General features: G+C 39.2%; 4 protein-coding genes across 5 annotated transcripts; 1 reads left to right on the forward strand and 3 right to left on the reverse strand.

The window, feature by feature from the left end:
• Window positions 1-19,720: 19,720 nt before the first annotated feature.
• LOC122659216 lies at window positions 19,721-20,389 on the reverse strand. Its single transcript, XM_043854353.1, has one exon. The coding sequence runs from the start codon at window positions 20,387-20,389 to the stop codon at window positions 19,721-19,723; it is 669 nt and encodes a 222-aa protein (XP_043710288.1).
• A 3,262-nt stretch (window positions 20,390-23,651) lies between these two features.
• LOC122660252 (ADP-ribosylation factor 1) lies at window positions 23,652-85,401 on the reverse strand. 2 transcript variants are annotated; one of them, XM_043855471.1, is made up of 10 exons: window positions 85,391-85,401; window positions 75,550-75,744; window positions 75,395-75,433; window positions 75,221-75,283; window positions 57,242-57,260; window positions 38,234-38,345; window positions 37,377-37,424; window positions 36,999-37,129; window positions 35,717-35,870; window positions 23,652-23,663 (listed from the first exon to the last, which is right to left on the reverse strand). In XM_043855471.1, the coding sequence occupies exons 2-9, from the start codon at window positions 75,650-75,652 to the stop codon at window positions 35,837-35,839; spliced, it is 549 nt and encodes a 182-aa protein (XP_043711406.1). In that variant the 5' UTR covers window positions 75,653-75,744; window positions 85,391-85,401; the 3' UTR covers window positions 23,652-23,663; window positions 35,717-35,836. The 2 variants fall into 2 exon arrangements, with proteins under 2 accessions (XP_043711406.1, XP_043711405.1); XM_043855470.1 differs by lacking the exon at window positions 85,391-85,401 and adding an exon at window positions 75,899-76,077 and having other exon boundaries at window positions 75,550-75,747.
• LOC122659218 lies at window positions 84,821-85,432 on the forward strand. The gene has a single exon (XM_043854354.1). The coding sequence runs from the start codon at window positions 84,821-84,823 to the stop codon at window positions 85,430-85,432; it is 612 nt and encodes a 203-aa protein (XP_043710289.1).
• Window positions 85,433-120,509: 35,077 nt separating this feature from the next.
• Window positions 120,510-125,618, reverse strand: LOC122658597 (D-3-phosphoglycerate dehydrogenase 1, chloroplastic-like). Its single transcript, XM_043853622.1, has 5 exons — window positions 124,942-125,618; window positions 121,976-122,352; window positions 121,560-121,670; window positions 121,347-121,442; window positions 120,510-121,181 (listed from the first exon to the last, which is right to left on the reverse strand). Exons 1-5 carry the CDS (start codon window positions 125,555-125,557, stop codon window positions 120,510-120,512), a joined length of 1,872 nt encoding a protein of 623 aa, XP_043709557.1. The 5' UTR covers window positions 125,558-125,618.
• Window positions 125,619-144,179: the final 18,561 nt, after the last annotated feature.

Consider the following 144,179-nt stretch of genomic DNA (forward strand, 5'->3'; position numbering starts at 1 on the left):
TGGAGTGGAAAGGTCGGAAAGTTTTTGACTTTATACCATATATCATATTATTCATGTAACTTTTTTTCACTCTTATTGTTAAGCATATACAAGATTGACATAAAATGATAAGATGAATTTTCATTAAAAAAAAAAGAAGCGTTTTTACAATTATAATCCCAAAATCTTTATTATCTACCATTATCTTTCCAAAAACTTTCAAACAACTGGCTGATGCATATTAACTACTAATTGACCCCATCGTTACATTTCTGTAATGGTAGGGGTTTGTTGTGATAGTGTACCGCTATCACGAATTTTTTAGGATCAAAATGTCCTTTTGAGGTGGTAATTATAATAAATAAATAAAAAAAACGCATCACCGTCCTTCTCCTCCTCCTCTCCTTCTCCTTCTTCTTCTTCCTCCTCTACAACCCCAAAGGTGAAATATCCATTTTACCCCTTAGTTGTAACCATCACCTGCTTAGGCTCCGGTGGCCGTTACCAGCGGCATCTCCCTATATCCCTTTCCTTCTCCGTCTCCGACACCCCTCCCCCTCATCTGCTCAGACTCTCCCTCTCCCTTCCGGCCTGAAAACGTTGGCTGCTCAGTTCTCCAGCTTCACACGAGAACTCTGTTGTTGCTGCTGTTGGGACTCTTCGGCTTCTGCCATTGGAGTCGGGGGCTTAGTTAGCACTCTTCTGTCTATACACTGCAGATTGTGAAGAATATGTGTTTTTTTGAAGATCAATTTCTAGATTATGAAGCCTGCAGACCTTTTTTTGTGTGGTAATAAGCCTGCAGACCTTAAGTTCACAACAATTCTCATTTCCAAAGTAGAGAACATATTGTGACCGCCATAGCTCGTTATCATTTGCTGCTAAATTCCATGACCTTTATCAGAGGAAATAAGATATAAATAAATTAAGAATAAAATGAGAACAAATGTCTGAAAATATTCTAAAATGTTTTATGGGAAATCTACAGAAATTACTTTTTTATTAGCCACCTGATGCTTCTCATATTTTAAGGGTTATTTTGCCTATATCCAAGGTAGACTCGATCCAATTCTCAAAGGTTTTTAATGGTCTGATTTTTCTGCAGTCTAATTTTCAGAAAATCGGTTCTAGTTTCTGGTAATCAGAATCCGTTCGATGAATGAAAGTGGTGCTTCGGCACTTGCCCCCGACGCTGTCCCAGTCGGCACTTATGGGGCAAATTGATGCCCACTTCGCTGGTCGCTACAAGTAGGTTTTATTTTCGTCCCTGGAAGAACAGGTTAGGGCCTTAGGGACGACGCTGACGATGCCAACGCCCGCCTCTTCCTCTGTTTCATCAGGGACATGAACCCTAGGGTGGTCACCGTCGCAGAAAGGGAGGTGACGGTGAAAATCTTGCCTTGGTTAAAAACTGAAAGGAAAGATTTTAATGTTGCGATTGGGAATCAGCAATGATTTGAAGATGAAGAGAATAGTTTGTAATTTTGCAGAGGAAGAAGAACAAGGAGTAGAAGGAGGAGGAGAAGGACGGTGATGGTTTTTTTTTTTTTTTTTTTTTTTAACAATTACCACCCCAAAAGGGCATTTTGGTCCTAGAAAATTTATGACAACGGCACACTGTCATGACTAACCCCCACCGTTACGGAAATGTAATGGTGGGGGTCAGTTAGTGGTTAGTATGCATTAGAGGGGGGTAATAGTTGTTTGAAAGTTTTTTGAGGGGAGTAATAATAGATAGTAAAGATTTTGGGGTGGTAATTATAAAAAACCCAAAAAAAAAAAAAAATGATAAGATGAATGGAAAGTTGTGTGTATTATCCATTGATATGAGGGTTGAATTTATACAAGATGATTACAAGGGATCAATCATCCCATATTAGTGCCTAATTACATCCTAAGATATTGCTTGATGTAACAGAAAGAATAAATTAGAATCAATTAGCTTAGTCAGCATATATACAAGATTTATGAAAACTTATATGGTAAGACTCTCCCTCAAGTTGGAGCGTGGAGGTCACAAACGCCCAACTTGGAACTGAGATGTCGAAATGGTTCATGGCCGAGGGACTTGGTGAAGAGATCAGCTAATTGGTCGGAGCTACCAATCTTGGTTGGCTGTTATAAGAACCCTTGTTGAAGTTTTTCACGAACAACATGACAGTCGATCTCGATGTGCTTGGTTCGTTAGTGAAAAACAGGATTGGATGTAATGTGAAGAGCTGCCTGATTATCACAAAATAATGGCATTGGCAAAGGGGTGACAATTCCTAAGTCTTTCAGCAAATAGGAGATCCAGACTAGATCGCATGTGGTGACAGCCATGGCCCTGTACTTGGCCTCGGCAGAGGAGCGTGATACGGTGGTCTGCTTCTTGGTCTTCCAGGAGATGGGACTCGAACCAAGAAGAATACGATAACCGGTCATGGAGCGCCTCGTAACGGACATTTGGCCCAGTCAGCGTCACAATAGCCTCGTAGCTGTAACGAGGAGGTAGCAGAATAAAAAATACCCTTTCCTGGGGTTGCCTTGAAGTACCGTAATAATCTATGAGCCTCATCCAGATGAGGCTGACGAGGTTGGTGCATGAATTGACTTAAAATGTTGACTGTGTGAGTGATGTCAGGGCGGGTAACTGTAAGGTATATCAAGCGCCCAACAAGTCATCGATAAATCAACGGATCAGACAATAAATCACCCGATGTGTCAGTGAGACGTAGATTTTGCTCCATAGGAGTCTCTGCAGGGCATGCTTCAGTAAGCCCTGCATCGGCTAGCATGTCCAAGACATATTTACGCTGAGAGATGCAAATGCCCTTGGCAGAGCGGGCGACTTCAATCCCCAAAAAATATTTCAAGGGCCCAAGGTCTTTGATATGAAAATTGTGAAACATAAACTGCTTGACCTCAGTGATCATGGTTGAATTTGACCCGGTGAGAATAATGTCGTTCACATAGAGCACCACATATATAGAACCATGGGGTCGATAAAGAACAAATAAGGAATGGTCCCCCTGTGATTGTTGGAATCCATATTCAAGAAGCTTACTTGAAAACTTGGAAAACCACTGGCGAGAAGCCTGCTTGAACCCATATAAGGATTTCTGAAGCTTGCACACAATATTCTCCCCCTTGCGTCGATAACCCGGAGGAGGTGTCATGTAAACAACCTCATCTAAATCCCCATGGAGGAACGCATTGTGAACATCCATTTGATGGAGAAACCAACCTTTGATAGCAGCCAGAGAAATTAGAGTATAAACAGTAACAAGCTTTGCCACCGGGGCGAAAGTATTATGATAATCAATGCCCTCCACCTAGTTGTAACCTTTGGCAACAAGACGGGCTTTATACCGTTCGATTGTACCATCAGAATGCCTCTTGATATTGAACACCCACTTCGAACCAATGAGTTTCTTGTGAGGTGGTAAGGGGACAAGTGTCCAAGTTTCATTCTCTGTCAAGGCCTTAATCTCAGCCTGCATTGCATCTCGCCATTGTGGGAACTTCATTGCCTCAGCAAAGGTTGCGAGTTCAGTAGTGCTAGCCAAAGAGGTTAGAAAAGCAACATGGTTGGAAGAAAAATGAGAGTATTGTAAATAATTTTGAAGAGGGTGGAGTGTACCTTGGACCAATGCTGAAGAAGGAAATTGGGAAGGGGTTAACGCACAGTGGTAATCCTTTAAACAAGTGGGAAGCGTCCTAGTATGCTATGGGCGAGAGGAGGTGACAGACGGGGCTGGGTTTGGCCTAGTTGGGGCAAGTGGAGGATCGGCAGCAGGGGGGCCATAGGACCCGAAAACATATCATCATCATTATCGGAAACGGGAATGGGTTGCACAGGGGTGGGAAAGGCATCAGATATAGATTGAAATGGGAAAATGTTCTCATGAAATGTAACATCACGAGACACAAGGGACTTCCCAGTGGTTAAATCATGAACCCGATACCCTTTCTATGCATAGGGGTAGCCAAGGAAAACGCAAGGAGATGCCCGTTTATCGCACTTGTGATGAATGGTTGTGTTTCGAGCAAAGCAAAGACACCCAAAAACACAAAGGTGTGTAAAGGAGGGTGTTTTTCCAAATAATAACTCATATGGGGTTTTACCATTAAGGACTTTAGGGGGCAGGCGGTTGATTCAGTGAGAACCCAATCCCCCCAAAATTGTAAGGGTAAATTGGCCTGAAAGCGTAATGCCCGGGCAACAGTCAAGAGATGTCGGTGGTTACGTTCCACCACACCATTTTGTTGGGGAGGTGGAAACACAACTGGACTGATGAACCACCCCCAGCTGCTGCAAGAAATGGAGGGTAGGATGGTTAAAAAATTCAGTTCCTTGGTTAGACCGAGTAATCTTAATGGGTACCCCAAATTGAGTCTTTATCATGGAAAAAAAATTCTGAATTAAATTGGGAACTTCATCCTTGGTTTGCATGAGAAATAACCAGGTGCTTCTAGAAAAATCATCTACGATGGTCAAAAAATAACGGGCACCCGACAAGGTGGGTGTGCGGTATGGTCCCCAAACATCGAGATGAATCATATCAAAACAAGCAAGTAGATATAGAACTAGTAGGAAATGGTAAACGGGTCTATTTTGCCAATGGACAAACAGTACATTAACCATCTTTATGAAATGAAGTACTAGAGTCAAAATGTTTTAAAGAGGAAATAACCGAAGAACCCGGGTGACCAAGGCGGCAATACCATAGATCAAAAGGCGAACGAGCAGCAGCGACAACAGACAGATGAAGAAGATCTAGGAAATAAAGATCACCACAACATTTACCCATCGCAATAATCCTCTTCGAGCGTAGGTCCTGAAAAAGACACGAAGAATTAGAAAAGATAATGGCACAGGAAATATGAGAAGTGAGCTTAGGAATAGATAACAAATTAAAACGAAATGTAGGAACATAAAGCACATGTTTAAGAGTCAAAGAAGGACTTAAAACAATATCGCCTATGTGGGTAACGGGGGTTTGGGTGCCATTAGGTAAAGTTATAGGTAATGCATGAGATGGGGTAGAAATATTGGAAAAGAGAGATAAATCGCAAGAAATATGATCAGTCGCCCCGGAATCAAGAATCCAAGGGGGGGGAACCGAATGAAGAGGCCAAGCAAAACTTACCCGCTAGAGAGGCAAGAGGATGAGGTTTACCAACATTAATCAAAGCCAATAACTGAGTGACCTGATCAACAGACAAGTTTGGCGCAGTTGGTGTAGATGTAAATGAAATCGCGGCAGAGAGAGGGGCAGCAGGACATGGAATGCTACCACGTGTGGAGGTGGAGTGCAGGTTTTGGCCATCCGGATACCTGTGCTTTTTGAAGCAGCAACTATTAGAGTGCCCATCTTTGCCGCAAAAGGTGCAGTGATAAAATGGCTTAGATCGCTGAGTGGTTCCCTTGGAAGAGCCGGCGGCAAGGGCGACAAATTCGGTCAGTGGGGCAGGAGTAGAGTGAAGAGAGCGTTGGCGCATCTCCTGCAACAGCAAGGAATAAGCCTTTACAACCAATGGAAGAGGGTCCATCAAAAGAATCTGGCTACGAACAGCCGAGTAAGAATCATTGAGGCCTTGTAAGAAATCCATAAGAGAGTCGGATTCAAACAAGCCATGAAGTGTGGTGGCGGTGCCGCAAGTACATGATAGGAGGATACGATAAGACGAAAGCTCATCGCAGAGGCCCTTGAGTTTGGTGTAGTAGGCTAAGATGGAATCATGATCTTGGCGCAATGTGGAGATAGAGCGTCAAATCTCAAAAATCCGAGGTGCATTCTTTTGAGAGAAGCGAGCTTGAAAATCGAGCCAAGCATCACGGGCAGTATCGAACCAAAGGATACTGCGTGCAATAGTCGGAATCGTGGAGTGAACGATCCAAGAACGAAGCATGCTATTCCAGCGAATCCAAGAAGAGAGATCAGCCAAAGTTGGGTCCGGTTTGGGCAAGGAGCCATCAAGAAATTGGAGTTTGTTCTTGGCTTCAAGAGCCATGATCATGGCGAGATTCCAAGTGGGAAAGTTATCACCATCAATCAGCGGGGTGACAAGTGGCGTGCCCGGCTGATCGAAACTATGGAGGAAATAAGGAGAGGTGGGTGAAATAGTGGGGGCAATGGTGGCGGCAGGGAGGGGAGTGGTGGTGCCGGCCATTGGGGAAGAGAAGCAAGGGTCCTAGAATCGTGGCTAGGCTGATACCATGTTAAGCATATACAAGATTGACATAGAATGATAAGATGAATGGAAAGTTGTGTGTATTATCCATTGATATGAGGGTTGAATTTATACAAAATGATTACAAGGGATCAATCATCCCATATTAGTGCCTAATTACATCATAAGATATTGCTTGATGTAATGGAAGGAATAAATTAGAATCAATTAGCCTAGTCAGCATATATACAAGATTTATGAAAACTCATATGGTAAGACCTATCCTCTGCTATAATCCATTTGTTTATCAAAAAAGAATAGGACAAAAAAAAGAGATGGAAAAAAAGGAAAGTTTTCCCCAAAATATCAGAATGTGTGTTCATTTGGATAAGTTGCGTGGGAGAATGGAGACACTAACATGCCTGAATAAGGGGGAGTGTTGTGATTTTGTGGCAGTTGAATTTTGTCACCCCACCGTCCCCAAAAGTCAAACCCTTTTAGTTAGAACTGCGTCGGGAAAATTTTTTTTTTGGTAAGGAACTATGTCGGGAAATGAGGGTTAAGTGTTTTGCTAACTAGAGGAGATGAGTAAGTTTGGATTGCCAAGCCATTGGAACCTTTTTCCTCATAACGTCGTAGCTTGCCAGCTCCTCCTCGTTCCCAACTGCACCTTCAACACTCACCCACCACAATAGTAACACCACTAGTAGGGGTGTTAATGGGCCAGGTTGGGGCGGGCTTATCCTAAACCCTAGCCCAACCCTTGGAGCCTTAACCTAAAACCAAGCCCAGCCCGGCCCTACCAAGGCCAAGCATACCCTTAACCCAACCTGATCTTGGTCGGGTTTTCCAAAGTCCGGACCGGCCCTGATTGGCCCTAATTAATTGACCCTGAATATCTTGGCCCATTGAGTTGTGGAACTAACAAAACCCAATCACAACACACATTTTAAAAGAAGACGGTTTTCACAAAGAGTCTTTTTCCATATTTGAACCCATGACCACTTGGTCAAAATGAAGCAACCTTGACCATTGAACCAAGGCCTTCTCTCTATATATATTTTATAAATATATACAAGGTCGGGCTGGCCCTACCAAAGTCGAAGCCTCAACCCAAGCCAACCCCGACTCAGCCCTACCTGGGCAAGGAAAACATTAAACCCAACCTAGCCCTATATTAAACACTGGGGTAGCTTGCCCTTGCCTTTGATTATCAAGGGTTGAAGTAGGTACTATAGGGCCTGGACTATGGTTGCAGTTAAAATTCGAGTATTGAGTAAATGTTGAGGTCAACGTGACCATTACTCTGTGTACGTAGGCAACTTGTTGAAGCATGTATATCTCTGTGTTGTGGATGCCTATTATTTGTGTATGCATGTTGGATATTGGAGTGCTTTGCTGGAGGATGGGTGTACACATTTGGTAGAGCCTTTAATAGTCAGACTGAGGTGTGTACATGACTGTGTGTGATTTTATTTGCTATCAGTGAATGAGATTGTGTGTTTGAATGAGGGACTTTCAGAAGTTGACATAGTAGCTCTTGGTAGCAGCTCTTGGCAGCAGGGGTTGTAATTGTGGTTGTGTGCCTGTGAGTTTGAGGAGTCAGTTTAGTGGTTGTGTTGAGTGTTGGGGACATCAACATGTGAATTGGGAGGTGAACCTATTGAGGGAAAAAATTTTTAAGTACACTGATTCACCCCCTTTCAGTGTCCACCACGGAACAACAAAAAGGGGCTCAACACAATAAGTACTCATAATTGAAAATATTAAAATGCATGCTAAAACAATTTACTTTAATTTTTTTTGCTAAAGAATCATTTATTAAAAACCAACCAAGAAAAGGGAAAATACAAAAACAAAAGACGAAAACCCCTCAACAGCAAACACCTAATCTTTTCCCACATTCGGCAAAGCCATCAGCGGAAGAAGAAAAGGGCGCCTCAAAGACATAAAATCACGAATATACAAGATGAAATCTTGATCTACCCTGGGCATCCACAACAAGGGCATCCTGAACCGAGGCCAGGAAAGAAACAATTTACTTTAATGAATGCAAGTTAAAGTAAGCTAAAATACTTGATGAGAACTGAAACAAAATAAAACTTACTATTTATGGATGAGAACTGAAACAAAATAAAACTTACTATTTACACCAATGTGAACTTTCTTAATGATCTACATTATGCCAAAAATGATGAGAAAAGTAAAGATGTATACATACTACAAAATTAACAAAATAAAGGAAAATACGAAAAATGCAAGGTGTCCCACGGCTCCGATGGAGACAAACGATTAACTTGCCTCACTCATGTCGGACAAAATAATGGTTGTGAAATGGAATTAGATCACTTGAACTTCAGGTAGAGTAACAACATCTCTAGGGATTTTGTGAGCCAATTAATGCTCGTTACTCGGCCAAAATGATCGCACTACACGGACCTAATGAGGATTATCGGAATGGATAGGGGCAAAAAAGTTGGGTGGTTATGGGGTTGTTGGACCAGCTCCTCACAACAGTTCCTAACAAAATGTTTGGTCTTTCCACACTGGAAGCAATCCCTCTCTCCACATGGACCTTAATGAAATTTCTTACACCTAGGGCATGGTCCAGGTGCTCTAGGTTCTGTGCAACCTCTTTGTTGCCATGATGGCACTGCTGCCCTAGTGTTGGGTTGGATCCTCTTCCTCGAGTCATGCCCACCGAAGTGCAGCTCCACTCAAGTGTCCCCCTAGATAATGAGTGCATGCCTCACAACCTTAGCATACGTCATGTACTCCTCGGCCATCATGAATCTTTGGATATTCGAGTGCAGCCCTCCCTCAAACAGTCTTATCCTTTTCTCTTCCATATCAGCCAAATACGGTGCATATCTAGACAACGCCACAAATTGGCGTTCATACTCGTTCATGTTGTATTAATTGCATTTGATGTATGTGTCAATCAAATCCAATTTAATATGATTAAATTAATTAATTAATACATTTTCATATTCATGTGCTTGTTATGAGTATTTAGGTAATGTGCAATTACCCACTTTTACCGTTATTAGTTCATAACTATGGATAGATTTGGGCACTCTATTCTAAGGTTGTCACATTGTATATTTCCATAATGGAGATTAGTATGGAAATATAAATATGGATACTTAATTGTGTTGAATATTGATCAATTGGAATTATCGATTTGGTTTACCACCATTGTATTTGCAAAGAAAATTTCTGGTAGTTACTTTTTTCCATACTTAAGAGGCACTTATTGTTGCATTTAGATTTCTTGCAATTGTGGTAATCCAATGATTGATGTCTACCAATAGGACTGACTAAACATCGAACGCTCATTGTATGATTTATATGCATGAATGAAGATGTTCCTCAATAAGGTTTCACACCCCAATAGGGTAAACATCCAAGTATGTGAGTTATTGGATAATGATAGATTGGAATCTGAGGCGTTGGTAATATTAGATATTAGGTTGATCATTTGTCCTAATACTCATGGTTAATTATGCATTGCACTTACAATTTTGGCAGGACTTTTTGTTTCCATACGTACTTGTGTTGGTGCATTGTGGATGTTGGTAGTGTGGGGGAGAAAGTGTAATGAAAGTTTCTACCATAGGGGTTTACAAGTTATACAGCCTATGAAATTCATCAGAAAATAGGACTTGTCAGCCAAAATTCAATTCTAAATTATTAGAATTATAGAATTGTTACATGAATCAAACAACAAAATTCATCCATCATATAGCAAGTATTTAAAAAACATCCACAAATAGTTAACAAATACATTACCACCCCAACAAAATAAAAACAAAAGAAGGAGATTGATCGATGATGATACACCATCATTATTGATTATCAGCAAAGAAAGCCAACCAGTAGTTCAGTCTAAAGGACCTTCTTCTTTGATTCTCCCAAAACAATAGTGGAATATGTCATTTTAAAAAATGAATTAAACATGGTAACCTTCCCCAATAGAACATTAGTGATAGATGAGTTTCTTGAGGAGCACTAACATTAGTGTAATGGAATATGTCATTCTAGACAGTACCGGAGTATCCCCTCAAACACTTTGTTGCTTTCTAAATAAAGGAATCAATATAGGTGTGTATCTAGCAAACACAAAAGAGGGCCAAAGGAAAAGATAGTCAAAATCCAACAACTCATCAAAGTCTACCACGATGAAACATTCATTTTAGAATATTTCAGATCAGCAAATCCAGCATAATGTGAGCTATAAATTGAACTTTAAACAATTTTCCGATTAAATCTTTAGAAACAAAGTGAATGTTAGGCATTCTAACCATCTCATTGGCTTAGACGTAAGAGCAAGAGCTAAATTTTTCTTCCCCTAGATCAATAATTAAGAGATGAAGAAATAAGTCAAATAACATTAAACTTAGACTAATTCAATCACCAAAATTGTAGAACCCAACATTTAAATCTAGAAGCTCAAATCCTTGTAGTCCCACAGCACCAAAACCATGTAAAACAAGTTTCTCATAAAAATTCTAACATCCATTCCTCAAATCTCAAGGGATCAAATCAAAGCAAAGAAAAGAAATAATTTAAAACAAGAGAAATTAGATCACAAAAATAAAAAAATAAAAAAATCCTGAAATTGAGAAGGGGTAAATTTGGAGTTGAGCTACCTTCGATTGTTCCATTTTTAGTAAATGTTACTTGACCATGTAAGAAAAGAAAGAGCAGAGCAACGTCTGGAGGTGGAGTTCACCAGACAAGTTCTACATACCTAGGATCCACAAGCAACAAGAACAACGATGGTCAACAGAAAAGTTTAGAGGAGTTCCTTTGAATGTGGGCGTTCCTTCCCTACGATCGAGTGGTGATGGAGGAGTTCACAAGAGAGAGTCGCGAGCAAAGTTCACAAGAGGAGATGAAAGTTTCTTAGGTCAAGAGCCTTGAGAGTCACAAGCAAAGTTTGTGAATATCCTACGTTTCGTCATCTGTGTACCTCAATTTGTCTATCTGGTTTTTTTACACAACTTTTTTTATGTTTCTCAAAAATTTTCACATCTGGTTTGTTAAAAAAAAAAAAAACATAAAAACAAACCGGGTGACACATACAATATTTGTTTCATTTTTATTCCATAAAACATTGAAAACTTTTTTTTAACGTTTCCTTACATAGCCCATGGGGTGAAATGATCGCCCCGCCCCTATTAATGCTCGTGTGTGCGCTCTCATTGGCCCGTGAGTTGGTATAGGGGCCTCGCTCCTAGATAGAAAACCTCCGCCCATAAAAGTATGGCAATAGTATTCTTCCATCGTGAATGAAGGAAAAATACACCCACTCTGCCCTGCCCCCTACCGTATGAAGTCGATCATACCCTCCCAATTGTCTTGATACCCATCTTAAAACACTTAAATCCATCGGCAAGGGATTCTCCCTTCACCGTGGATGTAGGAAAACTGCCTCCTAAACGTATTGATGGAATGTATGCAAGGTTTAGAGCCAAGGCTACAAATTTTTTACTAAAATACCACTGAATTGGATATGTAGTAGTGAGAACTTAGTAAGAATGGCTCTCATTCTATATCAAAAATGATAAATAATACACACATTGCAATTTTAAAATCTCTTACCTCTTTTTTTTTGCCTCGCCCATCGATAATTTCTTCTTTAAAGCAGCAAATATCTTTGTCAGTGGAATGGGGGCTTGGTGGTTATTTTGGCTATACATCCTAGTTGTTTTAGAATTAATCGGAGGGAGTTTTGGCTGGAATTGGCCAATCTTAATGTTGCTTCAGTGCCTTGGCCTGTGACTGGGGACTTTAATGCTACCCTTTTGTCTGATGAGAAGAGGGGTCCTGGGGCCTTTTCATTGGGCTTGGCGATGGAGTTTGGTGCTTGGGTGGACTCTTGTGGCCTCATTTCAGTCCCCTCCAATGGGAAAAAGTTTACGTGGTCAAACAATAGGTCCAGGGGGTCATGTGGAGGCAGTTCTTGATCTAAGTTTTGGCAACTCAAAGTGGCTTGAGACTTTTCAGTCGTGTAGCCAACGGGTGTTGCCACGGGTGGTGTCAGATCACTCTCCCTTATTTATTGCTTCTGAGTCCTTGGGTACGCCGAAAAATGCCCCTTTTCGGCTCCATAATTTTTGGATGGAGAAATCAAAGTTTGTTGATGTGGTGCAGCAATCCTGGGCTCAACCGGTGGTTGGGACACCCCTCTTTATTTTGAGCCAAAATATCAAGAGGCTGAAATCAATGTTGAGATCTTGGTCCCATGTGGCTTTTCCTAATTTTATTTAGCAGTGAAGGAAGCTAAAACTGTTTTAGAAGATGTGCAAGAAGCCATGGAAATTGTTGGGGTCAATGAGTACTTGTTTGGGATGGAGGCGGACGCAAGATATGTTAGCTTTGTGGGACAGTAGAAAATTATGGCGTGAGAAGTCCATGATAAAATGGCTAAAAGAGGGAGATCGCAACGCTAAGTTTTTTCATCTTTCTACGATGTTAAGGAGAGAAAAAAATCAGATTCGATGCCTTAAAAAAAGTGATGGTGATATGGTTTCTGATCCGGCTGGTGTGGCTGATTATGTTTGTGAATTTTTCGAAGCTTTCCACAAGTCGGTCCCTCTTGAGGATCACTTGGATATTTTGGATGTGATCTCATATGTTTTTGGTGAGGAGGACAGGGAGAAATTGGACTCAATTTAGGGCTTGGAGGAGGTGAAGAAGGCAATGTGGGATAGATCTTGATCTTGATAGCTTGCCTAGTCCTGATGGGTTTCATGGGAATTTTTTTAGGCGGTGTTGTGGGTTGTGATGTGGGGAGGGCTGTTGCAAATTTTTTTAAGGAGGGTATTATACCTAAAGGTATTAATAATTGCTTTATTTATCTTATTCCAAAGGTGAGGGGTGCAGTCATCTTGGACAAAATTCACCCTATCTATATGGGGAATTTTGTTTGCAAAATTATCTCAAAATTTTTGGCAAACAAGCTGGGGGAATTCTTGCCTCGCTTAATCTCTAAGGAGCAAGGGGGATTTCAGAGAGGGAAGGTCATCTTTTCTAATATTTGTTTGGCTTCAGAGTTGAGCAACCTTATGCATAAGGCTGAGGGGTAGTGGTATTGGCCTTAAGCTAAACGTGCTGAAGGCATATGACTCTCTCTCGTGGGATTTCCTCTTCAAGGTTCTAAGCAGATTCAGATTTAGTGAATGTTGGATTTTATGGCTGCGGCAGTTGCTATCTTCTGCTAGGATCTCTGTGCTTGTCAATCAGGGTCCAGTGGGTTTCTTTGGTGTGGAAAGGGGGCTGCGCCAAGGCGATCCACTCTCCTCTTTGCTCTTCACCATTGCAAAGGAAGTTCTATGTAGGGGGCTTAAAAGGATGGTGCTTGAGAACAAGATTCTTCCTTTGAGGGGTCCTCGGGGTGTTCCTACCCCCGGGCACCTGCTTTTTGCTGATGATTTGTTCATTTTTATTAGTGGTTCTCTCAGGTATGTCAAGGAGCTGAACTTTTTCTTAGAGAAATACCAACGCTTCTCGAGGCAAAAAATTAATCTGGAGAAAAGTAAGTTGTCCTATGGTGCGATCATCCCTTCTAGAAGACGGCGGATCTCTGATTTGCAAAATATCCCTTTGTGTCGACTCCCTACAAAATTCTTGGTTGCGGAAATTTATAAAGGGAGGGTTACAGGGAGAGACTGCTGCCTTTAGTCGATAATTTAAGCTTCGTCTATCGAGATGGAAAGGAAACTCTTATCTTTCGCTGGAAAGATTTGAGCTTGTGCGTTCGGTTTTGTTGAGCATTCCGGTTTATAATTTCTCAGTTTATTGGTGGTCTTCTTCTTTGGTGTCGATGATGGAGAGATGGATCTGGAACTTTATCTGTTTGGGCAACATTGAGTCTAGGAGGGTGTTGTCGGTTAAGTGGGACTCGGTGTGTAAGCCCAGATCTGAAGGCAGTTTGAGCATTCGTCGGCTCCAGTATTTGAATATGGCGATGCTTTGTAAATTAGCTTGGTCTGTTAAGCATGAGGATTCTTTGGTTAGAAATTTCTTACGAGCAAGATTCTTTAATGCAGATGGATCTCTTAAGAACCATCTTTTGTCCTCTTCGATTTTGCCCAACATCAGAAAAGTCTGGAATATTGTTAAGCAGAATGAAAGGTGGGTCATTGGCAATGGTGTAGACACCACATTTTGACACTTTGGAAGTGTGTCTTGGCAATGATGGTCAAGGACGTAACTTGTGTGGTGATTGGATGGCAAAAATTACCCAATTACCCCTACCCCACTTTTTGTAGCCAAACTGTCCCAAATAGAGCCTAAACCCCTAACATAGCCATATTTAACCATTTTAAGTCCACATTTGAAGTTTCAGCCAAATCCAACACCTTTGTGAAAATGACCGTTTTGCCCCTGGCGTGGTTCTCGGTATCTGGACCACCCGATTTAGTCCGAAACACTTTGGATGACCTCATTTGGTCATATTAAGCTTTCACGTAAAGTTTCGGCCAAATCAAATAACTTTTATGAAAATGATCGTTTTGCCCCTGACATGGTTCTTGGTGTTCGAGCCACCCGATGTGACCTGAAACCATTTGGATAATTTTATTTGGTCATATTGTGCTTACACTTAAAATTTCATGTAATTCCGATATCATTTGGACCTTGATCGGCGTGAAACACCATTTAAGTGCTTTTCTCGGTATCCATGCCACATTTTAGAAATATTTGGCTATATGAGCCATACGGATGGAAAGTACGTGTTGCAATCTTCGCGTTGATAGGTGATGCGTCAAAATCGGCCATCCAGATCAAAAGATATTGATGTTTGAATGTGGACCCTTAAAATGGAATCTTTGTTTTTATGAAAAAATATAAAAAAAAAGAGGGAAAAATCCTGGTCAATCCGAGTTGACTCGAATCAACTTGGGCCAACCAGAACCGACCCAAAAACCAGCCACCACCCCCACATGGGCATGGGCCCATGCGCACATGGGTGTGCCAAGGTCAGGCCTGCACCGGCCTACGCCCAACCGCCCTGCAGGCCTAGCCCAAACGCACAAGTCGCGCCTGCTGTGCGCACAATTCGTGCGTGTCAGCCTGCCTTTGTTCCCTGCCATCAATGCCCCAAGGTTCATTTAGTCTTTTCATTGAACATATTTTTTACTATAAATAGGAGGTCATTTGGAGGGTTTAGGGAAGGAGAAAAATTAGTGAAAAATTACCTTCACGCAGTCCTTGATCTCCTCTTTCAACCCCCTCTTTCAATCCATGGGTTTCTCATCTATAGATTATGCTTAATTATTCATATAAAATTCCATAAATACCTCTTGTTCACCACTCTTGAATTTTAGAGCAACCACACTTGGAGCGGCTTTTGGAGGTTTCCGGCAACTATTTGGGGTCAAACAAGGTTACTCAAGCTGAGCCCAGGCACTTCCACGCCTCAAGGGTATTTTCCCATATTTTTTACTTATCTTTAGGTATTTGTTTTGATTTTCTTTACAACAAAGGTCGTTTTTCAGTTATAAAAAGGTTAAAAACAATTCAAGAGTGATAAAATTCTGAAATTTTCAGGGATGATGTTTACCACTATTTTTTATATTCATTAATTTTCTCAAGATCCAAATCATTGTTTTTGTGACATTCTTGCCCCTGTGAAGGATTTCGGATTATGTAAATTCTGAACATGTGGGTGGGTATTTGGAAAAAATTATTATGACCATGTTAAAGATCATGTTTTGATTAGTGGGAATGGGCTCTGGTTTGATCCAATTCGGATCTGTGATGGGGATTTTGTATTTTTCTTTGTTTTCCCTTCTTTTTAGCATTTCAAAAAATATTAAAAATAGTATTGTTAAGATGATGCTCATAAACAGATTTGAATTGCCGTGAATGGCTTGAGTGTATGTATTGATCTATTACAATATATAGGGAAATATTACATGGAATAATAAAGGAATAAAAGATATACAGGCTGAAATCTCTCCTACAGGCTGAAATCTCTCCTACAGATATACAAGCTAATTGCTTTCTACAATAGCTTCATCTTCCATATTGGGATGAAGATATAAATGGTAAGACTCCCCCTCAAGGTGGGGCGTGAAGGTTACAAACGCCCAGCTTGGAACAGAGGTGTTGGAATTGTTCACGACCCAGTGCCTTAGTGAATAAATTTGCAATCTGTGCTGAGCTGGCTCTCTTTCTGGGTTGCAGTAATCCCTGTTGGAGCTTTTCACGAACCACATGACAATCAATTTCTATGTGCTTAGTGCGTTCATGAAAAATGGGATTGGAAGCTATGTGGAGGGCTGCCTGGTTATCACAGTATAATGGTGTAGGTGTATTGGTGGAGACACCTAGATCACGTAGAAGGGACGAAATCCATGTTATTTCACAAGTGGCAACCGCCATGGCCCGGTATTCAGCCTCGGCTGATGATCGAGACTCCGTCGTCTGTTTCTTTGTTTTCCACGAAATCGGGCTGGACCCCAAAAATATGCAGTAACTGGTCATGGATTGCCGAGTCATAGGACATGTCACCCAATCCGAGTCACAGTAAGCCCGTTAGTGAAGAGGTCCATTGGAGGGTAAAAAAATGCCTTAGCTTGGGCTAGCTTTAAGATATCTCAATAACTTGTGAGCAGCATCCAAGTGAGGCTGGCGAGGTTGGTGCATGTACTGACTGAGAATGTTGACTGTGTAGACAATGTCGGGCCTAGTGACAATCAGATAAATTAATCGCCCAACCAGGCGGCGATAGACAGATGGGTCTGGCAATAAATCCCCATGAGAGTCAGTCAAGCGTAGATTCTGCTCCATGGGTATATCGGTGGGGCGAGTGCCAGTGAGTCCACTATCAGCCAATATATCAAGCACGTACTTGCGCTGGGATAAGCAAATACCAAATGAAGATCGTGCTACTTTGATGCCCAAAAAATACTTCAATGTACCAAGGTCCTTGATGCAAAATCGTTGACTGAGGAAGGTCTTTACATCAGCTATCAAGGTAGCATTAGAGCCTATAATAACAATGTCGTGAACATATAAAACAATGAAGGCAGAAGTATTGTGACGCCGTATGGTAAATAATGAATAATCCGCCTGAGATTGTGAAAATCCAAATTCTAGGAGAGCAGTGGAAAATTTGGAGAACCATTGGCGTGAAGCCTGCTTGAGGCCGTATAGGGATTTATGAAGCTTGCAACAAGATTCTCCCCCTTACGGCGATATCCAGGTGGGGGCATCATGTAAACATCCTCATCGAGGTCCTCGTGCAAAAAAGCGTTATGAACATCCAACTGATGTAGTAGCCAGCCTTTTGCGGAAGCAAGACTGAGCAAAGTACGCACAGTGACAAGCTTTGCAACAGGGGCAAATGTGTCATGATAATCCAGCCCCTCAATCTAGGTGTAACCTTTGGCGACCAAGCGAGCCTTCTAACGCTCAATGGAGCCATCCAAGTGGCGCTTGATTTTAAAAACCCACTTTAAACCAATTGGTTTCTTGCCAGTAGGTATAGGAACAAGGGACCAAGTGTTATTGTCAGATAGGGCCGATATCTCGGCCTTCATTGCTTCACGCCAGTGTGGATGCCTCATTGCCTCAGTGAAAGTATGTGGTTCTATGATGTCAGACAAGGAAGATAGAAATGCAATATGGGGTGAAGAAAAATGGTTATATTGTAAAAAATTGTGTAGGGAATGGGGGTTACTTGAGAACACAGCCGAAGAAGAGCCTTGCGGGCGAGTAAAATTAAATTGGTAATTCTTGAAGCGGACAGGGGGTTGGCGGGTACGTTGGGAACGGGATGAAATAGGGACGGTGGGAAGTGGAGAAGGCAGGGTTCCTCAATCGGGGCGGGAATCTCGACCAGTGGAGGGGAAGGGGGGGTGTCATCAGGCTCAGGAATAGGGAGGGGTAATACGGATGAAGATGGAGAAACAGGATTGGTCTGAAATGGAAAAACGGTTTCATGGAAAATTACATCTCGGGAAACATAGACCTTGGCAGAGGCTAAATCATAAATTCCAAAACCCTTTTGTCCAAATGGGTAACCCAAAAACATTCCTGGGGCAGCCCGTTGATCAAACTTGTGTTGGGCGGAGCTATTGCGAGCAAAGCAAAGGCAACCAAAACCCCTTAGGTGAGATAGAGAAGGTTTAGTGCAAAATAAAATCTCAAAAGGTGTTTTTCCATGAAGCACAGGTGTGGGCAAACGGTTAATTAAATAGGCGGTCGTTAAAACACAATCACCCCAAAAACTAAGTGGTAGATGGGCTTGAAATTGCAAGGCACGGGCGATATTAAGCAGGTGATGGTGTTTACGTTCTACCACCCCATTTTGTTGAGGGGTGGAAACGTAACTAGTCTAGTGTATAACCCCCCTGGTGGCTAGAAAATTGTTGGTTGGGGTGTTAACAAATTCAGACCCATTATTTGTGCGTAATATCTTGATAGTTTTTCCAAATTGGGCATTAACCATAGCAAAAAAGGATTGTATGAGAGAATTAACCTCAAACTTAGACTGCATTAAGTAAAGCCAAGTTCCCCGAGAAAAATCATCCACAATGGTCAGAAAGAAGCAAGCACCAGATAAAGAGGGGGTGCGATATGGACCCCAAACATCAAGATGTAACATTTCAAAACAAGCTGTAGTGGTAATAGAACTATTATAAAAAGGTAATCTAGTTTGTTTAGCCATTGGACAAATATGACATAAACATTGTTTAAAATAAATTCCAGAGTCCAAAGTCTTTAAAGAAGAAACAAGGGAATAACCAGGGTGACCCAGGCAACAGTGCCATAGATCGAAATTCGAATCAGCAGCAGCAGCGAGTGGGGAAGTAACCCAGTCCAGGAAATATAGATCACCATGGCGTCTACCCGTCGCAAAAATCATCTTCGAGCGTGGGTCCTGAAAGGTACACAGATCATGAGAAAAATTGACATGACATTTAGTGGCTAGAGTTAGTTTAGGGATGGATAATAAATTAAATCTAAAAGAGGGAACATAGAGAACAGTATGTAAAATAAGAGAGGGTGTAAGCGAAACAGAACCAATATGTGTAACAGGGGATTGGGTACCATCTGGTAATGTAATAGGAATAGGATGAGAATGAGGCATAATGTGGGAAAATAAACTAGAATCTGAGGCAATGTGGTCCGTCGCCCCAGAATCCAAGATCCATGGATTGGAGCCTAAGGACGTTTGGAAGCAACAGTTACCTGCGAGATTGGCCAGAGGATGAGTGTTACCAGTGGGCACCAATGTCAATAAATGTTGTATCTGGGCAGCGGTCAAAGTGGGAGCCTGCGTGGCAGTCGAATCAGCAGTGGAAGCAACGGCAGAAGCCATGGGCCGAGACTGGGACTGCCCACGACCACCAGAACGCCTAGGCTGCCGAGGGGTCCAACCATCTGGGTAACCATGCTTTTTAAAGCATTGAGACTCGGAATGGCCATCCATGTCACAATAGGAGCAGTGATAATGGGGCTTGGGGCATTGAACAGAAGACGCCGAGGGATCCTTGGAAGGGGCAGCCATGGCAGCATGATCGAGAGTTGCAGGGGGAAGCGCATGAATGGAGCGCTGCTACTCCTCCTACAATAAGAGAGAGTACACCTTCGGAACTGACGGCAATGGATCCATAAGTAGAATCTGGCTGCGTACAGCCGCATAGGAGTCGTTCAAACCTTGCAAAAAATCCATCAAGTAGTCCATCTCTGATATCGCAAGGAGTTCAGTAACTGAGCCACAAGTGCAGGCGGGAAGGGATCGATATGAAGACAACTCATCACGATGCCCTTTCAGCGTGGTATAATATGCAGAGATGGAGTCCATTCCTTGGCTAAGAGTGGATATAGCACGACATATTTCAAAAATGCGTGGCGCATTTTTTTGAGAGAACCGAGTGTGGAGATCGAGCCATGCATCCCTGGCTGAATCAAACCAAAGAATGTTGTGTGCAATGGTGGGAATCGTTGAGTGCACGATCCAAGAACGGACCATGCTATTGCATCGGATCCAATGAGGTAGGTCCGGAGAAGTTGCAGCAAGTCGCAGCAGAGAGCCATCAATAAAAGAGATCTTGTTCTTGGCCTCAAGGGCCATGGTCATTGCCCTGTGCCAAGTGAGAAAATTGTTTCCATCAAGAGGAGGTGTAACCAAAGAGGCATTCGGCTGATCCGATGAGTGTAAAAAATATGGAGATGTCACCGGTAGAGCAGCCGAAGGAGCAATAGCAGCGGCGGCAGTGATGGTGTCTCCCATTGTAGCAAGAGAGAAGAAGAAAAAAGAAAATGGAGGATCACCCTACTGATACCATGTTAAGATGATGCTCATAAACAGATTTGAATTGCCGTGAATGGCTTGAATGTATGTATTGATCTATTACAATATATAGGGAAATATTACATGGAATAATAAAGGAATAAAAGATATACAGGCTGAAATCTCTCCTACAGGTATACAAGCTAATTGCTTTCTATAATATCTTCATCTTCCATATTAGGATGAAGATATAAATGGTAAGAAGTATAAATGCATAAAAATTCACAAAAAATTATGGGATGCATATTTCATCATGCTTGATTTTATGGAATCATTATCCACTGTCATGCATGTTTGATCGTTTTTATGTGTGTTCCCCACCCCAATTAGGGATATAAATGTCATTTTTCTAATTATAATGAAAAATCCTGGAAAAATAAGGAAAAAAAATGTTTTTTATGCATAACATGATGTTTTAGAATGTTTTAGGATGTTTTCATATGCACACGTGACCATCATGCTTGATAAATATGCATAAAAAGTCATTCTCGCCCTCCAGGGGTGTTTTTGTAATTTACCAAATGCGGGCCCAGACTATTATTTTGGAAATATCATTTGGTGTGTTTTGTCATTTTAGGATGTTTAACATCACTTTCGATGCCTACAATGATTCTAAGTGTCTTTTTGACACTTTTACCATTTTGCCCTTAGGGGCATTTTGGTCATTTTGTGACCAAACCTTGTTTAGGACCCCGGAAAGGCTCCTGCTACTTTCGCCACATGTTTTAACATTAATAAACATGTTTTAAGCATAAGTCAACATTTTCATGAATTATCATGCATTTTCTATATATTTGCCATAACAGGGGCATTTTGGTAATTTTTACCACCTCACATTTCCTTAGCATTTCATGTGCTCTTGATGATCCAAATGCATGATGTTAATGTTATTAATCATGTTATGCTTATTTACAGCATTTAAATATGATTTCATGCCTTTGTACATATTTTGGCCCTTTAATGGCATTTCGTAATTTTGGCTATTTTGGCCTATGAACTGTTTTGCTTATCAATGATTGTCCTTCTCCATGATATAATTAAGCTTGGTGTTCTTTTTTACAATCAACCATGTTTTTGACCATAGAGTTAGGCTTTCTAATTTAGGTAAAATCCATTAATTAGCTTAACTAGGATGCATAATGTACATAATCATCTAGCCTAGTGATAGTAAATAGGATTAAAACATTAATCTTAATTAGCCTAATTAGGTTCTTAAATTTCAATCAAGTTAATCAAAAATCTTCAAAAAAATTAGTTTAATTAGGTGCATAATATGTATAACACAACAGTACACAACAGAGTTTGGTCTAGGAAGACCGGCCGTCAGCCGAGCGGTTGCTGGGTGCCTAACACCTTCCCAGCTCGTAACTTGACACTTACCCAGAGATCTGGGGCAGACCATCCATTGAGTCATTGGAGTTAATTTAGTGCCCCTTCTGCGAAGGAGGAGCACCATTCATGGGTCCTAGACCCTAAATCTAGATGGCGACTCCCATTTTCCCATTTTCCTTCTTTCCCCCTAGTGCATACGCCAGCGACCCTCGGTCCGCTGCACCTACAAATGGCAAGTCTGTTAATTTTTGGAAAGAGTGTTGGTTGGGCAGTGAGTCGATAGCGGCAACTTCTAGTCTTGGGCCCGATTGTTTTATGGAGATATCCTCAAAAGTTATAGACTTCATCTTTGGGTTCTCCTGGTCTCTCCCGCAGGTCCATTCAGAGTTCTTTGGAAAAATCTTTGCCTCAATTAGGGATATTTCCTTGCCCTCCCCTCCTAGCCCGGACTTATGCTTTTGGGGCATTACCCCCTTGGGGGTTTTTTCTGTGGGTTCAACTTGGGAAGTCATTCGATAGCGAATTCCCAAAGTTCCTTGGAGTAATGTGGTTTGGAACAAGTCTCTTCTTCCGAGGCATTCTTGTTTTGCTTGGCGTCTTTTGCATGGTAAAACTCCGACGGAGATTGCTCTCTCCCTTAAAGGGTTGCATTTGGTGTCTCAGTGTGACTTTTTCAAAAATCATGTGGAATCGGATTCGCGTATTTTCTTGGAGTGTTCGTTTGCTCAATCCCTGTGGCAAAAATTCTTGGACCTGTTTAGTGTTCTTTGGCCAGGCATGTCATCTTTTGAAGATCTGTTCGTGGTGGAAAAGAAAATCCAAAGTGGTTCCCATGCAGGAGGCTTGGTTGTCAGGCTTGGTGCTAATTCCTTACACCATTTGGGCTGAGTGGAATTGTAGAAAATTTTAAGGGAAGGCTAGGAATTTGGAAGCTAATTTTGCTGGTATTCTCGCCTCTCTCTGGGAAATCTTGGGGTCCTTCTCCTACCCAGTCTCTTCAAATCATGATCTGATTTGTGCCAGACGGTTGGATATTCCCATTCTTCCTAAGCCGGTGCAGGTGGTAAGAGAGGTTCGGTGGCTTTGTCTTCCTCAAGGTTGGGTTAAGCTCAATGCCAATGGGTGCTCCTTAGAGAACCCTGGAAGGGCTGGAGCAGTTGGAGCTCTTAGGAACAATAGGGCTGTCTTGGTGTCGGCTTTTAGCTTTTTCCTTAGCACAAAGTCTAATTACGTGTCAGAATTCTTGGCTAGTTTTCATGGTTTATTGAGAGCCAAGGAGATGGGTGTGACTCGTTTATGGATTGAATGTGATTTGATGGCGATTATTGGAGCGTTCTATTCTGACTCAATTCTCTAGTTTGTCAGGCAATTTTGGATTGGTCTGCATCCCTTTCTTTAATCCATTTCTTGGAAGATCTCTCACTATTTTCGGGAAGCCAAACCTATGACAGAGTTTCGTGCAAAATCAGTGGCGAAATGTGGTGCTTCTTCCCCTTGGATTTTGGTTTTCCCTCCTTTTGTCTGGCAATTTTTGTCTGAGGATGCGATGGGTAGGCCTAGATTCAGGTTTGACTAATGTTTAGTTTGTTTTCTTTTTAGTGTCTTAATAGGCCTTTGTCCCTTTTCCTGGTGTTCTTGTATTCGTTTAGGGATGCCTGGATGTTAAATTCCTATATTCTTTTTTATTCTAATCTTATATTGCTGATCTTTAGAAGAAAAAAAAAAAAAAGAGAAAGAACATACAAAAAAGCCCCAAGAAGGCACAGAAAAGAAAGAGAACCAGTGCCCCCACCTTTGGCATTGCCATCAGCAAGGGAGTCTGGCCTCCATTTACAACTCAACTAAACCGAAACCTTGCTTTCCCAACTGCATCCCAATGAAGCTCTTCTTGAATCACCCTAGGCATGGTTGGATCAATTTCAGATGACCCCCATTTTGTTGTCTCTTTTGCCAAATAGTCCGCAATTGGATTTGCTTCTCTAAAACAATGTGTAAACTTCCACACAATATTTGACAAGTACGACTATATAAACAACCAATCATGTCGGACCATCCATGGGCATCTCTACTTTTGAACAAATATCACCACTGCAGCCGAATCACATTCAACCCAAAGCTTCTGGATCCCAAAGTAAGAAACTCCACTGTAAAATTTGTTGTCACTCTCATATAACTCAAAAAAGAAGAAACCACCATACCTTTGTGATCCCAAAATATCCCACTAGCACTAGCACAACCTGGGTTCCCAATGGAGCACCCATCAATATTCAAATTTACCCACTTCGCCTCTGGTTCACACAAAAAAACTTTCAAAATTCTTGAAAATTTTGGAGGAATTATATTAATTCCAATTCTTCTCGTAGCCACAAGATCAGTCGTGGACTTTAACCGACTTCCCAGTTCTTGAAGCAACCCCAAAACGCGGCTGAAAACTATCCACCAGTTTAAGAAACTTTCTATGGATATCGGCGGCTGCCAATAAATCCCAAACAACCCAAAAAATCTGCTCCAAATACTCTTTGCAAAATCACACTCAAAAAACAGATGAGTAAAGGAGTTAGCCTGTGTTTGGCAAAGGTCACATCTCGACACCAAAGTTACACCTTTGGAAGTGACTACCTCATCCATTGGTAATTTGTGATGAAAAAACCTCCAGCCAAAAATAGAGTGCCTAGGAAGAAGACCTGACTTCCAAACCGCCTTTAGCCAAGGGATCTTTGGGTTTTATAATCGAATCTCTTTCTAGGCCGATTTAACAGAGAACCTGCCTGAAGGCTCTAATTTCCAAACACACCAGTCACGAAGGGGGATCAAAGGAATTCTAATCCGCATAGCTTCCTTAAATACACCTTTCAAAAAACTGGAATTAACCGATAGGAACTTCCACTCCCTATTAGAAATAAAAACTGCCACCTTCAGAGACAGACTTCAAAAGAAACCCGACTCCAACCTCGAAGCTTCTACAATTGAATTCCCTCCTAACCATCTGTCAGTCCAAAAATTAATAGATTTCCCATCACCCACACCCCATTTTTCCTGTAAAGAAAGAAAGTTCCACACTTTCCTAACGCCTGGCAAAATAGAGGAAGCTCTATACCTTCGTCCCAATTGCCCATTGGCAAGTAGCAACCTTGCCATGATAAATTTTGCACCCATAAAAACACCATGTTTAATATTCCAAGCTAGCTTACATAATAACGCCCGATTCACCTCACGAAGCCGACGAATACCCAGCCTACCCTCAGATAGAAGCTTAGAAACATCACACCACTTCACCACCACAGCTTTGGTTGAATTCACATAACCGGTCCAAATAAAAGTTTCTATCCATCATTCTAACATGGAGTTTAAAGAGGAAGGCCACCAATACACCGAAAAGTTATGTACAGGCATACCCAAAATAACGAACTTCACCAGTTCCACCCTACCAGCCATAGATAACAACTTACCTTTCCACCCCGCCAATTTTTTTTGCTAAAGGTCAGCAAGGAATATATTAAAAGGGAAAAAGATACAAATGTTTAACATCCAGTCATACCCAGACGAATACAAAAACACCAAAATAGGGAGACCACCATACCAAAAGAAAAAAGAACCCCAACAAGAGGGACTGCTCACTAACCAATCCTATACCGAGGGCAGCCTAAAGCATCACCAAGCAAAGATGAATTTATTGAGGGAGGAAAATCAACAAACAAAGAAACAGAGACCCCAGATTTCACAGCTGATTTTGCAAGAAAATCCGCCACAGGGTTTGTCTCCCTAAAATAGTGAGAAACCTTCCATCTAATAGATTGAAGATAAGATTGGAGACCCATCCAAACCTGTCTAACGAACCAAGGGATGACACCTGAATTGAAAGCACCAACCACTACCATAGAGTCACACTCAATCCATAACTTCCTCACACCCATCTCCTTAGCCCTCAGAAGACCGTGCATAACCGCCTAAAATTTCACCACAAAATTATTCTTGATACCAAGGAAGACACTGTATGCCGAAAGGGGAACCGCCATCTCATCTCAAAAAATACCACCCCCACATGTCCGACCCGGATTCCCTAAGGAACAGCCATCAACATTAAGTTTCACCCACCCCGTAGGAGGTCTACACCACCACACCTCCCTAATCACCTGAGCAGGCTTTGGAACCCTAGAGATATTAAGTCTCCTAGCACAAACCAAGTCCTGAGTCGAAAACACCTTTACAGAAGAAGAACTAGTAAGATCCTTAAGAGAAAGAAGAGCATTCCCTAATACCACACCCACCATCCTAGTCTGCCCTTCAAATTTTCTATAATTGTGCTCCTTCCAAATACAAAAAGGAATTAGAACCACACCCAATTCCCACACACACGACAAAGGCACAAACTTGGATTTTCTCTTCCACCAAGACACCAACTCTTCCAACGACACCATATCCAGCCAAGTAAGCCCAAAAAATATACAAAAATCTCTGCCACAAATCACAAGAGAAACCATATTTAAAAATTAAATGGGTTGTAGACTCCACATCACCATGGTAAAGGTCACAACAAGGCACCATCTGTATCCCTCTACTCATCAGAGCGCTTTTCAGTGGAATTTTATTATGCATTAGTCTCCAAACAAAACAAGAGTGCCTCGGCAAAAGCATCTTATTCCATATAATTCCATGCCATGAAACCTTTGGGCTTTTCTTCCTAATTTCCTCCCAAGCTAAACGAGAAGAGAACACCCCCGAAGGGGTAAGGCCCCAAAGACAAAAATCCAAGCAAGGCTGGGTCGGGAGCAAAGTATTTCTAATAAAAGAAAAAATATCCCTGAGAAAATGTGAGTTTATCTGAGGGAGAGCCCAAGTCCACAATAAAATCCGCCACCTTCAAATTTTTGTCTTCAAAGTGCTCCATCCCAAGCCCCGAAGCTGCTGCAATTGACTCACTACCCAACCAATAGTCCTTCCAAGAATTCACTAACGACCCATCACCAATAACCCAGTGCTCACATGCCAAACCTTTTTAAGGCCCGGCCAAATTGAAGAGGAGAGGTACTAATTTTTCAAAGAGCCATCACCATTAATGAATCTCGCCCTGAGAAAGTTACCAACCAATGAGTCTGCATGCATTACAGACCAAGCTAACTTCCCAAGAAGAGCCAAGTTCACATCGTGAAGTCGTTTCAAGCCCAAACCGCCTTCAGCTTTAGGACTGCACAAAGCATCCCATTTAATAGTCACCACCTTCCTTGATTCAATATCCCCAGACCATATAAAGTTGCACATCCATCACTCCATTAGACTCACCAGGGAAGCAGACCACGAATAAATCAAAAAATTATGAACCGAGAGATTGAAAATAACTGACCTCACCAGCTCCACCCTTCCAGCAAAGGAGAGAAGCTTTCCTTTCCACCCTGAAAGCCAATTCTTGAACTTGTAAACCAACGGCAACATCCTTTCCTTAGTTACCCTTCCCTTAAAAATCTCCACACCAAGGTACTTGGTAGGAAGATTACAGAGAGGGATATTAAGCAAATCTGAAATTCTTCGTCTTCTAGAGAGGATAATGGAGCCACAAAACAGTTTGCCTTTGTCCAAATTTATTTTTTGGTCGAAAAAACACTGGTATTTTTCCAAAAAAAATCTTCAAAGCCCGAACATACCTGAAAGCACCATTAATGAAAATGAAAATTTCATCAACAAAAAGAAGGTTCCCAGGAATAGAAACTCCCCTCGGACCCCTCAAAGGAAGAATCTGTTGCTCCGCCACAATCCTTTCCAGCCCTCTACATAAAACTTCCTCCACAATAATAAAGAGCATCGAAGATAGAGGGTGCCCTTGACGCTGCCCCCTTTCCACCCCATAGAATCCCATCAAACCCCCGTTCACCAGAACGGATATACAAGTAGAAGAGAACATGTGACGAAGCCACAAAATCCATTTCTCACTAAAGCCAAATCTACCCAACACCAAAAACAAGAAATCCCAAGAAAGTGAGTCATAAGCCTTCTGAACATCAAGCTTTAACCCAATACCACCCCCTCACCACCTTATGCATCAAATTACTCAATTCCGAGGCCAAACTGATATTAGAAAAAATTACCTTGCCCTTCTGAAACGCCACTTGTTTCTCAGAGATCAACCGGGGTAAGAAATCACAGAGCCTATTAACCATGATTTTAGATATTATTTTGCAAACAAAATTACCCATGCACAGAGAGCAAAATTTATCAAGTGAGATTCCATCAACCTTGGGAATCAAAGCTAGAAAGCAACTGTTAGTTCGTTTCGGAATAATTCCTTCCCTAAAAAAATTTGAACCACCCTACACACATCCACAGCGACCACTTCTCAACACCGCCTAAAAAAAGCACCTTGGAACCCATCAGGGCCAGAAGAGCTGATAGGATGCAGATCCCAAACCGCCTTCTTAATCTCTTCCTCACCTGGAATATCATCCATCTTAGCATTAACATCATCAGCAAGCACTTTCGAAATAACATCAAGGATATGCAAATGCTCCTCGAGAGGGACAACCTTATGGAAATTATGGAAGTAATCACTGATATAATCTGCCACCTCCTTCTGATCTGAGACCAAAATACCATCCCCATTTTTGATACACCTAATCTGATTTTTTTCTCTTCGAAACATGACAGAGAGGTGAAAAATTGAGTTACAAACCCCCTTCCACCCCGCCAATCTTCTTTTTATTTTATCGACCAAAGGTAGCAGCGGCTCCTTTGTAACTCTTCCACAGAAAATATTGACTCCCAAATATTTGGTTGGAAAGCAACACACCGAAATCCCTAAGATATCTGTTAGACACTGCCTTCGGGAAGTAGAAACATTACCCCACAAACATTTTACTTTTTTCCAAACTCATGTGTTGTTCAAAAAAAACTTAATACGTTGACAAATACCTCTAGGACCTTGAAGTTGCATGATCTTCCTTTCTAGGACTAGGTTTTTAATTCCCCTGCACAAAACTTCTTCCGCCAGGATAAAAAGCATGGGAGAAATAGGATCCCCTTGTTGTAAACCCCTCTCCACACAAAAAAAACCCACCGGACCACCATTAACAAGAACAGAAATACGAGAAGTTACCAGCAGCTGATGAATCCAAAGAATCCATCGATCACTGAAACTGAACTTCCTCATCACCACAAACAAAAAATCCCATAAGAGTGTGTTATACACCTTCTGGATGTCAATCTTAAGACCTACACCGCCCCCCTCACTGATTTATGCATTAAGAGTGTTAACTCCGACGCCAAACTGATATTTTCAAAAATCACCTTGTCTTTCTGAAAAGCTCCTTGTTCTTCAAATATTAACCGAGGAAGAATTCCAGCAAGTCTAATCACCAATAACTTAGAGAGAAGTTTGATAATAAAATTCTCCATGCAAGTTGGCCTAAACTTGTCAAGAGAAGCCGCACCCTCCGATGTAGGAATCGGGGTAATGAAATTATTGTTCATCCCTTTCATCAAAATGCCCGTGATAAAAAAATACTGACCGCAACCACCAAGTTTTTCTCCACAATCAGCCAACAAGACCGAAAAAAATAGCCAAGGAATCCATCTGGTCTAGGTGAGCTATCCGGATTCAGATCCCAAATCGCTGCCTTAATGTCTTCCCACGTAGGAATAGAATCCAAACTCCTTCTATCATCATCACCTACAAAAAGATTTTAGGGATAATTGAGGAAATGAACCCAACGAGAATCGAATACACAAAAAATTCTAAATGTAAAATAATCCAATTAAATTTTTTTCTTCTTTTTCCTCTGACTCTATTAATTTAGAGAATGTAACATTTTTGTTGATAGAATGAAAAAAAAAAAACTTGGAATAAAATGGTTTCTACATCATCAGTAATCACAACACATAAGTTGATTAATTCGTTATTGCTTCACTATTACCCATTTTAAGAGTTAGGATCTCATCATCACCTTGAATTTCCTTCGGTTTTCTTTACATTTTGCATCCGTGCATCCTGGGGTATAGAACTTGTGTAGCTCATATCTTGTCTTATTCTTCTCTTTATTTTTGTATACTAACTTTTGTTTTGTAGCCAAGTGCTTCAAGTATCTGTCTCTTGATCCTTTCCTTTATTTTATGCTTTATTCCTTTACTACACTTTGGTCTGATTAGCATGTTGTAATTAGCTTTGGCCAAGTAATAGAAAGACCGGTTTTTATCAAGTGGACTAGGATGCCTAACACCTTCCATAGACTATAATATGACTCATACCCAAACCAATGGTCCTACTAATCCTCATTTGACATTCATGGAGTCAATTTTGTTTTAAATAGGTTCTAATCCCTAATATAGGTGGTGATTCTGATTTGATTCCCTCTCTTTCCCCCAAAAGAGGTGAGATGGAAGACACATGGCATTTCCTACTATGTCAGCCTGATACGAACCCGATGATTGGTCAGATCAGTTTGATTGGAGTACTGTCAACAGTTTTATTTGTGGATTCTAGACCATAATCTAAGTGGTGACTCTGTGTCATTGAGACCATACCCTTTGCGGTTTACAACTCTCAAACTCTTGCTCTTCGCTTGAGTTGAGGGCTTATTCTGATATTGGCTAGGTAAGTGATCCACTAATCGGTGTTTCACAATGGGCTACTGCTTCTTTCTTGGCGATATTCCTTGTCTCTTGGTGTAAAAAGAAACAAAGTGTTGTTCCTCGTTATAATACCGAGGCCAAGTATTGTGCTTTTTTAATGATGCAAGTTCTGAACTTATCTGGCTTCGTTGCAAACTTCTGCGGGATACAGTTGTCACCTTCTCAGCTTCAATCCTTATATTCTGTGATAACAAGAGTGTTACTCAAATTCCTAACAATGATGTGTTTTATGAACGCATTAAGTATATTTAAGATCAATTATTATTTTGTTCATCGTTTGCTTCATTAAAGTCTCACTCTTTCCTTTGTTCCATCAGTACATCAACCTGCAAATTTTTTACTAAAGTGGATTCTTCCGGACACTTTTATTCGTTTGTGTCTAAACTCAAGTCAATTTTCTCCAATCCACCTTGGGTTTGAAGGGATTTTAAAGTATTTTCTCGGTAACATTCTGTCTCCTTGTATTGTCTTTATAAGCAGCTGTAATATTTTGTTTTCTCACTCAGATGACAACTTTATGTATATATTTACATCTCTATAATGGAATCACAGAGTCGGAATTTTACAAAAACTAACACGTTGAACCATTCATATCCAATTTCACTGATGATCATGTGCCATGTGAACCCCGAACATGGACAAACATCTCTTACGTACGGCAATTGTATAAGCTATAACAATAGTTGCCAGGACCCACCAAAAATAAATAAACATTTTAATTATGTATATTGAATGAATTTGTAAGAACTCCTTCAAAGTACTGATAAATATTTACAAAAAAAATAATAATAATAATAATAATAATCTAACTATAATTCAATCCAAAGGGGAAAAAAATCTTGTAGACAGCTAGGTGGAATGATGGTCCCACCACCACCACGACGAACGATTCCATGTGCAGAAGGATTGTGTTGATGTCCTGACAAGGAGAAGAAGAAGAAGATCAAGAGAGTTCACCATGCATTAACGTTGCCATGAACTGAGAATAGCTAACTGAACTGAAGATTAATTATGCAAATCACAGGCTTTAAGGTATGTTCATATATATAGATAGTGTTGTAAGTATGTAAGTACGTAGAAGAGATTAATTAAAGAAAGCCACAACATACTTACCTTCATGTTTTATCTACAGCGTACGTGTAAAATAAAGAACAGATTGAATGGAATTGCTTGACGTGTTTCATTATCATATGTGATATACATACAGATTTACATTTGTAAAGTCCTATAGAGAGTAGAATCCCATATTCTATGGGGAAGAATCCTAATAGAAATACAAGTAAGATAAGAATGAAAGGAGATAGAGATGGAGAAGATCTGGGAGACTTGGTACACGGTTGGAGTCCTCCCAGTGAATCCGCTAAGAGTACGTGCATGGAGTTTTAGATGGACGTAATACTAAATCTATTGAAGTGGATATAACGTGGCCCCAAGTTGTGTCATATTGGGTTGATCTAGAGTTTGAGACTTCGAATTAACCAGGAGGTCCCAAAGCGTATAATTTCGTACTCGATCTTAAACTCTAATTGCCATAAATTCTTAGGAAAATTACATGATTAGCTATTTTTGGATTTTTATTTACAAAACTGTCCACCTTATGTTTGAGTTAACAAAAATAGACAAAAACAAATTTAGTTTTACAAAACAAAACAAAACAGTGATTCTCCTTCCTTCCTCGGCAATTTCCTTTTGAAAAAATCTCTTTTTTTCCCTCTGATACTTAGGGTAGCAGAGAATGGCGGTGGCTGGGACAAGGGTAGGATTGCAGGGAATGGAGGATGCCTGGGTGAGAAGGCAATGACAGGGGTTAAAATGTCTAAAAAGTAAATGTGGGAGGGAGAGACACTATTTTGTCATGTTTTGTAAACTTTAACTTGATTTTGTCTATTTTTGTTAACTTAAACATAGGGTGGACAGTTTTATAAATAAAAATCCAAAAATAGCTAATCATGTAATTTTTCCTAAATTTTTTACCCTTTTAACAAATTTACAATTTAAATCTTGGGTGACTGGTTACAAATTGCAACACGGATGTCTAGCGACGTTATTCTCTCCCCCCTCATTGCGAGCTGTTGATATACTATCAAGATTAATCTCCACGGTTTAATGAGAGTGTACCTATGTACTCATTACCTGCTGTCATGGTGATAGCCGGTTTATTGAAATTGGTAACGCATTGAACCTTGTGTCGTCCAAGGGGTGTAAGCCTTAAGTTTGGCCCTATAGGCCTGAGCCCGCCCTGGCTCGCTTTAAGCCCGAACAGGGCCTGGGTTAGATTTTTCAACCTGAGGACAAGTTAGGGTTGAAATTTTTAGGCCCTGGGTCAAGGTCGGGCTGGGCTAGGGTGGAGGCCTCAGGCTAAGCCCAGCCCGGCCCGACCCTGTGTTAGGTTAGCTTAGCTTTACAATTCATTGTTTACATTTTGCAATTTTTGTTTAGTATCGAATTATCTATTGATTTACCAAAAAAATAAAAAAATAAACTAATTATCTATTGAATGAAAATATTTACAATTTTAAGATTGAGCTAAGTATTTTAACTCGAAGAAAAGTCTAATAGTCAATTGAGAATGAAACAAAACCAATACCCAATCACGTGTCTCATTTTTTTTTAATGCATAGGACAACGGAAATGGAGAAAAAGAGCAGGACAAGTCAGGGCCAACCAGGCCCTAGCAAAAATCAATGTTAATCAGGGTCAACCTGGCCAGCCCAACCCAATCAAGGTCAATCAGGGCTGGGCTGGACTGAGCCCGGCAGGGTTGGGCTTGGGCTAAGATATCTCAGCCAGATCTAGGGCCGGGTTGGGCTTGGGTTGTGCTAAGAGGACTCAAGGTTGGGCTAGGGTTTTAAAAAACCCGGCCCAACCCAACCCTATTTCACCCCTAGTCGTCTGTGGTTAGGTATAGCCTCATTGCCACGTACGTGTCTGGTCTTTATTATAAAACCAAACGAAAAATAAGTAGGCCATATATGGGGGGGGGGAATCCTCTCCAATTCCCTGAGGTGCAGTGCGGTGTAGTTCGTGGTTGAGAGCTTGATACATGGAAAGCGCTACATCCAACAATGACGAGCTCAAGAAGAAACAAAAAACTTGATCAATCGAGCTCAGACCATTGGATGTCGTGCCTATCAGGTGTCGAGCTCTCTGCTCCAAACTGTACCTTTAAGGAATTGGAGAGGATTTAAATCGATATATATGACATTAGAATCTAACATGTGGACATTACAAAATTTTGCAATGTATATTTATCCAATAATGCTTCAAATTTGGTGAATTGACTCAGCATGTTGACTCAATAATGTCTTCAAATTTGGATTTCTAAGAATATATGGACCGAGTGATGAACAAGAAAATGATCATCTCATCTACTTAATGTCTAAAGGTATTGATGGAATATATGCAGGGTTTAGAGCCAAAGGTTACAAATTTCAGACTAAAATACCACTGGTATTGATGGAATATATGCAGGGTTTATTGCAATTTTAAAATCTCTTACCTCTATTAATTTAGAGAATATAAATTTTTTTTGTTAGAAATGAAAAAAAAAAATCGGAATAAAAAGATTTCTGCATCATTAGTCATCATAGCACATAAGCTGATTCGTTTTTACTTCACTATTACCCATTTTAAGAGTTAGGATCTCATCATCACCTTGAATTTCCTTAGGTTTTCTTTACATGTTGCATCCATGCATCCTGGGGTATAGATCGAACTTGTGTAGCACATATCTTGTGTTATTCTTCTCTACATTTTTTGAATACTAACTTTTATTTTGTAGCCAAGCGCTTCAGGTATGTGTCTCTTGATACTATGTTTTATTTACTGTGCCTATTCCTTTACCCCATTTTGGTTTGATTAGTATGTTGTAATTATCTTTGGCCAAGCAATAGAAAGGATGTTTTTATCAGGTGGACTGGGGTGGCTAACACCTTTCTCAGACTATAATATAACTCGTAGCCAGACCAATTGCCCGACTAATCCTCATTTGACATTCATGGAGTCAATTTTGTTTTATTTAGGTCCTAAACCCTAGTATAGGTGGTGACCTTGATTTGATTCCCTCTCTCTCCCCCAAAAGAGGTGAGATGGAAGACACATGGCATCCCCTACCATGTCAGCCTGATATGAATCCGAGGATTGGTCACATCAGTTCGGTTGGAGTCAACAATTTTATTTGTGGATCCCAGACCATAATCTAAGTGGTGACATTGTATCATTGAAACCACCCTTTTTTATCTACAACTCACTAGCTCTTCGCTTGAGTTGAGGGCCTATTCAGATATTGACTCTTTCTTGGCGATTCTCTTGCCTCTTGATGTAATAAAAAAACAAAGTATTGTTGCTCATTATAATACCGAAGCCAAGTATCATGTTTTTAATGATGCAACTTCTGAACTTATCTGGCTTCGCTGACTTCTTCAGGATACGGTTGTCACCTTCTCAACTCCAATCCTAATATACTATGGTAACAAGAGTATTACTCAAATTGCTCACAATGAGATGTGTTTTACGAATGCATTAAGTATATTGAGACCACTTCTTATTTTGTTCATCATTTGCTTTGTGGAAGTCTCATTCTTCCCTTTGTTCCATTAGTTGATCAACCTGCAAATTTATTTACTAAAACGGATCCTTCCGGCCGCTTTTATTCGTTGCTGTCTAAACTCAAGTCGGTTTTCCCCAATCCACCTTGGGTTTGAAGGGATTTTAAGGTATTTTCTCTATTATATCCGGTCTCCTTGTAGCATCTGTATAGCTGTAATATTTTGTTTCCTTGTCCAGATATTGCCTTAATTAGATAACAACCTTATGTATATATTTACATCTCTATAATGGAATCACAGATACACAATTTTACAAAAATACTAACACCTTGAATTATATAACTCCAAATAATTAATTGGGAACAATAAGCAGATCCAATTTCCGGATTTCGTATCGAAAGTTGAGTGATGTTGCAATTCTAACCATTTGGATTGGCCATTTATAAAGTTTCTAAGACCAAAATCAATCACATGATCCTAAACATTGGATCTTCTCTCTAACTACTAAAGTTTGGACAACATTTTGACCAAGATTTACCTACCTATTGATCATGGAATATAGTGTGAAGCCTTTGGGCTGAAACTAACCAATTGAGTCTAGGGTTATGTGTAAATAAAAATAAAAGCAACATCTTAGGCCACACAGCATATATATTTATCATGCAAGTATCGTAATGATAATACAAAATTTTACATTAAACAAATCCTTCGATGTTCAACAGGAGACCTCACTTTCCTAAGAGCTTGTCTGAATCATTCTCATCCCAAAAACAAGATCCCAATCCTCAAAACTTCCTGTCACAATTCATATCAAATCAATGATACTTTTTATCTTCTCTATATTGTGTTTCACTGGAAAGCAAAAATTTACCCTGATTATTTTCCTATTAAGTTAGCCACCTCCAGACTTGAGGGTATTGCTCAGCCTGCATGCAAGATCAATAGCTTCAGATTAGGTTTCCAGACCAGACAGAAACATTAATATCAATATGTATTCTCATCATAATTCTATTATTTTTATTATCATCACCGCCACAAGTGTTGCTCATTTTGTTGGCGGAGGTAAGTTACGCTGGAAAACACAGATTCTAAAGTCACAAGAGAACTACCCGTTCAAAGAGGTATTGTGTGTAACTGAACATGTTAAATGACACATTGTTGAAAAAAGTAGGGAAACTGTAAATATGTCACGGACGAGAATCTGTGAAATTGAAGATTCAATTGTAAAAAGCAATTGCAATAGAAGATTAGTGCAGCATCTTCTTTAGGGTGTGCATTCTGTTGGTTAAGATCTCATAACCTACATAGAAGCTTCTAGTAAAAATTCTAAGCCAAAATAGCTTTATGACTACTGTGAGTGTTGAGAGAGAGAGAATAAGATTTCTCCCAAGAATTTGTCCACTGGTTTAAGATTTTCATTTCCATGCAGGTAAACAACATCACACGTGCATATAAACAAATAGTAGATATAGACTCTTGGTATTGTCATAATAGCTCAAATTAAGACAATGCCAAAAACTAATCCTAATAAAAGTGTCACTGTACTGGATTAGCCAATTGAAATAAAACAAAAAGAATATGCATTATGCAATGACCTACATAGCTTAAACAAGAGGAGCTAGGCAGGATTATACACCTTGAATGCCAATTTGACAATGCATAAAATCTATGAGAACAATATCTAGTTTCTGGAAATTTCTAGAGCACCAACATCATTTCCATAGAATAGGAACTAACCAATTATGCAAGTAAAGTCACAATGAATTTTGAATTTCAAGCAAAGCCAATTAAAATATTAAAAAATAATTAATGCTTTGTACTCTACGCTTCTAATTTTTTTCCCCAATAAAATTCTTGGTTATCTAAAATAAAAAGATAAAAGGAATTAATGGAATTATCGTATTTATGTAGTTCTATTGACAAGCAAGACCGCAAAGGAGATCGAATGCAGGTTCCGTACTGTAAGATGCACAGATCTACAAGAAATCTAAAACTGGTGGACATTTATTAGCCAGCACCACTGCATGCAAGGAGTAAGAGTTAACTTAAGTTACCAGTCCAAGCCCTCAAAGATGCCTTCACCCTTGATGGCAGAAGTTTTAAATATAGCCCATTGACGGTTTTTAATCTTGTGCAACTCCAAGGCCTCTGTCACTGCAGCATCATCTAGTGCACCAGGGAGATCCTATGAAAAAGCACAAGTAGAAGTTAGGAAGATCAGAGAAACCAAAACTCAATACTATACCAATTGTGCAACAAATTTCTTCAGAAGACAGCAGCGACAAGAAGCTAAAACCCATGGGCCCTGGCCAAGCACGTTAATGAAATTTTACTAAATTTCTCATTCTTTATGGTAATTGTATTATTAGCTGAGATGTTATATAAGTTCCTGTCGTATGGATAATAGAGAAGAAAAAGAGCATTGACAATACCTGCTTGTTGGCAAAAATGAGGACAAGTGCACCTTTTAACTCTTCTTCCTGTCAAAAGATTCAACAGTGTATATTAAAAATCAAGAGATAAAAATTAGAGCTAAAAATATGAATAAATTTCTAGCAACATCGGAACACCTGCATTAGCTTGTTCTGTAAACCGGAAAATCAATAATGTTCAGCCAAATGGGACAATCAGGGCACTGATATTTGGTTGAAAAAAACAGAATATCCTCGGAGATTTGTCACAGTTAAAAGGCCATTATTGTTGAAGAGAAAAACAAAAGAGAGCTTGGAACCATCTTAACTTCTTACAGCAAGCAATATCATGAGACCAACATCCACCACAGCAACATCTTCACTCATGCCACTTTTTTCACAGTTTAAACAACTCATGCTATTAAATACAGAAAGTACTCTTGATTCCATAAGCCCAAATCAATTTCATCATGTTCAGTCATAAATTGTTTGAAATAGAATTAATTTGTTTAAACATTGTATTATTGAAACAAACCTTCTTACGTACTTCTAATTAATATGTATAAAAAAATTGGGTGTGTGCTGGAAGGGCTACTCAGCTGTCAAGACTTCTCTGAAACAACACTCTAGAGTTTTTCCTGCCACTGATTAGCAGGTCATTTTAAAAAACCTATAACCTTTGAGTATAACTGGTGGACACAGATCTGATATTCTGCATTAATCTGAAATCTGTTTTCCACCTATCTTTGGGCCTATGATCAGAATGGAACCCGATATTCTCCAACAGAGAACTTTAGACCCCATCCTGCATCAGTGTACCACAAATTGGTCAGGGAAAATATTTCAATTCTTAAACCACAAAATGACCATGTGAATACCTCCAAAATCGCATGAAATTCATCTTTGGCTATTACAAGCCTATCAGTGTCACTGGAATCGACAACATAAATAATGGCTTGGGTATTTGGGAAATAGCATCTCCAATATGGCCTGCACATGCAAAATAAAAATTTTATAAATTTAAACCAATCAGTTGATGCATTTCTTCTAGAACTCATTTTTTAAGAAACAACATAAATAGCTAGCAGAATGGCGGTGGGGAGCATAAAATGAAAACACAAATAATTTGAGTTAACAGTTCACACAAAAGGTGTAACTAATCACAACGTCTGCAACTCCAAATGACAAAAAATTAGGAAGTGACAGCACCAGAGATAGAAATGAAAATAGCAAGACATCTCACATATAAGTTATCTTAACTAAATTGGCAATTTGGATGTAGGTCAATTTGTATTGGATATCATTTTAAGCCAAATTATCAAGCAAGTGCACATAGAAACCATGCCTAGAGTGTAGTGTAGGCAACCATTTAGTTATACCTTGTCTAGGCTGGAATCATCTAGACACCCTCAGGGTGCCTAGTCAACTAGGCCAGACCTAGGCCTGATGTATGACTCTGGGCAGAAAAAACCCTAAACTGCCAGCGGTTAGCCCATAATACGTAAAACAACAAACCAACCAACAATTCCAACTGATTTCTGCAACTTTGTGAAACAAAATCCATATGCATAAAGCACACGAGCAAGCAATAATCTTCTCTTACAAAGAACCACATAACATCCAAGTACCCTGAAATTATATGGGCAGATACTAGACCTGATAATACAAGTTCGTAAATTTTTGATAGATCAATCAATTAGGTTAATGGAACCATAGTTGTCAAAGCATTGCCTAGGTGGGCTTTTTTTTGGGACCTAGATGTTCCACCGCCTTATTGTATTGAATGCCTTGGTATTTTTTTAATTTTTATATAAGATTAACTGCCTTTTCTAATGTTTTGATTGGGTTTGTGTAAAAAAAAAACAGAGCATCCCAGTGCACGGGGCTCCCGCTACTGCAGGGTCTGGGAGGCACAAATGTACGTAGCTTTACCCCCTGCTCGCAGGAGAGGCTGTTTCCAAGTTTCGAACCTGCAACCAACAGGTTGCAATAATGCAACTTAACCATTGTGCCAAGGCTTGAACCTACAACCAACATGTTTTGATTGGGTTTGTGTAGAATGTTTATATACAATGTGATGCATGGGATCATGCCTTTATAAGTCGGAAGTTGAGAAGTGTATGGAAACAAGGAGAAATATGGAAGTAGAAGGTTGAAGAAAGAGGAGAAGAAGAAGAGAAGATGGTGCAATATTGTGTATTGGAGTATTGCCTCCGACACACCTATATTACATCAATAATAATATGAAAGGAATTACATACACCTCCCTAGCCATGAGCCATTGCCTAAATTCTGCCTCTGCAGTAGATCTAGCTACAACAGACTGTTTTTTGCTTCTCCATGTGACCAAATTATCACCCATATATGTGCAATAGCCAAATGTAGACCTTCTGTCTAAGATTAATCAAGCCCAATTGGCATCTGTAAAAACTTCGACTCTCAAGTGATTGTGCCTAGTATACAATAGTCCTTTCCCTGGAGAGGACTTCAAGTATTTGAAAATGCGATATACAGCATCCAAGTGCCCACTCTTGGGAGTATGCATAAACTGACTCATCACTCCCACAACATAAAAAATATATGGGTGAGTCATAGACAGATGGATGAGCATCCCCACTAGCCTTTGGTACTTCCCTGCATCAACAAGAGAGGGACCACAATCTTCTCCTAGTTTATGATTCTGCTCAATAGGAGAACTTGCTTGTTTGCAGCCCAACATCCCTATCTCTTTCAACAAATCAAGAGTAAACTTCCTTTGACATATGTTGATTCCTCTTTTGGACCTTGACACTTCAATTCCTAAGAAATACTACAAGGGACCAAAATATTTAATCTCAAATTGTCGAGCCAAGTAGGTCTTCAATCTAGCTACAGGGATGATAGAGATCATTACAGAGATCGTCGGGACAGACCTAGATATGCCCATGAACCTTCTCGGGAACACAGAGATCACCGCCGAGGCTACAGAGACAGAGATAGAGAAGACCGGGACAGAGACAAAGTTCGGCAGCCTACTTTTGAGGAGTATATGAGGTCCTACTTCACTGGAGACCAGGGTACTAATCGGCGCCATACAAGCAACCAAAAGGTGAAGCTTGAGCTAAAAGAATTCGATGGTAACTCTAACCCCCCAAGTATTTTATGATTGGCTTGCTGCAATAGAAGATTATTTCAACTGGTATGAATTATCTGAAGAAGGGAAAATGAAGTTAGTCCGTGCTAAACTTATCGGACCTGCACGTGAGTGGTGGAGAACTATTGAAAGAGAGATGGACTTTAATGGGACTGCACCCCGCACTTGGGAAGACATGAAATATGACCTGAGCAAGCAATACTTACCAAGGCACTTCAGGTCTCAGTTGCAGGATAAATTCAACTCCCTCCGCCAAGGAACCATGACTGTAACTGAGTACATGAGGCAATTCGATGCTCTTTCTTCTCGCACTGGCATTAAGGAGGAGGGCATCCAAATGCTTTCCAGGTTCAGATTGGGTCTGTCAAGTGAGATCATCAGGACAATTGGGGTAGTTGACGTTGCAGACGTTCGAGATTGTTTTGAGAAGGCCTTGAAAGTAGAGGAGTTATTAGCTTCAAGTAAACAGCCGGGGTCTACCTCCAAGCCGGCCTACATCAACAATAGCACCTCAAAACAAGGTTCCTCCATAGGCAACATCTCTCGCCCTACTGTTCCCCCACGTGTGGATGATAAGGGCAAAGCTCCTATGGGCCGAAATGACCCCTTTACTTGTTATTACTGTCAAGACAAGGGACACATTGCTAGGGACTGCCCGCACAAGAAGAAGCCTCTCAACGTGCTAAAAAAGAAGAAGTTCAAGGTGAAGATGAAGACCAAGGCGACATTCATATTCATGCACTCCCTCCTGATGATGATGAACATTATTTTGATGATGAAGATTTACAAGGTGTTCATGTAGTACGTTAATAGGCTGCTGCCCAGCCAGAATTCAAGCCTTCTTCATCCGTCAAAGAGCTGCTGTCCGCATACAAGCTTGAACCATCCATTGAAGATAAGCTGAAGAAACTTGATCCTGATTTGGAAGACCATTCGGTGATCTCCAGCCATTCATCGGAGATGAATGATTTCAAGACGGGGAGAGTTGATGCAGCTCCAAGAAGGAAGAAGAAGAAGAAGAGGCCCTGAACTTAGGGTTTGAGTAGGGAGCCTTAGATTAGGGTTATTATTTTCAATACTTAGTTTATTTTCTTGTTTTTAGATTGAACCGGTTTAGAATTGGTTGCATCCAATTGGTTCAATGGGTCTAATTTAAGTGAAGTGTTCCTATTGGTTAATAGGTTCTTATATCCTATTGGCTAATATGTAATCTACTTTAAATTAGTTGTTTTTAAGTTAGATTCTTTTATTTTAAGTTAGTAAGGGTAGTTAGGACATTTTACTGTTTTAAATTAGTAGTTTGATTGCAATTAGATCCCTTCCACGATTTTAAGTGAAGAGGAAGTTAGATTGTATAAGGACTTGGCCTTTAGCCTTTATTTATAAAAGGAGAAATCGTGGGAGGCTCCCCCACAGAATTTTCAATTTAAAAAAAGACAGATATCGTGGCTGCTTGCTGTTGTTCCTTGCTCCCTTGTGAGTGTATGCATCCTTGTGGATTTCAAGGTGGAAGGGTGGGTGGATTCCTGCGACTCTTTACGCCGTGACGGCTTTACACCGTGATGGCTGGGAGGATCTCTCTTCGAAGGTGGTTTCATCCTTCAAACATTCAAGCTACTATCGGTGGATTCCAGTGGGAGTTTGAATTTTAATTTTCTGTTTTTATCTTTCATAAACCTAGGAGGATCTCAGTTCTGCCCAGATCTGTTTACCCATCAGAAATCATCCAAACTTTGACCACAGCCTCCCCTCACCATTGTCTATACTCGATCCTGACTGCTGCCCCATCCCTAGTTAAAACCCTAATTTCTGTAAAAACTCCATTAACCATTAAACCCTAAAAATTACAGATTCCACACTTTTAACCATCAAAACCCTCCCATATTTGGATCGAACCTCCCTCTCACAGTCCCCTAAACTCGATCCCAAGCCCAGCCCTATCCATCCATCTAAACCCTAGCTTTAGTGATTTCCCTAATTTCTAAAAACCCGAAACCCTAACCCTAATTCTGCAGGAATTCTAAACTGATCCAAATCTCAATATTTTTATACCAAAATAACCCCTTAGACCTGCTTATCATTACCCTATATTACTTTCATCCATAACCCTAGCCTAACCCTAGATTTGCCCAAAACAGCCCCAAATCTGCCCCAAACAGCAGACTTGATCAGAACCTGATTTCACCTGGCTCCTAGTAGGGTTATCTCCTATTCTAGGACTACATTAACTATTTACCCATCAGAAATCATCCAAACTTTGACCACAGCCTCCCCTCACCATTGTCTATACTCAATCCTGACTGCTGCCCCATCCCTAGTTAAAACCCTAATTTCTGTAAAAACTCCATTAACCATTAAACCCTAAAAATTACAGATTCCACACTTCTAACCATCAAAACCCTCCCATATTTGGATCGAACCTCCCTCTCACAGTCCCCTAAACTCGATCCCAAGCCCAGCCCTATCCATCCATCTAAACCCTAGCTTTAGTGATTTCCCTAATTTCTAAAAACCCAAAACCCTAACCCTAATTCTGCAAGAATTCTAAACTGATCCAAATCTCAATATTTTATACCAAAATAACCCCCTAGACCTGCTTATCATTACCTTATATTACTTTCATCTATAATCCTAGCCTAAACCCTAGATTTGCCCAAAACAGCCTCAAATCTGCCCCAAACAGCAGACTTGCTCAGAATCTGATTTCACCTGGCTCCTAGTAGGATTACCTCCTATTCTAGGACTACAATACTGAATTTACAAACTGAGCCAGTTTACCATGAAGTTTCCAACAAAACGTTGGATGTGACCAAGCTTGCCGCAATGATGGCAAGTTCTCACTACTCCCGAAGCCTCTAAAGTAGTCTAAGTACCAGACACTGGGCCCTTACCAGCCCCACGACCACAGCCAGCACCACCATTCCCAACACTACCCCCATGGTTAGGGGTGAAAGACGCCAATGCAGAATTTTCCACAGGTGTGGTATCATGTGTATTCTCACGCGAGGCACATAGAACACGAGAAAAAGTCTCTGAAAGGGTGGCCATTTTATCGCCTCCAAGAATCTGAGAGCGGACAGCATCAAACTCTTTACCCAGGCCACCCAAAAATCCCATGACTGCAAGTTGTTTACGCTGATTTTGCATCTGCTGTACATCAGAAGTAATAGGAAGTAAGGAATTCAGTTCCTCATACATCCTCTTGAAGTCTCCAAAATACGGAGTCAGAGAACGACCCTTACGGTCAACATGATAGAAGTCGTGAGAAAGCTCATAAATCTGAGAGATATTGTTCTGTCCAGAATATCAAATAATCTCACAATTCTTTTACAGTATCGATATGGATCACCATATCAATAATATGGTGATCCATGCAGTTTAAAATCTGTCCTAAAATTCGGGCATCCACCACTATCCATGTAGCATTAGAATCATCCTTGGTCTGTGTCAAGTGCTTCTCATGTCCTCGACCAGTCAAAACCAGTCCAACAATTTTCTTCCACTGTTGAAAATTGTTGGCACCTTCCAACTTCTTTTCCACTAACTTGTTGGAAGAGATTTCAGTAACAACAGATTTATTATCACCCTTTGATCCAAATAAACAGTCCAAATACGATGCAGAATGTATCATGAAATTGACCAAAGACTGATATAGAATCTGATGTAGAATCTATCCAGAAAACTCAGAAAATTGATCCAGAAAACTGTCCCAAGAAAATACGATGCAGATTATGTCAAGAAATTTGATGCAGATCTGCCCAAAAAATAAATCCATAAAGTTGTCCCAAAAGCACAGGTTTTGTCCAGAAAAATCGATCCAGAATCTGCCCAGAAAATCGATCCAAATATTGATCAATATCACTATCTCAAACCCTTAGCAACACATACCTGAATTGAGATAGAAGCCGCAACTTTCTACTCCATAAATCAATCACCAAACAACAGAGAGCCCTAGTTCTTAAATTCGAAGCATGAACTAGGCTCTAAAAATCTCCAAAATACAGCATAGGGTGTTGTACCCCTTCAAACAAAGAACGAAAGAAGTTTCAAATCACCAACCAGCAATGAACCAATCGATATTCGTTGAAACCATGAGAAAGAGGAGAACAAGATACTAAGGAATATGTAGCAGCCCTAAGGATCTTGCTCTGATACCATGTAAATCTGTAAAAGAAGAAGAAATAGAAGAAGGAAGGAGGGAGGAAGAAGAAGATGTGCTGCAACTCTTGGGAGTCACAACCGTAAGGTTGGGACTGCCCATCGATTTCAATATATAATAGGGCAAACCCCAAAAAACACAAAACAATAAAAAAATCATAAATACCCGCATAGAGAAATTGTGATTAGTAAATCACGATTCCCCCTCCCCTCTTTACATCGTGACTTCTAACAGGAAACAAACTGGGCAATAGGATTAGTACAATATTTCTTACCTTTTCTAACAGCTTAGGAAGGTCTACATCAGAAGGAAGAGAAGGGATATCACCTGACTGAGGAAGATGGAGCTCAGGATGTGGATCCAAAGAGGACTCTTAGCATGTCTTCTTTCCCTAATCCTTCAAACATTCACCTCTTTTGTGCACAACGAACACTTTTTCATTGTTAGCATTAACACCTGAATGAGTATCAATATGAACAACAGCCCCTTCTTTGTGTTTCCCAATATCAAATAGAAATGGAGAAGTAGGCAAAGGTGGGAGGAAAGGGAAATCAACAGCTTCTTCAAGAGGGTGTTGATGAGAAGTAAAGAAAGGTATAGATTCAAAGAAGGGGACATCTTTGGAGAGAAGTTGCCGTCGGGAAAGGGAAGAGGGATGGTAGCACTTATAACCATTGGTAGACAAGGAATATCCAAGGAAAATGCATTTTAGTGTCTTGGGTTCAAGCTTAGTCCTAGCAGATTTATTGACGTGGACATAGCACACACACCCAAAGACCTTGGGAAGAAGAGAAAAAGCAGAAGTTTAGGTAGACAATGCTTCCAAAGGGATTTGGAACCAAGAAGTTTAGTGGGCATGTGGTTGATTAAAAAGGAAACAGTGAGAAAAGCTTCGGACCAAAAGGTCTTAGGAACATGCATGCCAAATAAAAGACTCCTAGTGACCTCCATAAATGGCAATTTTTCCTCTCAGCTACCCCATTTTGTTGGGGTGTGTCAATCCAAGATACCTGATGCATAATGCCATTATTAGTGAAAAAGTTGTGGAGGCCACCATACATGTACTCCCCTCCTTTATCAGAACAAACGATTTTGATTTTAGTTTCAAACTGAGTAAGAACCATTTGATAGTACTTTTTAAAGGCAACATAGACATCACTTTTATGCTTCATCAAGAAGGTCCAAGTGGACCGAGAATAATCATGAACCAATGAAACAAAATAACGATAACCAAATAAAGATGTAGTGGAGGAAGGTCCTCAAACATCAGTATGCACAATATGAAAAGGAATTGTGGATCTATTGCCATTGTAAGAATAAGAAGAACAACAATGTTTAGCAAATAGACATGGTTCACACTGAAATACATGAAAAGGAAGAATAGAAGAAAACAAATGTGGCAATTATTGTCCCATGACACTAAAGGGTGACCCAAACGTTGATGCCACAACATCACAAAGTCAACGGTACTATTGTCACTACGCCTATCACATACGTAGGACTGAGGAGTAGGTAGAGGTGATGATGCTAGATCCAAGAAGGTAAAGTCTCTTCCTGTTCACTGCCAATAATCTTCTTTGTCACCAAATCTTGAAAAACACAATAAGAAGAAAAGAAGGTGACACAACAATTCAAGGATTTTGTTAGATGACTTACAGATAGAAGGTTAGTGAAAAAGTTAGGGACATGAAGAATAGAGTCAAGAGAAATAGAAAAAGGACTTGAACAGTACCCTTACCAGAAATAGAAGAACGGGATCCATCAGTAATTCTAACATTATCCCTACCATAACAAATGCTGTAGGAATCATAACACTGAGACATACATACCAGTCATATGGTCTGTGGCACCAGAGTCAATGACCCAAGAGGGTGCAGATGTAGAAGCCTGTAAGGCTGAGGCCGAAGAAGTTGACTCTGCAGGAGTAGTAGTAGAGCTGTCCAGATATGACAAAACCCTGCAAAATGCTACAATATCATCCTGAGTGAGGCATCTGGTATCTGTCTATAGTCCATATGGAGATCCCATAGGTGCAACCTCAGTCATCGAGGTTCGTGCTTTGGCTCCCCCTTCCCTGCTGCCTTGCATACCAGGGGGGCAACCACAAAGTATCCAACATCTCTCTCTTATGTATCTAGATTTCCCACAGTGGTTACAGCTAAACCTATCCCTTTAATTTCCTTAGGGTGGAACCTGGACTCTTCCACCAATAGCTGACATAATGTAGGAATACATGAAAAATGGGGATGATACCAAAAGTCAAATGGGAAGTATATTCTCAACCCAAAAAAAAAATTCAAACACTGGTGAACATAGTCAACAACCAAACAAGCAAACAACTCAAAGAAATTCAACACCACGACATTCCTGTAGGTGTAGTTTCATCACACAACCACTAGAGAAGCTCAAACAACTTTCCTCACTAACACCAAGCAGCCCCACTTCAAAAAGAATATCGAAATCAAATGGGGAAATCACACTCAATCCAAATACACAATCCAATACAAGGGAAAAATTCCAGCCAAGGAAACAAGATCCAAATTGATGAATCCCCAACTTAAAGAAACCCTTGGGAAGGGTAGCATCAACTCGAGAGTCGAGACCACTACTGTCCAGCCTTCTATGGCTGCTGTCCAGCCTCCTACAGTTGCTGTCCAGCCTTCTATGGCTACTACTCAACCACCTATGGCTGCTGCCCAGCCCCCAATGACTATTGCCCCTTCACCCGAAGAGAATCCTTTATAAGGGGAGACCATGGAAACAAATGTTGGTGATGTTCCTATTCAGGGGGAGTTGACTCCAGTACAGAGAACCATTAGTAAATTTCAGAAGAGAATTGACAACTCCAACGTTATCACCTATAAAAAGAGATGTTCCAGCAAAGGGCAGCTTCAATCCACTGTAGCACCAATACCTATCCAGTTGCCGACTCAGGATCCAAACTCTTCTTCTTCTGGTAAGCCTTCTTCCTCCAACCTACCTATTGTTCATCGCAAATGTACTAGGACTTGCACTCTGCATCCCATATCTCATTTCGTTTCTTATAGTTCTCTTTCTCCTTCTTTTCGTGCATTTATATCTTCACTTTCTTCTGTTTTCATTCCTAAAATTGGCAGGAAGCATCTACAGATGGAAAGTGGAAGGCAGCAATGTTGGAAAAAATGAGAGCATTGAGAATAAATAATACGGGATCTTGTGGCTCTTCCTCCAGGGAAAAAACCAACGGGATGTAAATGGGTGTTTGTGGTCAAACAGAAGGCGAATGGAACAGTGGATCGATACAAGGCACGTTTGGTTGCAAAGGGCTTTACTCAGACATATGGAGTTGACTACCAGGAGACCTTCGCACTAGTAGCAAAACTCAATACTATAAGAGTATTATTATCTTGTGTTGTGAATCTTGGATGGGATCTTCAACAGTTGGATGTGAAGAATGCCCTCCTCCATAGAGAACTAGACGAAGAGGTATATATGGACATTCCACCAGGCTTCTCTGATGGTACTACCAGGGGCAAGGTTTGTAAATTGAAGAGGGCTCTTTATGGGTTGAAGCAGTCACCTAGAGCTTGGTTCGGTAGATTTCACACGGCTATGGTTTCTGTGGGATACAAACAAAGCAATGATGATCATACTTTGTTCATCAAACGAGTTGGTGATAAGGTAACTATCCTCATAGTCTATGTTGATGATATTGTAGTGATCGACAATGATGGTGATGAGATCAACAAATTGCAGCTCTTCCTAAGTCGTGAGTTTGAAATAAAGGATCTGGGAACTCTCAAACATTTTCTAGGAATAGAGGTTGCTCAATCTTCAAAGGGCATCTTTCTTTCTCAAAAAAAATATATCCTAGATCTAGTGTCTGAAACTGGAATGTTAGGGTGTCATCCTTCAGATACTCCCATGGAAGCTACCACTAGACTTAGGGAGAAAGAAGGTGAACCTGTTGACAAAGGTCGTTATCAGTGATTAGTAGGTAAGTTGATCTACCTCTCCAATACACGACCAGACATAGCCATTGACATGAGTTTGGTAAGCCAATTTATGCATGATCCTTATTCCTCTCACATGGATGCAGTTCTTCGCATCTTGCGATACTTGAAGTCTGCTCTAGGAAAAGGGATACTTTTATCTCCTAATGATCATCTAAAAGTTGAAGCTTATTGTGATGCTGATTAGGCTAGCTCTACTGACAGAAAATCCATTTCTAGATATTGTTCATTTGTGGGTGGCAACCTTGTCACATGGCGTAGCAAGAAGCAAAATATTGTGGCAAGGTCCAGTGCTGAAGCTGAATTTCATGCCATAGTACAAGGAATCTGTGACTTTTGTGGCTTAGAGGATTGTTGCAGGATATTGGTGTTGCTGTCCACCTTCCCATGATGATATATTGTGATAATAAAGCGGCCATTAGCATCACTCATAATCCTGTCCAGCATGATCGTACTAAGAATGTGGAGGTTAACCAATATTTCATCAAGGAGAAGCTCGAAGCCGGACTCATCTGTGTTCCATTTGTGAAGTCTGCTGATCAGTTAACCGATGTGTTCACGAAGGGAATAAGTGGTAAAGTGTTTCATCCTATTTTAGTCAAGTTGGGCATGCATGACATATGTGCACCAACTTGAGGGGGAGTGTTGGATTGTATGGGCCAGAATACCGTGGGGGTATTCTGGACTTTTTCTCTTTCATTATTTATGTTTTATGTTCTATGTTGTTATGTACTGCCTATGTCGGTTGTGTTAGGGGCAGTTTTGTCCTTGTAATCTATACTTCATTATTATAAATTAACGATTGGGGTCAGTCTTGATCATTCAAGCATTATGCTTAAATTTGTTTTGTTAACAGTACCATTGAAGAAGTTCAAATGCACCAACCCCTCACTACTAATTTGGAACAACTCAAGGCCCAGAAAGCTGAATTTTATGTTGCTCAGTATTTAGCTGCCTTGCATCCTGACTATTAATCTATGAAGAGTCATCTTCCTACCGGAGAAAAGGTACCCTTTCTTAATGAAACCTTTTCTCAATTGCAATGTATGTCCACTTCTCTCAAGGGTTACTACATCTCCGAAGGAAAATTCTGCTTTTACTAATACTCGAGGAAGTGGTTCCTCTACTGGTAGGGGATGAGGTCCCTCCAGAGGCCGTGGTTGAGGTAATGGTGGTCCAGGTACCAGTGGTCTAAGTATGTTGACAAATCTAATAGACATTTCTGTTTCTGCAACAAACCTAATCATACTGTTGATACGTGTTGGGCCATAAACCAGATTGGGCTAATGAGTTAGCTAACACTGTTGCTACTAAAAATACAACTGAATATGCCTTTGCTGATGACACTACTTCTGCATCAGGAGCTTCTTCTACTATTTCCATGTCTCGAGATGATTACACCCAAATTCTCAAGCGCCTTCAACAGCTTGAAACTTCCACTTCATCCTCTACTACCACTTTGGCCCATACAGGTACTGCTTTTCTTTCCACTACTTCTTTCACCCCATGGATTATTGACTTTGGTGCTTCCACTCATATGACTGGTAGATCAGAATTATTTCTTCTTTATCTTCTCTTAATTCAGCTTCTCCTGTGATACTTGCTAATGGTTCCTCCACTAATGTCACTGGTCATAAAATTGTATCTCTCACTTCCACCATAACATTATCTTTTGTCTTACATGTTCCCCAATTACCATTAAACCTCATTTCTGTTAGTAAACTTACCAAAATGCTGAATTGTTCTGTTACATTTTGTCCCTCGTATTTTGTGTTTCAGGACCTTTAGACAGAGAAGACGATTGGTAGAGGGCTTGAGCAAGCTGGACTTTACTACCTAGATAGCACTGGACCTTCTACTGTTGTTGCTACTACTACTAGTGAACCACCCCCTTTTCTTTGATATGTTAGTCTAGGTCATTTGTCTCTACCTAAACTCACATACATGGTTCCAATTTGCAAAGCTGTCAATCTTCTTCAATGTGAAGCCTGTGAGTTAGGAAAACATCACCAATCTTCATTTCCCGCTCGTAGTGAACTTAGGAGTTCATCTTTATTTTCATTAGTCCATTCTGATATTTGGGATCCTTGCATGGTTCAAGAACTAGGCAAGATCTCACTTAAAACTCGGTTTTTTCATTTACCGAGTCGAGATGGGAGGCGAAATACAAAAGTACATTAACTCGGTCGAGATCTCGGTACGAGCTTTCGGTTCGATCGAGATTTGGACCAAACCATTGTTTAAAAGGGGCAGATCTCGACCGAGACACTCAAGATCTCGTCAGAAACTTGCCTGGGAAAGGGGTTGGTGAGCTGATTTTTTAGCTTTTGCCACCTTGTTTCGACGGAAAACTTGACGGAGACGTCAATTAGCATCCAACTTGCAACATTTGTTACAAATCATCTCAAATTTGAAGAAATTTTGAAGACCATGGTTGAAAGTTTCGGAAGCATGAGTATAGATGCTACTAGTGAGCGTCAGTCGTGGCATGCATCTCAGCCTCAGTATGACTATGATTATAGCCAGAAGCACACCGGTTCCGAATATAGTGGTATGGGCAGCCGCAGTCAGTATACTATGGCCATGACTTCGACACTCGGAGCACTGGGTCATGGTTTGTTGACGACATATTCACAGTCCCAACCCAGTTATACATGCCTGATGGCAATAACAGTGGATCGATCCCATTATTCCCATCGCAACCGCCTCTTCTATACCCTAGGATAGGTACCTTCGAATAGCTGATGACAACACTTATATGACTTTTGGGGTAGACTACACACATTTCTTCAGCAGCACTATGACATGGTAATCCTATGTGGCACAGTCTGAGCCTTACTAGCTTCGAAAACATGGCTTGGAAGGATAGAGGTATACCATATATGTTAAGATTGATGTAAAATACCCTACTTTATATTTCTAATGTTTATTTAAGTTGTTTTACATTAATTGAATGCCTTGATTGCTTTCTATTACTAAATTATGTGTAGAATAGGGTATTTTAGTATGTTGTCGCCTACCAACCTAGGGTCCGAAGTGGAACTCCTATTTGGACTTTGTTTTTGCAAAATCTAATAGTCTCATTATATATAAATGGCCTAAAATAGGCTGAGTACCAAGTTTCACACCTAAACTAGGTCAAAAACCCACCAAAACCAGCCTTCGAGTTCAAAAAAAATGCACCAACTCGCCAAGATCTCGACCCAACTCAGTTTTTTGGTTTGGGCAAAACAAATACTGAAACCGAGTTCTTGAACCATGGGTCCTTGTCGATTTAAAAAAAATTTCTTATTTTGTTACTTTTATGGACGATCACTCCCATATGACTTGGCTATATTTGTTAATGGATCGGTCCAAATTCTTGTCAATTTTTAAATATTTTTATAATCAAATAAAGACCCAATTCAATACTTCTATTAAAGTCTTTCGCTCTGACAATGCTCTTGAATATATGCAACGTGAAATTAATATTTTTTGTTTGGATCATGGCATTCTTCATCAAATGAGTTGTTCATACATCCTGCAACAAAACGGGGTGGTTGTACGTAAAAATCGTTATTTACTAGATATTGCTTGTTCTCTTATGTTTCATATATTTGTTCCAAAGATCTTTTGGGGTGATGCTATTCTTACGGCATGTTACCTTATTAATAGGATGCCTTCTATTTTATCCAATCAGTCACCCTTCTCTATTTTGTTTCCTAATAAACTTTATTTTCTCTTTCTCTTAAAGTTTTTGGCTGTGTTTGTTTTGTCCAAGTTCTCCATCCTCATATTGATAAGTTGTCTCCCCGAGCTATTAAGTGCATGTTCTTAGGCTATTCACGGACTCAAAAGGGATATAAGTGTTACGATCCTATCCCTTATTGGCAATATGTTAGCGCCAAGCAAAAATCTTTTTATTCCCCCATTACTCCTGCTCCTGATATAGCTATTGATGATCGCATTAATCCTCCTGATCCACCTCTTCCTTTGGTTGTACGTGTTCCTCCAGTGCCTCCCCTATAGGTTTACACACGGCATTTGAAGCCAGTATCGTCCACTACAGAGATGGTCCCATCGTATTTCTATTGGGGATTCTCATACTGACTTACCAATTGCTATCTGGAAAGGTACTCGTTCTTGTATTCAAAAATCTCTGGCTTTTTATCCTATTGAAAATTATGTGTCTATTTCTCAACTTCAATCTCCTTTACATACTGTTGCTTTTTCTTTGTCTACTAACTCTATTCCTAAAACTTATAATGAGGTGTTAACCCACACTGGGTGGAAACGCGCAGTGGACACTGAAATGGACGCCCTATTATCTCGTCAGACTTGGTCTCTAGTAGATTGACCTCCTGGTAAAGATTTGGTATGGTATCGATGGGTGTACACAATAAAGTACAATCTGGATGGTTCCATTGAGTGTCTCAAAGCTCGCCTGGTTGCTAAGGGCTATAATCAAACATATGGTGTTGATTAATTTGGGACCTTCTCCCCGATGGCTCGACTCAATTCTATTTGGATCCTTATATCTCTTGTCGTTAATCTTGATTGGCCTCTTTATCAGTTGAACATCAAAAATGCCTCTCTATGGTGATCTTGATGAGGAGGTATATATGGCGCAACCTCTTGCGTATGTTGCTCAGGGGGAGAATCTACTCAAGTTTGCAAGCTACAGAAAGCTATATATGCGTTGAAACAATCACCTCGGGCTTGGTTTGACAAGTTCAGTTCGATGGCTATCAGTTGTGGTTTTTTCCAATGCTATTCAGATTATTCTGTTTTTGTTCATCATCATGGGACGAAGGTGGTCATTCTAATAGTTTATATTGATGATATTATAATCTCTAGAAGTGATGTTTCCGGAATTGCAAAAGTCAAAGAGTTATTTACGTAAGCATTTTCAGATGAAGGACTTGGGCAATCTCAGGTAGTTCCTTGGTATTGAAGTTCTTCGTCATAAGAAAGGAATTAGTCTTTCTCAACGGAAGTATGTGCTAGATTTGTTATCCGATACTAGCATGCTTGCCTCTAAACTAGTGGACACTCCTATAGATCCACATCAGAAATTTGCTACTATGACAGATGAGATTTTGATGGCGTTCACCGTTATATAGGACTTGTTGGAAAATTAAATTATTTGACAGTCACTTGACCGGATATTTCCTTTGCAGTTGGACTTTTTAGTCAATTTATGCAAGCACCGAAAAAGGTTCATTGGGAAGTTGTGTGTTGAATTCTAAGATATCTTAATGGAACTCTTGGAAAGAGCTGGTTTATCGCCCTCATCAAAATATTGATCTGGTAGGATATTCTAATGCTAACTGGGCCGGTGTAGATGGTGATAGAAGATCTACTATTATAGTTCAAAATCTCGCCGAAATTGTGGATGTTTCGACCAGGCCAAAAAGAGATGCTATGTCGAAATGAAAAAATGCAATATTTCGGAAATTTGGGAAATTTCGGTCTAAAAAATGCACCGTTTTGTCGAAATTTTGGTTATTTCGGTCATTTCTGCCTTTTAAACCCAAAAATGGCCATGCAAAACTCATAGAAACAATACAATATTTTGGCGAAATTTCAGTATCTAGGAAATTTCGGTCTGGCCAAAATGGCCTTCCAAAACAATATTTAATATTATGTCTACTACAGGTATTTGCACCTTTGTTGGCGGTAATCTAGTTACTTGGCATAGTAAGAACTAGACTATTGTAGCTAGATCTAGTGTTGAGGCAGAGTATCGGGATATGGCTCACACTACTGTTGAATTAATATGGTTGCGATCTCTCCTTCAAGAGATGGGGTTTCCTGTTCCTCATCCAATGAAAATGTATTGTGACAATCAAGAGGCCATCTACATAGCTAGTAATCATGTGTTTCATGAGCGGACTAAGCATATAGAAATTGATTGTCATTTCGTGTGGGATGCTGTCATGAAGAAGCTGATTGTTACTCCGTTTGTTAATTCTACTAATCAGCTTGGTGATATGTTTTCTAAGCCCCTGTTTGGATCTGTTTTTTGAAGAAATTGTGTCAAGCTGAGCATGGGTGATTTGTATGCTCCATAGGAGAAGTTGTGAGGAAGGACACGCATACTCTAGGTCTTGTACAAAGTATGACCTCGGATAGAGCCAGTTGGAGGGCAAGGATCAATGTAGCAGACCCCATTTAGCTGAGATTCTCTTGACGTGCTGGGCTCTACCTCTTTCCTCTCATTTTGTTTTTTTACTTTCATTTTTCAACTTTCAGCTTTCATCTGCCTCTTTCCTTTTATTCTGTTTTTTTACTTTCATTTTTCACCTTTCAGCTTTCATTTTTCTTTTTATTTTCCATCTTCCGTTGGTCACTTTCCATTTCTCATCTCATTCTCCATCCCTCTTTTTTCATCTCTTCATTCCCTTTTTTTTGTTTAAACCTCAGTCTTCCCTACTTTGTTTTGTTTGGATCCATGTAGCCGACCCCATTAAGTTGGGATAAGGCTGAGTTTGTTGTTGATAGAGAAAGAATTCAAGAGTTGGGAAAGGTGTTTTTTTTTTTTTTTTTTTTTTTTTTTTTGGGGGGGGGGGGGCACCCCTTTGATCTTCAGGTTCCCTAAGCTATTCTTAGTGACTAGTATCTAGAAATAAGAATCAATCATCAGCTGCACTGCATCTTCATTTCATCAAAGAGTTTCATGGGACTTTGACAGGAATTGTGAGACTATGGATTATAAGTATTCAAATTTCTTCTTGAGCTCCCTTAAGATGTTTAGATTTGAAACAGAAAGTACGTCAAAAATATCTGGTCTCTCGAATATGTTGACATTTCCTCATCAAACGTTCTGTTCATTTTCTTCAGTTTCCCACAAAGCCCTTGGAAATCCCTGGCCCACTTGAAAATTCAAGCTTTTAGGTGAGAATACCTCACAAGAAGGTAAGCGCTTGTGATATATTCCCAGAAGGCAAATAAATTGCTTCATTCTTCATCTTGTATGCCCCTTTTGCAAGGGGACAGGGGAATCAGTTAACCACACATGTCCATGTAATCTGAGTTTGCAAAAAAGGTATGGCACTACTTTTCCGAGTCACTTTCACTAGTGGAGGCTCTAGGTAGAGGGTAGTACATATGTGGAGTTCGAGAGTAATCACCATGTAGAAAAGAGGCAAGTGCCTATGATGGTTAATTGAGATAGTGATGCTTTAAGCTATTTTGAAAATGCATAAATCCAGATTATTCTTGATCCGAACTCATTGCTTTCATTTTTATAATGCAACACACGTGGTTGTTAAAATAATCATCTTAATAGTCCATTAAGCCTCCACCAAGGATATATTCAAGGTCTCTTCATATGCTATACTGGAGGAATCGACAATTTAAAGTGCAGTCCATTCCTTCCTCTTTTCACATATTGCCCCCGTAGTTCCCATCCCCTAAAGGAAACCTGATCAAGCTTAAAGGTTTTTTGATGAGACCGTTAGACATCAGTTGTAAGGTGGTTTTAGATATCCATACAAGTTTAGTAGCACATGCATATTCAGATCTATCTGATGTTGATGACTGCATTTGGACAGATACCTCTCTCTAGAGGGTCTCAAGCATGCCAGTTCACTCAGTTTTCAGGCACTTTTGGGTTAGGTGGCAAAAGTTCCAGATTGGTTCTTGAGAGATAGAATTGGCCTATGAAGACCACCACTAAATAAAAAAATTAGAGGCATAGCTTCTACTTTGAACATCTAATTCAGGTGGACCAGTTAATCCACCAACCACTTTGCCAAAAAAATTAATAAAGCAAGGATCAGCAAGAGTTAGTCTGATCATTGGGTTATTGGTTCCTCTAAGACCAATGGGAGATTCTCAGGTGGTTCTACCTTACCATTCGCCTTGTAAAATCTTTTCCATTGTTAATTGGAGAAAATACAGTATTTTTAAGCCAATAAAATAATTACTCATCCACACTCACCATAAATCTCCAATAAACTAACATAGTAGTGCAGCTAAAAAATAAACAGTTTCATCAACAACATTACTATGTATTCTTCAAGTATGCCCAAGGGCAAAAGACTATATGTTATCTTATATTAATGATTTCTTTAATATTTCTACAACTAGTACATAAAGCAATTTTTTGATCTTTTCATTGTCAGTGCTTGTATAGTACATGCACTAAGCTAGTAATAGAAAACATAGCCTGGAGGCTCATCCCATTTTCAAAAATCCATCATCCCAAGTGCCTTTATTATCCAATAGGTTTAACTTTTTTTTTGGTAAATATCCAATAGGTTTAACTTTAGAAAAAGGGAGTAGTTATGAACAGCTAGAAAAGTTATTTTTTATTTCCTCGTATGTAATATATGTTATACACTACTTATCGAGCAAACTACAGATCAAAAAGGAACCTAGCAATTACTACAAAAAAGGCAGCCTATATTCTCATTTTTCAAGTTAATGAACTCAAAATAACTCTCTGTAACTTTTATGCTGGAAAATCATAACCCACCACTAATGCATAAATGGTAACCAAAAATTCAACAGTGCATATTAAATCTGTACATTTTAGGCATTTTATTCTCAAAAGAAAATGGCTAATAATTCTTCATTAAGAAAGGAATGGGAGGTGTAAATAAGAAAATAAAATTACCGTATACTTGTCTGGCCACCTGTTCAACAAACCAAAGAATTGATCAAAACCAGAAAAATGCCATGGTTACACCAAAAAAAAAAAAAAAAACAATACAGAATGACACAAGTGAAAAAAACAAATTAACATGATCACTGGATGGAAACAATAATTGACACAAAATACATTATGTAACAGATGGGGAATTTTTTTTTAATAGGAATCAGTAAGGAATTCCTTTTATTCACCCACTGAAAGAAAAATGCATTAATGTTCCGCTGATAAATTTTAACACTCCTTTTAAGGGCAACCCGTACATGATGTAGATCACAGGTCCATGTGAAGGCAGTGAAGCCGCAAAACCAGCCCAGTGTAATTGTGGGATTCAACTGCTGTGGGAGGCAGCCTGGTCATGATGTGGCAGGTTTTTGTTGGTTCAATAGAGGATCGCATAAGGCAGCCCCACTCCAGATAGAAGCATGAAGAAGAGAAGGGACCAAGAAAGAATTCAGGGGGAAAAAAATTTACTGTTCATGTCAACCTGGTGTACTATTCACATGAACAGTGGTTTGGGGGCCCATATGGACAGCTGGTGTGAAGATTACATGCTGGATGTTGGTGTAATATTCTATTAGAAGCCGCTATTAATTTAGTTCCTATTTCCGTAATAGTTTCTTAGTTATTAAGTCTAGCTATATAGTAGTTTCTAATTTTGTTTCTTTCGTTTTTAGTATCCATGTTTGTTTAGAAAGCTGGACACTATAAAGCCTTACTAGTTTTTATTTTCAGGTTTTTAGAATGTAGACTCTCCATTTTATGTAATTCCTTGGAAAACAAGCCGCAAGTTTCTTCCTTTACTGTAACTTTGTTTTTAATTTTGGTAGTTGTAACTATATAATGTAATTGATCTGCAGGTCCTCACACACGATTTAATCCAAAGAAAAAAGAGTTGTTTTACAACCATGTTGCTGTGAGAGACAGTTGCTCTGGGAGAGAGTATGGTGAGATGCCATTGGTGAGAGACCGTGAGTGAGAACCATCACTATCCCCCTTCTTCTATCCATCCATCTTCTTCTACCTTTTATCTTCTTTTACTTCCCAATCAATTTGGTGTTTGGTGTTCTACTGCAACCTATCATCGATCCTACTGTAGTCTGGTTCTTACTTGAACTTCTTCTACATTAGTACATCCCATCAAAGACTCTTTCTTATGGCCACATACAAAGACAAAATGATGGAAATCCGAAAGAAAAAAAAAAGAAGAAATACGATATAGCTTACACATGTTGCACCAGGAAGGTTCATTTTGGACTCTTATTGGGGCATTATCACCCGGCAGATACATAGAATCGTTTTCCCTTGTTTAATTAAACTGCCTCACCCCAAAAAAATTTACATCGAGACTTTTTCAAACAGACAAGCTCTTCGTTGTGCATGTAAAGTGAGATTTTCTATCAAATCTTCTCATGATCTCATTGCACAGGAGAATGTTGTCTGTAATGTTTCTAACAGGAATAAAGGCAGATTGATTCTCGCTAACAAGAAGGTCCACAATAGCCTTAGGCCGGATAGCAAGGATCTTAGCAATAAATTTGTAAAGGAGGTTGCAAAGAGCTATAGGTCTAAAATCAGCATATTTGAAGTACCCTCCTTGGGAATGAGACAAAGAAAAGTGTGATTAACTCCTTTGATCTGATTTGGGTTGATAAAAAAACTCTTAACAGCCTTGATGAGATCCTCCTTTAGAATATCCCAAGAAGCAAGAAAGAATCCCAAGCTAAAACCGTCAGGCCCTGGAGCTCTATTGGTCTTAAGAGAATGAATGGCAGCCACAACTTCATCTTCAGAGGGGAGAGAATGGAGAGAGGACTGGATCTCAAAGGGATGTGTTTATTTAAGGATCAACTTACTAAGTCTCTCAACTGTTTAGTTACGTTTTATCCTTCTCATTGCGTATTTCAGGATCTCTAGATAAAGGACGATTAGTGGAGGCCATAAGGAGGATGCTTGTATTACCTAGATAATGCTTCACCACCCTCGGATGTGTCTGCTTCTTTTAGTAGTGCATCTCCATTTCAATAGCATTTTCGATCAGGCCACCTGTCTATTTCCAAGCTTAAGCAAATGGTTCTAAGTTGTAAATCCATTTCTCGTCTTCAACGCGAAGCTTGTGAATTTGGTACATATCATCGTTCTTCATTTCACTCTCGTGATGTCTCTAAGAGTTCTTTGATTTAGTTTTTTCATTCTGATATTTGGGGTCATAGTAGGGTCAAAAGTAGGTTTGGTTTTCACTATTTAATTACTTTTGTGGACGATCACTCTCGAATGACATGGCTATATTTGTTAAAGGTTCATTCTGAATTCTTGTCTATTTTAAACAATTTATAGTGAATACTCAGCTTGGTGTATGTTTAAAAAATTTTGTTCTGATACTGCTCTTGAGTACTAAGCATGGTATGCTCCATCAGACTTGTTGTGCATATTCTCCGCAATAGACTGGTGTTGCTGAAAGGAAAAACAAGCATTTATTGGAAATTGCTCAATCCTTAATGTTTCATATGAATGTTCTAAAGGTCTATTATGGAGATGTTGTTTTAACAGCATGCTATCTTATTAATCATATGCCCTCTTCCATTCTCCAAAACCAATCCCCCTTTTCTGTGGTTTATCCAAATTCTTCATTATTTTACCTCCACAGGTTTTTGGCTGCACTTGCTTTATTTTTAATCTTCGCCTTGGAATTGATGAAGTGTTTTTCCCTGCTCTGAAATGTGTTTTTCTTGGGTATTCTCATACCCAAAAATGGCTATTGATGTTATGACCCTATTTCTCCCTAGCAGTTTGACAGTGCTAATGTTACTTTCTTTGAAAATTCTCCGCTTTTTTCTGCTGAAGGAAATGTTTTGGCAATTGAGTCTTTTGCTCCCTCTACTGCGTCCTGTTCCTGTACTGGTCCTTGCAGATACTCCATCTACATCTTGTTCAGCACCTCTTCAAGTATACAGGCACCAGCCCAAAGCATCAAGGCACTGCTCCCTCCGTACCATCCTCTATCCAATCTGATTCTGCCTCTGAAGCTCCACCACGTCCCTAAACAATTGCTGACCACCATTTCACCCTTCAAAAGGTACATGTTCATGTACTCAAAGATCTCAATTTTCTTACTCTATTGCTAAATTTATGTTTGTTTTCCATCTTCCTACTTTTGCTTTGCCATTGTCTACGCACTCTATCCCCAAAAATTTTCACGAAGCATTGGCTCATCCTAGGTGGAAATTAGCTATGTAATGCAAAAGTCGACCTCGAACCAGGGAAACCAACGGGAGATCGATTGCAGCCAGGATCAAAACAATAAGAATAAACAAAATAAAAACTGCAACTCTTTTTTTTATTGCTACTTTTCTGTTACATATGAAGAAGAACATAAAAAGGATAAGAAGAAGAAGAAGAAAGGGATACAGAAGAGAAGGGGGGTAGGGGAGTGGCTCTCTCAGCCAGGGTCTCTCACCCACAGCTATCCCAGCTGTTGAAACATAGAATATCTCCCATAGGCAACAAGGCCTGAAAATTCTTTTCTCCAAATCTGATCCTTCTTACAATAGGGGTGCCTATAAATAGCTTAGGCAAGCTTACAAAATAGGAGGTAGAAAATAGAAACTTCCTCAAACCAAAATAGAAGTTAGGAAAATAGCAACTGGTGAAAAATAGAAACTACCAAGGCATTATAGATCCAGCCTTATAAACAAGCAAGGAAACAAAAATAGAAACAAACTGAAATTAAAAGCTACCTAATATACTTTCTAAAACTGAAAATAGAAACTAAATGATGCAGATCCAAGCCTCCATGAGCTGAAGATGCACCCTTGATCATAAGGTTTTAGTAGGAGCCTTAGACTAGTTTATACTTAGTTTATTTCAATTCTATACTGAGTTTTATTTTTATGTCTTTAATTGAACTGGTTCAAATTGGTTGCATCCAATTGGTTCAATTTAAGTTGGTCTAATTTAAGTGAAGTGATCCTATTGGCTATTAGGATTTTATATCCTATTGGTTGATGAGGAATCTTCTTAGTTTAAGAGTTTTAAGTTTTTTAAGTTAATAGCGGTAGTTAGGACTTTTAACTTTGAGTTATTTCCTTAAGTTACACTCCTTCCATGTTTTTGGAAGAGAGAGGATTTTAAATTGTATTAGGATTGTGGCCATTAGGCCCTTATTAATAGAAATCGTGGGAGAGGCTCCCCCACTAATTAAAGTTTTAAAAAAAATTCGTTTCTATGCTGCTGACTATTGCTGCTGGTGGATCTCTAGTGACTCCTTGCATCTTGTAGATCGAGAGATTCATCTTCAAAGTTGTCTTCAAGTTTATTGCCATTGAAGATCTCCTTAAACCAATAAGTTATTCATTGTTTCAGCATTCCCCACTTTTTCTTAACCCTCCAACCCAAGCCCCACCTGCCCTAATCGATCCATATTGTCTCTTCCATTAAAAACTCATTGATCCCCATAAACCCTAATTGTTCTAAATTCTGCCCAGCCTTGATCCTCCATCCAATCCCAACCAAATTTCAACCACAGCCACCTCTTATCTCCTCCTTCACTCGACCTAAGTTGCAGCCCCATCCAACCACTCAAACCCTAATTTGTCTTGTCTCCGTAGAACCCAAAAAAACCCTAAATTCTGTATAGCCCAATTCAGCCATCAAAACTACACTATATTACAACCGAGTACCCTTCCCATTGTCCCTAACACTCGACCTTAGGCCCTTGCCCTAATTCCAAGTTTAAACCCTAGTTTTAACCTAAATTCTAAAACCCAAAACCCGAAACCCTTACCCTAATTTCTGTAATTTTTTATTTTTTATTAAACCTTGTTCAAACCTACCCTATTAGCTTCTCCTAGACCTGTCCATTAAAACCATATAAGATTCAACCCAATTCTCATAAACCTAACCCTAGATTTGACCTAAAATACCCCAATCTGCCCAATCGGCCAGCACCTTTTTGTGAGGGTTTGTTCTACCTGGCTCCTAGTAGGTCTCTTACCTATTTAGGACTACATTAAGTGGTATTAGAGCCATGGATGAGCATGGCAATCCAATGGTGAATGCAAATCTGCCACCTGATCCCCTTGCTGCAATCAAGGAGATGCTCCAGAAGCTTTCGGCAGATCAGAAATCTGTCAATTATCAATTACAAGTTATGGAACAAAGGCAGACTACACCTCTTAGGGACAACAAAATTCCCTTAGACGAGGACAGGTTCCAAATCAATTCTGAAATACATGGAACCCTGGGAAGGACTAGAAATCACAGGAATAGATCCAGGGATTACCGAGATCACTCCAGGAATCACAGAGAATATAGAGAACATAGAGAGAGGCACAGACATGATAGAGATGGATACAGAGAAGACATGGACAGAATTTAGAACAATTAGGATTTATGGGGATCAATGGGTTTTTAATGGAGGAGACAATGTGGATCGATTAGGGCAGGTGGGGCTTGGGTTGGAGGGTTAAGAAAAAGAGGGAAATGCTGAAACAGTGAATAACTTACTGGTTTAAGGAGATCTTCAATGGCAGCAACCTTGAAGACAGCTTTGAAGATGAACCTCCCAATCTACAAGATGCAAGGAGTCACTGGAGATCCACCAGCCCTTCAACCTTGATATGACTCACAAGGGGGGTTTTGATATGACTCCCAAGACAATCTCAGAAGAGAGAAACAGCAGCAACAATAGCCAGCAGCACAGAAACGAATTTTTTTTAAAACTTTAATTGGTGGAGGAGCTTCTCCCACGATTTCTATTAATAAGGGCCTAAGGGCCACAATCCTAATACAATTTAAAATCCTCTCTCTTCCAAAAACGTGGAAGGAGTGTGACTTAAGGAAATAACTCAAAGTTAAAAATCCTAACTACCCCTATTAACTTAAAACACTTAAAACTCTTAAACTAAGAAGATTCCTCATCAACCAATAGGATATAAGATCTTAATAGCCACTAGGAACACTTCACTTAAATTAGACCAACTTAAATTAAACCAATTGGATGCAACCAATTTGAACCGGTTCAATTAAAGACAAAAATAAAACTAAGTATAGAATTGAAATAAACTAAGTATAAACTAGTCTAAGGCTCCTACTAAAACCCTATGATCAGGGGGGCTTCTTCAACTCACGGAGGCTTGGCTCTGCATCAACTCATTAGGCCCTTATTAATAGAAATCGTGGGAGAGGCTCCCCCACCAATTAAAATTTTAAAAAAAATTCATTTTTGTGCTGCTGGCTATTGCTGCTGCTGTTTCTCTCTTCTGAGATTGTCTTGTGACTCATATCAAGACCCCCCTTGTGAGTCATATCAAGGTTGAAGGGCTGGTGGATCTCCAATGACTCCTTGCATCTTGTAGATCGGGAGGTTCATCTTCAAAGCTGTCTTCAAGGTTGCTGCCATTGAAGATCTCCTTAAACCAGTAAGTTATTCACTGTTTCAGCATTCCCCTCTTTTTCTTAACCCTCCAACCCAAGCCCCACGTGCCTAATCGATCCACATTGTCTCCTCCATTAAAAACCCATTGATCCCCATAAACCCTAATTGTTCTAAATTCTGTCCAGCCTTGATCCTCCATCCAATCCCAACCAAATTTCAACCACAACCCCATCTTATCTCCTCATTCACTCGACCTAAGTTGCAGCCCCATCCAACCACTCAAACCCTAATTTGTCTTGTCTCTGTAGAACCCAACAAACCCTAAATTCAGTATAGCCCAATTCAGCCATCAGAACTACACCATATTACAGCCGAGTACCCTTCCCATTGTCCCCAACACTCGACCTTAGCCCCTTGCCCTAATTCCAAGATTAAACCCTAGTTTTAACCTAAATTCTAAAACCCGAAACTGTAACTCTAATTTCTGTGATTTTTTATTTTTGATTAAACCTTGTTCAAACCTACCCTATTAGCTTCTCCTAGACCTGCCCATTAAAACCATATAAGATTCAACCCTATTCTCATAAACCTAACCCCAGATTTGACCTAAAATACCCCAATCTGCCCAATCGGCCAGCACCTTTTTGTGAGGGTTTGCTCTACCTGGCTCCTAGTAGGTCTCCTACCTATTTAGGACTACATTACTAAACTATGGCAGCATTAGAAGAGAATCATTCTCCACTTGATGGGCCCACAAGATCTTCTAAAAAGCATCCCCACACAAGGCAAATATAGGCTGACACTGTTCATGTGAACAGTGCCGTGAACAGTGTTTTGGTCTTTTAACTTCATGCTTCACTCTGGGCTGAGGCTGTCTTAGGTGATGCTCCATCGAACCAACAAAAACTTGCCACATCATCAGACCAGGCTGCTCTCACAGCAGTCGAATCCCACAACCTTGCTGTGCTGGTTTTGGGGCTTGTTCCTGTGGGTACATATGGGCTTGTGATCTACATCAGCTCTCCCCATCTTGAAAAATAACTCGCCCTCGAATTTGGTAGAAATGTTGAATCTGACTTGTATAATGAATCTTCAAGTAGAATGCAACAACCGTCGATCTTGAGCCGCCTCTCCTTAGCTTTACCAAATAACGCAAAAGTCGACCTCGAACCAGGGAAACCAGCGGGAGATCGATTGCAGCTAGGACCAACACAATAAGAAAGACCAAATTAAAAACTACAACTCTTTTGTTTTATTGCTACTTTTCTGTTACATATGAAGAAGAACATAAAAAGGAGAAGAAGAAGAAAGGGATATAGAAGAGAAGGGGGGTAGGGGAATGGCTCTCTCAGCCTGGGTCTCTCACCCACAGCTATCCCAGCTGTTAAAACATGGAATTTCCCCCATAACTGATGGCAACAAGACCTGAAAATTCTTTTCTCCAAATCTGATCCTTCCTTACAATAGGGGGCCTATTAATAGCTTAGGCAAGCTTACAAAATAGAAGACAGAAAATAGAGCTTCCTAAAACCAAAATAGAAGGTAGGAAAATAGAAACTAATGAAAAATACAAACTAGCTGAAAATAGAAACTACTAAGGCTTTATATATCCAGCCTCATAAACAAAGAAAGAAACAAAAATAGAAACAAACTGAAATTAGAAGCTACCTAATATACTTTCTAAAACTGAAAATAGAAACTTAACTATGGCAGCGTTATATGAGAATCTTTCTCCACTTGATGGGCCCACAAGATCTTCTAAAAAGCATCCCCACACAAGGCAAATATGGGCTGTGACACTGTCCACGTGAACAGTGCTGTGAACAGTGTTTTGGTCTTTTAAGTTCTTCATGCTACACTATTGGCTGAGGCTGTCTTAGGTGATGCTCCATCGAACCAACAAAAACTTGCCACATCATCAGACCAGGCTGCCCCTCACAGCAGTCAAATCCCACAACTTTGCTGGGCTGATTTTGGGGTTTGTTCCTGCGGGGACATATGGGCTTGTGATCTACATCACTATGGAAGTGGAAATGGATGCTCTTTGTAGTCGTCAAACATGATCTCTCATTGACATTCCTCCAGGTAAGGAAAATTGTGAAGTGTCATTGGGTGTATGCGATCAAGTACCTTTTTAATGGCACTGTTGAGCAGCCCACCCAAGTCCCATTTGGTTGCTTAAGGTTATACTCAGACATATGGTGTTGCCTATTTTGAGACCTTCTCACCTGTTGCTCACCTTAATTTTGTTTGTATTCTTAATTCTTTGGTGGTTAATCTTGATTGGCCTCTGCTTCTACTTGACATAAAAAAATGCTTTCTTATATGGTTGACTGACTTGAAAAGGTTTATATGGAGCAACCTCCTGGGTATGTTGCGCAAGAAGAGAATGCATACGAAGTATTCCCTGCAGTTAACTACTACTACCTTACAAACTATTCCTTAACACTATTACTGAAACTGTTGTACATGAAAAAGATAAGCTTTCTATTGAAGTACAGCAAGAGAAATACATAAATGTTGTTAAATTTAAGCCAGCCAGTGAAGGTACAGCCAAAGAAACCAAGGAAGCTAAACATAAAGCGCTTGCTGATTTTATTGAAAGAACATTGCCTATCAAGTTCATCCTACCACATCAGTACATTGATGAGAAAGGACAACATGTTGCTGATTTTGTATGTGTGCAACAAATTTGCTTCCTCCGGCTGCACAAAAAGGTTGGTGTCGATCATAGTTGTCACGGTGTCACGGCGATCCAAGTCGGTGGAGGGGTGTCTGATCGATATATCGACACGTCGCCCGCCATGGCGTTGCCATGGCAATCATGTCGACCATGGCAGAATTGTAATTAAATCCAAAGTTGAATGGCAAACTTGTAGATAAATCAAGATTTATAAGAGCAATGGCAGAATTGTAATTAAATCCAAAATTGAATGGCAAACTAGTAGATAATCAAGATTTATAAGAGCAATGGCAGAATTGTAATTAATCTGAAGTTGTAAAGGAGTGTCAGAACTGTAATTTAATGGAGTTGAAGAGAACTGAATGGGCTAAATAGAATAGCAATAGAGAATATAGGTGGTTTTATTTCAATAATATAAGTTGTCCTTACTTGCAATTTTAAAGACTTAATATGTCTTCTTCAACCTTGCAATAACACGATAGAAAGAAAAAACTCAGAAACCAAGGCTAAAATAGGAGATTTAGGGAAACAGGGAGTGGGTCTAAAGTTGGGGAAGAAACAAAAAATTAAAGAAGAAGAAATCAAAGAGGGAAAGAGAGACACAACGCCATGGCGTAGGTCGATATGCACATTTCTCCGGCGCCAGGACGCCATGGCGACGGCATGGCCACGTCGTGACAACTATGGTGTTGATCATGTCATGAGGATACTTCAATACTATAGAGCTCGAGGATGCGTTTTTTCCAACCTAGGGGAGATTGATGCAGATACATTAGAAATCTATCCCATATGGAGGCCTAGATGCAACCTTGGGAGGCCCATAACATGTTAATGGTAGTTCAACAGGCTGAAATTAAGCTTTAGGTAGTTATATTATAGGTTGGACCATTTATTTTCTTAGGTTTTTACTGCAACAACAACAACAACTTAGCCTTATCCCAACTAAATGGGGTCTGCTATATGGATCTGTGTCCTCCAATCAGCTTTGTTTGAGGTCATACTTGATACAAGGCCTAAGCTATACATGTCTTTCCTCACCACTTCGCCTACGGTCATTTTAGGTCGGCTCCCGGCTCTTTTAGTTCCTTCAATCTGAATCAAATCACTCCTCTGTACAGAGAATCCAAAGGCCTCCGTTGAACATGGTCATGCCACCTCAAACGACTTTCTCATAGCTTATCATATATCAGAGCTACTCCCAAGTCAACTCTAATATGATCATTCCTTATTTTATCCTTCTTAGTTTTGCCACTTATCCATCTTAACATCCTCATCTCAGCTACATTGAATTTATCTATATGATGCTTCTTAACTGCCCAACATTCCGCACCATACATCATAGTCAGCCGTATGATTGTCCTATAAAATTTCCTTTAAGATTCAAAGGAATATGCCAATCACACAACACTCGGGACACACCTCTCCACTTCATCCATCCTATTTTAATTCTTTGTGAAATATCCTCCTCTATGTCACCTTCTTTATTTATGATTGAGCCCAGATACCTAAAATAACCACATTGCGGAATCTCCCTCTCGTCAATTTTCACCACCTCATTGTCTGTCCTAGTGTAACCAAAGTTACACACCATATACTCTATCTTCGTTCTACTCATCTTAAAACCTTTTGATTTCAAGGTTGATCTCCATAACTCCAACTTGGTGTTAATCCCTGCTTTTGTCTCATCCACCAAAACAATATCATCAGCAAACAGCATACAACAAGGAACCTCATGTTGAATGTCTCTGGGTTAAATCATCCATGATAAGCGCAAACAAATAAGGGCTTAAAGCTGATCCTTGATGTAACCCAATTGTAATTGGAAATTCACTACCTTGACCCCCCCCCCAACACAGTTCTTATACTTGTCACCACATACATATCTTTAATTATGCACACATATTTACTTGAAACACTTCTCTTCTCTAGTACTTGCAATGGACCTAATTTATAAGCCCATAAAGTGGGGTAAAGTTAGTACATGAAACTAGTAATTAAATGTTTAAATTAGATTAGGATGTTAATAGTTTTTAAGAGTTCTGTTTTGAGTATATTTTTTTGAAGTCTGTATAAGAGTGATTAGAAGTCCTTTTATGAATCAATTTAGGAATTTCTGGTTTTTAAATTATGTAAGACACCCCACCCACCCGATGATTTGAGTAAATAGCCTGAGTTTTTTTTTAGAATTTTGGAGCTGTTGAGCTTGGCATACGGGATTGGTATCCCAAAGGTGATTTCTTCTCTTCTCTTCTCTTCTCTTCTCTTATTCTTCTCCATTGATTACAAGGTTAGTTTCTACAATTCTCTTATCTCATCATATCAAGTTATAGTTTTGATTTGATCTTAGCATAAAAATCACATCATTTTTCTGATTTCTTGAATTCCTACTCCAACTAGGAATTTTCTGAAACTTCAAATCTAACCATTAGATTTCAAATCTGCTCCCATACTTGGCAATTGGTTTCTATTCTGAACCTTCTTACGGTTTCAAAATTCAAACTTGAAACTTGATTTCCTGTTTTTCTACTCTAAGTCTGATTTCAGTTTAATCAATTTTCAATTTTATTTTCTAAGTTTAATCTCAATTTTTTTACTATCATTAGGCTTATTATTTAGTACTGAAAGTAATTTCTAATCTGGTTTGTCTGAACCTTCATCAAATCTCAGCTTTAGGAATTCCTTCTTCAAGTATGAAACTTCAGATCCTAAGGCTCTGACCATTGGATCAAGCCTGATTGATATTATATTCTCCCATCCAATTAGAGCCTTTGACCAGAATTTTAATCGGAATCATAGTTGTCACAGCGGCTAGGCGATCCAAGGCGCCGGAGAGGGTCCAAAATCAAGGCGACACCAATTAGGCGAGCAAGGCGTCGCCATAGTTTGAGAACTCGCGAGATCTCGCCGAGTTTCTCAGTTTTTTGATAAAACGAGACGAGATTTAAGGCGATTTTCAAAAGTGTGAGATCTTGCCGAGATCTCGGATCTCGATTCAATATCTCGTTTTGAACCATTTTTGTTAGCCATCTTGTCCATATCTCGCCGAGATCTCGGATTTCGGGTCGATATCTCGGTTTGATCCATTTTTAATGCCCACCTAAGTTACTCTTTTAATGCCCATCTACCCTTTTAATGGCCCATCTACCATTTTAATGCCCACCTAACGTACTCTCTCTTAGTATCTTCTTCCCAAAACCCCCAAACGTACTCTCTTAGTGTCTTCTTCCCAAAATCTACTCTCTTCTTCCAAAACTACTCTCTGTCTTCAATTTTTGAATGGATTTCAAGACTTGAACTGTGATTCAGCTGCACATTTGAAGATTCAACTACACATCTTCAAGATTCATCACAAATTTGAAGGATTTTTCAAAGGTAACTATTTTTCCCCAAATCTATTTTTTCCAAAAAAAATTGTTCAATCCTTGGTAGGAGAGTTGGAATATGTTGATGACAACACTTATATGAATGTTGTGGCAAACTATGTGCAAAACTACAACAACACTATGACATGGGAATTCTATGTGGATATGGTTGGGGTTGAAATGAAACTCATATTTGGACTTTGTTTTTGCAAAATCTGTGTCATTGTGTTTAAATGGCCTAAAATAGGCTGAATACCAAGTTTCAAACCCAAACTAGGTCTAAAACCCACCGAGATGAGGCTTTGACTTGGGAAGAAAAATGCACCAACTCGGCGAGATCTCGACTCGACTCGGTTTTTCCCATAACCAAGTTGGTACCGAGATCCAAGTTTTAGAACCTTGGGCATCGCCTAGACAACTATGATCGGAATCTGATCCTTTGATTCTCTGTTATTAAATTCTTTAGAAATCTGGTTTCATTCCTTACCTGCGATCCTATCGCAAGCTGATTTCCCACAAGATCTCACTGGTTCGTGATTAGCACCGCTTTATTGTTGATCCTGCTGGTGGAACTGAGAATGAGGACGGTGGTAGTTAAGGTCATTGGGGTTGTTGTGCTAAAACACAAGGGAGTGGCAGTGGTAATGGGGTGCAGCAACAAAAGCAAAAGGAGGGTGAGGGGATTAGGAGAGATGGTCGAGGCGGAAGTTGGCAAGAATGTTGGGCAGTTAAGAAGTGTCATATTGAGAAGCTTTGTATGGCAGAGATGAGGATGTTATGATGGATGTGTGGAAAAACAAGGAAGGATAAAGTAAGAAATGATCATATCAGAGCTGACTTGGGAATTTCTCTGATCAATGACAAGCTCCGAGAGAGTTGTCTGAGGTGGTTTAGTCATGTTCAACGGAGGCCTAGGGATACCCCAATATGGAGGAGTGATATGATTCCGATTGAAGGAGCTAAAAGAGCGAGGGGCAGGCCTAAAATGACCATAGGAGAAGTTGTGAGAAAGGATATGCATAGTCTCGGTCTCGTGCCATGTATGACCTCAAATAGAGCCTATTGGAGGGTAAGGATCCATGTAGCAGACCCTATTTAGCTGAGATTCTCCTGATTTGCTGGGTTGTGCCTCGTTCCTCTCTCACTTTTCTTTTATTTTCCGTTGTTCATTTGTCATTTTTTTCATTTTTCACTTCTCATCTCATTTCCCATTCTTCTCTTTCACTTCTCAGTTTTTACCTATTTTATTTGATTGGATTCATGTAGCTGATTCCATTAAGTTGGGATAAGGCTGAGTTTTTTGTTGTTGTTGTTGGTCGAGACGGAAGTTGGTCTTGGCCTTGGGGCAACAGAGGGTTCTGCAATCACCGGCTATCAAGGCTACTGGTGCTCCCCAAGTCTTTGTCGTTGAAGTCATCATGGTACATGTGGGCAGGACTGCAGAGGATGTCGAATACCTGTATCCAGAGTATGATAGCTGCTTAGGTTGATGGAGAAGAGTGACATGTACAGCTTCGAGGTGGTGTTGCTCAAGCTGATACCGGGAATGAAGGAAGTGGACTTAAGTAGGGATAATAAGAGGAAGGTGTCCCTGGCAGACATGGTGGTGTCCAGGATACAAGTGGGATCGCTACATCAGGAGGTGGACCCCTTTCTCCTCTTGGAAGGGGATACTGACAAAAGCTCCGGGGTGGAAATCGGAGAAAGATCGATGTCGCCATCATCGTCATTATCAATCTCAAGGAGGGAGGGGGATGTGGGTAGGAGGAGAGCGGGAGTGAGGAAGCGGGGAGCATAGTTGTCAAGGTATCGCTTAGGCGCTGCCTAGGTGTCCAGGAGGATTTTAGGGGGTCTAGGATTTTTGAGGGTATAGGCGGTTGTCGCCTTAGTGGTATTGAATGCCTTAGCCCTTATTTATGCCAAAGTAAATGTTTTATATTTGTTATTTCATGTACTTAAGATATTATTCATAAATAAGCAAATACCCCCTATTTTAATCCAATAAAATTAATTAAAAATCATTTTTGAAAAGGATAAAAAGTCAACCCCCCCCCCCCCAAATTCAAGAACAAAAACTGAATTTTCGGCAGTACGCAAAATTTTCAACTTTCTAATGTTAGGGTTTTTCTCAAATCTAAAAATCCTATAAATCTTAATATGGTATAACATTGCTAAAAACCAAAAGAGTGGTAAAATATTCATTTGTTTTGATATCTAAAAAAAATATTCATTCAGAGCGATTTTGACAACATTCGCGACACCAAATAAGATTTGACCAGAACATAGCTTCTTCAATATAAATCAGATTTAAGCAATCTTGGATTTGATGGAAAGCTGGTTTTGTGCTCTATCTAATACAAAAAGTCTCATGTAAAAAGAAAATCATTTAACCAGTCAAATTTCTTAGAGAACAAGAACATTTCCCTAAATCGAGTGCAGTTTAAGTATTTATAGATAAGATCATAATTTCTAAGAATGGTATAAACCAAATGTGAGACTTGGTATACCATGACAATAACCAATTCCAAGAATAGTATAAACCAACTGTATGTTTTGATTGTTTCAAACTTCCAATAGCTTGCTTGTTTAGTTCTGTTGTCTTCTAGTTCTATGTTTATTTTTGATGACTTGATGCGGCTTAATATTGATTTTTGATGAGACTTAATGTTGATTTATGATGCCTTGATGTGGCTAAATGTTGATTTTTATGATGTAAAGTATATATTGTAACATACTAAATCATTTTAGGAAAGAGGGGAAATAAAAAATAACATTTGGGCATGTTGGTCGCCTAGGCGGGCTTCTTGTCACCTAAGCTCTTAGGCACCCCTCCACCGCCTTGGGTTGCCTTGCCGCCTTGACAATTATGGCGAAGAGAGGAGATGAATAGGATGGGGTGGGGGGAAGGTGGGGGCACGAGACGGAGGGTAGGGGTGGGGGTGGGGCAATGGGCGAAGGCAGGGGTGGGGGTGAGGGGAGAGGCAGAGGGCACAGGGGGTTGCAGGAGAGGTGATGCAGATCATAGGGAGAAAGAGGTTTTATATAGTCTGGTCTGGTTCAATACTGAACTAGTTTTTTACCCAGATTCAGAGTTCATATACGGGAATTATGAAATCCTAATTTCCAGCATGTGTGAGCCCAAGCTGGTCTTGCGGTTCCTATTTATTTTCTTCAATAGTGCTGGCATTTTAGGTATATTATAGGAAACTAACTCTTCGGTCCACAAACAATCTTGGTGTGAAAGATTTCAAGTGGGGCCTAGCTAGATAAAGATTTGATAATTGCAGGAATCTTATCAACAAGGCAAGATTTTAGGAGTTTATCTTCAATCAATAAGAGCTGGCGTGTGGAAATTTTTATTTCTTTGAAGATAATATCTGGTGGGGACATTGGGAGAAGATTTAGGATTTGCAGTTTCTATTCCTAAAAACTAGGAATCTAGCCAACAAGACAAGATGTAGAAGAGGTCTCTTTTAGATTTTTTTTTTTTTTTTTAATTCCTTATTTAGTGATGTAATCATGAATCAGGATTGGATTAATCTCATAAAATCCTTTCCTGCGTATAGTTTATTTCCAGCATTCCAAGATTAGGAAACTTCCTCTTATCTTACAGTGGGAGGAAAGAATCCTATTTCTGATTTTATTTTACTTTTTTTTTTCTTTTATGGTTGTGATTGACTCTCTCTCTCTCTCTTCTTTTATGGTTGTGATTGTGATTGACTCTCTGCAGTGGTGATGTTGTCCCTTTGGACTGTGGTGATGAAGTTCCAGCCCTTTTGGCAGTGATTCCAATCAGATCCTACTGTGGAAATTCAGTAGGTTGGGTTTGGAGGTGATTTCATTCCCGCAGTCCTTTTCTGGGGGAATCAAAAAGAAGTTTAGGTAGGGAAGTTTGAATAAATATAGAGCAACTATAGGGGAGTGAAAGTAATTTTCCCTTTACAATATCATTGTCAACCAGCGCTTTAAATTACAATATCATTTTCAATCTGTGGTTCAAGTAATTTATTGATTTCGTGATCAGTTCCTAATTACTTCAAGATTCAATTAAAGGTGATTATGACAATTTGTCCCTTCATACCATATCAATATGTACACCAACTGATTTGTCAATAATTATGTTTTCTCCATAGAAACTCAACCCATCCAATTACACCCCTTATTCTTGAATGTGATATGGTTTTCTCCCAAATGGCCATCATTTAATTGGGGTTTCCTGATTTTCTCTATTATTATCCTGTATCTCAATTTTTTTATTTCTCTTGCTCAGTGAAGATCCATTTCTTCTCCATTTGTCTCATCAATCACAAACCGGAAACAAGAGGTGGTGTTTGTTGACATAAGCACTAGCCAACAGATTTAATTGGGACCCATAAGAACTGGAATTAGCTTCAAGAAAGTATCCCAAATCAAATATCCTGGCAATCATTGATGTGACCCCAACAAAAAAATGGTAATATAGATAAAATATTTCACAATAATCACTTTCCCATTTTCTTGAGTCGCCTTTCAAAAAATCAAAATCTAGTTATTCTGAGGGTTCTCTTTTCTTCAAAGGATTTTATGTTCCTTCCATAGGAACAACAGTTATACACAATTTCTTTTCCTTTTTTTCATCTGGAGTGGAAAGGTTATTTCAGGGTTCTCCAAAGGATTCTCTCCAAAGGGAACAACAGTTATACACAATTTCTTTTTTTTTTGGGGGGGGGGGGGTGTAATAAGTGCTTCTACACTATGCGTTTGCATATATTGACGCTCATTGTAGTTGAATACTCAGGAATTCCTATAGTATGTTATTTGACTCTGTTTGAACTAAAATGACAATGGTCAGCCTTATGACGTTGTACTAAAACAATAAATCTATGTACTGAAATTATCTCCTGTTTTCTGAGGTTTGAAAATTTTAGGATCGGACCTTGAAAAATTTTGATAACAGGCAATGAGCATCCAGGCTCGTCACTAGGTAACACTAAAAAGCAGTTAATTGCCATCTACCAGCACCCTTTTCCGCAATCAATTATTCAATTATTCTTGCAAACAAATGGGGAGATGCCAAAATATTCTATTGAATTCTAGAAAAGCTACATTCTACATTTCAAAATCTCCCAATCTCAAAGCATCCATATTAAAAGGATGTTGACTTTACGGCTTTACCATATTACAAGCCTCTCTCTTTTACAGCATGTAGTTGAGCTCATACTAATTTGTTGCAGTTCCTAAGCCCACTCAATCTATATCCATCACAACGAATTCCAGTACAAAGGCCTTCCTACAGTGCTGCTCATTAAAAATTTGGATCTTCACAGTGTGAGTTTAAGTCATATGAGTTGGGATCAGTACTGCCTCCACATAGAATCACAAATCCCCCACGACCGCAACCCCAATAACCAAAGTCAATTGGAAAGCAAGAGTGCAGAAATTGCTTCTCAAACCATGATTTTTATTAGCACCATACCGAGTAAAATTACATTCTCAAAACATTACAAAACACATATAGTGACAGATCAAGGTACAGATAGAAATACCTAGATCCCAGACTTGAAATTTGATGTTGTTGTACTGCACTGTTTCCACATTAAACCCAATTGCTGCATCGTAACAAAAACGAACGCATAGATCAGCAATGGCAAGCAAATAAGAAAAGGAATAGAAAACGCAAAAGAAACCCACCAGCCAAAGGAATGGCAAAAGATACTTACTTGGAATTGTAGAGACTACTTCCCCCATCTGAAGGCGATCTGAACGAAATTCATGAACACGCAACAAATATCACAAATATCAAAAATAGGGTGAAAACCCAAAAACCAAACAGGAAAACCCAGAAAGAGAGAAACAAGAGAAGATGAGAACATACACAGAATTGTAGTTTTCCCTGCATTGTCCAGTCCAAGAACAAGGATTCGAGCTTCCCTATTACCGAACACAGACGAGAACATTCGAGTAAACAAAATACCCATTTTTTGTTCCTTACCGGGAAAGAGAGCTCTCAGCACATGAATGGAAACAGATCAACAGCTGATGTTATCAGATCTGTAGAGCCCTATTCCCCCTGCAAAACCCAGAAATGATAAGATCAAGAAAGAGAGGTTTGAGATTGAATTGGATTTTTTTTTTTTTTTTTTTTTTTTTTTTTTTTGGGGGGGGGGGTGGGGTGGGGGTGTGGGTGGGGGAATGGAAATTGAATTACATATTTACAAGCCTCGTTAAAGAACAGGTTCTGCTCGCTTAGCTATTGCTTGTTCTCCTCCACTATGGAAGAGAGAAAAGGGGATCTTTATGTGAAAAAAATGAAAGCTTGAATTGAAAGCTAGACGCAGAGCTGATTGGCAGTTGGATGCTTGGGAACACACTTCGTTTGGCTTTTGGAATCCTCGCAATTGAGGTCTCTCGTCTCTGAATAGCGAGACTAGGGTCTAGAGTCTAGACTATACTAACAGGAAATTGCTTCCATCGTTCATGATCAGGACAAGTATTGAACGGGCTGAACCAATTTGAACCCAAACCGAAGTTAATCCATTGCGGCCATGCCAGGTCAAATAGGGGCTGAAATGACTGTCCTATCCTGTCCCCATGATGCCAACTTTCCCCCCCCCCCCCCCCCCCCCCCCCCCCCCCCCCCCCCCCCCCCCCCCCCCCCCCCCCCCCCCCCCCCCCCCCCCCCCCCCCACCCCCCCACCACCCCCAAACCCCCCCCCCCCCCCCCCCCCCCCCCCCCCCCCCCCCCCCCCCCCCCCCATGTACTCTCATTGGTCCTGTGCATGCACAAGGCCATGCTCCCCCAACAGAGAATGCTGACCTTTTTTTTTTGTTTTGTTTCTTTAACCGGCTAGTTCAACAATTCTTGGATTTCTTTTTTTTTTTTCTTGTTTTTTTGGTAGAAAATTCTTGGATTTCTTTCACTAAAATTGAGATCGCATCTACCCCTGCGCAATTTAAGTATAAATGCACTAACCATTGTATAAGTCAATACTTATGTTGCTTTAATGGTATCATTTTATTTTGGGAAAATTACATACCCCTCCCTATACTTTGCTCAAATTACATGTTCTTCCTTTTGTTTTTCCTACCTTATATACGATTCCCCTTTAGTTTTCGAAAAAGTACCAATTCTTTCCTTGTCGTTAACATCTGTCTGTTAAGTGCTGACGTGAGACGTAGTTAGATTATTTATAATATCCAAACTAACCCTGAGTCTTTGATGACCCTTTTACCCTTTTGATTAAAAACGATTTTCATCTTCTCTTCTTCTTCTTCCCACCCCCACCCCTATGCAATCCCACCCCATTGTCGACTGCAACGCTGACTTCGCTGCCACTTCCCTCGGGTGATTAAGATACCCCATATCTCTGCATCTTCAAAGTTAGCCAAAGGTGGTTAGCCAAAGGTAGGCCATCCAAAATGAAAGAAAACTAAGCACAGAGCTGAGATCCCTCTGCAAAAAAAACTCTTAAACCCATCCAACTTTTTTCATTTCTAATAAAAACCCTACTCTCCAAACCACTCAAGAAACCAGCCATGATTTGAGCAAGGCCATCTGAAGATGGGTTTTATCGCAAAACCCTTTTGCCTCCTCTCCGTCACTCTGTTCCTCTTAGCAATATGTACACAAAGATAATCCATCCATTTACTATGAAGCTTAACTAATTACCATATAATTTTCTCCACCGTGCAAAGTAAGGTAAGACAGTTGAATGGATGCTATGGGTTTCATTTACAGATTCAAAAAGAGAATCTTTATCCTTTTTTCACATATCTTCAATATTCCTCAAACGGATATTTGATTTTGGACCTCCAAAACCATTCTTTCAAGCCTTTTATATGCTTGGAGGAGCAAAATCCAGCATATGAACATGAGAATGGCTGCCATGGCTAATCCCAGAAGTTGCAGAAACTGAAAAAACCCCATCTCTCTACCTCTCCCTTTCTCTGTTTCCTCTCTATTTACAGCTTCAAAGTTGATTGATTCTAAGGGAGGAGAGCAAAAGGTATTTGTAGATGGAAATTGGGGGTTCAAGAATGTTGGGAGGAGGGGAAAAGATTTTGTCCCACGCAGAGATTTAGAGGCAAAATCAAGAGCTGCAAAGACTACAGTTAGGTAACCAAGAGCAACAACCCGTGTTCCAGAGAAAAAGTGATGAGAACCTTCCTAGGGCAAATGCCGGTGAATACAACATCCAACGGGATCCTGAGAAAATGGTTCCAGTGCCAACAGCAGTTCCAGTGACGATGTTGATTCCGGCGGTCTAAATGTTGGGTAATTGTATTACAATTCCTTACAAATTATTGAAACAACACGAATTGCAATACAATAGATTAAGCAGTAGAAACTAGGTTTGACCTTTGGCTGAAATGAGAAGACCAAAGCTTGAATTTGATGTAGAACCACACCCGCAACAACTTGAACAAGCTTGAGGTTGAGTCACACTTGTGGTGCTGCCTTTAAGGTAATTGATGCCTCCTACTGCTAAGGAGTGTTCTGCACCACTACCCCAAGATAAAACAACCTCCAACTAGAAGATGAAGCAGTTCTTCTAGTCCCTTGAAGGAGCCAAGAGCTTCAACACAGCAACCCTCTAACACACTTAGAAGAAAAGAGAGAGAGAGAGAATAATACTCTTAGGCATTGCTAAGTATGAGCATGAACATGTATCCAAAGATATCTCTTACAAAGCAATTGGTTGGGTTTATATAGGCCCAAGACCAATCCTTGCACTCCCTTGGAATTCTCAAGAATAACCATCCACTTATGACCAAATTGAAGAATAAGATTTATGGGCATGAATATGGACATGAATTGGAGGTTAATTCCAAATTCATGGTCATTCCCCACTAAGGGTCATGAATGACCTTAAAATTCATTCATTCTCCACTAAGACCATAAAGGCCTTAAAACCCCATAAAATGGACATTCTCCACTAAGGACCATAAAGGCCTTAATACCCATAAAGGGAGAGACATCACCTATGGCCATGAATTGAGAAATCAATCTCATTCAATATACTTGACCCACCTTCCCACTCATGATAGTGACCATGAATAGACTTTAGGGTACCCATAGAATGTTACAACCTTTGGAATTACTTCTATGATCACATGGGTCCCACACCATAACAAAGCAATCAAAAAAATTTTGAAACTTAAAATAAAATAAAATATATTTTAAATCTAACACTAAACTCAACTTCTGCTCAACTTAAGCAGAATTTCTACCAAAACATCTGCCTCAATGTTGAAAAATATGTTCGTAATGTTGCTGAAAAGAAGTTCAATGAAACTGATATGATGGCGGTGGCGGTGGCAGCGGCGGCAATGGTGGCGGTGGAGGAGGAGGCAGTGGCTGTAGTGATGGCGGTGGTGGTGGCAGTAGAGGAGGAACAAAATGGTGTTTTAAGGTTGAAGATGATGAAAAGGGTATCATTGTAATTCTACTTGTGGTGTTTTAAAACATGGGCAATATTATCTTTTCAAACCATTAACTAACAGTACCCTAACACCATCAACCATAAGGGGTCAAAATGTAAGGTGGGAAAATCAAGGAGAGGAACGTGTGATTAGAGCAAAGTATAGGGGAGGGGCACGTAATTTTCCCTACTTTTTTTAATTTTCTATTATTTTTTAAATTTTTAAATATTAATTATTTTTAATATTTTAAAAAACTATTAAATTAAATTGTTCTATCAAAATGGACTAGGGTTCGATTAGATACGCATGCCAATTTTAAAAAACTATTGAGGTTGTACAGCTGAGTACAATATGAAACGCGACAAATAGTTGATCTATAGGGTCACCTTCAATGCATTGGTATTTCCTCTTTGGAATGATTCAAGTAGTTATTATTATACCCATACCCAGAAGATTATTAATTTAACGTTGTTTATAGTTAACATGTACTATACGGGTTTCTTTTGACGGAATTCGACTTATGTTGGTCCGATCAAAGAGTATTACATTTTCAGATAATTAAGGACTATAGCTTTTTGATTTAAGATAAGTGTTACATCCGCACCCGAGATTCTAACGGTTTATCTCTAACCTTGTGACGTGTAGATGGTGCTGCCATGTATGTTGGTGAGTTGTTTTCGATGATGGTCAAACTCAGTTACAAGATCATTGACTTTGACACAGGTTTGCCCATCGAGGAGAGGTTTCTCAACCGGGAGTGGGAGAAATTCGTCGATGGCGACTTCCTCGACTATCCTCCTAGTACAAGCCCTAAGAGCGAAGAGTACCGGAAGGAACACCCCGTATCGAGCCATATCGACATTTCGTCTCTCGATGAAGTTAGCATCACTGTGAGGAAACTCTTGGGGTCACGGAGGACTCACCGTGATGGGTGAGGGGTAACCTACTGACCCTATTTACTACTTGTTACTACCCTATCGTAGTTCTGAAGGTCCGGGCCAGCCTATGGAGCTTTGACAGAAGGGTCGAGATAAGGACGTAAGCCCACTGGTCAAATTCTGCTACTCTGGGAGATTGACCCTTGTTTAATTAAAATGGCATAACTTATTCTTCCGAATTTCATTGCTTTGATTCCAATTTTTCTAGAAAGTAAATTCATAGAGCTTAATTTTATTAGAAGAAACCATTGTCCAATTCTGCCTCCAGGTGATCTAGAATTTTACTTCAAGTTGTTGTCTTGGATTGAATTCTTCTATTTTTGCAGATTGACCCCTGTCCAGTTAAAATGGAATAACTCTATCATCTGAACCTCGTTTTCTTTGATTATTGATTTTTTAGAAACTAGACTCATAGGACTTCATTTTGTTAGAAGAAACCATTTTTCAATTCTCCCTCCTAGTGAGCTGTAATTCCACTTAAAACCCAAATTTTTCTGCTGTTACACTACTGGTCGATTGCCACTGGTCGATCCGGATCAACCAGTCCAATGGACCAGTGCTGCTATCTTGTGTAAATTTCTTTCCCAGTGTGTGGGGCCCAGTGTCTTGCACCATCAATCACCTCCCCGCATCCCAACTAACTCGTGGGAATATTACCCCAGCAATGTGACCATGTGGGCCCACTTATAGGCTTAAGTGCTTAGGAATAGGCTATAGAATGTGTTTTTCTTTAAAACTAACCTAGCCAAAAAGACCCTGGGTCTACTACCTATATAAACTATCTTAAACTCCAGAAATCTTTCCCTATTCATTTTGTTGAGAGGAGAAGGAGAGAAAGAGAAAGAAGGGAGAGGAAAGGGAAGAGAAGTGATTGGAGAAAGCTTGGATTCCTCCATTGTGCTTGAGATCATCAAGGTAAATACCCTAACCCCACGATTTTCCCCTCTCTTGAACCCTTGTTGTTTCCTTTTCTGAAGTTTAAACCATAGATTTACCAATCTATTGGCCCCCATGTTAAATCCTTCATATGTATGAGCTTAGGAACCCAAACCCATGAACATGCAACCCAATCTCTTGTTGTAAATCCTTTTCTTTAAGGTTCCAAATCATGAAACACATCAATATTTAGATGTTAAAATGATATTGTGACTAGCAATGATAGCTCATGCTCCCTACATGTGAATCTCATAGTTAGAACCCCAAACCCCCATGCATGCAAGCCCAAAACCCCTCTTGGATTGCTTCCTTTAATTTCCAAAGCTTGAACCTATCATGTATGTTAGTTGCCTCCATGAAAATGTCTATTTAAACATGTAGTTAATGAGTTCAAACCATGGGTTTGTAAGATAGAACTCATTCCTATCCATGCATGTTCAATCTTCTCATTCCACCATGAAATCTAGCTCACATATGATTTACCTGTGTACCTTGATTATAAATCTCAGCTTTGGATTAGTAGAATCACGCCAAATCCTCAGAAAACATCTATTTCTTGAGCTGTACTTGTACTGGTCGATTGCCACTGGTCCATTAGATGGACCATTACCAATCGACCACTACTAGAAACCTTGCCCAAATGCAAGCTTGGTCAGCCCATGGCCTGTAAAACCTTGTATTAGGCCTTTTGTGTTGAAACCCATGCCAACCCAGCCCTATGCCTACTGTTTGGAGTCAGTCTGATACCCGGAATGGTGATTGGCCAACCAAGCCTAGTTGGGGACAATACCCTGACCCAAACCCTATTGGAACCACTTATATAACACCCTAGGGGCCCTCTTGGTGTGAAACCATGACCCCTTTTCTCAATTTTACTGTTGCAGCCCTACTGGTCCATTGCCACCGGTCCATTGGATGGACCAGTACCAATCGACCACTACTGCTGTCTTTCCAGTTTTGAGTCTGGCTTTGGTTTAAAACTTAAACCAAGGGTACCCCTGGACTCCATAGCCATTTACATATCTCTTATTATTTGCTTTTGATTTAATTAACCCTAGGCTATAACAACTTGTCCGCCGACATGTATCGGAGTGCTTTTGAGGACCGACAGTCCTTTGAGCAAATAGATCTTAGCTAAGGTGAGTGGGTTTGGGTGATTGTTTGGGTTTGACTATATCTATGCATACCCATTATTATATTGAATTGCATTCAAGCATGTTGCATACTTGCATTATATTCTTGATAGAAGGATTATATGATTCTGGTTGTGAATTATATTTCATTACTTATGTTGGGTTACGATGTCGGGAGTGCTGGTACTGGAACCCCACGGAATAAATTACTATTGCTTGTCATATTGGCCTGTATGCGCTGTGTCATGCTGGTTCCCGGGTGTTAAATGGTATGGGACATTGATGCACTTAGAATACCTCTCGAGATGATAGGATTTTGTATGTAATATAACTACGATTAGGTTTTATTTCTCCTATGCTACGACCCTTACCAATAGAGGTTTAGGTGTTGGGTGATCTGGGCTCCTTGTTGCCTGTGGGGGAGAGAGGCCAAGTCAGGGATGATCACTGATCATCGGGGTCTGCCTCTGGGTGATTTTGGTGGCTTCGACTGGCGTGGTCCCCTGGTAACAATTGAGGTTTCATTGTGGTGATAACATAAGTGATCCATGGTGATTCCCGAGCTGTTATAGTAGCATATACCATTGACTTAGTTTGTGTTAGGTGAAAAATCTACTAACATTTACATGCATCATGGACTATGTGTGAACTGTGTGTTTGTCCATTCCCCATCCCCTCACTAGCTCAGTGGAGCTAACTCCCTTTGTGCACACTCTTTTAGACTTTGATCCCTATCTTCTGCACTTCTATATTAATGTCTATTAATGTTAGTTAATGATTGTGTATCGAGACACTACATTTGTGATCCTGACAGCTTATTGGGATGACACGTGTCATCCTAGTCACCCCTTTATTGTATTTTATTCCCACCAGGAATAAGGGCTTGATAGCGTGGTATCAGAGTGTGATGCTCTGTACCAGTCACAGTCTAGCGAAAGGCATTTGATTTACTCTCCACAACTAGGTTCTAACTTAAAAAGCTTCAAGAGAATAATTAAAGTGTGTGCAAACCTAGGGAGAAGACTAGCTAGGTGTGAAAGCCGAGAATAGTAGTATATAATAGGAGAACGAAACATGATAACGAAAAAATCAACTTTTATTAATAACCCCGACTGATACTACAACGGCCTCCCACAGAAACATTTACCAATTTTAGCTGTTTAAGATTTCAAGTTCTTACTAGTGTACAAACTATGAGATGGATCACTTTCTCTTGAGTCATCTTAGGCTTTAAATGCACTGACGGTCTTAAACTTGAATAGGTATCCGTCATGGTTAATACTCGTTCAAGTGGGAACCGTTCCCCTCCACGGGATGTTGCCGATGACACCTCCACTATGGCCTTACCAGAGCCCCCTCTCATCCACAACAATGCGAATGTAGCTGCGTTGTTAGGGAATATGTTGCGGGCCATGCAACAAGAGCACAGAGAGGCGCAACTAGAGCAACGTCAATTCATGTAAGCTATGACTGCGCAACTCCAAGAAATTGCTAAAGAAAGGCAACAAGTGCCCCCTTCATCTCCTGCAGCTGTCCCTGCACATGATAACCCTCCTCTAGCCCCTGTTGCTGCTGGAGTACCCTTGGCACAAGCAGTGCCCACACCTCTTCCTCCTACTCCCGAAGCTCCAACAGTTCGTGTTTTGGCACAAAATTGGGAAGATGCTTCCAAATTATCTGAGAAATTCCAAAAGCATTGTCCTCCAACCTTCTACAAGATGTCTCACGATTCCTTGTTCCTGATCACTTAGATTAGGGATATTGAGAGGAAATTTGAAGTACTTCCCTGCAGCAACGGCGATAAGATAAGGTGCACTATGTTCCAACTCCATGGTGACGCCGATGCTTGGTGGCATTCCTCCAAGGAGAGGGGCCCAATTCACTAAGGCCTTCCTCAAGAATTACTTTCCTTAGAACTTCCATGACAAGAAGGAAGCCGAATTCATGAGCTTGCATCAAGGATCTAAGTCGGTCCTCGAATACCAACGAACATTCGAGGATTTGTTCTATTTTGCCCCGCCGCATATGAAGCCCAAAGAGATGAAAGCAAGAAGTTTTGAGAAGGAACTGAGACCCAGTATTAGTACTTCTGTGGTACTGCATAAGTACCCTACTTATGCATAGGTAGTCCAAGCTGCTAAGATAATTGAGGATCAGTAGAGGGAAAACAACAAAGCATTATAGGCCGGTAAGAGGCCTATGACTTCCTATGATTCTCGAGGGTCTACCAAGTTCCAGAAGAGAGGGACCTATTCTACTGCCTCTCCTATTCAGTCCCGTAGGCCTGAGGCAGCCCAAGTACCCAAGCCCGCATCGAACCCTCACTATGGAACTCAGACCCTCATATGCTATAATTATAAGGAATCCGGGCATATGATCAAAGATTGCCCGCATCCCAAGATGATAGGCCCTCCACCTTTTGCAGTTCCTAAAGCACCCTATGCTAAGGCAGCCGTTCGCTTTCTCCTCCCTTCCCCAGCCAACAGAACTTAAGGGCATGTGTACTCTGTCACCAATGAGGAAACCTAGGCTGATCCTAACATTATTATAGGTAATGCACTTGACTCGTGGGATGTGCATTCATGTAGGTTATTGTTGTTATGATTGGATTGTTTGGTGTCTGTCAGGTATGATTTTTGTTTATTCTCAACTTGCCTATGCGTTGTTTGATTAGGGGGCGTCACATTCCTTTGTGTCCCCTTATTTTGCTAATAAAATGCCGATCAAACCAAAGCAAATGACCCAGAACATGGTAGTCACTACACCAACGGGTAGTAAGGTAGAACTTAGCATGATTTATGATCCTTGTCCCGTACGTGTGTGTAACCATGGGCTAGAAGCAAGTTTGATAGTTCTGGACATGAAGGACTTCGACGTTATTTTGGGTATGGATTGGCTATCCATCCATGGGGTCAATCTAATCTGTTCAGAAAGGAAGATCCTATTCAAACCAAAAGAAGGTGAAGAATTCATGTTCAAGGGCATTAGACGGGAGAAGCCCAAAAAGGCCATTATCTCTGCTCTCCAAGTCCAGAAGTTATTGGATGAAGGATGTCAGTATTACCTGGCATCCATGGTAGATACTGAAGCAAAGGTCAAACCACTAGAGGAGATAAATGTAGCAAAGGACTTTTTGGATGTCTTTCCGGAAGACCTGACATGGTTGCCATCGGATAGTGAGACGGAGTTCATGATAGATCTGGTACCTGGTGCAGCCTCAGTCTCTAAGGCCCCCTATAGGATGGCCCCAACTGAGTTAAAGGAGATACAGGAACAACTTAAGGACTTGTTGAAGAAAGGCTTCATTAGACCCAGTGTATCACCTTAGGGAGCACCTGTACTGTTTGTGAAGAAGGATGGTAGTATGAGGATGTGCATAGACTATAGTGAGCTTAATAAGTTGACAATCAAGAACCGGTACCCTTTACCTAGGATCGATGACTTGTTCAATCAACTACAAGGTGCCAAAGTGTTTTCAAAGATTGACCTTCGATCGGGGTACCATCAATTAAAAATCAGGGATAGCGACATTGGCAAGACAACATTTAGATCTCGCTATGGTTACTACGAATTCTTGGTCATGTCCTTCAGATTGACCAATGCCCCGGATGCCTTCATGGAGTTAATGAACCGGGTGTTTCATGGTGTCCTAGATAAATATGTTATCGTCTTCATCGATGACATCCTGATCTACTCCAAGAGTGAAGAAGAGCATGCAGACCATCTCCATCTGGTATTGCAACGTTTGATAGAAAAACAATTATATACCAAATTCATTAAGTGTGAATTTTGGTTGCAGCAGGTGGCATTCCTGGGACACTTTGTTTTTGCCAAGGGAATTGTAGTAGACCTCGGCAAGGTGAAGTTGGTAGTTGATTGGGAGACTCCCAAGAATATGGTAGACATTTGTAGTTTCTTGAGCTTAGTCGGTTACTACAGGAGATTTATTGAGAATTTCTCAAGAATTTGGCTCCGATGACTCAACTCACTCGAAAGGGAGTGAAGTTCGAGTGGTCTGACACTTGTGAGGAGAGCTTCCAGGACTTGAAGAAGAGATTGGTTTCCGCTCCAGTGCCCTTACCATTCCTAATGGTACTGGAGGGATGGTGGTATATAGTGATGCGTCCAAGATGGATTTGGGTTGTGTTCTGATGCAAGATGGGAAAGTAGTAGCCTATGCTTCTTGGCAATTGAAAGACTATGAGAAAAATTACCCAACCCATGATTTGGAACTTGCAGCTATTGTTTTCGCTCTAAAGATCTGGAGACATTACTTGTATGGTGAAAAAGAGTGAGATCTACAATGATCACAAGAGCCTCAAGTACTTCTTCACACAGAAGGAACTTAACATGAGACAACGGCAGTGGTTGGAGTTGAAGGATTCTGACTGCACCATCCATTACCACCCTGATAAGGCAAATGTAGTAGCGGATGCGCTGAGCCTGAAATCTCAGACCTTGTCACTAACATCACTGGCTGTCAGCGAAAGGCTTGTTGAGGAAGCAAGGAGGTTGGACCTGGAATTACTGGTAGAGGGTGTTACCTTATCTTTGGCAGCCTTATTAGTACAGTCAACACTTGTGGAAAGGATCCGATCAGCCCAAGCTTTCAATGAGGAATTTAAACAGGTCATTAAAGCTATTCGGGAAGATGCACAGCAGGATCTAGACTTTACATTGAATGAGGATGGTATCCTCATGTTTAGAGATTGGTTATGTGTTCCTAGCGATGAGCAGTTGAGGAAGGAAGTACTGTCAAAAGCACACGACTCTCCTTATTCAATCCATCCAGGCAACACAAAAATGTATAGGGATTTCAAAGCGCACTACTGGTGGAGTGGAATGAAAAGAGATATGGTTGAGTTTGTGGTAAGATGTCTCACTTATTAGCAGGTGAAGGTCGATAGGCAGCGACCTCATGATCTTTTATAGTCCTTGCCCGTCCCAAAATAGAAATGGGAGCATGTTACTATGGACTTCATCACCGGGTTACCCCGTACACCAAGAGGTGTCGATGCCATATGGGTTGTTGTGGATCGATTGACGAAGATAGCTCACTTCATCCCTATAAAAATTTCCTACAAGATGGATAAGCTAGCTCGCTTATACATTGATAATGTGGTTCGCTTACATGGGGTCCCAATTAGTATCATCTCTAACCGAGACCCCAGATTTACATCTAGGTTTTGGGGTAGATTCCAGAAGGCTATGGGTACATTGTTGAGTTTTAGTATGGCTTTCCATCCTTAGATAGATGGATAGTCAGAAAGGACCATACAGACGTTGGAAGACATGCTTTGAGCCTGTGCCATTGACATGCAAGGTAGCTGGGATGAGCACATCTCACTCATTGAGTTTGCTTATAATAACAATTACCAAGCTACAATTGGTATGACACCATTTGAAGCTCAGTATGGGAAGAAGTGCCAAACACCTTTGTATTGGGACGAGGTGGGAAAACGGTGTGTTCTTGGACCCAATTGATCCAGATAACTTGTGAGAAGGTGGACTTGATTCATGAGCAAATCAAGGTAGCCTAGTCTAGATAGAAGGGTTATGCGGATCAGAGGTGAAAGGACCAAGAATTCTCTATCAATGACAAAGTGTTCCTCAAGGTGTCACCTACAAAAGGGGTGATGCGATTCAGCAAGAAGGGCAAGCTGAGTTCGAGGTTCATCAGACCTTATGAGATCCTGGTAAGAATTGGGCCGATGGCTTATCGATTGGCACTCCCTCCACCCTTAGAGGGTGTGCATGGCGTCTTCCATGTGTCCATGTTGTGGAGGTACGTTCACTATCCAAGTCATGTTCTATTCGAAGAACCACTGGAGCTCGCAGCTGATATGTCTTACAAAAAGCAGCCTGAGAAGATCCTGGACAGCAAGATTGTTAACCTTCATAACCGACCTATTCACTATGTGAAGGTGAAATGGTGTAACCATCCTGAGGAGGAGGCATATTGGGAAGCAGAAGTAGAAATGCGAGCGAAGTACCCTTCCCTGGGTTTCTTAGATGGTACGTCAAATTTTGGAGATGAAATTTCCCCCGCACCCGAGATTCTAATGGTTTATCTCTAACCTCGTGACGTGTAGATGGTGCTGCCATGTATGCTGGCGAGCTGTTCTCGATGATGGTCAAACCCAACTACAAGATCATTGGCTTGTATGTGCCATGTCCTGCTGGTACCCGGGTGTTAGATGGTATGGGGCGTTGATGCAACCAGAATACCTCTCGAGATGATAGGATTTTGCATGTAGTATAACTACGGTTAGGTTTTATTTCCCCTATGCTACGACCCTTACCAACAAGGGTTTAGGTGTTGGGTGATCAGGGACCCTTGTTACCTGTGGCGAGAGAGGCCAGGTTAAGATGACCACTAATCATTGCTGGGTCTGCCTCTGGGTGGTTTTGGTGGCTTCGACCGGTGCGAGCCCCTGGTAACAATTGAGGTTTCACTGTGGTGATAACATAAGTGACCCATGGTGATTCCCGAGTTGTTATAGTAGTATAAACCATTGACTTAGTTTGTGTGTTAGGTGGAAAATCTACTAACATTTACATGCATCATGGACTATGTGTGAATTGTGTGTTTGTGCATTCCACATCCCCTCACTTGCTCAGTGGAGCTAACCCCCTTTGTGCACACTCTTTTAGACTTTGATGCAAATGGTGAAGGTTATGTTGCTGGTCTTGAGGTCCAGACTTCGAGCTATGATGATATTGGTACTGTGGAGCCAGAGGCCGTGACTGAGGATCATGGTGATGGTTGCCCTTATGATGATTGTGTGTACAGGCCATACTGATATTTGGGACTAGATCCCTTTTTGATCATTTTTGGCCTTGTGTCTTGTATAAATAATTATGTTATACTCCTTTTGGTAGTTACTTGATGGTCATAGAAAGTTTTGTTAACTACAATACTTATTATCATTAGTCAACGAACATTTTGTAACTATTTAATTATACGCTTCCACAAATATTGATCTATTTTGAAATGTAATATTCCCTATCTTTCGCACTCTGATATTAATGTGTATTAATGTTAGTTAATGACTATATATCGGGACACTGCATTTGTGATCCTAGCAGCTTATTGGGATGACACGTGTCATCCTAGTCACCCCTTTATTGTATTTTATTTTCATCAGGAATAGGAGTGTGACAATTAGTTCATTAAAAATGATTAATAAAGATTTAAGTGAGTTAAATTGACTAGAGGGTTAACTTTGACCTTAGTGTTAAGTCCACACTTCGATGATGGGACTGACAGTTGTATAGTTTGGGTGAAGCAGCGGCTTTATGTGATGTTTAGGGAGTCTTATAGTAAGAGTTTGGGGAGCCCAAAACATGGAAAATGAAGATAATTGAATTAACTTTATAATGGAAAAAGAATCGGGTTAATGGGAATCCGATCGAGAGAGATATGGTCAATTGAGTAAGCATAGGTCAAACTGATGTTGCAAACAGAACTCCCAGTGAGCAACTAGACACAACCGGTTAGTATGTCGATCGACCGGATCTGACAACCAGACAAAGTTGGGGTTATCTGGTATGCATCCAATTAGTAAAGAAACTTAGTTGATGAGAAATTGGACGACCAGTTGGTCGTGGCGGTCGATTGAATGACCTCGAAAGAGACATTTTAAGTTAGTTCCTGGTTCATTTCTCACTTAAGCAAAAAATTGGAAAAAAATAACAGAAGAGAGAGGGAAAAAAAAGAGAAAGAGAGAAAGGGGAGAGGGAGAGGGATTCATCACTAGTAGCTTGGGACTTAGAGTTTCGAACTCCCAAACAAGGGATCAAAGCTTTGTATCCCGTGGATCGAAGGACAAGTTTGGGAAAAAGGGGATTTGAGCATTCAAGAGGTAGGTTTTGATTCACATTGGCTTAATTGATTTGTATATTTGGTTTTAATGTTTGTATGAAAGCTATGAAGTAGTATTGATGCATTTGAATAGGTTTGAGTGAAAGTCGGGTAAATCTCATGTTATTCTTGGGAGAAAAATGGCAGAACTGCCATTCCTGAGTAGGTTTTCTATGAAACGGATGATCGGTTACTGTCGAATGATAAGGGGTTGACCAACACTTCATCTGGTCAATCAAAAATGGCTTACACGTTATCCTGTGTAAGAATCTTATGATTTAAGAGACTTGAGACTTGGGACATTTGAAGTTGTTTATAAACAATAGAGGTACAAGTACAGTAGAGACACATAGGTGAAGAGAATTCTTTCACTTTCCCTTTTATTTTTTTTTCTCTCTCGTTTGTCAAAATCTCCATTTTCATTTCACATCTCCTCTTCTCTTTTTTTTTGAAGATCACAGTGTTTCCCTACTTTGTTTTGTTTGGATCTATGTCGTCGACCCCATTAAGTTGAGATAAGGCTAAGTTTGTTGTTGCTGCATGTTTTGCTAGTATTTATATGTATATCAATGCCTCTGAGATCATTTTATGTTTTGTTATTAAATAAAATGTTGTTTTATGAATTGGTTACAAATAGTGAAGAATGATAAGCTCAAAGTAAAATGAGAAGTAAAGAAAAGGACAAAATCTGAAGTTTCATCATTGTCCACCTCAACAAAGAGTGGGAAGGAAGTGGAAACAAGTAAAGGGAAGGCAAGCGGTATTATAGACTTAAGAAAACAATAGTAAAAACAAGGAATAAATAGTAGAGACACTGTGACTGCCAACCCTTTCCAGTAGGGGTTTAGGTATTGTATGACGCTTAGAGAAATATCTTTCCCAACATGTGATAGCGATACATAACTATATAATTGGGGACTTTCGATGGGAATACATAACAACACGAACAGAGATGTGTCTCTAGGGTGCGATGGTGATACGTAATGGTACACTGGAGATAGTTATCAGTATACGATGGCGATAAGTAACTGCATTACTAGTAACGAGATAGTGTCCTCACTCTTTGATATTAACTTATACTTTAGCAAACCGCTTTTAATCTAGGGTTAGAATCTAACTGTGGCACAACCGCCTATAACTGTGGCAAAATTGCCTTTACTTTGTGGCAAAACAACCTTTAACAACATTGGTTTAACAAAATCGTAAAAGAATTATCAAATGAAATGACCAATGGTAAACATGAAGTCAAACACCATAACCAATGCCAACAAAAACTATACACATATTAAAGAAAATGATTTGATTGAGAGTTAAAAAAATTGATCTCGTTATCCACATATCATAAGACTTAGATACAAAGTTCTAATTACAAAACCAGAAGTACAGTTACTGATCAAAGCGAGACACACCGAGCACGTATGCTTGTGTTTCAACCACTTGACGATGTAGTTACCATGGAAGAAATGTGAATAAGGCCGGTAACTGTGCAATGTCGAGTCCTCTGGCGTACTCATCCAAGCAATTCAAAGAATTCTATGTATAAGAAGAAGAAGAAAAAGAAGAAGAAGAAGAAGGCTCAGGCTCTTCTTTTGTATCATCAAATTTCTTAATCTCCAAAGCCTCGATCGAAGCTCGTGAAGCTGGAACCAAGCTAAAACCTTCATCTCCATTGATATCGATATCCATCAACATGGTCTGGAGCTCTTCAAACTTTTCAACGATATCTCTGTAATATTCTACCATACGAACATTTGGATCTATAACCATATCCAAGGTTTTAGTTTCTCTCATTTGGCAGAACAAAACCACTTTAAAAGCACATATGGATATCTATCATTTCAGTTTCTCAATCGAGGATGGAAGATAGTATGGATATGGCAAATGCTGAGTCGAGGGATAAGATGGTAAGGAAACTCAATGTTTAATACTCTCTCTTCTGGCAACAGAACAGTACTTGTCTTGGCAAGAATGGTTTCAGGGCATTGGATGATATTTGTGGGAGTTGTTACTAGAACATACTGATGTTGAATGTATTTCTTGTGTTCCAACCACTTGACGATGCATTCACCACAAAAGAAATGTGAACAAGGCTGGCATTCATGCGATGTCAACTCCTCTTGTGTACTCTTCCATGCAAATCATACAATTCTATGTAGAACAAGAAGAATAAGAAGAAGAAGAAGTAGAAGGCTCAAGCTTTTCTTTTGTATCATCGAATTTCTTAATCTCTAAAGCCTCGATCGATGCTCATGAAGTTGGTGGAACTATGCTAAAACCATCATTTCCATTGATATCGATATCCATCAATATGGCCTGGAGCTCTACAAATTCTTCAACAATATCTCTATAATATTTTACAAGACGAACATTAGACCTATGACCATATCCAAGGTTTAACTTTCTCTCTCTCTCAGCAGAACAAGGTCACTTCAAAAGTACGTGTGGATATCTATCGTTTTAGTCTCTTTATAGAGGATGGAGGATAGTATGGATATGGCACGCGCAGAGTTGAGGAATAAGAAGGTAAGAGAAACCCAACAGGCACTTATTCTTGTGTTCCAACCACTTGACGATGCATTCACCACGGAAGAAATGTGAACAAGGTCGGCAATCATGCGATGTTGACTCCACACACATACTCATCCATGTAAATCATACAATTCTATGTAGAAGAAGAAGGCTCAGGATCTATTTCTATATCATCAAATTTCTTAATCTCTACAACCTCAATCGAAGCTCGTGAAGCTGGAATCAAGTTAAAACCTTCATCTCCATTGATTTCGATATCCATCAACATGGCCTAGGGCTCTTCAAATTCTTCAACGATATCTTTGTAATATTCTACCAGACAAACATTAAGACCTATGACCATATAAAAGTTTAAGTTTCTTTCTCTTGACATAACAAAGCCACTTCAAAAGCACATGTGGATATCTATCATTTCAGTCTCTCAATGAAGGCTGGAGGACATTATGGATATGACACGCACTGAGTCAAGGAATAAGCATGTAAGTAGACTCAATATTGAATACTCTCTCTTTTGAGAATAGAACAATACTTGTCTGGGCAAGAATGGTTTCAGGGCCTTGGATGATATTCGTGGGGTTTGTTACATGAACATGCTAATGTTGAAACGAATTGTTGCTTTGGTTTCTGAGTTAGCATAGGGGTTTATAGGGATTTCATGACCAGTATAGTATGAATGCAAGAATGACATATTAATAGCCGGATATGTGATTGATCTTTCTTGAAGATGGAAGATGATGAATGAATCAAAACACACACAGACAGAGGGAGTAGCAGTTTAATTAAGAAGTGAACAAAGTGATAGAGGAGTGATGAGGCCTAGCCCTATAACTCCTACTTCTACTTAAACTTGAGAAACCAATTAAATTGGAAGTGTGATAGTTAACCAAATTGAAAGGTTTTAAATGAAATGATTGATATACCTTTCTATGTAATAGGATTTTTGTTTAGTTTAATGGCTCAATTAAGCTTGAGTTCAAGAGCAGTGGGTCAATATGTTTGGTTCAATCAAGAACCAAGTCAATTTGTAATTTTCTAAGATAGGCGATGTTGGATAGTGGTTTAAATTATAAGCCATGTTATATGCTATAATTCCCAATGATAGGGTTATAATGCGTATACAACCCATGCTAATGTCAGAATGTGGGAGTTTATAACACTTTCTGTCTTATTAGGAGAAGATATTATTAGAAAATAATATTTGGGATGAAAACCCGATCTCAAACCATACAGTGAAACTTGAACATGATGCAACAGTAGAAAGAGATGAGAATGAGCGTACCTCACATCGTTTGTATGTTGATGGTGAATAATCAAGAAAACCCTTTTCGAAATACTTGATATACGCAACCTTGATCTGAGTCTTCCAGAGTACCTTAGTCATCCTTTTGGTCTCTCACTTTGATGGTAAAGTGGAGACGAATAGAATGAGGGCTTCATAGACCTAAAACTTAGTATATATAATACTGTCCCGACATGAAACCTTAAACCACAATGAGTTGGGTCAACATATTCCTAAAACTAGAGACTGAACCAAACTGGTCAAAGTAACCTGATTCTCACCTACTAATGAACCTGAATAATTAATTAAACCCATAATTCATACAATCTTCCACTTGGGATACATTAATTATAAAGTTATCTTTTAAATTGGTGTGGCCATAGAATCTCATTGCTTTAACCACTCTTACTTTGATTCAGTTAAAAAATCCACTAATGTCGAACGACAGTAGAAGATACACCTCAACATATGACATATAACTTTCTGTCATTATAAACATAAATGAAGTTTACCAATATGAACCATGTGGGATATAAACATGAAAATACTGATATATCTTGCAGTCAAACAAATGTCATTTCATGTAAGTCCTAAACTTTGATATTTATTCATACTTTGTCAAATTGCCTTTAATCTGGGGTTAGTATCTAACTGCGGCTTACAGCCTATAAACTATGGCAAACCTGCCTTTACTCTGTGACAAAACAGCTTTTAACATCTTGGTCTAATAAAATCTTAAAATAATTACCAAATGAAATGAACAATGATAAACATAAATTTTAACAGCATAACCAATACCAATAAAAAACTGTGCCCAAATTAAAGAAAACGATTTGATTGAGAGTTAAAAAAAATTGATCTCAATATTCACATATCATAAGACTTAGATAAAAAGTTCCAATTACAAAACAAGGAGTACAGTTACTGATCGATCAAAAGAAATTAAGCATCTTTAGGCATTGTAAAGTGAGTACAAGGGGCACGCATTCTTATGTTCCAACCACTTAGCGATGCATTCACCATGGAATAAATGTGAACAAGGGCGGTGACCGTGTGATGTCGACTCCTCTCACGTACTCATCCATGCAATCCATACAATTCTATATTGAAGAAAAAGAAGAAGGCTCAGGCTTTTTATTAAATCTGCCCCCAATCTGACTAAGACTCTGCTTAAAGAACATAGATCTACAGTCACCTACATCAATGATCTGTGGTGTGTCAGCCCAGTGGTTACAATCAGTAGGGAGCCCCTGCAAGTGACATCCACCATACCTGTAAGAAGGTGCGTTGCAACACCCTGCAGCTGCTCAGCCCATCACCTGCTGTACAACACAGAGTACAAGTATTTTCTCTCTCCTGGGTACCAAGGGGTCATGTCCTTAAATATGTTCTTTTTGTATGAACCAACCCCTGTGGAAGCCATAGCAAAATCTCAGCAGTGCTGCATTTTCTGGACGATGCACTGGACGATTGGTCCAAAGACCCAGTGCAAGCTCCAGAGAAGCTGAAATCTGTATTTTTCCATTCCAAACTTGTGGGAACTAAATGAATTGCTTGCAAACACTTCCTATATGTACCTTGGAATTAGGAACCATCCCCTATCTTTGGAATCCATGTGGGCCCCACCTATATAGCTAAACTGGGCAAGAATCAGATTAAAAATGCATTTTGGGTTGTGGGACTGCCTAGCCAAACAGGCCTTAGTTCCATAAAAATTATAAATAGGGGGCCCAGCTTCAAAATTTGGACCCCTACTATTCCTAGCTTTAGTGAAGAAAAGAGAAAGAAATAAAGAGAGGAAGAAGGAAGGAGAAGAAGAAGAGAAGAAGAGTTTGTTGGCTTGTGGAGCCTTGATCAATTTCTCCATAGCCTTAAGGTAATTCAACTGAGCCTAACCCACTCTCTTCACCATGTCCCATTTCTGTTCTCTGAGTTTGAGCTCAAGAACTATAGCTATATAGCCATGTCTCTGTAGGATTGTTATGGAATCACCACCTAGAGCTCCAGGATAGCTTTGGATCATCCATGCATGCTTAGTTCTAAGTAGTCTATGTGATATCTACACTGATTTCAACCTGTTAGTGTATATATTTCAATTCCAGCCATGTATCTAGCTCAGTTTTATGCTTGATCATGCATGCAACTCATAAATGATAGGCTAGGAGCATGGATCTTTACATGTATGCTATGTTTAGTATGTTATGGCTTAGGATAATTGCTGTAATGGGTATACATGACTGTTATTATATGAATTATAGGAATTAGAGATTTTGCATGATCGAACTCAACCTTGCATGCTTAAATTCCTTGGTGCTTGAACCCAACCCGTCAACCAATTAGTAAATCATGTTTAGGAATCCATAAAGCCATTGCATTAGCTTAATTATAAGTGATACTACCCCCTGGAATCATCCCAAATCGGAAATGGGAAGAAACCAGCCAAAACCAGATTTTGAACAAAAATCCCGTGTTCAACAGGGACTGGATGATGCACTGGACATTTGACCTAAACATCCAATGAAATGCCCAGTGCTGCTATATGAGGTCTAAATTGATTCTAGCCTTTTGGATCATCACCCACAGGCTTAAAACAGTATGGGGAGCATAAAAATCACCTTAAAACCCTACCCCATCCATTCTTGCTGATATCCATACCTTGGGTGCATCAATAGACCCAAAGGGATCATAAACCAACACTGTAACCTAAACCAAACCTAAGAAAGGAACTCTGCTACTGTTTCCCATGATTGTTGAACAATGAATAAGCAAACCTTGTGGTGAAATTCGTAAAACACTGTGTTTTGCATTTGTGGGAGATACACTAGGCGTTTGGCCCAAAGGCCCAGTGCAATTCTCAGAGAATTATAACCGAGGCCCACTCTAGGACTCCAACCATTTCTGAATAATATTTGACCTAATCTAATGGTCCGGTTAACATAGGCTATAACCCCGAACACGAGGTGCAGTGTCAGATACCGACTGGGACCAAGCTGACTGAAGAGCAAACGGGACTAGTACAAGGTGAGTGGAATTACACCATAGGTGTAGGTGTAATATGACTGATGAGTCACGACAACAATAGCAACAATAATTACTATCTTTATTTATTTAAATTGCTTTATTTTTCTATTAAATTCTAATTCATTTTTGGTGGTTATTGGAAATGAATGTTAACACTATACATGTGAAAATGCTAGATTAGATGCTGTAGTCGGCTTGAAGATGAAGGGTATGGGGTGCCGTAGTATGGGATGCAGGAGCTCTGTACACTTCATACTATGTCATATAGAATGCTTGTGGTTAGGATATCATCTCCCGTGCTACGAACCCTTGCCAACAGGGGTTAAGGTATTGGATGTCTGTGAGAGAACTTATACCAGAAGGTATTTGCTCGGCTGGGTGCCCACCTTCAAGAAAGGTGGTATCATAGGCTAATCTTAGAGGGCTGGTCGAGCTGACCATAGAGAGAATGCTGGAGCCAACCGGTCTTCTCCGACAACTCAATGGATCTATCGCGAGAAGGGGTTAGAGGCCCGCACCAGGGATACATGTATTGGGGGGTTGTAGTAGCACTTTTACCTGCCTTAGTTTTGATGCTAGGTGGCTTAATAAAAATAAAGAACCTCATTTCATATAGGATTCATTTGGTTGTGCTTGCATGTGCATGCATGGGTTATATTTCATTCACGGGCTTGGTGGAGCTCACACTCTTGTATATTACTTTTTAGATGATATTACAGATGCGCATCATGATGGCTGGGAGGCTCATCTCGAGCAAGAGGGTGATGTTGATTATGAAAGTATAGGTATGGACCCGATCAAAGGTTATCCCTCTGGTATGGGTGGTTACTGTGACGGTTGAAGATGGCCCATGAAGGGCGGGCAGCTTACTTCATCTAACCTAGGGTTTTTTTTGATGTAGATAGGAATTTGCTAACTTTCTCTTTTTGCATAGCTTTGTGTGGGGCTTATGTTGTCTTACCCCCTTTTGTTATTTTGTGAAGCTAGTGGTTGGAGGTGTAATGACTGCTCGATTGGTGGTGCGTGTGAACAAGAACAGTATGGTGTATATCATAACTTAAATGTTAATATAAATATTAGTTTCCGAAACACTCTGTATTTAAATTCTTACCCATCATCATGGGTTTGTGTGTTTGTGAATGATATTAACAGCTTCTGGATCCTTGGGGTTTGGCGGATTACTACCATGCAATTCGGTTCGCCTACCTAATCCTCTCAAGGGGTGATTTGGGGTGTGACATTTTTCTTCTGTGTCGTCAAAAATTTTCATCTCCAAAGCCTCGTTCGAAGCTCGTGAAGCAAGAACCAAGCCAAAACCTTTATCCCCATTGATATCGATATCCATCAACATGGCCTAGAGCTCTTCAAATTCTTCAACGATATCTCTGTAATATTCTACCAGACGAATATTAAGACCTATGGCCATATCCAAGGTTTCAATTTCATTCTCTCTCTCTCGACAGAACAAGGTCACTTCAAAAGAATGTGTGGATATCTGTCGTTTAAGTTTCTCAATGGAGGATGGAGGATAGTATGGAAACTCAGTGATGAATACTCTCTCTCTTAGCAACAGAATAGTACTGGTCTGGGCAAGAATGATTTCAAATCCTTGGATGATGTTCGTTGGGGTTGTTGCTAGATTATGCTGACATTGAACTATGAAATGTTTTGTTACTTTGGTTTCTAAGTTAGCATAGGGGCTTATGGGGATTTCATGACAAGAATAGTAGGAATACCAGAATGAAATATTAACAGCTGGAAGCATGATAGATCATTCTTGATAAAGAAAGAAGAAGAATGGATCAAAACACACACTGACAGAGAGAGTAGCAAGTAATTGAAGACTGAACAAAGCAGTAGAGAGGAGTGATGAGGCCTACCCCTATTTATAAAACTATAATATAAATTCTTCAATGCCTTTAATTTGGGGTTAATATCTAATTGTGGCTTACCGCTTATAAACTATGGCAAAACCGCCTTTAACATTATTGGTTTAACAAAATCATAACAGAATTACGAAATGAAATGAACATTAGTAAACATAAATTTAAACACCATAACCAATGCCAATTAAAAACTGTACCAAATTAAAGAAAATCATTTGATTGAGAGCTAAAAAAATCGTTCTTATTTTTCATATATCATAAGACTTATATACAAAGTTCTAATTACAAAAACAACAACACAGTTACTGATCGATCAAAAGAAATTAAGCATTTGTAGACATTGAAAAGCGGGACATAATAGGCATATATTCTTGTGTTCCAACCACTTGATGATGCATTCACCTTGGAAGAAATGTGAACAAGGTAAGCAATCGTGCAATGTTGACTCCTCTCACGTATTCATCCATGTAAAACATACAATTCCATGTAGAAGAAGAAGGCCAAGGATCTACTTCTATGTCATCAAATTTCTTAATCTCTAAAGGCTCGATCGAAGCTCGTGAAGCTGGAACCATGCTAAAACCTTCATCTCCATAGATTTCGATATCCATAAACATGGCCTGGAGCTATTCAAATTCTTCAATAATATCTGTGAAATATTCTATCAAATGAACGTTAAGACCTATGACCCTATCCAAGGTTTAAGTTTCATCTCGGCAAAACAAGGTCACTTCAAAAGCACGTGTGGATATATATCATTTTAGTCTCTCAATGAAGAATGGAGGATATTATGGATATGGCACGTGCTGAGTCAAGGGATAAGCAAGTAAGTAGACTCAATGTTGAATACTCTCTCTTTTGAAAATAGAACAATACTTGTCTGGGAAAGAATGGTTTCAGGGCCTTGGATGATATTTGTGGGGTTTGTTACAAGAACATGCGAACGTTGAAGAATGACATAGATTGTTGCTTTGGTTTCTAAATTAACATAGGGGTTATGCAAATTTCATGATCAGTTTTTTATGAATGCAAGAATGAAATATTAATAATTGGAAGCATGAATGATTGTTCTTGATGATGGAAGAGGATGAATGGATCAAAACACACACAAATAGAGAGAGAGTAGCAGTTATTTGAGGAGTAAACAACGCAACAGAGAGGAGTGATGAGGTCTAGCCCTATTTATAAAATTAGAATGTATAACTCCCAATTCTACTTGAACTTGAGAAACTGATTAAATTGGAAGTGTGATAGCTAGCCAAATTGAAAGGTTTTAGATGAAATGACTAATATACCTTTCTATGGAATAGGATTTTTGTTCAGTTTAATGGCTCAATTAAGCTTGAGTTCCAAAGCAGTGGGTGAAGATGTTTGATTCAATCAAGAACTAAGTCAATATGTGATATTTTAAAATTGGCGATGCTGGATAGTAGTTTAGTCTGTAAGCCATGTTATACGCTATAATATTTAGTGCTAGGATTATTATGCCTATACAACTCATGTTAATGTCAGAATATGAGAGTTTATTACACTTAGAGTTTTATTAGGAGAAGATATTATTGGAAAATAATCTTTGGGACGAAACCCCGATCTCAAACAATACAGTGAAACTTGAACACGATGTAAAAATAAAAAGAGATGAGATTGAGCGTACTTTACACTGTTTGTATGGTGATGGTGAATAATCAAGCAAACCCTTTTCAAAATATTTGATAAACACAACCTTGATCTGGGTCTTCCACAACACCTTAGGCATCCTTTTAGTCTCTCACTTTTGTGGTAAAGTGGAGAAAAATAGAATGAGGGCTACGTGGACCCAAAACTTAGTATTAATAATACTGTCTTGACCTCAAACCTTAAACCACAATGAGTTGGGTCAACATATTCCTAAAACTGGAGAGTGAACCTAACTGGTCTATGTAACTTGATTCTCACCTATTAATGAGCCTGAATAATTAATTAAACCCATAATTCATACAATCTCCTACTTGGGATATATTAATTATAAATATATTTTTTAAATTGATGTGGCCATATAATCTCACTACTTTAACCACTCTTACTTTGATTCAGTTAAAAAAGCCACTAATGTCCAACGACAGCAGAAGATACTTACTTTGATTCAATTAAAAAATCCACTAATGTTGAACGATAACAGAAGATACATCTCAACATATGACATACAATTTTCTATCATTTCAAACATAAATGAAGTTTACCAATATAAACCCTGTAGGATATAAACATGGAAATAACAACATATCTTGTTGTCAAACAAATGTCATTCCAAGCAGGTCTTAAACTTTAATATTAACTTATACTTTAGCTAATTGCCTTTAAGCTGGGGTTAATATCTAATTGTGGCTTACAGATTATAAACTTTGGTAAAACCGTCTATAAATTGTGACAAATCTGTCTTTACTCTGTGACAAAATCGCCTTTAACAATTTGGTCTAATAAAATCTTAAAATAATTACTAAATGAAATGAACAATGATAAATATAAATTTTAACACAAAAACCAATGCCAATTAAAAACTATGCCCAAATTAAAGAAAATGATTTGATTGAGAGTTAAAAAAAATTGATCTCAATATTCACATATCATAAAACTTAGATACAAAGATCCAATTACAAAACTAGGAGTACAGTTACTGATCAATTAGAAGAAATTAAGCATCTTTAGGCAATGCAAAGCAAGATACAAGGGGCACGCATTCTTGTGTTCCAACCACTTGGCGATGCATTCACCATGGAAGAAATATGATCAAGGCCGATGATCGTGCAATGTCGTCTCCTCTCACGTACTCATCCATGCAAACCATGCAATTCTATGTAGAAGAAGAAGAAGAAGAAGAAGAAGGCTTAGACTCTTCTTTTGTATCATCAAATTTTTTCATCTCCAAAGCCTCGATCAAAGCTTGTGAAGCTAGAACCAAGCCAAAACCTTCATCTCCATTGATATTGATATCCATCAACATGGCCTAGAGCTCTTCAAATTCTTCAATGATATCTTTGTAATTTCTACCAGGAGAACATTAAGACCTATGACCATATCCAAGGTTTTAGTTTCTCTCTCTCTCTCAGCAGAACAAGGCCACTTCAAAAACACGTGTGGATATCTATTTTTTAAGTCTCTCAATGGAAGAAGGAGGATTGTATGAAATGGCACGTGCTGAGTCAAGGGATAAGCAGATGAGGAAACTCAATGTTGAATACTCTATCTTCTAGCAATAGAATAGTACTGGTCTAGGTAATAATGATTTCAAAGCCTTGGATGATATTCATAAGGGTTGTTGCTAGAATATGCTGACGTTGAACTATTAAACGTTTTGTTGCTTTGGTTTCTGAGTTAGCATAGGGGTTTATGGGGATTTCATGACAAGTACAGTATGAATGCCAGAATCAAATATTAACAGCCAAAAGCAAGATTATTCTTTCTTGATTAAGGGAGAGGAAGAATGGATCAAAACACACATGGACAGAGAGAGTAGCAGTTAATTGAAGAGTGAACAAACCAGCAGAGATGAAGCCTAGCCCTATTTATAAAAGTAGAATGTAGATTCTTCAATGCCGTAAATCTGGGGTTAATATCTAACTGTGATTTATCGCCTTTAATTTTTGACAATAACGCCTTTAACATTATTGGTCTAACAAAATCATAATAGATTTACGAAATGAAATGAACGTTGCTAAACATAAATTTAAACACTATAACTAATGCCATTAAAAAACTATGCAAAAATTAAAGAAAACGATTTGATTGAGAGTTAAAAAAAATTGATCTTATTATTCATATAACATAATACTTATATACAAAGTTCTAATTACAAAATCAACAATATAGTTACTGATTGATCAGAAGATAAGCATCTGTAGGCATTGAAAAGCGGGACATAAAAGGCATATTTTCTTGTGTTCCAACCATTTGACGATGCATTCACCATGGAAGAAATGTGAACAAGGTCGATAATTGTGCGATGTTGACTCCTCTAACATATTCATCTATGCAAATCATACAATTCTATGTAGAAGAAGGCTTGGGATCTTCTTCTGTATCATCAAAATCTTAATCTCTAAAGGCTTGATCGAAGCTCATGAAGCTGGAACCAAGCTAAAACCTTCATTTCCATTGATTTCGACATCAACATGGCTTGGAGCTCTTCAAATTCTTCAAAGATATCTTTGTAATATTTTACCAGACGAACATTAAGACCTATGCCCATATCCAAGGTTTAAGTTTCTCTCTCTTGGCAGAACAAGACCACTTCAAAAGCACGTGTGGATATCTATCGTTTCAATCTCTCAGTGAATGATGGAGGATATTATGGATATGGCGCATGGAGTCAAGGGATAAGCAAGTAAGGAGACTCAATGTTGAATACTCTCTCTTTTGAAAATAGAACAGTACTTGTCTGGGAAAGAATGGTTTCAGGGCCTTGGATGATATTCGTGGGGGGTTGTTATAAGAACATATTAACGTTGAACAATGACACAGATTGTTACTTTGGTTTCTGAGTTAACATAGGGGTGTATAGGGATTTCATGATCAGTATGGTATGAATGCAAGAATGAAATATTAATAACCAGAAGCATGATTGATCTTTCTTGATGATGGAAGAGGATGAATGAATCAAAATACACATAGAAAGAGAGAGTAGCAATTAATTGAGGAGTGAACAAAGTAGTAAAAGGGACTGATGAGGCCTAGCCCTATTTATAAAATTAGAATGTATAATTCTTACTTCTACTTGACTTGAGAAATCAATTAAATTGGAAGCGTGATAGCTAGCCAATTCGAAAGGTTTTAGATGAAATAAATAATATACCCTTCCATACAATAGGATTTTGGTATAGTCTAATGGCTCAATTAAGCTTGAGTTCAGTAGCAGTGGGTCAATGTGTTTGGTTCAATCAAGAACCAAGTCAATTTATGATTTTCTAAAATAGGCTATGTTGGATAGTGGTTTAGTATGTAAGCTATGTTATATGGTATAATCTCCAGCGATAGGGTTATTATGCATATACAACTCATAATAGTGTCAGAAGGTGGGAATTTATTACACTTAGAATCTTATCAGGAAAAGATGTTAGAAATAATCTTTGGGACGAAACCCCAATCTCAAAGCATACAATGAAACTAGAACACGATGTAACAATTAATAGAGAAGAGATTGAGCGTACCTTACACCGTTTGTATGTTGATGATGAATAATCAAGAAAACCCGTTTCGATATACTTGATAAACGAAACCTTAATCTGAGTCTTCCACATCACCTTAGGCATCCTTTTGTACCCTCACTTTTGTGGTAAAGTGGAGAAGAATAGAATGAGGGCAGCGGAAACCCAAACCATAGTATATATAATACTGTCCTGACCTGAAACCCTAAACCACAATGGATTGGACCAACATATCCCCAAAATTAGAGTGATCCGAATCGGTCTATGTAACTTTATTTCCACCAACTAATCAACTTGAATAATTAATTAAGCCCATAATTCATACAATCTCCTACTAGCGATACATTAATTATAAATATGTCTTTCAAATTGGTGTGGCTATAGAAACTCATTACGTTAACTAGTAAAAATACACTAATGTCTGACGATAGCAGAAGATACACCTAAACATACAACATACAACTTTCTATAATTACAAACATAAATGAATTTTACCAATATGAACCCTGTGGGATATAAACATGGAATTAAAGCCATATCCTGTAGTGCAACAAATGTGATTCGATGTAGTTCCTAAACTTTGATATTAACCTATATTTTAGCAAATCGCCTTTAATCTTGGGTTAGAATCTAACAGTGGCTTATAACCTACAAACTGTGGCAAAACTGTCTTTACTCTATGGCAAAACTACCTTTAACAACATTAGTCTAACAAATACAAAAAATAATTACCAAATGAAATGAATAATGGTAAAGATAAATTTAAACATCATAACCAATGCTAATAAAAAACTGTGCTCAAATTAAAGAAAATTAAAAAAAAATTGAACTCATTATTCACATATCATAAGACTAAGATACAAAGTTTCAATTACAGAAGAATTACTGATTGATTAGAAGAAATTAAACATTTGTAGGCATTGCAAAACGAGACACAACAGACACTTATCTTTGTGTTTCAACCACTTGATGATGCATTTACCATGGAAGAAATGTGAACAAGGCCGGTAACCATGAAATGTCGACTGCTCTCACATACTCATCCATGCAAATCATACGATTCTTTGTACAAGAAGGAGAAGAAGAAGAAGGCTTAGGCTCTTCTTTTGTATCATCAAATTTCTTAATCTCCAAAGCCTCGATCGAAGCTCGTGAAGTTGGAACCAAGCTAAAACCTTCATCATCATTGATATCGATATCCATCAACATGGTCTGGAGCTCTTCCATTCTTCAATGATATCTCTGTAATATTCTACCAGACGAACATTTGGACCTATGACCATATCCAAGGTTTTAGTTTCTCTCATTTGGTAGAACAAGACCACTTCAAAAGCACATGCGGATATTTGTCGTTTCAGTTTCTCAATCGAGGATGGAAGATAGTATGGATATGGCAACTGCTGAGTCGAGGGATAAGATGGTAAGGAAATTCAATGTTGAATACTCTCTCTTTTGACAACAAAACAGTACTTGTCTGGGCAAGAATGATTTCAGGGCATTGGACGATATGTGTGGGGGTTGTTACTAAAACATACTGACATTGAACGTATTCTTATGTTCCAACCACTTGACGATGCATTCATCATAGAAAAAATGTGAATAAGGCCGAGAACCGTGTGATGTCAATTCCTCTTCAATAGTCATCCATCCAAGTCATACAATTCTATGTAGAAGGCTCTGGCTCTTCTTTTTATCATCAAATTTCTTAATCTCCAAAGCTTCGATTAAAGCTCGTGAAGCTAGAACTAAGCTAAAACCATCATCTCCATTGATATCGATACCTATCAACATGGCCTGGGGCTCTACAAATTCTTCAATGATATCTTTGTAATAGATTACCAGATGAACATTATGACCTATGACCATGTCCAAGGTTTCAGTTTCTCTCTTTCTCGGTAGAACAAGACCACTTCAAAAGCACGTGTAGATATTTGTCGTTTTAGTCTTTTAAAGGAGGATGGAGGATAGTATGGATATGGCACGTGCTAAGTTGAGGAATAAGAAGGTAAGGAAATTCAACAAGCATGTATTCTTGTGTTCCTACCACTTGACGATGCATTCACCATTGAAGAAATGTGAATAAGGTCGGTAATCGTGCGATGTCGACTCGTCTCATGTACTCATCTATATAAATCATATAATTCTATGTATAAGAAGAAGGCTCATAATCTTTTTTTGTTTCATCAAATATCTCTGTAATAGATTACCAGATGAACATTATGACCTATGACCATATCCAAGGTTTCAGTTTCTCTCTTTCTCGGTAGAACAAGACCACTTCAAAAGCACGTGTAGATATTTGTCGTTTTAGTCTTTTAAAGGAGGATGGAGGATAGTATGGACATGGCACGTGCTGAGTTGAGGAATAAGAAGGTAAGGAAATTCAACAAGCATATATTCTTGTGTTCCAACCACTTGACGATGCATTCACCATGGAAGAAATGTGAATAAGGTCGGTAACCATGCGATATCGACTCGTCTCATGTACTCATCTATATAAATCATACAATTCTATGTATAAGAAGAAGGCTCATAATCTTTTTTTGTTTCATCAAATTTCTGAATCACTAAAGCCTTGATCAAAGCTCGTGAAACTGGAACCAAGCTAAAACCTTTATCTTCATTGATAACGATATCCATCAACATGGCCTGGAGCTCTTCGAATTCATCAATGATATCTCTGTAATATTCTACCAGATGAACATTAAGGCCAATGACCATATACAAGGTTTTAGTTTCTTTATCTTGGCATAACAAGGTCAATTCAAAAGCACGTGTGGATATCTATCGTTTCAGTCTCTCAATGAAGAATGGAGGATATTATGGATTGTCACGCACTGAGTCGAAGGATAAGCAAGTAAGAAAATTCAATGTTTAATACTCTCTCTATTGAAAATAGAATAGTACTTGTTTGGGCAATGATGGTTGCAGGGCCTTGGATGATATTCGTGGGGGTTATTATAAGAACATGCTAACATTGAACAATGAAATAGATTGTTGCTTTGGTTTCTGAGTTAGCATAGGAGATTATGGGGATTTTCTGATCAGTATAGTATGAATGATAGAATGAAATATTAATAGCCGAAAGCATGATTGATTTTTTTTGATGAAGGAAGAGGATGACTGGATCAAAACACACACATATAGAGAGAGTAGTAGTTAATTGAGGAGTGAACAAAACAGTAGAGAGGAATGATGGGGTCTAGCCTTATTTATAAAACTAGAATGTATAACTCCTACTTCTACTTGAACTTGAGAAACCAATAAAATTGGAAGCGTGATAGCTAGCAAAATCGAAAAGTTTTAGATGAAATGACTAATATACCATTCCATGTAATCGGGTTTTGGTTTAGTTTAATGGCTCAATAAAGCTTGATTTCAAGAGCAGTGGGTCAGTGTGTTTGGTTCAATCAAGAACCAAGTCAATTTGTGATTTTTTAAAATAGGCCATGTTGGATAGTGGTTTAGTCTTTAAGCCATGTTATATGCTATAATCTCCAGTGATAGGGTTATTATACGAATATAACTCTTTATAATGTCAGAATGTGGGAGTTTAGTACACTCAGAGTCTTATTAGGAGAAGATATTGTTAGAAAATAATCTTTGGGATGAAACCCCGATCTTAAACCATACAGTGAAACGAACACGATGTAACAATAAACATATAAGAGATAAAGCATACCTTACATCATTTGTATGTTGATGGTTAATAATCAAGAAAACCCTTTTCAAAATACTTGATAAACACAACTTTGATCTAAGTCGTCCACAACACCTTAGGCATCCTTTTGCTCTCTCACTTTTATGGTAAAGTGGAGAAGAACAGAAAGAGGGCTGTGGGGATCCAAAACATAGTATATATAATACTGTCCTGCCCTCAAACCCTAAACTACAATGGGTTGGGCCAACATATCCCTAAAACTGGAGAGTAATCCGAACTGGTCTGTGTAACTTGGTTCTCACCAAATAATTAACCTGAATAATTAATTAAGCCCATAATTCATACAATCTCCCACTTGGGATACATTAATTATAAATATGACTTTTAAATTGGTATGGTCATAGAATCTCATTACATTAACTACTCTTACTTTGATTTAGTTAAAAAATCTACTAATGTCGAATGAAAGCAGAAGATATACCTCAACATATAACATATAATTTTTTGTCATTACAAACATAAATGAATTTTACCAATATGAGCCCGGTTGGATATAAGCATGGAAATAATGACATATCCTATTGTCAAACAAATTTCATTCCATACAGGTCCTTAACTTAGATATTAACCTACACTTTGGTAAACTACCTTTAATCTGGGATTAGAATCTAACTGTGGCTTACAGTCTATAAACTGTGGCAAAATCGCCTTTACTTTGTGGTAAAACCGTCTTTAACAACTTTGGTCTAACAAAATCATAAAAGAATTACCAAATGAAACGAACAATTGTAAACATAAATTTAAACACCATAATCAATGCCAAGCAAAAACTCTGCACAAATTAAAGAAAACGATTTGATTGAGAGTTAAAAAAAAATGATCTCTTTATTCACATATCATAAGACTTAGATACAATGTTCCAATTACTAAACAAGGAGTATAGTTACTAATCGATCAAAAGAAATTAAGCATTTATAGACATTGCAAAGCGAGACACAATGGGCACGTATCCTTGTGTTCCATCCACTTGACGATGTATTTACCTTCGAAGAAATATGAACAAAGCCGATAATCGTGCGAAGTCGGCTCCTCTCACGTACTCATCCATGCAAATCATACGATTCTATGTATAAGAAGAAGGCTCATGCTCTTCTTTTGTATCATCAAATTCTTAATCTCCAAAGCCTCGGTTGAAGCTCTTGAAGCTTGAACCAAGCCAAACCCTTTATCTCCATTGATATCGATATCCATAAACATATCTTGGAGCTCTTCAAATTCTCCAACGATATCTCTGTAATATTCTACCCGACGAACATTTAGATCTATGACCATATCCAAGGTTTCAGTTTCTCTCTCAATCTCGACAGAATAAGGCCACTTAAAAAGTACGTGTGGATATCAATCGTTTCACTCTCTCACTGGAGGATGGATGATAGTAAGGAATGACACGCACTGAGTCAAGGGATAAGCAGGTAAGGAAACTCAATGTTGAATACTCTTTCTTTTGGCAACATAACAATATTGGGCTGGACAAGAATGGTTTTAGGGCCTAGGATGATTTTCTTAGGGGTTGTTACTTGAATATGTTGACGTTGAGCTCTGAAACAGATTGTTGCTTTTGTTTCTGAGTTAGCACAAGGGCTTATCGAGATTTCATGATCAGTATGGTATGAACTCCAAAATGAAATATTAACAGTTAGAAGCATGATTGATCTTTCTTGATAAAGGAAGAGGAAGAATGGATCAAAACAAACAAACATAGAGAGTAGCAGTTAATTGAAGAGCGAACAAAGCAGCAGAGAGGCGTGATGAGGCCTAACCCTATTTATAAAACTTGAATGTAGATTCTTCAACGCCTTTAATTTGGGGTTAATATCTAACTATGGTTTACTACCTATAAATTGTGGTAAAACCATATTTAATTTTTAACAATACCACCTTTAATAGTATTGGTCTAGCAAAATCATAACAAAATTACGAAATGAAATGAACATTGATAAACATAAATTTAAACATCATAATCAATGCCAATAAAAAACTGTGCTAAAATTAAAGAAAATGATTTGATTGAGAGTTAGAAAAATTGATCTCGTTATTCATATATCATAAGACTTATATACAAAGTTTCAATTACAAAATCAGAAGTACAGTTACTGATCAATCCAAAGAAATTTAGCATCCATAGACATTGAAAAGCGGGATACAACAGGGACATATTAAATATGAAAATAACGATATATCCTGTAGTCAAACAAATGTCATTCCATGCAGGCCCTTAACTTTGATATTAACCTATACTTTGGCAAACCGACTTTAATTTGGGGTTAATATCTAACTGTGGCTTACCACCTATAAACTGTGGTAAAACCGCCTTTAATCTATGACAAAACCATCTTTAACAACATTGGGGTAACAAAATCATAATAGAATTACCAAATTAAATGAACAATGGTAAACATAAATTTAAACACCATAACCAATGCCAATAAAAAACTGTACCCAGATTAAAGAAAATAATTTGATTAGTTAAAAAAATTGATCTCATTTTTCACATATCATAAGAAATATATACTAAGTTCCAATTACAAAACTAGCAGTACAATTACTGATCGATCAAAGGAAATTAAGCATTTGTAGGCATTGCAATGTGAGACACTAGGGGCACGTATTCTTATATTCCAACCACTTGACGATGCATTCACCATGGAAGAAATGTGAACAAGGCCGGCAACCGTGCGATGTCGACTCCTCTTATGTACTCATCCATATAACTCATACAATTATATATAGAACAAGAAGAAGAAGATGAAGAAGTAGAAGGCTCAGGATCTTCTTTTTTATCCTCAAATTTCTTAGTCTCCAAAGCCTCGATTAAAGCTCGTGAAGCTAGAACCAAACTAAAACCATCATCTCCATTGATATCGATATCCATCAACATGGCTTAGAGCTCTACAAATTCTTCAATGATATCTCTATTATATTTTACCAGATGAACATTAAGACCTATGACCATATCCAAGGTTTCAGTTTCTCTCTTTCTCTCTCTCTCTCTCTCTCTCTCGGTAGAACAAGACCACTATGAAAGCAAGTTTGGATATCTGTCGTTTCAATCTCTCAATGGCGGATGGAAGATGGTATGGATATGGCACACACTGAGTGGAGGAATAAGAAGGTAAGGAAACTTAATGTTGACTACTTTCTCTTCTAAAAATAGAATAGTAATTTTCTAGGAAAGAATGGTTTCAAGGCCTTGGATGATATTCATGGGGATTGTTACTAGAACATGCTGAAGTTGAACTATGAAATGGATTATTTCTTTTGTTTCTGAATTAGCATAGTGATTTATGGGGATTTCATGATCAATATAGTATGAATGCTAGAATGAAATATTAATAGCCTGTAGACACCTCATTTTGTCCTTCCCCCTAGAGGTTTCTCGTAACGATGATGAGTACCCTTCAAGGCCTAGAACCGGTGTATCTGTGGATATAACATTAGTGTGCACTATCCGAATCTATTTATAGACCGTCCTTCCCCCTTATTGGAGTCTGAACTAGAGCCTCCAAGCCCTCCAAGAACCCCTGAAAAGGCTAGCCCTGACCAAGACCCCTTGGAACCAGCCTGGCCCAGCTCAAGAACCTAGTCCAAACCACCCCAGCCATGCCGATCAACACTGGAACCCCACCTCGATACTCAAAGGCCCTGAGTCAACACTGAACCTACCTTCTATCGACATCGGGCCACACCACTCCACTGTCGAGCAATACCTTTTGACTGTCTATCTCACTTCGACATTCAACTAATGGAAATCGACACTTAAATGCCAACCTTCGATGTCGAGGCCTGTTCATCGACAGCTACTCGATGTCGGCTGTACCCCATTTTGATGTCAACTCAGGCAATTTCACTGTCGAATAACAGCAAATCCGAGAAGCCCAAACCTTTTATATTTTGCTCTAATTGCGATATCTTTCGCGTTCCAGCCTATTTTAGGCACTTTGAATCTCAATCTTGGCTCCCTTAGACCTCAAGAAACGTTCCCTAAGGCAATAAAACACTTGCCTCTCATCCATTGGTCCTTACCTTGACTTTACACTCACCGTCGATGCAAAGACACTTCCGTTGGATGATCCGAATGAACCCAACCAACCCTACACGAATTTGGGATTGCGCGCACCCCTCTACATCTATAAATATACCCCCTCTCATGTTGAGGAGGGTTACACAGTCCTTACATGCACCTTCTATGAGGTTTACCCAAGTTCTCAGCCCAAAGACAATACTCCCTTACACCCATACTTAGCCTATATTCAAGAGCTTTGAAGCCTATTACCATTCCCTTCACCTCTTGAGCATTACAACCCCTACTTGAAGACTCCAAGATCAAGACTTTGGGAACACCAATCCGGTAATCTGGACTTGACTATGAAGTGCATGGGTACAAGAGACAAGAGAAGCCACAACAAGCGGTGATACTTGCTCGACGTACGAATCTTCTGAGTTACATATGAAAAACCTCCACACCTTTGTTTTGATCTCCTTTTAATTAGGTAGGCCTTTGATCTCTCATCTCATTCAATTTTCATTTTTCTTTATATATTGTCGTGTTTTGCATCTTTAAGGGGAGTGTGATCCCGTCTTCCTAGACAGTGATCACACCTCACTATTCTTTCTTCCTTTTTTATTTTTATAGACATTGTATCTCTCTCATGCATGCATTTCCATGATCCCAATCCCCCATAATTTAAGACTCCCTCATGCACTATTGACATATTTTTCTTTCTTCTCGCTTCATTCCTATGTTTCCCCATGCATATGTATTAAATTAACATCTACATTTATATGCATTTATCACATCATTATGCTTAACTTAGAGTCAATCATGTTTAGGTTATTTAGATTTGTGGGCTCTTTGTTTTACTTTCCTGTATATTAAATTGTACCTTGCAACCGAACCTCCGGGTATGTGTTCCCTTCACCCTCCTTGTATTTTACTTTCTTGCATTTTACCTACGTCTTATACACTATCAAAGCATGTTTTTCATTCCATAATACCTTGCAATAGAAAGACCAGCAAGTTCGGGCATAGTGGGGTGCCTATACCTTCCCTGGACCGTAACTTGACCCATACCCAGACTAACAGACCATTTGTCCCCAGAAGGGCATAGCATGAGAGTCATTACATTTGCATCATAGGTCCTAGACCCTCCTCTAGGTGGCGACTCCCAATACATCACATCTCCAATCCTACCCTCTCTCTTTTTCCCCCCAAAAAAGGACAAGGTGGAGGACACTTGGTGATCCCCCGCCATGTCATTTGTCCTCACAGTGGCGACTCCTTTGGGGATTATTTTTACTTGTGTAAAATAGGTCAGACTTTTGATGTGCTTAGCATATATGCTGTACTATTATAACATGTTTTTTTTACTGTATGCTTTTGGATGCTAACTTCTATGCACTAACTTCGCATCATATTTGCATACACTATCACACACTGTTGGTCATCCAACTACTGCAAAGTTCAACCCCATTATTTACACCTCGTAGCGTAACCCTGGGCCTAGTGTGTAGACACACGGCTTACCCTTGGTGAAACTACAACTGTTAGCATCGTACCGTTTGATATATCAAAGAGGTTTGCATCGCCGTACCGCTTGATCATCTTACTCGTAGGAGTGGTGAGAGGTATATAGGAGTGCCTTGCTAAGGGAATCCTTTTTCGGTCCTATTATCCTTTAACCAGCATGAATCACGTAGGGATTTAGAGCCCAACGCTTAGGACATGACACACTAACTGTAATATTGTTTGAGAACCAAACCGGCACTTTGTTGAACCTGTTCTTAACCGGCCTGATCAACCTTGATCTTGTCTTGGGCTTGCTCCGCTATATTGCGGCCTTTGACATTTAGGCCAACTTAGAACTTGATCAACTTAGGGCCCACACTTACTAACCCTTGTTTGGGATTGGGTTGCTTGTCGTGAATTTGTTTGTGCATCATCTTACATATCATATTTCCCTTAGGGTGACACACTAGGAGTACGAGGTTTGCCATAAGACTAGTTCTTTCCCAACCTACCTTTTTGTTCTAATCATGACCCTACTTTTTATTAGGAACCATTACTTCGGGATGGCAAGGTATAAGTTCTACAACTAGTTGAGCCAGAGTCAGAAGGAGACTAATTCGTGTTTCAAGCCCCCTGAGCCAAAAATGGCCGACGAATACATCCGTGCAGACAAAGAGGATCTCAAGACCCAGATGCAACACTTAGTGGGCTTAGTGACCAAGCTGTCAATGGGTGTCCCCGCTCTAACTAGTCCAGACCAGAGTCGTACTTGACTTCATGGAGGATCCTCACAAAACCCCAATTTGGCCTTAGAAGATGAGGTCATTACTTCTGGATTACAACCTACTATGGACTCGCTCGAAACCCGACTCTTGAAGCAAAAGATCGAGAAACTAGAACATGTTATAAAAAATGTGAAAGGGGTGGAAGATCAGATGATAGATTCTGAGGGACTTTGTTTTTTCTCTAAAGCACGTTTACCCGAGGGTTTTAAGTGAAAATCTGAGAAATTTGATGGAACTAGAGACTATGAGCCCACCTTAGGGTATACATCAGCCAGATGAGAATTCAAAACTTTTCTGAACAGCAGATGGGCCAAGCATTCCAAATGTCTCTGATCGGGCCCGCCCTGAGATGGCTTATGTCCTTAGACTCTTCTCAAACCCGCACTTGGGACAACATGGTGAAAGCCTTTAGGAACCAATATTCGTACAATACTGAGATGGAGTTGACCCGTCGATATCTAGAAACTACCAAGCAAGAGGCTAACGTGGGATTCTCCCAATACTTAATAAGGTTCAGGTCTAAGGCTGCACTGATGTGGGACCAGCCCACAGAGAAGGAACAAGTCAAGATGATCATCAAGAACCTCCTGATGTCTTACAAGACTCATCTGTTTGTTCAACCTTTGACCACCTTTGAGGCTTTATTTGAAGCCGGTTAAAAAGTTGAAGATGCCTTAAATCCTCCCGACTTGATCCAAGAGAATCCTAAATAAGACATAACCTTGAACTAAACGTATTTGGGCTTTTGGGCCCATCGGATTGAGAACTGAGCATCTCTCTGCCACATCTATTACTCATCTTTGTGCTGTCCTCTTAGGCTCTAAAGCCTATGATAAACAATCTTTCATTTGGGTTTTTTTTCTGTCTTTATAATTACCTGTTATTTCATATGGAATGTAAGAAACAAAGTTGTTCTAGGTGCCTCCAAGGCTGATCCCATGTTGGTTATTAACGATGTGCTAAAATGGCTTTCTGATTTGCATATTCATCCGCCATCTAACAGTACCATTTCCATGGATCCTACACAAAACATACATTTCATTGATATTTTCTGTCTTGCAACTAACCTTGATATGGAATTTCCTGGTTTAATTGGTGCAAACATATTTGAACCAAACCTTAGAATAACAAAGTGAACTTTTTACCTTTTCATAAATGGATAGAATGTGCTACTTGATGCAGGTAGACTCTCAACACAAGATTCAAAGGAAGCAGAACTCTTTTGACTTCTTCAAGGATGGAAACGAGCTATGATGACAAACCTCCAACTTAAACAAGTCTGGTTTTGCAATGAAGCTTTTTGTGATCTTTTTACACCCACAAACTCTTTTACCTTTCCATGGAACCTGATGGGAACCTGACCGCATTCAATTATAACAACCATGTTCTTTCGAGATTGGAATCCTTCTCACGAGTAACACACCTGGGACTCTTGGGAAAAGTACATTATCCATAAGGACAAAGACGACCTTTCATCACTCTTCGAAATTAGGGTCAATAAATTTTTTGCCCTATAAATCGTAAGGAGAGGACATAAGGTATACATTCTGAATATTTTATTATATTCTCTAGCTTCTAAACTCTTTCAGGTCCTGACATAAATTATTGTTGTTGTGTGGAATACTGACTTAAGCATCAAAGAGTTTCCCACCTCAGCCAAATAACGATTCTCTCTGATCGTTCTCTCGTAATCTTCTTGCTTGCAGGTGACCTCATCGTGTGATGGCACAGTTTTCCCCCGCAACAGATTCCATAAACATTATATCTAATTCTCGAACTTTATAACTATTACATACGAGGATATGAACTTGTTTGGTCCTACCCAAATAAGTAGTCTTAAAGGTATAAGGTATGCATTTGTTATTATTGATGACTACTTTAGACTGCAACAAGGCCTTGAAAGCTTTTATATGTTTTTTTTTTTTGAAGTGTTCAAATTGAAAAGAACTCACAGACTTCAAAAATTAGAAGTGATGATGGTGGTGAATTTGATGGTTTAAAATTTGATAAAATTTGTAATGATCGTGGCACTGGGCATTAATTTTTCAAAATTTTTAGCCCTTAGAACACCACGACAAAATGGAGTTATAGAAAAAAAAACCAAATCTTTTAAGAAATGGCTAAGAACATACTCAATGAGCAACTTGCCAAAATATTTTTGGGCTGAAGTGATGAATGTCGCATGTCATATAGTAAACTGAGTACTCTTGAGACCTTAAATAGACAAAACATCATATGAGTTATGGCGAGGAAGAAAAGCCTAAAATTAGATGAGGTTTTTTGAGGCAAATGTTTTATATTGAATGCCAATGAGAACTTGAACAACTTCAATTCAAAATCTGACGTAGGTAACTTTCTTGGATACTCTTCCACTAGTAAAACGTACCTTGTTTAGAATAAAAGAACACTAGTTTTGGAAGAATCTATATGTCACTTTTGATGAATTATAGTGATGCAAAAAATGAGCTTTTTTATTTTTATTTTTTATGTTTGGAATGAAATGGAGCGAAAAATGAGGTTTTTTTTTTTTGTGGGTAATTTACACATACCACCCCTGAGGTTTGACAAAAGGATAATTTTATCCCCCAGTTTTGGAAAATTCTGCATACCCCCTGAGGTTTGCAAACGGTAACAAATAAGCTCATTCTGTCAGTTCATGACTAATAGTGTTAAAAATATGTTGTGAACTGACAGAATTGCCCTTACAAAAAGAAAAAATAAAAAAACAAACCTACAACTTATCTTCCCCAAAATCCATTGGGGGCGTTGAGTTGCATAAATGGGAAATCAATTAACACCTAACCATCCCTAAGCACTTTTCCATCATAAAATTCTAGTTTTATTGCAAAAATCGCATCTACAGTTTCAAATATGATCAGACGCTTGGATGCTCAGAATGAAAACTTTCCAGTTAAAAACCTTAGCACAATTGTTAAAGGACGCATTTAAAAATTGATGAAACATAAGAAAGGAGACCACGATCTAATCACTGAGATGAAAAAGTAAATTATTTTAACCAGGAAAGAACATTGTTTATCCATTTAGCATGATATTCATGAAAAATAAAAGGAGGAAATAAACTGAATTAAAATGAAATTTCGCTTCACTCTTTAGAATTGTGTCACCGATGCAAGAGATTTCAAATAAAATGAGAAGAATCTCTGCTACAGGAAATGGAAAAAAAGATAAATTGTGTCTATTTTCCTTTGAAATTGATTGCTTGTAGTACCTTGTAGAACTGAAACCGAAGAACAACGAAAACCTAGAAATTCCCCAATCGATTTTGGGGAAGATGAGTTGCAGTTCCTTGTCCTTCGCCTCTGCAACTCTTTCTTTCTTCTTTTACTGCCTTTCTGTTCTGCTCTTGAATTTGAACTCAAAATCTGCCGGCCAAAGTTGTTTCCATTTTTTGATTGAAGATTTGAAGGTCCATATCTCAGCTATCCTGCTGCCAATAGGATTGAGATTTGGAGGGTTGTTCCTGCTCCATTCAAGCAACACTCGACCTGCTTTTGAAGGCCTGTTGAGCACAGATCTATCCGATCTGGAATTTCCTCTTGGGAACCATATCGGCCCACTGGTTTAGGGTTTTCTCTTCTAAAATTTCAAGCTGCAAGTTCTCTGCATCTACTTCTCTGATCCAGTTCATATTTGAAGGGTTGGTTCCATTGTTAGAGAGCTCCACTCGATCCAGGTTAAGCCCTAGTTTAAACCCTAATTTCTAACCTTCTAATTCCGATTCTACTCCTATTTTTGTGGTTGTTAACTACTATTTCACTGTTTGGTAGTTTGGATCTGTTTTGAAGATTATCCTGAGGAGCTTTTTTGTTACAAATGTTTCTGGCAACCTGGCATTGCTAGAGGAGACAGATAGGGAAGCCTAACTCATCTTCCCATTTTTCAAACCTTAGGGGAAAATGAGTTGCAGGGATTTTTTTTCTTAAAGGGGCATTTTCGTCCCTTTACCTCTTGATTTTAACACTGTTAGTCATAAATTGACGAAATGGGCTTATTTGTTACCGTTTGCAAACCTCAGGGGGGACGCAGAATTTTCCAAAACTAGAGGATTGGGTAATTTACACATACCCCCCTGAGGTTTGACGAAAGGATATTTTTATCCCCCAGGTTTGGAAAATTCTACACACCCCCCTGAGGTTTGCAAACAGTAACATATAAGCCCGTTTCGTCAATTTATGACTAACGGTGTTAAAAACATGGGATGAAATGACAAAATTACCCTTGCCAAAAAAAAAAACCTCTACTCATCTTCCCCAAAAAACTTACAACTGGTTCACCGGCGTCGATGCCATCCCACTCTTGCCGGATTAGTTCGGTTGTCTTTTGTCTCTGAATATCAAATGCCGTTTGACGCTTCGACGAACACCTTGGCTCGAACCAACCTCCTCACCTCCTCAAACCCAATCTCCTAACTACCTCGGCTTGCCCTGACCTTGTCACCGTTACTCCACCGCCACAATGGTTCCCTACCCCTTCTGAGATGCGGCCTCATCGGAGACAGAAGACCTCAGATTTTGAAAACACTCTGGCGCCCATCTCTCCTTTCTCTACCTTTTTCTCCATTAAACATGTTAGAAATCCCCGTAATTTCTTGTTTTGTCAGATTCTCTTAGCTTCTAGTTTTTGTTTATTTCAGTTCAATTTTTGTTTTGATTCTTCAGAAACCTTGCGGATGCAAATGTTCAAATCATCGATGGTATCACACCACATGACGTGCTTCGAACTCTCACTTCAGAATTCCTTTTCAAAGGGGCAATTCTAGGGCTTTCTCATATTGAACCCAACAAGCTACGGCTTTGCTTAGAATTGATTCAATTTTGGAATTGGTGATTATGAGTCTCGTATTTGGGATTTCAGAAACGGAAGGAGAAGAGGGTTGGGTGGCTTATGGATTCAGGTGCCGGCGATTTGACTGGAACGGAAGGCAGAGGTGGGTTGGCAGCCATGATTGGAGGTTGAGAGGGTATGAAATCGTTGCTGAAAGGTAGAGCTGAAGAGGAAGCAGATGGGAAAAAGGTTGATTTGCGGAAGATCTCTCTCCCTTCTTCAGCATCTTTCTTTGCTTATAGTTTCTCTGTTATTTAATGTTTAAACTCCTCTCTCTCTCCCCCCTCTTCCTTGCTTCTCATCCGAAAAGGGAAAAAACCAAGTTTTCTTCAAAACCCCTTTGCAAAAGAAGATTGACTAATCGAAAGCTCTCTTTTTGATCTATACTTGAAATTTTTTATCTAAACAAAAGAAGATTGGCAGTTCAATTTTCGGGTTCCCTATTACAACTATACTTAAAATTCTGGACTGTCACTGGAAGACTGCTGCAGAGGGAGGTACCGTGAGGAGTTGCGTTGCCGCCAGAGGTTTCTTTCTTTTTAAAAAAATAAAAAAAAATCCACCGAAAATCATTGCTTAATTTTGAATTTGAAATCGAAATCTGAATCCAAGATTTTGTTTTTGTTGTTTTCTACGTGAAGTTGCCAGCGATACCTATAGAGAGGAGGAGGGCAAGGACAAGGAGGAGGAAGAGGGTGGGTGCTGTACAGAAGTGGCCATGAGTACGAAGAAGAGTCACTGGATGACTGCTGTAGAGAACTGAGGCGGGTGGACGACAGGGTGCAGGTGTCCGACCATAGAGAGGGCATCGGACGAGGCGCAGAGGGAAGGGGAAGAGGACGAGGACGAGAAGGAAAATTGTATTTCTTCGTTTTGAGTTGGGATCTTTGGAGTTTCAAACCTGCAACTCATCTTCCCCAACCGATTTGGGGAAGATGGGTTGTAGGTTTTTTTTTTTTTCCGACAAGGGTAATTTTGTCATTTCATCCCATGTTTTTAACATCGTTAAGCATGAATTGATAGAATGGTTTATTTGTTACTGTTTGCAAACCTCAGGGGGGTATGTGTAAATTTCCCATTATCCTTTCGTCAAACCTCAGGGGTGGTATGTGTAAATTATCCTCATTTTTTTTAATAATTATTTGTCACCAATCTAAATGTTTGGAATCAGAGGGCAGGTCTTGGTGCAGGGAATGGTGCAAAGAATAAAGGTTGCTCCATTGTGACCAAGTGGTCATGGATTCAAGTCCGGAAACAGCTTTCTTAGAAAGACAGGGGTAAGGCTGCCGAAAGTATGACCCTCCCCACACTCTACAATGGCAAGAGCCTCGTGCACTGGGTATGCCCGATTTATCACCAATCTAAATGCCAAAAGATCCTGAAGAACATATAAAAACAAAGCTCGCACACCCCTAATTTACCACAGATAGATATAGAAAATTAAATTAGCTTACTAGCCACACACTTACAAATGCCAAGGAATGTACAAAAATCCTCTAACTATTACAAAGACAAAAATTCTTGTAGAGCAGATAGTGATCACAAAAGATGACCCTGCTATAACCAGGCGTTAACAACTACAACAGACTTGACACACAACACCACCACCTGACTTTAAAACAAGAAAATTAAATAAATCTCTTGCCTTCAAGCCTTTTTGGAGCACACTTGAATAGAGAGCAGGAAAAGGAAAGAATCGCAGCTTCTTCCCTCTTTGTAGCACCTCTTATTCAATTTTATTTATTTTTAATTCGTGGACTGCAAAAACCAGGTGGTCATTTCTCTTACCCTATAGTGTGAGGAAAACAAACTCTTCAATGGCATGTATTTCTCCAATCTTTTTGAGGGTCTCCTTATCAGGTTCCTCATCTACACCTATTGCCATGATGGCCATCTTCCGTGGTGCGGTTCTACATACACTCATGAAGTTCACATTGACATTCTTCTCACCTAGGATGTTTCCGACCAGTCCAATCATGCCAGGTTGGTCCACTTGCTTGCAGAGTATGAGGTTTCCCTCAAGACTCACATCAACGCTGAATGACCCAATGCGTGTCAGGTGTGGTATTCCTCCCTTCACCCTCCCCTCTACTGTTATCTCACCATTATCCAGGAGAGCACTAGCAAATTTAGACTGGACATTGGATAAATGAAGTTCAATTGAGTCAATAGGGCAATCAGGGGATGCATCAACCACCACCCGCTCTTCACTGATCCGGAGGCCCTTTTGCTTGGCCGTGAAGTCAGCATTGACCAGGTTGACAAAAGTGCTAGATATTGGTTCAATGATGCCTTTGGTGATCATTGCTCGAAGTAGTCTCGTGTCCAGGTCATCTGGATCTCGAGCTGATCTGTATACCACTTTGGCAAATTTGATGCCAGCACCTCCTGCGACTAACTGTACAGCCATCCTACCGAGCTTCTCTGCCAGCACAACATATGGGGACAGCTCGGACAGAACCTAAGAACAAGAAAAGGGTTGGTTTTAGGATGGCAGAATTGGGGGTCATCCTCCCTGCACCATAAATTGGGCACAATGCAGCAGGGAGTTGGAAAAAATGAACCAGGTAGGACGATTGGAAATCCTGCATCTGAGATGAAAACAAATGAATCTAGCATTGCCTACCTCTGGAGGGACCATGGGAGCATTCACTGCAGTTGCAGAAAGTTCCCCTTTCAATGCTCCAACTACAGCCTCAGCTATTTCAATGGCTACCCCTTCCTGCAAATTAATCAATGTAGAAAATGATGTGGATTAGAGGAACAGACATCATCAATCAAACAAATTATAATGCAAGGGACGAGAGGGACATGTAAAATTGCTGTGCCTGACATATACCTGAGCTTCTTTTGTGCTAGCTCCAAGGTGAGGTGTGACTGTGACATTCTCATGTTGCACCAACTTGCTATCTTTGGGAGGGGGCTCCTCTGTGAACACATCAAGTGCTGCCTGTTCCACATAATAAAATCATTGCTGATTGGTAAACAAAACAAAACTGACAAATCATTGAGCAACGTGGAGTTCCATGATGTGTGGTGAATGCATATATCTGTATTATTTCCAGTATTCCACAAGTCATGTAAATAGCAGGAAGGTCGTACTGATCTCTAATTGTTGGGTCTATCCATGCAGAGCTCTTGGGCTAAAAAAGGATTCAATGTGATGATCTAAACTTTGTGGAACCCATTAGTCAGTCTCATCCACAAAGATGCCTTTTTACTAAGGAGCACATGATCAGAACAAGAGAGGCATACCTGGGCAACAACTCCACTATCGAGTGCTCTCACAAGTGCATCTTCATCAATAACTCCACCTCTAGCTACATTAATGATGCGGACTCCCTTCTTCATCTTTGAAAAGTTTTCATCATTGAAGAGCTTTGTAGTAGTAGGAGTGAGTGGCATATGCAGAGATATAAAATCTGCAGTAGTAATAGCTTCATCAAAAGATACCAGATCCACGCCAATAGCACGGGCTCTATCTGCCGGGGCATATGGATCATGTGAAATAACATTCATCCCAAGGCCTTTCGCTCGTCTAGCAACTTCAGATCCAACTTTTCCAAAACCCATAACAGCCAATGTCTTTCCAACCAGAGATACACCAACATACTTGTTCCGTTCCCATTTTCCTGTAAAATGCAGTAATGTTAACAAAAGTTTAAAATCCTTTATATGTTGAAGTAAAGCTCTTTATTACATATCGACTCAGTTGGAAAATTCACAAATTATGCACGGCAATAAAAGTAAACAGGTCAAATTAATTTTTTAATGCATTTTTATAGCTCTAGTCGCAATTGTGAATCAGACTAAAGACTATGATATTAAGTTGCAGTGTTGCACATATACATGGATAGATACAGTTGTATTGGGGGAAAACCTGGAATACCACTCAATTTATGAAACAGATATCACATATCACGTGTATCTGCAAGAATATAAACACTGTAACTAGACTAAAAGAAAATTGGCTTTATTTGTCATATGCATCCAAGTTTGTTCATAATTTGGCATCACAAGTAAATAAATTTCAAGTAACACATATCCAGTGTGACAGATGTCTCGTAGAAACAGTGGCCACATAGAAGCATATACAGGTTGGCAGATATCAGATCACTTGATAAAGAAACTCATAAATATAGAGTTAAGAATACAAGTCCATGTATCCAAGTCTTCAAGCATAGTTTTTAAAACCATGCCAGAGGTCAAACCAAGAAAGAACCCAGTTCTGGCTTTTTATCAGTTTTAACGAGAAAACCAGAAAAACGCAGAAAAAATTAACCAAAACATAGGGCTTCGATGTATTCGGTTGGACTGGTTAAGTCCAGTTTAAAAAACTGAGCATTAAAGAGCTTCATTTGATTGTAGCAGTAACTTGGCCCACCAGTGTGATCTAAGTTGTAAAGGCTGAGCACCATATGAGTACAAAATCCTTAATCCTTGCAAGATGGAATCAATCAGGACTAGTTTACCCAAAATTAATAAGAAGCTAATTAAAAAATAGTAATAGTAAAAAGGATCAGGTCATTTGCACTTGTATGGCCATTGAAGACCAACCACTCTATGAGCTCCCTACTAAAGTGATCTCCACAATCAAAATATAAACTTCCTCCGTCCCATAAAGATAATATTTTTTGGGGTTTCTCACTGTCCCAAAATGTTTGTCTAGTGTAAAAATCAAGATATGAAGCTTTTTTAGATTGTTTTTTTTATCATTTAAACATTTGTTTACAATCACTCATCACAATTGATACTCCACTAGTTAAGCCAAACAAATGGGGGTAGTATTAGAAAAAGAGTTTGAATTAGCAGTAGTTAATGCATTAAACAACCTCCTTAAAATGTGGGGTTTTTGTTTCTTTCAAACAAGACAGTCCTTGTGTGACAGAAGGAATAAACAACATCAGATCATCATTAACATTTGATCTATCACAATTCTCATGGAAGGTCTGAATTGCCGAGACATTGATTTCAAAGACTGATGATGCAATAAAGGGGTAAAGACAACATATTAATCAAGACTCTCTCTAATTTAAGCCAAAATTGCCTACTAATTGGATGGTTATGAACATGAGAACGATCTGATCTTTTCAAAATATTCTTTTGAAAAGTCAGTGCTGAATATAAAAAAAAAATGCATCCATTATATATATTGAAATCAATAAGCAATAGAAAGACCAAATCATAATTTTTTTGACTGTAATCGATATTATGATTGTAGCACATCAGCTAAAATAAGAAACTAAGAACCATTCAAACACAGACATAGGTAAATACTGGAATGGTAAAGTTAATACCGAAAAACAAAGTGTATGGATATTTCTGGCTCTGTTCCTGTTACCTCCAGACCAAAAATTACATCGTATGGGAACTTTTCATATAAACAGGAACCAGCGAAAAAACAGGTAATGGTTTTGGAAAAACAAAAAAAAAAAACAACCCAGAAAAAACCTGTCCTTTTGAATTGAACGGATATGATTTTAATGGTAAACTGGTCTTTCCAAATTTTCACCGAAGGATACATTTTCACAGAACTGCTTTCAGTAAATAAAAGGCAATTTTGGGGGGAAAATTATCGCCCTTTCCACAAATAGCAGAGGACATAAAATCATTTTTGACAGATCCAGAATAATAAATTTGAATTCAAGAAGCAATAAATGGAAAGACCAAATTACAGCTCTACCAGCGCCGTATAAATATTGATTGATTTTCGTACATCAGCTAAATAACAAAAATATGACAAAGGAATCAATCCCACAGAAAAAATAATGGTCTTAGATCTCTAGTAAAGGGCAAAATCTAGTTTCCCTTTACCAGATCAAGATTTTAAGCGCCAGGATCCCGACAAAAATAGGTCACTAACACAGAAACTCTGTAAGCCCACATGGTTATGCATCCAAGGTCTACAAAAATAGATATAATTTACGTCCGACTCCGAAGGAGACGTGAAAAAAAAAAGTGGAGAACACGAACAAAAATTGAGACTTCTCCATCATTTGTACGAAACCAATTCGATATCGAATGTTGCCAATTTTAATGCAGAATTGATAGATCAAAGTAGTTTCATGGATCAAATTGTTAAAAGTCGCTATCACTTGGCAAACAAATCTTGGAAATATAGGATTTCAAGCTAGAACTAGTAACAGCGATCAAATACAACAGCACATTGTTATTCCAACAGGGAAAAAAACCAAGAACAAGGGTTGAGACTTGGAGGTTACCAGCTTTCATGGAGGCATCGGACTGAGCGACATTTCTCGCCATGGCAGAAAGCAGAGCGATGCCATGCTCTGCAGCAGCGACAGTGTTCGCCGTAGGAGCATTTACCACAAGACAACCAAACTCCGTAGCCGCCTGCAGATCCACGTTGTCGATCCCAACACCAGCTCTCCCAACGACTTTCAATCTACCTTTAGCAGCCTCAAACACTTCTCTCGTCACTTTAGTCCCACTCCTTACGATCAAAGCATCACAAAGCGAGATCTTGGAACATAGCTCCTCGGCCGACAATTTATACGAGCAATCAACGTTCCCGAAACTCCGGAGTAGCTCCAATCCGGCATCTCCGAGCTTCTCGGAGACAAGGATAGTCGGTTTCGTTCCCAACGACGGATCTTTCAAGCTTCCACCTTTGGACTCGGAGATCCCCTTAGATTCTAGGGTTTCCAGTGCATTTCTGACGCCAAGAGCCGTATATCGAGATCGAGAAGACGAAGCCTTTAAGGAAACAGAGGAGGAAGGCTTGAATAGAGGAAGAAACGAAGATCGAGTAGAAGGTGAGTAAGTATTAGAAGGAACACGGGCTACGATAAAGCATTTAGCAGAGGAAACCGCCATGGCCGATCGTCTCTCGAACTCTGCAAATTTGAAAAGCTTAAACAAAGAGAGAGAGAGAGAGAGAGAGAGAGAGAGAAAAGTAGTACAAGAAAAAGAAGCGAGTCGTTCGTGTGTCGTGTCAAAGGGGGTGCTTCGGACTTTATAACGACAAAGAAAGAACGAACACAGAGGATTTTGAAATGACGAAATGGCCTTTAAGGCTTTAATACATGCATTTACGCTGTTAACAACTTTTTCTTTTTTGGCAAAAAACGTTTTTAATAACTAAAGAAGCGTGAATGCTCCTCGTCAGTGGCCGATGTTCTCGTGGTGTCAATCATTGAAGGGAACCCCCTGGGTCTTCGGTCAATGTGCTGTTCATTCATCTCATTTAATAGACCGTCCGATTAGAATCCTGAAAAAAATATGCGCCTACCCAATTTTACAAAGCCAAGTGGTGAGGACGTGAGGTGCGCTTATGGCGCACGAAAGTGGGAGGGGAGTTGGGGATGCAAGAAAAAAAAACAGTAAAACTTTAATTTTGGTAAAAAGTGGAAAGATAAGTATGACATTCCCCTGAAGAAGAGGATGTGGTGCGGGCATGAGCCGTTATGGTTCCTTGATCGGTGCGGTTCCCTAGTTCTTCTCACAAGAGGGGGTGGGGCTCATCTGGAGCATTTGATTGAATAATCTGCCCAGATGAGGTCCACCCTCCTCTTGTGAGAGGAACTAGAGAACCACACCGGTCAGGGAACCATACACGAAAAATATTTGTGCGGGCATAATTGCTAAATGGTAAGGTAGTGATGTAGTAGTTCTATCTACTTTAAGAATACAAACCGATTTGAAAAGTTTGAAAAGAGAGATGATGTCAAATTCAATTCCAGAAATCTCCCAAGGCCACCGTTGCTTGTGTTGAAGATAATCCATCAAATTTTGGGAATTTGTCTAAATTTTCGTTGAGCTATTTTTTGTCTTCCTAAAGAAATTGTATTTGATGTCGATTTGTATAAGGAGCCTATGTCATTAAATGAGGAGAGAGAGAGAGAGTCGGTGAGGGACGTGCATACGGATTGAGTTCCTTTGCAGCGTGGGGGAGTGCTTGAAGGTGTTTGTGCACCCCCACAACTCCACACATGGCCGAGGTATTGTTCGGAGGGTTTAGATGGATGCACACTGCCGAACTAGAAATCCTTTTCTCCACCGCATGGGCATCTAGCTCGGTGGTGTGCATCCATCCGAGCCCTTGGAAAAGCACCTCGGTCACGTGTCGAGCTTTGGGGGTGCATTGGACATCTTCCAACACAACCCGCGCTACAGAGGAGCCGGATCCACGTGTATACCACTATTGCATACCTGCCTTTTTTACCATTTAATAATTATATTTTTAGACAGTAAATTTCATGTTTCTTTTCAAATTTATGGGATTTGGTTGCAAAGTAAAATTTAATAGGGAGGGGAATTGGTAAATGAGAGTGCGCACAAGGGCATCTAATAGGGTGGGATTTTTCATCTCACAAGGGGTGGGACGATCATTGCGCCATTCTTATGTCTGGACGTAGGCGCCACACACCCTGGCAGCCTACTTTTTCCCAATAATAAGTAATTTAGAACAATTTGAAGTTATGGAGGGGGTTTTCTGAGCCAATTGAGGAGTGCAAGACACAGTTTGTCAATAGGGGTCCACAGGAGAGAAAGTGTTGCAAGAAGAGAGATAGAGATAGAGAAGAGAGCGAGAGATTGCTCGGAGAGACTTCTCCTTAGAGTTAATTACACAGTCATGAATCCATAACTGGGAAAGGGTATATAGTTTTGAGACGGAACAAAAGCACTCATTGTACACATCTCATTTTGTCACCTCATAAACATACACAACGATGATGAATAGGTGTCCTAAGAAGATATGTGGGTCCGATTTATGAGTAAGCAGGTTTTATATAAACCTAAGTGGTGTTTTAACTTTAAGACATCCCAGGGTTACTAAAAGAAATCGATTGTTACCAAAATGACCTTCGTAGGGTTGACTGGTCAAAAGTAGTCAAATTATCTTGAAACTGGTGTTTGTAGATTGATTTCCCTGAGTTGTGCAAGTTCTCCATCCCAAATCTCTGGTTTATTTTCTTCTTGGCTTGGACAGGTTCAATGAGAGTCAAATTTTAAAATTTCATTGTGGCAGCTCTTTTGACTTTATAGATCTTTCAAGAGGCATATGATAGTGATGTCCTCTCAGCCCATATTTGTTTATTACAGCTATGGAAGTTCTCTTCCGTCTTCTAATTAGCATATAGAGATCTCAACATGTTCAAAGGTATCAATTAACCCGTAATGCTTCAAAAATCTCACTTATTCTTTGCTGACGACACTTTTATTTTTTGCCGGACAATAGATAAAATATTCTAACAATAAAACCTATCCTTGACATTTTTTCTGATCTCTCTGATCAATACGTAAATTTGAATAAGAGTAGAGTATATTTTAGCCACAACGTGTCTGCAGTTGATCGCAGAAGACTTTCAGCTTTACTTGGCATAAAAGAGATGTCAAAGAATGCTACCTATCTCCGAACTAATCTATTCCACTCGAGATCCATATCTGCAAACCTCCAGTATGTTGTGCAAAGAATCAAAAACAAGTTGGCAGGTTGAAGATTAACTTCTTATCTTATGCAGGGCGTAAAATTCTTACACAATTTGTTTTGAATGCCATCCTAAACTTTTGAATATGATTTCTTGGAATACAATCTACTCACCCAAATCTGTTGGAGGTCTCGGCTTTAGGTGATTAGAAATACTAAACAAATCTTTGCTTCTTAAATTAGGATGGAGGCTCCTCACAAACAACCACTCTCTCTGGGCGAAGTGTTTGAGAAGCATCTATTCTCATAACCTAATAGCGAAATACCTGTAAAAAAGGGGCATATACATGAATCGAAAGATAGATAGATATCGAAGTGGGCCAGTGAATGAGTCCCCCAGCTGTCTCTTTAGTATCTAATTTGATAATTTCTCCACCAAATTGGCATCTAAATTCCTTCTCAACAGCTCACAATCCTACCACAGAAACCAAATTCATTCTATGTCACATTGGTGGAATTTGATTTGGAGATTCATCCCAAGTTCAAGTTCAAGTTCCACCTCTGGAGAATTACTCATGATGGGATCTCAATAAAGGAATTTTTATCGAAGTTGGGCATTGCAAACTCTCTTTGCTCGTTATGTAACATCTCTAGAAAATTCCTCTGGCATACTCTTTTATCGTGTCAATTTTCTTCTCGGATTTGATTAGCATGTCCTCTTGGTTTGAGAGTTGATTAATATTTCACTTACAATATATGCACTTGAAAGACTTTTTCTTCTTGGATCTGGTCAATATACACTCTTACCCAATAAGATCCTATATAAACGAGTCTTCAGCGTCATTGCAATTATTACATGCTTCATTTGGTACCACAGGAACCAAGTGGCAATGAAGAATTCAAATCCGAATCCCAGTCGGATTCTAAATATCATCAATGCAACAAATGGATATTGCAGATCGACCTCAATTATTTGTCCCTATTCCCCCCTCAAAAGGATTTGATACACTGTGTCGCTGAACATTATGGTAATGTATCTTTTCATAGAACTATTTTTTCATCCCAGACCTTCCACAAAAGCAAGCACAATGGATAAGGTATGTGTTTGTGAATGAGGATGTAAATGACTTAATTTTCAGATTTATTTTAATACTTTTATTTGTTTGTACGTGGGTCTTGGACTCTAATTTAGGTGTGGCTATGCCTTATTCGTCTTTTCAAAAACGAAAGATAGTTTTTTTAAACCTTTGTTCTCACAGTGGCACTACACTTTTGTTTGGTATTTTTTTATTTTTATAATAAATACTTCTTAATTTTATTTGTGTCGTATTTATTTTTTATACACACAATATACACCTTGAAAAATAACCCCAAAAATCCATGTGGCATAGTTATGGACCTAGTGTGAAATTATGCAATATATATTTACCCATAGTGATACCACAACCTTAGTCATGTGGCTTTGGGTATATTATAGGGATACACCAACGTACCATTAGATCACTGTCAACAAAGGTACGTAGAGTTAGAGGTATGTATGGTGTTCGTTGTTAAAGGCATACCTAATATACCCTAAGCCGAGGCTTATGCATCGTGTAGTTGAACATATAACCAGCATGCCTAGGGTATGACACAATTAAGGTGGTGTTTGTTTGTGAACCATATAAATGTAGTCTTGATCCAGTTCTCTTAAGCCTAGCATACTCCATGTTTCCCGACACAACTTGGTTAGGGTTATATGATTTTTAATATATGGGCTTGTGTTGAACCAAGTTAATCGAACCCGATATTGTCCACTATGTGTCCAATCCAGTTTGGTTCAAATTTGTCTTAAGGTCAGAATACAAACCCATACTTGGGATAATGATGTCCTCCATATCAATGTAACTAGTCTAACATAGGATGTTTTCAATATTAATTTAAATCATATTTGGTTTGTTATTCACACTTTATTATTGAACCAAAACCAAATTACGCTACATTTTCTTCAATATTAGGTCCACTTCTAAACCAACGTATTAATTTAAATATTTTGTGTTTTTATGGATAATGAAAATAAAATTAACTAAATAAGACGTTCTCAACATCATCTACAATCCTAAAAGAAAGATGCTCAACTCGTGCTCGAATTGCACATTGAAGAACTAAGAACGATAGACATAATAAATATAGACTTTTTTTTAATACATACATAGCTATAGCTAAAGGACTTCATTAAACAAGAGATATCATGCAATAACTTAAAATTCTAACATGGTCCATCCTAACATTTTCAGAGAGCCTACGTGCTTATATGGGTTTCAGACTATATGTGAGAATTATAGTTTGTTGAGTCCTCTTTGAAACGCAACTAGAATCGCGCAATTCTGAGTTAGGATGGTGAAGTTACTACAATTCTTGTTCGATTACTTGAAAATGAAGGGTATTTTAGACAATCTAAATTGTTTTTGATTTTCCTGAGAAAAAGTGAGGATTTTACTGATGTGGCAAATTTATATTCGTAGTTCTCATCGTCACGGAAATGTGGCCGTAAATGGCGTTCAATTCGGAGCTAAAACGAAGAAATTATGGTCTAGATTCTATTTTGGGCTCTGTGGTAGGCTGGGAGTACAAAGGATATTAGTGCTCTGTCATACATTGGAGGGAAGCGTTAACCGAGTCAGAGTTTAACAATCGTGAGATGCGAATCATAAAGAGAATATTCTCATCTGACAGTATAAGTGAAGAAGCGCTTAAAGCGCGTGATACATGGCATAAAGGATTCCAAAAGGAGGTATCCCATTTGTCCTATAAAAGCCACCAGATTCGGATTCGAATCCGATAGCCCAGATATTTTCCAGGCTTCACCGACAGGACTGACGGTCCAGATGCGACCTTATGAATCGGAGCCCATAGGCGTATGAAACGTCGCCTGCTAACGTTAGATGGTGAGGAATGCTTCGTCACAAAATAAGAATCTGACGGCCCAGATTTCCTGTGAATCTCGCTGAATGGCTGACACGTGTGACACCGATCTAACGTACTTATTTGAATTTCTCTTCTAGATTTTGATCTGACGGAAAAAGGAATTCCTACTTAACCGAATGAAACAAAAGAAATCGCAAGAACATAGGTATTGTTCCTTTTGTCAGCCTTGGTTAAAGTAGAACAGGTAACCAAAGACTTTAAGAGATCAGACATAAAAGGAAAGGAAAGAACCTGATTTAATACTTTTCCAAACTACAAATCCTCTCTTATTATCAAATGATACATGAAGTAAATCATTATTTGGAAAGTACTTTTCTTTTAATATTCTAGCCCACAACTAAACTGGTTGTGTAACTAATCACTAAACAAGTTTGATAAGCAATGTCTTATTGTACAATGATAACAAGTGGAAGCCTAACGTACCCCCCCATGGACTTTGGTTGACATACCTGATCGACCCCATCCAATAGGGTTCCACTTTAGCAAGGCGGAAGCAGAGATTTTTGGTATTCTAACAGGAATCAATCAAGCTCAAGAATGCCATATGATACCGATCTTTGAGAACTGGATTTCAAACAAGGACATTCCGAGAATGCTACTGACTCCTTCTAAGGAATCCTAGCCATCACATTTCCTGCCCGCCTTACTTAGATACTTACCAAACTTTTTTCAGTTAAATATGTTACATTATCCTAATGATCCAGTAATTTTAATCATGTAGCACTTGGCTTTATGCACTCTCCTGGGAAACAATCGTTTTGTATAAAAAACTCTAATGTAAATTTTAGTTAATTAATGTATTTTCTCTTTTTTCACAAAAAAAAATAAAAAAATAAATTGGGTTTCATTTTTTTTTTTCTCGACATCCCCCCTTCCTGATATTAGTCTAAATATTGATTACCATGCTTCCTAACCAAATTTTGATTTAGACATTACACCATTTTCAATATTCAGACTAACATAGAATTGATTCAAAACTATAGTGATGCATGTGGGCTGACCCAAGTTTGTAAATTCTTGTTAAATATTTACAATAACATGTTTTTTTAGGCTGACCATATGGGAATATTCTAGGCACAGCTCTTTCAAAATTAAATATAGATGATGATATCATAATTGATTCCAACCTAACTCCTATATCCTCCACTAAATCATTTTTTATTTTTTGGGTAGAAATGCTCCACTAAATCCGCATAAACAGAGATGCTTAGAGAAAAATTCAAGAAAGTGAAATACACATTTAAAATTTTGAAAAGCAAGAGGATCAGATGAGATATAATGAAGGCATATGCTTCTTTCCAAAGGCAAAATCACCAAAAAAAAATGTTCAAATGGACAAAACAATTTTGATGGGACTGGAGACCCTACGGCACACTATTAGACGAGTTCTAGAAGAAGGGTTCACATGTTTCTCATGTTGTTTGAAAAGAAGGCCACTCAAATGTGGAACTAGCCATTACTCCAATTAGAGAGAGAACTAGTTAAAGTGTTAGTGAAAAAATCTTCATCCTCAGTATCAATACTTGTTTGCCTAATCTTTTACCACTTTTGAAACTCTTTTTGAAGCAGGGCAGCAGATAGAACATGTGATTCACACCAAGAGCCTGCTCAAGTTCGAATCAAAGGCCACAGCAAGTATTAGTGGCACAAGGAAGCTCTACCAATGTTGCAATAAGAAGGTCAACGCTTTAACTACAAATCCACCATGTTACAGGAGAGGGTTTACTAGTTTGGGGATGTCTTTTTGACATGGTATTTGAAACATTGATGAAACAAGGCCTGTTAATAAGACCAACCCTAGACTAATGTCGGATCCTCCTCTAGAGTGGTAGAGCCCACATCTATATTGTGGTTATCATGCATAGGAAGGATAGTCCACTAACAATTGTCAAGTACTTCCTGTTAAGAAAATAACGCAACAGAATGGTGATTTGCAGAAGAAAACAAAGAGCAAGAGAAAGAGAAAGCACACACACAAGACACTGATTTTTGCATGGTTCACCCCCCAAGAAGGTAGGCGACATCCATGGTAGAGCGATAGTCTCAGATCCACTATTTTTGTAAAGAAAATACAAAACCTCTCTTATACCCTCACATCTCTCAAAGAGATAACACATACTATATATAGGTATAATATAGAGAAAACCCTAAACCATACAAGTACAAGACTACCCCCAGAAGCCCACCTAGTCTAGTTCGGGTTTCGAATCAACATAAGTCGAAATACATATCAAATCAAAAATCCCTTTTTATCCTTTTTGACGCATTTCGAAGGCGAAATAGACCTCCGAAATAACAACAATACTTTCTGGATTAGAACTGAGAATAGGATTCACCAATAACACTTCCACGTAAAGAGTGAGATCTCTTAGATGAAAATCAAATTGAAATTAGTCCAAATCAACAATCAAATAATATTTAAGAAATATCATCACCAAATATAAAAGAGCTAATGTAGAGCTTGTTCTAGCTTTGTTTTTTTGTTTAACCTGGATCAAATTTTATATAAGTGTTTCATTTTCGAGGTTCAATAAAATTTTCGTTTCCTCTTTCATTCCAATGTGCCAATTCTTTTACCTTTCATTCATCCTTGGAGATAAACCTATGTGAGAGTCTTGAAAATGAAAGATTCTTGAACACATTTAGTCACTTTCCACATATCATGAAGCTTAAGATATGATCACATCTCAATAAGACCACAAAGTGAGAAAAAAAAAAACAAAATCCCTAGATTATCAAGTTCCATTGCTCACAAATGTGAGTCCTAGCCTATTTTTCATAAAATCTATTTGGTCTACATTTAGCAGACCACTCTAATACTCCATTTAATTTACTAAAAAAAAGATATTATACTCCATTTATTATCACCCTTTTTATCCCTCTAGAGTTAAATTTAGGAGGTGATGTCATAATCATGAATTTAGTGCCTCGTACCGGAATGGGTATTGGTTAACCCGGACACTAGTGTCGACATGGATCAGACAAATTTGTCCTTGATTTTTCTTTAAAAATGGGGTTTTGATCATTTTACTTCTTGTTTGTACTATGTCACTGATACGGTAGTCGCACAGTATTAGAATCGATCACTTACAAAATCGATACGATACAGACACCTCAAACCATGGTCCTAACTTGATCCCACCCTAAAGTCATTTGACAAGGAAAGGATTCAAGTTTTCAAAAAAACAAAAAAAGAAGAAAGAAAGAAAGAAAGAAGACCCTTTTTTTGGTAGAAAGAAAGAAGACTGAAAACGAGAGATACGTATCAAAGTAATTGTTTATTCGACTAATTCAACTCTGGGGCATATTTTGAGCATTTTTGCCTTCTTTAGAAACCACGTTCTCACCTCTATTACAACCACTCCTCGCAAGCATTAACGCATTCAAACAAAAACCAAAACCTGGGTTTTTGGGTTACCACTTAGTGCCGCAAGCAAAGTATCTCCAAAGGAGTATGGCACCTGAATATGCATTCCATTGCAAATCAACGGGTTCCCACGATCAACGCCTGAGTGAGACCTCGAATAGATGTAGACATTGAATTTTGTCACTTTAAAAAATGCTTGAGAATATGATGAATGGAGTCAGACACTTCTCTTTTCTCTCTTTTATTTCTCTTTCTTTTCCTTCTCTTTATAATATGACTGGTTAACCCTACTAGTATAATTTTTTCATGCATGATCAAACTACAGTACACTATTTTTAAAAGGGATCTACACATGTTTGCTCTAGAAAAAAATTAATTCAAGATGCTCAATTAGGCATCATTTCGCTTTAGGATCACTCAAGGGAAAGTTTGGCTCTTTGGGTGATTTCGTAGTTGGCGTACCATTTTTATCTTTTGGGTGATTTCGCAATCATGTATTTAAGAAAGTTGAAAAACCAGGTTTTTTGACTCAACTCGTCTTTCAAAAAAAACCTGGTGACTCGGTCTTGTCAAACCCAATCAAGGCGATTCTCATTTTTTTATTTTATTTTTAATGCAATAGATATGTATAAATTAATAAAAATATCATAAGAATACTGAAAAAATATGAGAAAACCAAAAAAAAAAAAATTAAAAATCAAGGAATCACATATCAATGTATTTTGAGTTTATACCATTGAACAAGAGAAAGGAGTCAAGAAATTGAGGGTTTCTTACTATTTTAGGTTACAGATTTAATATTTAACTCAACTCAGTTTCTAAGTGAACCAACTTTATGGTTTTTTAAAAAATATCTAAATTCGTCGAGTTTGTCATGACTCGAGTAAAAATATTGAGTCATATTTGACTCGGACGATTTATGACCATTCTCGTCATGTTTTACCTTGACCTAGTCTACATGACTCTTGAGTCTTGACTAGGTTTTTCAAAATTTTGACTCGACTCGAGTGACTCGCCCCAGTCAAAACCCGATTTTCCAACCATGGTTAGGATATGTATCTTAGGTTGTGAATTAAAAGTGCTCAATGCACCTGGAGAGGTGAAATGTCACTCTTCCTTCTCCATAAGGGTTCACTTAAGGTTTAAGGTTGAACCATCTTGATAGCTTTTATCCTCAACTGAGCTACTCCACTTTTTCAACTCATCTTTTACCTCTCTTTTCCTTTTCTCAAGTGGACTGTTCCCATATTTGATGAACGCAGCTTGTGGGGCACTTGGTTGTGTGAATATATTCAACAATCATGATTAATGGGGTGATCAAGTGCATGACACTGAAATTTTCTAGTTTTGATACGATAGATTTTGCCCCTAAGGTCACAAATTTTTTTTTTCTTTATTTTATTTTATTTTATTGAAATTCCAACTGTAAGAAAATACAACTATAAGAAAATATAAGGCCTCATTTGTCTAGAGAGAAAGGTGACGTGGGATTGTTGGAAAGATATGATCTACATGTTGGTGGGTTTTTGTTGGGATGAAAATATTGAGGTAAAATTATTTTTTCCATGAATACTAAGCAAAGTCCCATCAAAGGCTAGGAGTGGGATTTTGAAGTGTCACATCAATAGGCAAAGTATTGATGTTTCCTAAACTTATGTAAGTTCATCACCCAGAATAACCAAACAAGGTTGGGGTAGGATTTTAAAATATCACAACAGTTTTTTCCCTCTTTAATTCTCCCACCCCACCTAATTTCCCTCTAAACAAACGTGACCTAAGGGATTTCAGAAATTTTACAATCAACGATAGAATTCAAATCTTTCATAGTAAAAATAAACTCACAAGCATCTCGAAATAGAAGTAGAATAAAGATCTTCAGTAGTGTGTAAGCCAATTGTATACTACCACTAATAAACACTAGAATAAGCGATATTCACTAGGCCGAGAGTGCCCCCTCGAGTAAAGGCTTTCATGGCCGATTGATCAAAATGAGAATCCCAAATTGCATGAGCAATAGGTTGAAGATCCAATCTTAATGTTAGAAATTCTTCAACCATTATCATAGCAGGACGTTTTGAAGTAGCCGGCCGGTCTATCACTTCTACTCTAAATACCTGTTTTTTAAAGTCATGCTTGAAATCTATTACGTGAAGGAAGAAAGAAATTAAGATCTATATGCAGCTTCGCTCACCAGATCTACCCACCTAATTTATTTAATGGATCTTCACTGAAGTTGAATATGACACTTTACCATCTCATCTCCAAAGACTCTTAACCTTTCAAGCTTATCATTTCACCATCCAAAGAAACTAGAAAGCAATGAACACATGGGTCAATGAGGCTGCGTGCATTGGCAATTATGGTAGGCGGGGTTTCCATCTTTCACTTGAGTGGGGCGATCATTTCAGTCCCCTCTGTCGTCTAGGCGTAGACAATAAAATTTTCTTTCATTTAATATATATGATCCCTTGACAAAATAATGTTAACCTACCCCAATGTCATTATCTAAGGTCTTTATTTGTAGTGTCTTATACTTAGAATGAAAACAATGATTGGAGATTAACTTTAGTAACCTAAATGGATTTGGAATATTTAGAACATATTTATAACTTTACATGTATTTAATGGAAAATATTACTAAACAAGGGTCAATGGGTTTGATAATTTTGATCAAAGATACCCATAATATGGCAAAACATTATTTATATCTTATTTGATCGGTACCTATATTTTGTCCATAAAAAAAATGCAGGGACGGCCATTCCAAAGCTTATAATTTAACTTAAATAGACATTCAAAGATTGCAAATTAAGAAGAGGATGATGTTAAGATGGTTGTGCAGCAAAACTAGGAAGAATAAAGTAAGGAATGTCATTATTAGGGTTGATTTGAGAGTTGTCCCTATACGCGATAAGCTTCGTGAAAATTGTTTGAGATGGCATGGTCATGTCCAATGGAGGCCTTCAGTTACACCAATTTGGAGGAATGGTTTGATCTTAGATTGAAGAATCTAGAAAAGTGCTAGGGCCAGACCTAAAATGACCCTAGGAGAAGTAGTGAGGACAGACATGCATAATTTACGCCTTCCTCAAGTATGATCTTGAATAGGACTGATTGGAGGGCAATGATTCGTGTAACTGACCCCATTTAGATAGGATTTCGCTGAGTTTGTTGTGCTTTTATTTATTTATTTATTTTAATATTTTAATTTTGTTAGGATCTGTGTAGCCGATCACATTTAGTTGGAATATGGCTGAATTATTGTTGTTGTTGACAAACATATGAATAAAAATTACAAGGAAAAAATGCCAATATAATACATGGGAGCTAATTTGGATGAATTTGGCTTTAAAATTTGACATGGCTTATCCAAACTAAACCTTCCATATGTCACAAATGAACCTGGCTGTGTTTATAGGGTGGGTGCCCAACTGCCCATCAGATTATAGGTAATTCCTGAATTAGTTGATGGAAACAAACAGACTCTAAGGAGTTATTGGGCTGATGATGGCCGACTTAATATCTTTCTTTTGGGCTCCAACGAGCCCAGAGAAGGACCCCTTTAGGCTCCTGCGCCCCCACCAAGCTTTGAAGTTGTAGTATTTGTGAAATTAGCATGTTTCCTTCAGGCAACCCGGCCGTGCCAATATTGGCCTAGGCTAGCCCACTCTTAGTTATGTATTTCTCTTATGAACCTAGGTGTGTGAGACAGAGAGAGCATGGTTCATAATACTTGGATCGGTTAGGACCGATATCGATCGAAATTGGTCAAAATCATTCTTTATCAATAAAAAATGACCAAAAATTGAATCTTGTTGGATCGTTTCCCATATCGGTCAGTATCAGTTAGAAAATATAAAAAAATTATGAAAATTAAAAGTAAATCAGAAAATCATGGCCGATATCGATCCGATCCTGGTGAATCGACCGATCCAGACTAATCCAATCCCAAGATTACGAACCATTTTAGAATCATAATGACCAATACCAAGCGATCCAATCCTGAGGTTCAGATGATCCAACCGAGTCAACTGATCCACAAAACGATCCACTAATATTGGGCAGGATCGGTTTATGCTGATTCCAATCCAAATGATTTTGATCGTTTCGATCTGAGATCACGAACCATTTTAGAATCATAATGACCGATACTGAGTGATCCAATCTTTATTTTTGGATGATCCAACCGAATTGACATATTAAACCAGGTTTTTATCTTTATAGCCCACAATTAACGATGGTGGACGATGTTCTTAATTTTCTATTTAGTTAATTACATGTTTTTTTTCATTGAAAAAAAATATCGTGCCTCGAACAAGGTTATAGCACGTCCGGAAGCATCATGGGAGCAGGAGTTCTGCCTTTCATTGGGGGTGGGGCGGTTATTTTACTCCACTGTATTTGGGTGTGGACGGTACATGGAAAATGCCAAATATAATTCATGGGAGATAATTTTTTTAAATGAATTTGGCTCTGAAATTAGACATGGCGAAACCAGACTACACCTTCCATATGTCGTCATGTTATAGGTGATACCCTGAACTGGTTGATCAAAACAAAAAGAGTCTAAGGAGTTATTGGGCTGATGATGGCCCCAATCTATTATCTTTTGGGCTCCAGCTAGCCCAGACAAGAAGGGCCCCTGCAGGCTCCTGGCCCCACCAAGATTTTTTTTTGGTTTTTTTGGGTTAACTCCACCAAGATTTGAAGTTATAGTGTTTGTGAGATAACACAGCAATGTACATCACCAAATTACCACGTTTCCTTGCGGGCAACCCGGCCGTGCCCATAATGGCCTGGGCTAGCTCACTCTTTGTTATTTACTTCTCTTCTGCTCCCAACCTAGGTGAGTGAGTGAGAGAGAGAGAGAGAGAGAGAGATGGTCAAGAATTAGAAGTTTCAATCAGGGTTTTAAGAATCATAATCGGGGATGGAATTGTTCAGAGCCAATTCTTGTCTGAATCGGATCCAAATCTGGTTGAATTGGTTTGATTCAATTGGTTTTAAACTATCTTGTGGTGAAAATACAATCGGCTCAAGAATCGGTCTGATTCAAGATGGATTACAAAGAAAATGATTAAGAATTAGCCAATTCGGCCGTTCCAATGTCAATTCAAGTAGTGATAATCGAGATCGATGTCAATCGATTCTGATCCAAATTAACTGATTCAAACAGTATCAATTAGGAACGATGGAAACCAAAATCAATGTCAGTCAATTCTGATCCAAATTGACGAATTCAACAATGTGATTCCCGATTCTTGAAACCATGGTTCCGATTGACTCACTTCAAGACTTCAAGATACCATGCTAGCGTTAAAAGTGAGAAAATAAACATCTGTAAACTATGCTTTATGATGATCTTCACAAGGAGGGGAAAAAACAAACAAAAAGCATCAAGAAAGAGTAGAAAGAGGCCGATGACGATCCATCTATAACTTCTTATGCATGTCCTCAAAACTCACTTTCTTTGCATGAGAGTGATCAATCAAATGAAGATTATATAGACAAAAAAAATGTTAAAGAAATAAATAATCTATATATATCTTTAGGGAGAAAGTCATCTGTCTACGTCAGCACTCCCATGAGTCATTCTTTCTCCTTCCCATATGAAAAGACATCTTTGCCTCCTTGTTTTGCGGAGGAGAGAGATAGACACATGGGAGTGTTGGAGGCCACCCTCCCAGACAAAAATCTACTTCCCATATTTCTTTGTAACTTCGACCACCTTCTATCTTCATAGGGCTCTTAAAGAGCTAAGTTAGATGTAAAGTGATCGAGGTGATAAATAGGGACGTGGCTTTCCTCCATCCGTATGGCGGAGCTGGAGGATCCAGCCCAACCAAAACAGGTAGGTTGGGTCATCTCATAGGGTGGAAGGGGGGGGGGGGTTGGAGGAATGACTCAAACACCCCTGTTTTGACTGGGTTGGATCCTCCAACTCTCGCCACAGCTGGAGGAGAGCCGAATTCGATGTAGAGATAGACAGATCATTGTCCATTGGCCTCTGCTTCTCTTCAAAATCTGAAAGCTTCATCGGGTTCCTATATTTTATAGAGTCTTTGATTCTAAACTTGCTCCATAAGGTGGATCGGTTTCAGTCGGGCCTAATCGGTTCTACCAATGTAAGGCCTAATTGGGCTTTGAATATGCTAATTGATTTATTGGACAATAAATGGACCATAAACTAGTTATAATCGGGCTAAATGGGCTTAAATGGCCTATAAATGGTCTTCAATGGTGCTGGTTGGTCTTGGTCGGACGCCTATCAAGCTACAACCAAACATCATGCCGATTCTTTCCATAATTGGACTAGGCCCAACAACAGGTCATTTACTAGCCTAGCTGGTTGGGTTTTTTTTTAACCTATTTTTCACACTTGCAAAACCAAGGATTAAGACTTGGGAAATAAGTAATCCACTAAATTAGGGCCCAACCTGATATGCCACATCACAATAATAATTGAGCTAGAGAGCTTTTACAAGGGCTGGGGTTTGGGCTGGCCAAGGCAAAAAATGAAGGATAGGTTGGGGCTGGATTTAGGTTAGTCTCAGGCTATTTTTCAGCGCGCCCAACCTGTTCTATACTCACCTCTAACATATGAACAGGTCATAAATGGGCTGGGCTGATCATGAAACTGACACCTGACTCAGCCCATGAAATTAAGCCTTTGGCCTTCATGATCTACCCATTTCGCATTTTAATTGGTTTCTGCAAAACTAAACTTGCGAAAGCAATGTTGAATAGAAGTTGAGGGGAAAGGATAGGAAAGTAATCTAAGTGGGGCAGATGACGAGACTCGGTCATAAATCGTCTGAATCAAATAAGACTTATCTAAAGGAAAGAATGGGTAGAATAGGTAGTTCATACACTAATAAGGGCAGAATTGTCTTTAAAAAAAAAACTTAAACTGTTGACATCATTACTTAACAATCCTTGATTAACGGTAGGGGGCGTGTGTAAATTTTTTTTCTCGATCAGGGGAATCAGTTGATATTTGCATATTTAAATGTGGATGCTTTAAAATAATGACATACCTCAAGGGGTGACATTGATAAATTTCTTCCTACAAAAATTAGATACGTCAATTTTGAATTCCTCATTTGAACCATAGTTGGAAAATTAGATTTTTTGACCTAAGTCTTCTCTTTAAAACTTAGTATATCTGACAAAGAGGTAGCAGTAGTGCTAGGGTTCTCGCCATTCGAGAGTTCGTCGGGACCGGTACGTGTAGTAGGGAAAAGTAGAGCCAGAGAGAAAATGGGACAAGGAAGGAGTTAGGAGGGGTATTATAGGGTTAGCAAATTAGGTGAGGGTGTTTTTGGGAAAACACATATAAAATATAAATAAATCGATTCATAATCAGGTCTAAAAAGTAAGTTCCTAAAGGGTCGGGCTCGGTTGGGCGATCATCAATTTGGTCCTCACGTTGCGAATGGCCAAATGTTATTCAGTCCAGTCTAGAGCCCAGAGGCACGTTTAGCTAACGTGTTGGTTCGGTTTTGGTTTTTTTGTACGATTAAGACCAGTCGTATTGATTGATGCGGACTTTCAACTGACACACTTACGCCCCATCACAATAATATTGGACTTTTGAGGTTTTGCTAGGGTTGAGCTGAGCCTTGCCAAGCCAAAACGAAGGATGGATTGAACTTCTCTTCAACCTCAGCCTGGGTTCAAGCTCTTTTTCAACCCGCCCAACCTGTTATGTGCTTACCTCTAAATAGATACATTCTTGGATTGAGGTCCTCTCCAGGGAGCCCAGTACGTCCAGGGGGTATCCAGTCGTTGGGCTATGCTGTACATATTCTTAAGCATGCATCGAGATGGATACAGCATAGCCGAACCCTTAAATGCCCCTTGAGCACTCCCTGGGCGCTGAGTTCCCTGGAGAGGAGCCGGATCATGCATTCTTTGGCAAAATCTTACTACTGGCCAATCAAGGGAGGAGTCACTGTATATCCAAGTTTGCTCAACCCTTCAGAAAATCAGATGAGTTGGTCTTAGTGCAAATAAGTGAGGTTCAATGGGGTCCAAGGCGAGATAAAAAGTAGGTAAGGTCACAGAAATTAGACCCCAAATTGGTTCAAACTGAAAATAAGTTGGTGTTGATAAATCTAAATCTACAACTGGGTCAGACCTCAAATGATATAGTTGGCTGACCAAGAAATGCTATATCATGTCATGTCAATGCAGTATATCCCACTAATCACTTGACTTTAACCATTACCTATTAATGGTCAACTGGGTTAAGGACAACCGAACTATAATTACAAGAAGAAAAGAAAGGACAAAAGGAAGAAGCAAAACTCATCCTAAGAGGGAAAGTATCTTTTTCTGTTTTTCTTTTTTGTTTGGAAAAGAAAGTTCTCTATTTGGGAGTGTGGTGATGAGCACATTTATGTATGAAATCTTAGGGCATAAAGCATACATTTTACCACATTGGACGGAGTTACTGTGGTGTTTTCTTGTGTTTTTCAGGTTTTGGGCTATTTTGGGCTATTCTGGACTATCGAGAGCTGCATGTCCCAAGTTACATGTAAAGTTGCCATTTTTCTTTCCATGGCTGTAAAGAAGATTAAATTTGGAGCAAGTTGGACGTGACGGAACGCAAGTACGCATTCGTTTAGCCCACCGTACAGTTGATTATTCTTTTCAGCCCAAGAAAGGATAATGGGTCATAATGGAGCTGTAGTGCAAGCCCATAGTCAGTCTACCACTGCCCAAGGACGTTTTTGACATTATAGAAGATATTTCTAAGCAATGGTGGAGATCTACTGCAAGTACAGGGTCGTTTCGATAATTTTACATTCTTGAAGAGAGAGAAGGACTGCTACCCACATGGAGGGACCCACATTGCCATTAGATTCCATTAATTTTGAAGGCCCACAAGGTGTCCATGATTTTTATGGGCTGCATTTAATGCCCCACGATTTTTAAAAGACACATTGGGGATTTTGTTATTTGGTTGAGTGGAATCCTAGTCATCACTCTCTCTCTCTCCTCCAACTTTTTAAGGGCATTCCTGGAATTTCATTTGGGATAGATTTATTTTGAAAGATATTTTATCATCTATGGAAGGTTGAAAAATCAAAGATGCTTTGATTTTATTGCTTGGAGAAGATATCTACAAAGAAAAGGAAGCACAAGTTAGAATTAGAAATTTACTTTTCTAGAAATAGAAGGTTTATGTAAATAATATTTTTTTCTCTCCTTCTTTCTATTTTTTTGATTTTTTCTTGGGATTCAAGGCAATGTAAAGGAGGAAAGAGAAAATAATATTATCTTTTCTTAGGGAATATTTCTCCTACACTTCCCTCTTCTCTCTTCTCCCCTTTCCCCTATAAATACCCCCTACCTCTCTTGTAAATTTTGTTCATTCACTTAGTAAAATTTCTTCTCTTGTTCTCTTTCTAATTTGTGATTTTTGGCTTTTCTAAGTTCTAGTTTGCTCTTTTGATTTTCATTTAATGGTTATAATAGGTTTAGTTTATGCTTTAATTTCAATTTAAGTCTTCAATTGGGTTGTAATTTCTTAATTCTAGTTTAGGTTTTAAGCCTTCTAGTCTAAGTTCTTAAGTTGATGACAAGACTTGAAGCTTTAGAAGAGGAGGCCATGGTAAGTTTATGCAGGTATTCAAGCTTTTCAATTACATTCATGCAAGCACATCCAGGTTTTACTATCTAAACTCTCAATCTCATTCTCCATCTCCTCTATCTCTCTCTATCTTCTT

This window comes from Telopea speciosissima, chromosome 4, assembly GCF_018873765.1.
Source record: "Telopea speciosissima isolate NSW1024214 ecotype Mountain lineage chromosome 4, Tspe_v1, whole genome shotgun sequence".
Taxonomy (NCBI): domain Eukaryota; kingdom Viridiplantae; phylum Streptophyta; class Magnoliopsida; order Proteales; family Proteaceae; genus Telopea; species Telopea speciosissima.

Excerpts from the sequence above, each read along its gene's own strand:
- LOC122660252 (XM_043855471.1), bottom strand. The coding sequence starts at position 75,652 with ATGGGTATTTTGTTTACTCGAATGTTCTCGTCTGTGTTCGGTAATAGG. Across the intron at positions 75,434-75,549 it reads AGGGAAAACTACAATTCTGT|ATCGCCTTCAGATGGGGGAA; the intron begins GTATGTTCTCAT and ends AATTTCGTTCAG. Across the intron at positions 37,130-37,376 it reads TCATTTTTGCCAACAAGCAG|GATCTCCCTGGTGCACTAGA; the intron begins GTATTGTCAATG and ends GCTTTTTCATAG.
- LOC122659218 (XM_043854354.1), top strand. The coding sequence starts at position 84,821 with ATGCCGATCAAACCAAAGCAAATGACCCAGAACATGGTAGTCACTACA.
- LOC122658597 (XM_043853622.1), bottom strand. The coding sequence starts at position 125,557 with ATGGCGGTTTCCTCTGCTAAATGCTTTATCGTAGCCCGTGTTCCTTCT. Across the intron at positions 122,353-124,941 it reads CGATGCCTCCATGAAAGCTG|GAAAATGGGAACGGAACAAG; the intron begins GTAACCTCCAAG and ends TGCATTTTACAG. Across the intron at positions 121,671-121,975 it reads ATAGTGGAGTTGTTGCCCAG|GCAGCACTTGATGTGTTCAC; the intron begins GTATGCCTCTCT and ends TATGTGGAACAG.
- LOC122659216 (XM_043854353.1), bottom strand. The coding sequence starts at position 20,389 with ATGGGAGACACCATCACTGCCGCCGCTGCTATTGCTCCTTCGGCTGCT.